The sequence below is a fragment of the Chenopodium album genome, chromosome 15 (assembly GCF_948465745.1).
Source record: "Chenopodium album chromosome 15, dcCheAlbu1.1, whole genome shotgun sequence".
Classification (NCBI taxonomy): Eukaryota; Viridiplantae; Streptophyta; class Magnoliopsida; order Caryophyllales; family Amaranthaceae; genus Chenopodium; species Chenopodium album.
In genome coordinates, this window is record NC_137848.1 from 47,316,037 (window position 1) to 47,426,118 (window position 110,082).

The 110,082-nt window shown below is 35.1% G+C and overlaps 3 protein-coding genes, 1 long non-coding RNA gene and 1 pseudogene across 10 annotated transcripts; all 5 read left to right on the forward strand.

Annotated features, from left to right (window-relative positions):
* The first annotated feature begins 25,134 nt into the window (after positions 1-25,134).
* On the forward strand, positions 25,135-34,239 carry LOC145583224 (uncharacterized). Of its 6 annotated transcripts, XM_081640409.1 has the most exons (10): positions 25,135-25,573; positions 26,357-26,431; positions 27,100-27,200; positions 28,110-30,712; positions 31,698-31,732; positions 32,493-32,591; positions 32,695-32,781; positions 33,286-33,404; positions 33,510-33,608; positions 33,914-34,239. In XM_081640409.1, exons 4-8 carry the CDS (start codon positions 30,699-30,701, stop codon positions 33,366-33,368), a joined length of 318 nt encoding a protein of 105 aa, XP_081496535.1. In that variant the 5' UTR covers positions 25,135-25,573; positions 26,357-26,431; positions 27,100-27,200; positions 28,110-30,698; the 3' UTR covers positions 33,369-33,404; positions 33,510-33,608; positions 33,914-34,239. The 6 variants fall into 6 exon arrangements, with proteins under 6 accessions (XP_081496535.1, XP_081496537.1, XP_081496539.1 ...); XM_081640411.1 differs by having other exon boundaries at positions 28,110-31,732; positions 32,679-32,781; XM_081640413.1 differs by having other exon boundaries at positions 28,110-28,258; positions 32,493-32,781.
* On the forward strand, positions 34,098-34,951 carry LOC145581308 (protein CfxQ homolog; annotated as a pseudogene).
* Positions 34,952-60,535: 25,584 nt separating this feature from the next.
* On the forward strand, positions 60,536-65,627 carry LOC145582374 (polygalacturonase-like). Its single transcript, XM_081639376.1, has 9 exons — positions 60,536-60,852; positions 61,756-61,884; positions 62,003-62,170; positions 62,283-62,303; positions 62,431-62,638; positions 63,008-63,089; positions 63,220-63,328; positions 64,943-65,059; positions 65,167-65,627. Exons 1-9 carry the CDS (start codon positions 60,586-60,588, stop codon positions 65,392-65,394), a joined length of 1,329 nt encoding a protein of 442 aa, XP_081495502.1. The 5' UTR covers positions 60,536-60,585; the 3' UTR covers positions 65,395-65,627.
* A 2,754-nt stretch (positions 65,628-68,381) lies between these two features.
* On the forward strand, positions 68,382-68,928 carry LOC145583227 (uncharacterized). Of its 2 annotated transcripts, none has more exons than XR_014100089.1 (2): positions 68,382-68,670; positions 68,812-68,928. It is a non-coding gene; the product is annotated as an uncharacterized LOC145583227 (long non-coding RNA). The 2 variants fall into 2 exon arrangements; XR_014100088.1 differs by having other exon boundaries at positions 68,382-68,637.
* Positions 68,929-76,635: 7,707 nt separating this feature from the next.
* Positions 76,636-83,831, forward strand: LOC145583225 (cellulose synthase A catalytic subunit 3 [UDP-forming]-like). Its single transcript, XM_081640415.1, has 14 exons — positions 76,636-77,034; positions 77,784-77,976; positions 78,076-78,296; positions 78,378-78,447; positions 78,581-78,773; positions 79,496-79,762; positions 79,865-80,210; positions 80,294-80,431; positions 80,621-80,746; positions 80,838-81,050; positions 81,158-81,407; positions 81,647-81,849; positions 82,206-82,556; positions 82,803-83,831. Exons 1-14 carry the CDS (start codon positions 77,014-77,016, stop codon positions 83,385-83,387), a joined length of 3,177 nt encoding a protein of 1,058 aa, XP_081496541.1. The 5' UTR covers positions 76,636-77,013; the 3' UTR covers positions 83,388-83,831.
* The last annotated feature ends 26,251 nt before the right edge of the window (positions 83,832-110,082 follow it).

The following is a 110,082-nucleotide window of genomic DNA, read 5'->3' on the forward strand; positions in this document are numbered from 1 at the left end:
CTAATTGCTAGCTTTGCCAAGCTAATTTGCTTAGCCAAGCTAATTGAGTTTTCTAGCTCCAATGGTCAAGCTAGTAGCTAAGAAATTATTGAAATTGCAAACAAGTCCCTAGCTACAACCATTATAGTTGCTCTTATTAAACTAAATAAATTAATAATTGAGGAAAAAATAGATATCTTTTTGTTTTAAAAATCATATTACCTATGTTTTTACATTTTTTTTAAATTTTTTTTAATAAAATTGTTTTCATTATTTGTCCAGCTCAAAACAAACCATGTAAATTGAGTTAAATTTTTTAAAATGAAACATTTCGCTCCCATTTTACATAGTAATGCTCCCATTTTAACTTGAATGGACAAACATGGCCTTTATGCAAGTTGTAATATAAAAAGAGGACTTTGTTGGTCATGAATATTATTATATCAAACGCTCCTCTCAAACTTGTACCACTTGAATCCCAAGCCCACCACATCGGTCCCCACGACCTCCAAACCAAATCGGTCCCCACGACCACCTTAAATCGTTTTTTTTTTTAAAAAAAATAATTTATCAAGTTTTTGCGACGGGTCTTGGTTGATGGACAACTGGAACAATAGTACGCCGGAGAATGCGTCGGAAGAATCTGTAAGGAATTTTTTTTTTTAATTTTCTGGAAAATGGACATCCGCCCAAAAATCCGGATGTCCCACGGTGGATCCACCCAAAATTTCCGGATCCACCTTGGAAGATTCGGAAATTTTGAGTGGAAGTCATGATCCGCCCAAAATTTTCGGATCTTCCAAGGTGGATCCGGAAATTCCAGACGGACCCACCTTGGGACATCTGGATCTTTCGGGCGGATGTCCCTTTTCCAGAATTTTTTTTTAATATTAATTAAATTACTTTGTTTATTTTATTTTTAATTGTTGTTGTGCTTATGTTTTTGATAATTTCAGTAATTAGTAGTAATATTATTATTATTATTAGTAGGTTTTTTTTTTTGAAACCTTATTATTAGTAGTAGTAGTAGTAGTAAATATTTATTTTTGGTGTTGTTATTGTGATTATTGTAATTGTGGTTGGTGGTGTTTATGATTATTGTTGTTGTTATTATGATTGTTGTTATTAGTATTAGTATCAGTTATTAATGTTAATAATATTATTAGTTGTAATATTGTTTTATAAATATTATTATTAATATTAGAAAAATGAACATAATGTCTTAGACCATTGTTTTGTTTAATTTGTATAGGATTTGGAATCTCAAGATGGCGGTGACGGTGTGAATTATAGTGGAAATTTCGTCACGTACACATTATTTTCAACGTTTGAGGATGCAGTTAAATGGGCGGATGCTGTTTCCATAAATCTCGGATTTATTTTGGTGAAATCGTCATATAACAAAACCAGAGATGGTCGGCCGTATCGATATTTGAAATGTGACCAGGCAAGGAGGAGCTAGCCGAGAGTTTTGGAGAACGCGATACGGAAGGACACAAAAACCAAATCTAATGCTTGTCCTTTCTAAATCAAGATATATTATGAATTCACCACTGACAGTTGGAAGATCCGTGCGAAAAATTATCACACCGGGACACATAACCACCCAATGATTGTGTATCAAGAAGGTCATCGTAAAGTTAGCGGATTGAGCCCAGGTGCAAAATAGGTTGTGCGTGACATGACAAACTCCAAGGTTGCTCCCCGTAACATCATGGCAACTATTGCAGAGCAATTTCCTGATGATCATCCAAACATCAGGCACATTTACAATTGCCGGAATGACTTCAGGATGGAGATGTCTGAAGGAAGAGGAGTTGTTCAGCAATTTCTTCAGTTGGCGAGAGAGAGTAAGTACATTTACTCGGTCATGGCCGATGATCTCGACGTCCTACAACATGCATTTATGGTGCACCCGATCACGGTCAACATACTCCGCACATACCCTCATGTAATAGGTATGGATTCTACTTACAAAACCAATCGATATGGGATGTCGTTCTTTGAGATAGTAGGTGTGACACCGACAAACCAGAATTTTCTAGTTGGTTATGTTTTCATGCGCAACGAGTGCACGGCTAGCTATCGGTGGGTGTTGCAGAGATTAAGGGAGTTGATTGGGTTTGATAAAGAGCCATCGGTATTTTTGGCAGACCGTGAACTTGGGCTACGTGCGGCTTTGAGAGAAGTGTTTCCAGGGACGTCGCATTTACTCTGTCGATGGCACATTAACAAAGATGTGGAGGCTAGGGTGACGAAGATGTTCAAAAACAAGAAGATTGGTAGCAGTTTTAAAAATGGCAAATGGAAACGTATCATGGATGCAACAATTGAAGCGGAGTATGATCATGCTCTGGCTACCATGAAAGCAAGGTAGGCAAGTTATCCAGCAGTGATTGAGTATGTTGAGGGAACATGGCTTTGTCATAAAACCAAATTTGTGACATATTGGACGAACCAAATTCTTCACTTTGGTAACACCAGCAACTGTAGAGTTGAGAGCCAACATTCAGCAGTGAAGACGTGGTTTGAATCATCCACAGGTTAGTTGTTTTACTATATTAGTTGTTGTCTTTATTTCATAATTGTAATTATAATAAGAAATTATAATGTTTTTACTAATCTGAATCAATGGCAAGTTCTTTGGATACCGTATGGGCCCGAGTCCATTGTCATATCGGTAATCGAATCATTGAAATTCGTAATGCTTTGGAGGCATCAAGATCTAAAATTGGTGAGATGTACAGACAATTGCCACTGTCACGTATAAATGGCAAAGTGTCTCAACATTGCTTGAAAGTACTTCATGAGGAGACGAAAAGGATGCAGGATTTGAGTTACCAGGTTTATGAACGTTGTGGATGTGCTATGCGTGTGACCCATGGTGTACCATGTGCTTTTCTAGATACATGATTCGCTAGTTGCACAGACAGGCTTGTATACCAGCCAAATTCATTCTTTCTTGAAGACTTTGGTTATTGGTGATGGTGTTAACATTCCGGAATTTGTTAACGATTCGACCGTGGAGGCTGCACATTTTCGTTCCCTGGTTGATGAAGTCATGGAAAGTGATACTGCTTTACGTCGAAATGTATCTCGCATCATTGAAGAGGAGCTGCATCCGGATCATACACACCTTGAAGAACCACATGTGAACCTCAACGTTCGTGGTCGACGGAGGAACAATGACACCAGGCGTGATCAAAGTTATTTCGAGCATGTGAACCGTCAATACAGTCAACATGGTGGTGACCAAGAAACAGGTGCTAGTAAACAACTATTGTTTTTAAAAATTAAATGTATTTCATCTTGTAGCTTTACTAATAATTGACTTTTAATTATGTGCAGCAGATCCGTGTGACATTAGTCAGTGCAGGTATTTGCACCAGCTTCCGGGCCCAATGTTGCCGTACATCACGTCTTGGAAGGATGTCATTGGTGATGGAACTGTGGCTTTTGTTGTGTGGCCGACTTCTTCTTTGGTGATCAGGCACAATGGTTTAATGCCCGGGAAACAATATCGAACGAGATCGCCGGTCATCCTGAGTTGTACGAACGGATTTACGGGATTGGACGACTATGGATGAACATAGAGCATATTCGATGGGATGGTGGGGCTGTTGGGGAGCGGCATTGGATGGTAACAATTCAAGATTTATTTCCTATTGCTACTTGGTTCAACGCAAGGGTGATTTGTCTCTGTGTAGGCCTAGTACCAACTTGCTACTACCCATGCATCACAGTGTTACCGCTGAGGGCACGAAACGGGGTCCGAACACCGAGTCGAGAGTTTGTGGTTGCTATAGTTTGTGGATCACATTTCATCTCTCTTGACTTTGCACCTAATTCACCTCTCCCGCCAATCGTCGGTTGGTGGGCTGAGCACCACGGGGCTAGTGTTGATGGATGGGATCAACAATATGAAGGTAGAAGGAACATGTGGGATGCATTAGTTAGATAGTTTTACTTTCACTAAGTTTGAACAATTGTAGATATGTTTAATTTTAAATGTGACTTTTAATGTACTTTCACTAAGTTAGTTAAGATGTTACATTACATGCAACAAAACAAAAAAATTAAAGTGTCCAGTTCTTACATTACATGACGAATAAAAAAGAAATATAAAGCAGTTCAAACAAGTAATAAAAACCACTACCACGACTAAAAAGCAATCTATAGCCCTATTTTTTACTTCCAATCAAATACAAGCTGCTCAATCATTGTCCTAGTTTCACCCGACATGTGAGGATACTCAGCCAGTGCTCTTTGGTGAATCTCCATGGAGCGACTCATCCACTGCAATCAAACAACAACATATTATATAAACAACAATTATTAGAAGTCATTCTTAATAGTATAATAAAAACAAAAACTTACATAATCAGTGTAAGTCCGTTCTAGTAGGTTGCTTGTAACTCCTGGACTTGGAGATACCTGAGGGTGAGAAAACCTGTACAGCCACTGTATGTAACTAGGCGCAACGATAAGAGCTCCAGCACTAAGTCTGGTGAGGGCACCTAAAACTAAACCAAAAGATACCCCAGGGACAAACCTCTTCCACAACATAGATTGGATCTCGGTCGGGAAGTCTAACCGGTACATCTTCAAGTTAGTCGGCCTCCTGGCCTTCTCTGGCCTGATAATGTCACTTGGAATGCCTTGCACGAATCCAAGCTGTCGAACCACTCTATCAGGCATGTACGGCTCAATGATGTTACGGTACTGGATGCAGCCAATGAATAAAGTGGAGGGCACTCCTAGTGCAGGATCAACTTCGTACGGTAGCCAGTTAACCTCAAGGTCAGTCTGCGCATCAAGTCTAGTACAAAAAGATAATAGGCGCTCCAAGTTCTTGCTAGGACATCCCGCTCCAACATCCTAAGCAGATGTACGAGGGATATTAAGGTCCCTCGTCAAGGTACCCTGCTGAGGCCGAAAGCACGGAAAGTACTCGTAAATCCACGCTTGCAGAAGCGTGAGACAACCAGCGACCGAATCAGCATCTTTCCGTGAGGCCGTACCCAATTGCCGGTACAAGTATGCTAGAGCAGCTGCACCCCAAGAGTACTCATTAATAGGAGTATCTCCAACACATAGCTCGTGGAGGAAGGAACGATGCATATAGTTACCACTCTTGTCTAAAAACAGTGTACCTCCAAGCAGTAACCACAAGTACGCAGTATAATGGACACTAAAGTGCCTCTGAGCCTCCAACATCGAGCCAAAATCTTATCAGTCAACACCCCATTACCCTGCCAAATTGTCTTGGTGCCGCAAAACGCAGTCAACTCATCCGGAGTCATATCCATAGTAACCGAGCACGCGTCCCATAAGACGATAGGCGTAGTGGTAACCATCTTACCATCGACACGTAGCCTAAGAATGTTGCACACATCGTGCAACATGATTGTGATCTCCCCAAATGGCATATGAAATGTGTTTGTATCTGGCTGCCATCTCTCAACAAAAGCAGAAATTAACGGCTAATCAAGTTTTTTAAACATCAGCCCGGGCAAATGAGACAACCAACTGCCATCAATCAATTCAAGACTCTCCACTGATTGACGACCTCGTCACTAAACCAATTCAGAACACAACTTTGACCTACTCAAACACCGCAAAACATTTCGCTCCTGCTTGACCCATATATATGACGCCACATGACCACCAAAACTAGGGATAAAAGTCCCATCCTCGGGACCACCTGGCATCGGCTGCTGCACTAACCATGTCTCTGCACAGCTGGTAGTAGGCTGACTCGATTGACCACCAACAAACCTCCCATGCTGACCCCTATATACCATATGATAATCCTGAGGGTCCGATTCTTCATCCCGATCACCAACATGACTAACCGAGTCTTCGTCCTCCTCGTCAGATGTAGGTAGTCCACCTGGCGAATACATGGGCCGACTACTGCCTGACTGATGGTTTCCCGACCAACCACTATGAGACCCATATTGCTACTCGTGCTGAAGCGGTGACCTGGTCATTACTGAACGAGATGTCTGTCTCATAACAGACGTATTCAAACGTCGTGATATTGCATGACGAGCACCAGAACCCTCGATCTACATTAAATAAGTACAAAATCAAAGATTAGTAATAACTACAAAAAAATGCTATTTCATTAAAGTTGGACAATAAATATTCATATTTAAATAAATATTCATACCAACACCATCACCAAAAATAATTATAATAATAAACCACATATTTTCCAATGTACTAATATCAACTAATAGTAACAACAATAATAATAATAATAATAATAACAACTACAATGATATCCAAAAAAAAAAACAACATTAATAATAAAAATAACAATAATCATACTAATCATGTTGTTTAACCATAACAACAAAAACAACAATAAAAATAATCACAATAACAACAACAATAACCATAATCACAAAAATCATACTAACACATTAGCAATAACATACTACTACTACTACTACTACTACTACTACTACTACTACTAATAATAATAATAATAATAATAATAATAATAACAACAACAACAACAACACTAATATAAACTAATAATAACAACAATAATAATAAAAATAACAAAAATCATACTAATAACAACAACAACAACAACAACAACAACAAATAACAACAACAACAATAATCAAAATAACAATAATAATATTAATAATAACAACACTAATATCAACTAATAATAACAATAAAAATAATAAAAATAATACTAATCATAATAAAAAAATAATAATAATAGTACTAATAATAACAATAACCATAATAATAACAACAACAACAACAAAATCCAAAAACAAAAAAATAACAACAACAATAAATAATACTAATCAAAATAACAAAAATAATAATAATAACAGCACTAATATCAACTAATAATAACAATAATAATAATAAAAATAATACTAATCATAATAAAAAATAAAAAATAAAATAATAATAATAGTACTAATAATAACAATAACCATAATAATAACAACAACAACAAAATCCAAAAAAAAAAAAATATAACAACAACAACAACAACAATAAAAATAATAACACTAATATCAACTAATAATAACAATAATAATAATAAAAATAATACTAATCATATATTTTTAACCATAATCATAATTTAAAAATAATATTATTCACGAAAAAAAAATTTTAAAAAAAAAATCGGAAAACCCAGGCTTCCGCCCAGAATTTCCGGACAAACCTGGGAGGATCCGCCTGAAAATTCCGGATCCTCCTTGGTTTTTCCGGAAATTTTAGGCGGATCCCAACTTCCGCCTAAAATTTCCGGAAAAACTAAGGAGGATCCGGAAATTTCAGGCGGATCCTCCCAGGTTTGTCCGGAAATTCTGGGTGGAAGCCCGATTTTTTGATTTTATTTTATTTTATTTTTTTAAAAAAAATTACCTGCTCGCCGCCGCCATCAACAGCTCCGCCGCCGGCCAAGTTCCTTCCTCCGTAAGTGATCTTTATGCGCCGCGGATCATCCATCCCTTTGTGTAGGTGGTTGTTGATGAAGGTGGTTTTGTTTTTTTATTTTTTATTTTTAAAAATAAATTTCAGATTTTAATTTTTAAAATTTTTAGAGAGTTAGAGAGATAAAATGAGAGTGAATGAGGTTAGAGAGTGAAAATGTGAGTCGTTGAGTGAAAATTCCGTATTTATATCCTAGGGGTAAAAATGAAATTTCCTTAAAAAAATGCGAGTATTCCCTTGTAAAATGGAAACGACGTTTAACAACACCCCAAAATAAATAAAGCATCAATTTCGGAGTAACATTTCGTGAACTTAAATTACAAGTTATTCTAGCCTTTTTTTTTTTTTTTTTTTTGACATTGGTTAAAACAGAATATTACATATTGTAACTAGAGCTAGAAAAATACGAAAATAAATATGTTGCTGCTTCCTTGGCCAGTTTGTGTGCCTCCTCCACTTTATCCCTTGTTTCCTTTCTAACGATGCACTAATTAAAAGTTAAAACCTTTACCCCTTTCCTTGATCTCGTTTATAGTCCAATCTACAATCTTGTCTCTAGCATTCCCTTCTTGTAGTAAATCAACCAAATTAAATTTACAGCGTTTGTGATAAAAATCATACTACTAAAACCTTCCCGAGAGCACCATTTTATAGCACTAAGACAAGCCATAGCTTCAGTGTTTTAGTGTTACAAATAGTGATAGAATATGATAAATATTCTAGATATTATTCTGTGTAAAAAGATATAGTTTGTTAATATTCTGTAATTATCTGGTGAGGTTTCTTAATGTTTTTAGGGCTCACCTATGTAACACTATATATATATATATATACACACACACACACACACACACACACACACACACACACACACACTAGTTTTGTGCCCGTTCGATGCCCGGGTTGTTTATTAAATTTTAAGATAAATTTTTAATCTATATGTCAAATTTTAAAATATATCATTGATACAAAATTAGTTAGCAATTGATGTGTTTTTGTAACGATTTGATATCTAGTAGGCATGTAATGACTAATTATAATATTGGTGAAAATGTTCGATTATATACATAAAAAAAATTAAAAATTAGCAAAAAAAAACAAGAACATTTTGTGAAAAACTACCTTATAAAACACTTTATTTGTGAGAAACTACCTAATAAAAAAAATATTGTAAGAAACTATCTTATAAAATGATAAATATTGTAAGAGACTACCCTTGGTCGAAAAGTCATCGTTGACTTTTATTTTTCGACGTTGACCAAGTCCCGTGCCAATTAAGAAAAAGGAGGGAAAGGGTGAATTAAAAGTCACGTGACTGGCACGTGATGTGGTCAACATCAGAAAATGAAAGTCAACGGCGGCGTTCCGACTAATGGTAGTCTCTTACAACATTTACCCTTTTATAAGTTAATTTCTTACAACATGTTTTTTATTAAGTAGTTTCTCGCAAAAAAATTGTTTTATAAAGTAGTTTTTCACAAAATGTTCAAAAGCAAATTAAATACAAAAAATGTTCAAAGCCCGTTGGGTTGACCCCAAACCAAAAACTTTGGGCAAGGGTTGAACATTTCTTGGCCCGTAACCTAAAGTGACCCAATCCAAGATGACTCGTGACCCGACCCTGATTGATAGGTATATATAGTAATAAAAATTATATTAGATTGTGAAGTATATTATTTTAACCGATTAGTATATTTATTATAAATAGATGTTTTACGTTTTGAATTCTTCTTTCGCTCCAAAAAATATTTTGATATAAAAAATAAATTTATGATAATTTTTTGAGAATTATAATCTAAATTTTTTTTTAAATAAAATTATAATTCAATTTGTACATCTAAAATATTGGTATTTTATCGAAAAATAAAACTCTAAACTAACAATTTTATCCTAAAATTCTATCCAAATTTATTTGAAAATAGAATTCTAAACTAATTTTTTTTTTATCGAAATCTATATAATTCTATCCAACGTGGCGCGATACTTGGCGAAAAGTTGGAACGCCAAGGGTCACTGTCTCATAGTCTGGCTAAAAGTTTAGCTTTATATATTAGTTATATGATATATATATATATATATATATATATATATATATATATATATATATATATATATATATATATATATATATATATATATATATATATATATATTTGACCAATGGAATGCACTCCAATCTGAGGAGTTTTCATAAAATCTAACATGGTATCAGGGCCAGGTTATGATCTAGCTTCTGCAAACTTATTATTATTTTGTTTAAGCCGGCATCCCTGGTCTCCATAACCCATTTTAAGGAATCTAATATTATAAGGTTGTCCATCTAACTGACCCGATCTGGATCGAAGACGGAAAATTTGAATTTAGAGAACAAAAAATCAGCCTGATTAAGCAGGGACCGAACCAAAACCGAACCGCTTTGGACCGATTTTCAATTTTTAATTTTTTTTTTAAATTTTCAATAATTTTATGGAAAACTCGAAAAAAATAAAAGAAAAAAAGATTTTAACATCTTTTTATGCATGTTCAATTCAAAAAGCTCATACAACTAAAGTTTTCTAATCTTAATTATTATTTAAGGTTTTATGCATAATTAAGCAAAAAATAATCTGGTCCAAAATTGGTTTATATAGGGTTTTGAACCGGACCAGAAAAAATAAATTTCTCCACATAGAGACCGAACTAATTAATTTGGTCTGGTCCGATCCGAGGTCGGTCCAATCTATTTTTTCAGTCTAGACGACTTTTAAACACCCCTAGTTATTGTCTAAACTATTTTATGCTCAGGGTCTTACTATTGTATTATATCACTATTGCCGTATATCCAAAACCTTTGTTATAAAACATGAGAAATCTTCTACGGTAGCTTATGAACAGTAACGAATTTACTGTTGAAAATGAATAGTTGATTGGCTTTTTTGTCCTTCCAAATTGATTTTTCTTCCACTTGCTGCTTCTTTCTCTCTCTTCTATTCCTTCTCTCATACTTTATCTCTCTCCTCTGATCCATTGAAGCGTACTGTCACGACTCATGTCCCACACCCACCAAGGTAGCAGCAACGTCAATTGGGCACTAGGCAACCATTCGGGCCAAGGGAGATGCCCATGGGTGCTAGGAAGTGTAGGAGATTATAGGTACAAATGCGGAAAACATGAATCATATTCATATAGCACCTAATTCCAAGATCATGCATAACACATAAAGAATTAGAATTAATACCTTTGAAGCGTGATTCCACGTGCGATCGAACAAGAACAAGGGAGACAAAGAACCTCAAACGTGATTCCTCTACTTGGTCCACGGGCACGGATTAAGACCTCCACTAATGCTAGTTAGTTGCAATTGAACCCTTCAATTGACCTTCTAAGGAGAAGAACGAGCAACGAACCAACCACAAACCACCACACGCGCCACTAGGGATGGCCGTCTGTGAGTCCAAGGGGAAGGAGAGAGAGAGTCGTGGGTTAGAGAGAGAGTGAGAGGGTTTTTGGGATTTTTGGTTGCTTGATTCACAATCAACTATTAACTGTTCTGTCAATTGTTGTGTCATACAACCCTAGGCATGGATCTTATTTATAGATCTCATCTCTAAATAAGAGTTCATGACAAAGCCCAAATCCTAACTCTAATCTAACTATGCTAGCCCAATCCAATTCATGATTAGTTACTTGTTCATGAAGCCCATAAATGGGCCTCTAACTTGCTTAACCAAATACCCTTGTGTGTGACCTCATAGGATCCATTCTAGTGGGCTTTGAACTATTTGACTAGCCCAAAGATCATTGATTATAGTCTAGCAACAGATAATGACGACCCAAAAGAACGAACTTATTATCTCCACAATAGTGATCCTTGATATATCTAGTAATTGCACTTATCGAAGACATAATTCCTTCAGGAAGTACCTTTCCCTTAAAGAGCTTTATTTTGATTTAGTGCAGTCCTCCTAGTGAACACCTAATTGACAATAACACAATAATGGGTCATTTGGGAGACCAAACGAAACCCAAATGTGCCCAAACTTAGGGGTCCACCATTTTTGGGGCCAATGAATACAATGGTGTAGCCGGATTTTAGAGGAGAAGTCCGGAACCTTCCAGAACGTGCTAGGAGAGTCGGAATGCGTCTGGAAGCTTCTAGAACCTTCTAGGAAGCTCTTGTACATTCTTGTAGGTCTAGAGTATTATAGAATACTCCGAAATAATGTACATAAGTGGTGTAACTCAGAATTGTATAGAAGTCTCTAGAATAACCTTGTTCTAGGACTCTCCATTTGAGGAGGTTAGAATGTTCTAGAGTAGAAGCCTCTAGGAACTTAGGAGGCCTATAAATAGGGACCTTCCCCTCATTTTGCAAGGCATCCAAGCATTTTGTAAACACTCACTCTCAAGCAATACAAGTTCTTTAACTTACTCTCTTGTGCTCTTACGTACTTTCTCACTTACTTAGCTTTCGTTGGCATACTTGCTAGAAGTACTACTTGGGGACTAGCCTTGACTAGTAACCTTTGGGAAGGAAGTTAGTGGGCACACATGTATAAGACTAGGGGAGTTGTCCGCACGTGACAACGTGGTATCAGAGCAGTAACGATCGATTGGGTCGACGTTCTGCCAGCTTTGCTAGCATCGTAGCCTACGCAGGAGAAGTAAGTGTCGGATTATGGGAAACAAGAAGGGAGAGGCTAGCGCATCACAAGTGCTTGAAGGTGTGGAGACTGAGGTAGTGCCTCATGCTCTCCAAAAGCTTGAGAAGCGAGTGCATAAAGGGGACGAGAAGACAGCCAAGCTCGAACTAGCCATGGGGGGCTTGTCCGATGCAATCGGCAATGTGGAGCTTGACGTGTCATCACTCAAGGATCAGGTGGTTGACTTAGACAACCGACTTAAGGAGCTGGGCTTGGAGCGTACAACGGAGGCTCACACACTCTCTAATCAAGCCGTGGATAAAGTGATGAGCGAGCTAGCCAAACTGGGTGAGGAGTTCTCGGGGGAACTCCTCGCTTTGAAGAAGGAGAACGAGGTCCTCAAGGAGGAACTCGCTCTTTGTCGTAAGGCGGCGGTAACCGGGGGAGTTACCATTAACGCGGGGCCTAAGATGGAGGTCCCCTAGCCTCAAAAATACCATGGGAAGAGAGATGCACGGGAAATTGACAACTTCCTATGAGGCGTCGAAAAATACTTCGACGCTGTGCGCTTGGAAAACGATGCTTCCAAGATCAACACTGCCACCATGTAACTCGGAGAGGATGCCATACTCTAGTGGAGGCGTCGGGAGAAAGACATCAAGAAGAGGACTTGTTCCATCAGAACTTGGGACGAGTTCAAGAAAGATTTTAAGTGACAATTCTACCCAGAGAATGCCAAGAAGCTCTCAATGATGAAGCTGCGTGATCTCAAGCAGAACAGCACCATCAAAGAGTACATCAAACAATTTTCTACGTTGATGCTTGAGATCGACGATCTTTCGGAGGAGAATCAACTCATTTATTTCATTGGAGGGCTGCAACGTTGGGCTCAGCAAGAAGTAGAACGGAGAAATGTGCAGACACTTGCTGAGGCCATAGCCGTCGTTGAATCCTTGCTAGAGTTCAAGGATTCAAAGAAGGTTAGTGGCAGTGGTGGAAACAAGGGAAAAGGTGGGGGAGCTAAACCCACCGACCGAAGCAGCAGCAGCAGCAGCAATCGGTTCGAGAAGAAGGACAAGGATAAGGGCAAGGGCCGGAGAAACTTATGTTTGGAGAAGCCCCCACTTTGACTGAGTTTGGAGAAACTTATGTTTCGAAAACAAAAGTCAAAGTATCGAAAGGGACGGAGAATGATTCATAATGTTCTGCGATCCCAAATCATTCTTGTAACGCCGATACCTGTAAACAAATCATTAGTTAAACAGATAAGAGAGTTAAGAAACGCGTATCTTGCACCGTCGAGCACACGTCTCTGAACGTAAACATTTTGTTGTTGCTTCATTTGTTGTTTGTGACAACCTCCACAGTATCTCGGGAACATCGTCGAAAATAACTGTATGTCGTCATCTTTAAGGTTGTGGCAGTACGTCACCACGGCAGTGCATCGCCGCTATAGACAATCTCTTCTTTACCTTGAGGGACCGTCGAAGGTGACCATATTTCGCCATCTTCAAAATTTGAGACAACACTCCACATCCTAGGGAACGCTGTCTATCATTACTGCTACATCTCGAGCTTTTCCTTGAATCATGGTGACAACCTTCCCAATCATAGCGAATGTCGTCGAAGACCGCCTCATCACAAACCGCTCTTCTCAAATATTGGTGACAACTTCCACAATCTTAGCGAAGGTCGTCGAAGATTGCCCATCTCGTGCTATCTTCTCAAATCTTGATGACAACTTCCACAATCTTAGCGAAGGTCGTCGAAGATTGCCCATCTCGTGCTATCTTCTCAAATCTTGATGACAACTTCCACAATCTTAGCGAAGGTCGTCGAAGACCGCCTCATCACGAACCGCTCTTCTCAAATATAAGTGACAATTTCCACAATCTTAGCGGACATTGTCGAAGATCGTCCATCTCGTGCTATCTTCTCAAATCAAGTGATAACCTTCACAATCTTAGCGAAAGCTATCAAAGACCGCTTCATCTTGAATCGTTCTTCTCAAATAATAACCTCCCCAATCATAATGAAAGCTATTGAAGGTCGCTTCATCTCAAACCGCCCCAAGCAATGGACTCTTTTAAATCTTAAAGCTCTCTGTTGAAAGCTTTGTCATCTCGAATCTTCAAATCTTCTTCCATCCTAGGAAATCGTTGTGAACCGTTACTTTGGTGCTTGCGATGAGCCAATGCTTAGGCGCTTTAAGCTAAGTGAGACAATCTTTTGTCAGGTCGATCACTCATTGTGATTGTAATCGAGCCGATTACTAAATCATGTCAAATTGCTTAGAGGGGCTAACTGGCGTACCAAGGAACCCAAACTTGTTGTATAAGATCCATATGACCACATCATGAAGCCACGTGACCTGTCGCCGTACCAGCGCAAGCCAAAACCTTCTGTCGCCGCGATATCGTTCTGTCGCCAGGCGACAAACCTTGTCGTTTGGCGACAGATTTCTTTTTCATTTCTACCGCTGCTGCTGCTGTTCATTGCTCGGTTTCGCTCCGAACTTTCAATTTGGTCGTTTCCTTACAACCAAATCTGCTCAATTCTTTTGCAAATTAAGGCTCTTCATCTCCATATAATTTTGCTCAAACTTCTCTCATCTTGGAAAAGTTTCATACATCTATATTCGCGGTTTTTTTGGAAAAAATCCGGAAATATTCTTGCTCGCTGGAATGTACCTGCATCTATATTTTAGACTATAGGACTTTGCTCATCTTTTATTATCTTAGGGTTGACCTAAGGCTTAGTGTTTCTTGACTCATTGATTTGACATGACTTAACTCAAATCGTTTGACACATGTGTTAGACTCCACTCGATGTGATATGACACAACATGACTCAATGTACATGACTCGTGTGTGATGTGCGACTCGAAAATGCAAAAAAGCAAAAATTTCCCGTCATTTTTGTGGAGGGTACCGACTTTCTCCCGAAAAAGAAAGACGCGAAAAAGAATCGAAGTGTTTGATGGTGCATGTTGAATGAGCTTGATCAAGTATATGCATTCGATACTATCCCTCAAGGTGCAAGGATTAATTCCTCCTAAACTATCTTAGTTGACTTGATTATGAAAGTACATGGGTAACTTAGGCACGGAGGCTAAGCACTTCATACTTCTTGATACAATGATGATTATAAGTGATGAGTGATGAATGATTTTGATAAGGCATGCTTCAACGTTATGCTAAGATTTCATGACAAAGGGTTCCTAATTGGAAGTCTATTTAGTCATGTATCTGTGATGTGTGTGAAAGTGACACTAAAGTTAGGCTGCAAAGGCTAAGTGTATGGAAAAGTATTATTTGATAGGAGTTAAATAATGATGACTCTTAGGCTAGGTAGGCTAATGATGTAAGGATCAAGCCCCCAAGTCTAGCTCTAAGTAAATAGGGATGAGCATCGAAGATCCCTTGATATGATCATGGTGTAAGTGTGTGAATGTGAAAATGAATGCATTTTTATTATGGCCGCACCTCAATATGAGGTTGCCTACGTATCCATTAGGAATCAGGCCAAACGTAGCTCTAGCCGAACCTCGCACAAGTGTGTGTATACCTCAAAAAGGTTTTTTTTAAGGATTGTAACGTGGTTAGGCTAAAGGTTGAAGAAGAAGGGGATAAAGGCTCAAGACCCTAAATAAGCCCCCAAGGTGTGCAACCTTGCTTTTGAATCTTTGTATTTTTTTATGCTTGAGTTTTCTCAATTTTGAGCTCTGTTTCTTTTTTGTTTGCTCTTCTATTTTGCTTTTGCATTTTTCATATTCGCATTTTTTTTATAAGTGTGGGCAATCTCGATCATGCGGTCTATCACTCACTTGGCATTCATGTTTCTCAGGCACGGTACCGAGCACTCGATAAGAAACGCAATCTGAGACATGTTCTTATCAAAGATATTTTTATATCCAAGACATTGGAACACTTGCCCTTTTGTACACTTTTATTCATTTTTGCTTATTTTTATTTTATTTTTGAGATCACTCAAGCTTTCATATTTGGAACTTGCATAAGTTACACACCATCCCATCCCAAGGTTAGTAGATGTGGGTTGAAAAATGAAAGGTCTATCGTTATTAGACAAGGCTCAAAGTGGTTTGTCAAGAAAGGGATTATATATTTAAGGGTGAGAGATATGATATGGCTACAAGGGGTGCCTCAAATCATTGGTATACCTTGTGCTTAATTAAGCGTTTTTTTTTTTTTTTTTTTTTTTTTTTGTATGCAATGATCATATGCAAGAAAATAAAATGCTCATTTTATTAAAAGGAAAAAAAAAGTAAATGAAAGTCCTACAAAGTAAAAACTAGGGGAAAATGAAAGGTGCCTTTGCTAGACTTTATTGGGGAAAGGAATAAAAAAAGAAATAGAAAAAGAGGTCACGAAATCTTGTCGTTGAAGCTCGCCTCTTGTCTTGTGCTTTATCATCACCCGGTCTTCTTGCCGACTGGAGGTATAGGAAGCTTGTTATTGTCGATCAAATATTGGATGACCTCCTTTAGCTTCCAACAGCTCTCAGTAGTATGACCCCTACCTTGATGGTACTTACAATGTGCATCTGGATTCCAACTAGGCAATCTCTTTTCAGGTGTGGGATCTTGAATAGGTCCAATGGGAGTAATAAGCCCCTTAGTATGGAGTCGATCGAAGGCAACATCATAGCTCATCCCAATAGGAGTGAATTCTTTCCTTAATTCTTTCTTAGATTCTTGGTTATTCATGGCTAAGACTTCATTGAGATCAAAGGTACTAACATTGTTACTAGAGTGGGTGTTTTCAGAAGAAGAAGGATTGCCGTTCTTCTTTCCTTTCCAGCCACTTTGGTTACTATTGTTAGTAGCTTTTTGTTTTGCAAGGTCATCTTCAATCTCAATGCCTATGTCATAGACTGCCTTGAAAGTGTTCAAGTTGTGTTGATATCTCAAATGCTTCGAATACTTCTCTTATAAATTCTTGATAAACAACCTCACAGCCTCCTTCTCAGTAGGGACTTCAATCATTTTTGCAGTTGTTTCTCTCCATTTATTAAAGAAGGAGGTGAAACTTTCATTTTCTTTTTGTCTTAGCATCTCAAGCTGTCTATGGTCGATTTCAATTTGTATATTGCATTTATACCTTTCAATGAAAGCACTTACAATAGATTCCCAACTAGAGGTCTTTTTTTTATCAAATGAAAAGTACCACTGTTGACATACAGCTTCTAAAGATAATAAAAATACAGAGTGAAATGCTTTTCTATCTATCCCCTTAATGTTCATTATAGTTTCAAAAGCTCTTAAATGAAAATAAGGGTTATCCATAGCCTTAAATTTAGGGATGTCATTGGGATTGAACTTCTGTGGGAGAAGGTCCTTATCCACCGAGACCCCTTGTGAGCTAATCTCTTGGAATCTAAAGTCGTTGGACAGCTTGCCCAAGCTTTCCTGGATTAGGTCCATTTGTTTCTGTTTTTCAGGATTACTTATTTGCAGTGATAAATTTTGTAACATCTCAGCCAAGTTGGCTACCTGTCCCTTGACCTCATTAAGTTCTTCTTGACTAGCCATTGCCTTCTTAGCTTTCCTTTTCCTACCGATTGGTTTGTCAAAAAGTAAAACTTGAACAAAGGTGTTGTCCTTGATTAAACGCCTTTCTCTCCTTGACCAAGTACTGTAGAAAGGGAAATTAGGGATAAGTTTTATACCAATTATTTTGACTCAAGCTTTATTCAACATGCAATAGATGGGAAAAGATTATGGAAGAGTGAGAGGTATGATATGCATAGGGAAAGAATGTAGTGAGTGGGAAGATGATGGAGATGGAGAAGTATTGAAGAATTAGGAATAGAATGAACCCCCCAATTCAAATGACGGAAAAACGACTCATGCATGAACCTAAGACATGGTCATGGTGACATATACAAAGTGTGTGCTAGTGAGTTTAGGTGACATGTTAAGACTTGTGTTATGACCATGTGGCTAGACTATGTGACTAGACTCAAGCAAAGACTAAGTTAAGACTTCACATAGATGCATTAAACTGGACAGACTGTGGTATTTTAGTCATAACTTTTAATCTTTGACTCTGATTGGGACGAAACCAAAGCCAAATTAAAGATAAAACTCGGGGCTACAGATCCATAGGTTATAAGACTCGTGGTTCTTCCTAGAACTCCGTCTATGACCAAAACAAGTTGACGCATGTGCAGTATACGGGAATAAAAATCCGGGTTGACTAAAAGGAACTATGACTCGACTTTAGGCTTTTTTTTTAGTTCAAATTAATTAATTAATTAATTAAACAAAGTCTTTGACTCTTAGTGTATGACCATTGGACTTTAAGTGCCTAAACTCAATTAAAGACTTAAACATGGTTTGAACCATTAATAAACTGATAAACTGATTAGTAGACTGTGAATTAGACTCGTCGTGATGACTCGAGCAAGAAAACTGGACTGTCGCTAAAACAACAGGACTGTCGCCACTGTTTGGAGCCTGTCGCCAGACGACAAAACTGTCTCCAGGCGACAGACACTAAACTGCAGCGCCACAGTCCAAATTTCTGTGCCATTGCTGGAACATTAATCTGGACTGTTTCCAGGAATTTTACTCTAAATGGACATGCCTAAAGTCATACTAAGTCGAATTGATTAATTTATTAGCCTTTAATTAATTAATTAATTAGACAAAGTCCTTTTAGTCATTAGTCAATTTATTTAGTCTTAATCACAAGTCAAACAAACGGTTAACACATATATAATATATACAAACAAGGGTGCACAAGTAGTTCACATAGTCACAATATGATGAGTTTGCAACCTAACCATGGCTCTAGTTCTCTAAAGTTCGAGGATATGGGTTAAGTCAAAAAGGTCCATGGTTATGAATCCATATGCATTGCACACAAGCCTACCGTGAGGGTTGGAGCGAATGGACAGGATTCCGCGAGTTCGTGATGAAATCGAACTCGACTCCATGGTTTGGTGGATTCACAAACTTTGCACATACCCAAATCTGAACTTTGCACATGATAGTGGGATATTCCATTGGGCAGGTGAAGCAGGAACCCCCAGAGGGTTATATCCATATGTAGAACACATATGGGTTCAGAAAAGTGAGAAAAGGACTCAATCAATAAGTAAAATCAAGCCAACAATGCTAGAAATGGTCAAAGCAAGAAGGCAGACCCCTGGCTCGGTATTGGAAGAACTTGGCGCCAGACTACAGGGACTGTCGCCGCAAAAAAGCTTCTGTCGCCAGGCGACAGAAGCTTTTTACGGGCGACAAGCCCTGTTTTCTAGACGCTAGTTCCTACATGCCTTGGCAAGTTCTGTGTTCTTTGAATTTTCCAGATTTCGCATCGTCTTTTCGATTCTAGTCATGAAAGATATTTCTCAAATTTCCTACGTGTAAAATTCCTATGGATTGACTCATGGGGTGCTCCCATGAGGACCTTTTAATGCATATGACAATAATGTTAATCAAATCGCGCACATGAAATACTTAGAATTTTTCGAGTCTCATCCGCTCATTCTAAATAATTGCCAAAATTAAATAAATTTCAGGAATATAAATAGAAATCCTCCCCAGTGGAGTCACCAAAAACTGTAGGGAATATTTCAAGCATTACGATAACCCCAAACTTGAACCCCACTGTGATCATACACTAAAGTACGGTGGCGTTCCAAAGGGAAAGAAAAAGAGCAAAAAGAGTCGCCAACAAGTTTTAGGAACTTGTAAACCCAAAAGACAATCCAAAAGGACCATCAACTACTCCATAAGGTCTTGAACCAAACAGGGTCCGGGGATGAGGGTACGAATCCAATCTACAAAAGAAAGGACCCGCCCTATAAAATAGGTCTCTACTTTGTTCTGCTCGTATTCATGTGCGCTTTTCGAATAACATACAAACATTATATTAAACCTACGCTATTTATCTATGTTGGTTGAATATTAATGCACAAATAAAACTATTATTGGCGATCACTTGAATTAAAATCACATTAGCCTAAACCAAATTATTAATTATCTTATTAAGCGTGATTTCAAGTATAAATTCCCTTTAACAATCATAAAAGGTGTGATCAAGCAATTAAAATAAAATAAAACAAGCAACATAATAATAAACAATAAACATGATAAGGCATAATAAAGCTTAATAATAATAGCAAGATCCTAGGCATGATACTAACAAGATTAATAACAAATCCTAGCATGTCACTAAACAATAAAGATCAAAGCTTTAAACCTAACATGGTACTAACATGATAACATGATATTAGAAAAGATTAAAGGCACCCTAAACATGATACTAGAAAGCATAAAATAACATCCTAACATGATACTAGGAATCATAAAACAATAATAAGCATGCTTTCTACATTGTTAATAAAATAGGGAGTAAGCTAATCTACTTACTTTGAAGCCTCGTACCTCTTTCTAATAACAAAATACACAAGTTAGTAAACTTCAATGAAAATAATAAACAATAATTAAAGAATTAAATTGAATAAAGTTTAGACTAGATTTGGACCAAACCCTCAGAAATTATCAAACCTTGCACGTCTAGGGCGAAGGCAACTTCGAACTTGGCTAAGAGATTCTAAGTCTTGTGAATGCGGAATATTGTATTTTGTAAAAAGTTGGTTTAGAAAGAGAGGGAAAAATAAGAATTAAGTAATTCTTGATGAGAGAATAGAGAGAATTGATTGGGAGAATAGATGAGAGAATTGATAAAAGTTGATTGGGAGAATTGATAGAGAGAATTGATGAATGAAAACGGGGATCCGAGGACCCTATTTATAAGAAAATAGTCAGAATTTGAAGAGGAATAAAACTCCACGCTGTCGCTAACAAACCGACCTTGTCGCCAGAAATTTATCCTGTCGCGAGGCGACAAGCCTGTCGTTTGGCGACAGAGACAGTTTTTGCAGATTTTGTTTTTATCATATCTTTTGATCTAGAAGTCCAAATAATTCATATAATATGTCGTTGGAAAGCTCTTGAAGTCTAATTTCTAATGCAATTGGAATCAGCTTAAAATCTTTTGTAGATAAAAAGATATGAACGAAATAGTAGGATGGTGTCAGTTTTGGATAGAGTTTCGTATATCTTTCATATCTTTTTCGTTATAGCTCGGATTTAATATTATAATATATCATCGGAAAGATAATTTCAAGATCTATCCAACCATATAAAATTTGGATAAAATATATGAGGCACGAAAATAATATCTGACTATCTTTGAACATGTTTAAATCCGAATAGAATTAGGAAAGATTTAAAAAAGGAAAGTTTTATTTAAATTCAAATTCCATAATCTTATCTTTCAAAAAAGGATAATTAAGATATTTTAGAAACTTATAGAAGATTCTAATCAATCCTAATTAGTTTAGGAATAGGATTAAACCTTTGGACCCTCCTCATGATTATTGGGTCGTAGGTAAAATCCGGTTTGGGCCCAATTTAGTATTTTGGCCATAACTTCCTCATTATTCATCGGAATTGGGCTTATAATATATCGTTGGAAAGGTCTTTTCAAGCCCCATCCAACTACACCATTATTGGACCCTTATCATGGACCAAAATAAACTAAAATGGACGTTTTCATAAAATAGAGTGGGTTTTCGAAAACAGAAAGAAGGATTTTTAAATAAAACTAACCGCATCACTTGACTTTTCACACTTTCACCTCATTCGATTATGGTTCGACGTGAAAGGTATTCATCACTGGGTTTTGTTTTGGGGAGACACAAATGGGTGTCTACAGCACCATATCGGATGGCACCACCAAAGCTTGAGGAGCTAAGGAAGCAACTTAAGGAGTTGAGAAGCAGGATTCATAAGGCCATCCAAAGCACCGTTTGGAGCACCTTTGCTGTTTCAACAAAAGCACGATGGAAGTCTTTGCATGTGCATCGACTATCGGGCTCTCAACAAGGTGACCGTGAAGAACAAGTATCTTATCTCGTTAGTCGCCGATCTGTTTGATCGACTCGGAAAAGCCAGGTACTTCTCCAAACTAGACTTACGCTCGGGGTATTGGCAGGTGCGCATCGCCGAGGGAGATGAACCCAAGATGGCATGCGTCACCCGGTATGGGTCTTATGAGTTTTTGGTGATGCCTTTTGGTCTCACCAATGCCCCAGCGACTTTTTGTACGTTGATGAACAAAATTTTTCGGCCATTCCTAGATGATTTTGTAGCTGTCTATCTCGAGGATATCGTCGTGTATAGCAACAACTTGCAGGACCATGTGCAGCATTTGAAGAAGGTGTTTTAGGTCGTTCGAGAGAATGAGCTGTTCGTGAAAAAGGAGAAATGCTCACTCGGACAAGAGGAGGTGTCGTTCTTAGGACACCGAATCAAGCCGGAAAAATCATGATGGAACACGACAAGGTGAGTTCCATCAAGGAGTGGGGCAAGCCCAAGAACGTATCGGAGCTACGTTCTTTCCTTGGGCTTGCAAATTATTACAGGCGGTTCATTAGGTGCTACTCGGTAAGGGCAGCACCACTAACCGATCTCTTAAAAAAGAAGGTGCAATGGTGCTGGAGCGACAAGTGTCAAGCCGCCTTTGATGATTTGAAACAAGCAGTCACCGAAGAACCTGTCTTGGCCTTGCCAGACTATTCAAAGCCTTTCGAGCTACACACGGATGCTTCCGACTTTGCTATTGGAGGAGTTCTCATGCAAGAGGGGCATCCAATTGCCTATGAGTCGCGTAAGTTGAATGACACCGAGAAGAGGTATCCAGTGCATGATAAAGAGATGACAACGATCATTCATTGCTTACGCATATAGAGACATTATTTGCTTGGGAGTCGGTTTATCATCATGACCGACAATGTGGCAACCATTTACTTTCAAAATCAGAAGAAACTTAGTCCCAAGCAAGCTCGATGGCAAGACTTTCTGGCCGAGTTCGACTATACCATGGAGTATAAGCCGGGCAACGCCAATGTGGTTGCTGATGCTCTTAGCCGCAAAGCAATACTTGCTAGCACAAGTAGTGTCGCTAGCAGCGTCCTTGGACGGATCAAGGATGGTTTGAAACATGATTCCATGGCCAAAAGGCTCGTAGACTTGGCCAAGGAAGGGAAGACCCGACGGTTCTGGATAAAAGTTGGGGCACTCTTCACCGTCGGAAGGCGTATCTACGTGCCTAAGTGGGATAACCTTAGGCGCGACGTGATGAAGGAGTGTCATGACTCTTTGTGGGCGGGACACCCAGGCATTCAGCGCACCATGGCACTCTTGGAGGAGATCTACTATTGGCCTCATATGAGGGACGACATCGAGGCTTATGTCAAGACTTGTCTTGTGTACCAACAAGATAAGGTGGAGCAACGTGTGTCGGCGGGACTATTATAGCCATTACCAATACCAGAAAGGCCTTGGGAGAGCGTCTCAATGGATTTCATATCGGCCTTGCCCAAATCAGAAGGGTGTGGCTCAATCATGGTGGTCGTCGAGATTTTCCAAGTACGGCACTTTCATTCCGGCACCAAAGGATTGCACCGCGGAGCAAGCCACCAAACTATTCTTCAAGCACGTAGTGAAGTATTGGGGCTTGCCACAGAGCATCATCAGTGATAGGGACCCAAGGTTCACAGCCAAATTATGGACGAAGTTGTTGAAGCTCCTTGGGTCGGGACTTCATTTCTCAACAAGCTTTCACCCGCAATCAAACGGCCAAACGGAGAGGGTGAATGCCTTGTTGGAATTGTATCTCAAGCACTATGTGGGTGCTAATCAGCGAGATTGGGCAAAGTTCATGGATATAGCCCAATTCTCCTTCAATTTGCAACGGTCCGAAGCTACGCAGCAAAGCCCTTCTGAAGTAGTTATGGGCCAACAACCCCTAACGCCACAAGCCGTTGCTTCGGGCTACGCGGGTAACAGCCCCGCTGCCTACAAGCTAGCAAAGGGGTGGCACGAGCAACTTGACATCACCAAGGCCTACTTAGACAAAGCCGCCAAAAAGATGAAAAAGTGGGCGGATAAGCATAGACGCCCATTGGAGTTCGCGGAGGGCGACTTAGTCATGGTTAAGTTGCTGCCCCAATAATTTAAGGTCTTCCGCAAAGTACACAAAGGGCTTGTGCGGAAGTACGAAGGGCCTTTCCCGGTTATTAGGAAGGTCGGGAAGGTTAGCTACAAGCTTGAGCTACCACCCAAGCTAAAAATTCACCCGGTGTTCCATGTAAGCATGCTCAAACCATACCATGAAGACAAGGAAGATCCCTTTAGGGGCGAGTCATCACCGTGCACCAACAACGATAGTGACTTCGTTCGATCAGGACATCGAGGTCATTGAGGCCAAGAGGGCCATTAGAAGAAGGGGTATGCCAAGTTACAACGAGTATCTTGTCCGATGGAAGGGACTCCCGTACAGCGAGGCATCATGGGAGAAGGAGGAGGACCTTTGGCAATTCCGCGACAAGATATCCGAGTTCGAGGGTCGGCCTTGACGAGGACGTCAAGACTTGGGTGGGGGAGCATGTCACGACTCATATCCCACACCCACCAAGGCAGCAGCAACGTCAATTGGGCACTAGGCAACCATTCGAGCCAAGGGAGATGCCCATGGGTGCTAGGAAGCACCTTCCCCCTAAAGAGCTTTATTTTGATTTAGTGCAGTCCTCCTAGTGAACACCCAATTGACAGTAACACAATAATGGGTCATTTGGGAGACCAAAAAAAATCCAAATGAGCCCAAACTTGGGGGTCCACCGTTTTTGGGGCCAATGAACACAATGGTGCAGCCAGATTTTTGAGGAGAAGTCCGAAACCTTCCAGAACATGCTAGGAGACTCGGGATGCGTCTAGATGCTTCTAGAACCTTCTAGGAAGCTCTTGTACATTCTTGTAGGCCAAGAGTATTATAGAATACTCCGGAATAATGTACATAAGAGGTGTAACTCAGAATTGTATAGAAGTATCTAGAATAACCTTGTTCTAGGACCCTCCATTTGAGGAGGTTAGAATGTTCTAGAGTAGAAGCCTCTAGGAACTTAGGAGGCCTATAAATAGGGAACTTCCCCTCATTTTGCAAGGCATCCAAGCATTTTGTAAAAACTCACTCTCAAGCAATACAAGTTCTTTAACTTACTCTCTTGTGCTTTTACGTACTTTCTCACTTACTTAGCTTTCGTTACCATACTTGCTAGAAGTACTACTTGGGGACTAGCCTTGACTAGAAACCTTTGGGAAGGAAGTTAGTGGGCGCACATGTATAAGAATAGTTACTCCGCACGTGACAGTACGCTGATTTTTCTCTTCTCATCCTCACATCTCCTACCACCCAAGCATATCCTAGCATTTTCCCCAATTTGTCCTTTTTCGATCAACATTAATCAATTCAAACTAGAATTCCTAAAACAGAACGAATTTCTCAATACCACCTCCAGATTTTGAGCTTCCTCCTCCATTGAAGCATAATCCGAGCTCTCCAATGAAGGCTTGAAGGGTACTCAGCTTTTTATCTCCTCCATTAAAGCAGCTTCTTGAGGTAAGATGTTTTATCAATTTTTGATAATCTACAATCAGGGTAACTGAAATTGTAGTTTTCATTTATGATTGCCGTTGTGGTGGGGTCCAACGAAAGGACCGACGGCGGCGATGGCGGGATAAATAGAGGGAGTGTGAGAAGGAGGTGAAGGAGAGAAGAGATTGTGAGGAAGAAGAGATGGTTGTTGTTGTGTTGGCGGTTTTGGACGAGGTTTAGGAGGAAATTGCCGCCGCCGTTGGTCATGGTTGTGGTGGGTTTAAGGTGAGATTATGATGGGATCATGAGTATCATGCCGCTATCTTTCCTCTGATCCAAAGAATTGTATTGATGTTCAATTGGTCTGCTATTAATGTGTTTTTAGGGTTTTTGAAAATGAAAATATGGATTTTTGGGGTTTTAAAGGGAAATTTGGATTTTTTGGGTTTACACTTATTGAATTATCAAATAACATTAACAAAATCATTATTGATGAGTAATATTATCAAGTCATAGTTTTTTTTTTCTTTTTTCTTTTTTCATGAGGTTATTGTGTGATTGTTTGTCTGATTATCGATTTTATTTTTAAAAATATACAGTATTATTGTGGTTCTAATTATTTTATTTACCTTGGATCTTAGTAGTTTTGATTTTCCTATTAGGAAATTATTAGTGCATAATTTTGAAGTCTGTTGTTTTTATATAATCTGTGGTGGTTTGTTGTAGTTCAAAATTTGAAACTTAATTAAAAATCACTGCTTCTGAGTTGATGCCATATATTACAATTTTGATGATTTCTTATTACAGTGGGATTACTCAAAATCTGTAACAAATTCCTGACAATTTGAGTTCTTTTTCGATAAGGCGGAGTAAAAATTCAAGGTATCTATGACTCGGCACTATATCATACTAAAGTTCTATTGCTTTATGTTTCTAAGGTATATTGGGTATTGGATTATTGTGTTATGAATGTCAAACAAATGAATAATGGGTAGGTCGAGAAATGAAACTCGGATGATTATGGTTTATCGAGTACATTATGTGGGTCATCTTAGGGTGACCTTGATGTAAATATTTGCGATAGATATGTATCCAAACTTGTTAAGGCTGCCAATTTCCAAACGCGTAATTGTTTTCGCCTAAGCTTAAGTTTATGAGTGTCCTATTCAAAGCCTGATCTTGAGGTGTTCAATATAAATGTTTAAGAAGATCCCTTGTAATATAACTAAAGAATTATGATGTCAATTCTATTCTATAAGAAAGCTTGAGTATGAATTATCAAGAAAGTATTCATATTGCCATAGGAATGTAATGGAATGTGGATCATATTGCTGCACTACTTGTTAATTTTAGGCTGTTATTGTGGTTCATGAGTTGCTTAAAGTGGTTAAGAGCTTTCACCCCTTATGACCATATACTTGAATTCGTATAGTATTGGTCAAATCATGTGTCTGGCTGCTTGATAAAGAGAATTGTGAAACGTGGTGCATATTTGATAAAGAATTGTGTATTACATATTATTTACCAATTACCACTGATTGTTGATGTAGTCTTATGTCTTGCGAGCTGAAGAAGATTTCTCTAGCTGGCGTGGGAGTGTCAATGTGAGAAGGAAGAAAGGAAGCAGTTGTCAATTGCTATAATGAAAGAGGTAATTTCTACTGCCATGCATCTACATTTCCCCTTTAAAGCCAATGTGCTTTCAGTATAAAATTTAGGTCCTTGAAACATTTTCAATTGTTTTCGGGTATAAAATTTACTATCTTATCATGAAAAAAATTGCATTTATACAAGGCCAAATATAAACTAAGCACATTATTACCAAAATTCCAACTGCTTTGAACTTTTAGTTAAATGCAAGTATCCAGCTCATTGCATGATATAATTCACGTGTTTTAGTTAGAGAGGAAATATTCACTTTGGTTGAGCATTCCTCTAAATATGTCATTAAAGTAATATTCTTTTTCCTTTATAATTTGTATATGTTTTAGATGGTCTTCTGTCACCCACTTAGCTCTTTCTTACAAGTAATTAACTACATAGTACTTCACAAAATCAATTATGTGTAAGATTAGATTATCTTCAGGGATAAAAGCTATAAATGAGATAGAACTTAATTTTTGCAAAAATGAATTTAGTTCTTTCTTATTCTTCTTCTTTTTTCAAGAATTTTAATTAGTGTGTTCAACACAGAGGTGGTATTGAATGTGGCTTTTTGTAGGTCCTAATATCTTGTAAACAAGTTTTTGATTCACATATAACCTCAATTAGTATAATTCAAAGTAGGAAAAGTATGAAATTATAGTTGGAACCAAAACGGGACCATTTAAGTCATAATATCTTGTAAGTTTTTCATTCATATATAACCTTATTTAAAACAATTAAAAGTATTTAATTACTCTGTAATTTTTGATTTCTTGTTGTAATTTGTAAGCTGCTGAAACCATTTTAGAATTGGGGAATTAATTTGGGAATTCCCGCATTCTATTTTTAATCCTTTTAATGTTTTTTTTAAGGTACTGACTTTCCTTATCCTAATACAATGATAAATTTATTCAAGGGAAGAAGGTCGGCAGGTTATCTGAACTTCAAAAGCCAGATTAGGTGATAGAACAAGTTGATAGCAGGACAAGAACTGCATTACCAGGCCCACTTTCATTGGATGCGGAGCTAGATGAAGTAGAATCCTTCTTTTGTCAATTCGCAAAGGTAATCTAAGTTACTTTTTCTTTGTGTACATCCTCTTAGTACAATTGTTGTAACTTGAGTTGTTAGTCATGACTTACAAGAGTGACTGAGTGGTGACATATTATTGCTTCACTTTTTTGGGTTTTAAATTGCTTATTGTAGGTTTTTTTTTACCAGTTGCTTTTATGCCTACTCATTTTAGGTTATGTAGTGAAGAAGGAGAAGCAACGTTATATTAGAAACATAAAAAATGAAGATTTTGGTTGTAATATAGAGGAGAAGACATTGAGTCTTTCTTAGAAAGAACTATTATTAGACTGTATTTTATTTTATGGAAATCCAAAATCATGTTGAAAGTGACTCTTTATAAGTCGTAAAACTTGGATTGGAATTTGACGAAAAAGTAGGGAAGAAGAGAGAAAAGGAAATAATGAAGGAAAGGAGACAACGTTAGGTAAGGAAGATACAAAAAAGATACTTATAAGAGATCTTTTCAGGTATAAGACTAAGAAATTAGCAAAAATGAAAATGACTTTCTTAGATGCACGTAAATCATAAAAGAAAATTATAGAGCGAAAAAAAAAAGATTTAGGAGGGGGCTTAGTTGGGCAAGGCTCATTAAATGATGAAGAAAAAAGAGGAATAAAGGAAAAGGTGTAATAAAGAAAGCTTGAACAACAGGGAGGTAACGCGAGAGAATGCGTGTATGGGAAAAGGAAGAGAAAAATAGAAAGGTAAAGGAAAATTAGACATACAATATAATAGAGCACCTTAAAATAGTAGTAAGAAATAAAGTACTCTTTTATAAACCTTTTTATAAAACTATAAAAAAAATAAAATAAAATAAAATAAAAAAAAAACAAGAAAGGTGAGTGAGAGAGAGGTCGAGGTTATAATTAGGGAATGCAAGTATGAATTGATTATAAGATAAGGAGAAAGAGAAATATAATAACAAGAGAATAAGAGAAAAAGAGAGCACTTTTAAAAGACCTTATCAAAAGTGAAGTAGAGGAAAAGATAAATATCACTTAAGAAAATCTTATTAAAGAAGGTAATTAATGGTGGGAAGAGGGGGCAATAGGTAAAAGGCTTACTAAAATGTTCAGGTTATAAAAGAAGAAAAGAAGAGTAGATGGGTGGAAGAAGGAACATGAAGGTGGGATAATCCAAGGTAAAGATAGGAAAAGGGAAATAAGAGAGGGAGAAGGAGAAATATAAGAGAGAGTATAGACACAACAATGAAGGAAGAAGAGGTATGAAGAAAAGCTAAGAGAGATAAAGAGGCCGAGGGGAAAGAGAGTGAGATTATTTTCTTTTTCAGGCTGGTAAAACATTGAGTGTAAGGAAATGTCAGTCAACTTTTACTGCAGATGGCGAACTTGTTATAATCAGAACACTTGGTAAGATACTTCGCGGGGTAAGCTTGGCCGAAAAGTTTATCAACTTTATGTATGCCACTATTCTATTGATCTACTCTTAGTTGCATTTTTAGCCCTAAGACTTGTATTGCTTTCAAAGATTGATCATATTATGGTCATCTGTAAGTATCTTTGAGGCCTGCCGTTTGTCATTATTGTGTATTTTTAAACGAAGGGGGAGAGAGGGAGGAAAGTTGAGGGATAGAATGGGGAGAAGGAGGGAGTATATGAAGAAGAAACTTTTATCACAAATTACGAGTGAGTAGAGAAAAAAAAAGTGACTATGCATAAGGGGGAGGAAAGGACGTAGCGTTTAGAGTTTAGATTTTAGATAAGTATGCGTTTTATCCTTTTTAAAATCATCTAATATCAATTCGAAAATCTAGGGTATATCTTTAATTTGTTTTGTTGATCTTATGGAGTAATTTTCTCAGATTCAATCACCGAGGTAACTTCAGATTCTGTATAGGTTTTAAGTTCTGTTTTTTTTTATGGGTTTTATTCATTATCAGGGATTGTGATGGGTTTTGTTTATGAATTTGTGATTTTTGTGAACTTTTTTTTTGCGTATAAACTTTTTTACTGTAATAATTTCCACGGTTGAAAATTCCAATTTTTTTCAGAAAGTTAGGTGGTAAAATCGTGAGTATTAGGGTTTTTGATCTAGAAAATGGGTTGCATTTTGTGTTTTCTCCTCCTAAGGGTTTTAGATCATCAATATTTTGAGTTTTAGGGAAGTAGGTCTAATTTAAGAGGTAGGTATGATTATAAGGATGATGGAATGTATGCTTATCAGGGAAAATCGGAGCCATATGGTGCTCGAGGGATGGGGTCGAAATCATCTAATTATTCTGCGTTATTTGATGATTATGGGAGGGATATTAGCTTCCCTTCTGGTACCTCAAAGAAGGAGAAGGAAAAGCCTAGCTCTTAGAAGGTTTTCAGTGTAGTGCTGAAGGTGGAGTCCAATTCTAATTCTAAAGGTGGAGTTCAGAAGTTCAAGATCAAGCTGTTGCCTGAAAGTGGTGGTCGGAGTGTCATGGATGCTCTCCGTATTGTATGCTATATCTTGTTGTTGTTTATATGCATTTTATTTTGTTAAAGTTAATGTTGTTGTTGTCGTATTTATTGGATTTGGTGGCTGTGGAAACTTCATGAGTTTAAATTAATTATTACTTGCTTAAATCTAGAACAATGTATTTTAATATTGATATATTTTGTGATTAGAAATTCTTTGAACAGATGGTGGTGGTGTTGTGCGAAGTATATATTTATAGTGGTTTTTGAGTGAGTTGCCTAGGAAACTAAGTTTAGTTGATTGTGGTTTGTAGGACTCAGCTAGAGTGTGATTACTAACTTATAGTGATTTCAAGTTCTGAATGCCATGATCATTTGTTTAAATCTCATTTTGGAGGATCGCTATTTTTTTTCTTTGAAATAATTTAAAATGGTGGACTGTTGGTGAGGTGAAGCTGTGAGGTGTATAAAAGAGAAATGATTGTTATACATTTTTTTACAAATATGACAGATTGACAGGGAATGAATGAAATTATGTGAGCTTCCTTACTCCTTAGTAGATTGTGTTTACTGTATTGAATTCTAAATGCTTTGCAAAGTCAATTGTGGAAGAGCTTCGTTTGTTCAACATAGCATGCTATTGCTGTGAATGTCAACTATGTATGCTATGGGCAATTAGGAAACAGAATATTTGTTGATGGCCAGACTTTCTTCAGTTTTTACCAAATGCTTGCAAGATAATTTGTAATGATGGTTGCTTAAGATATATATAAGATAAAGAGTAGATATGTGAGTGCTACCTGTAGCTTCTATTGCATAGATCTACTCATTATGATGTGCACTAATTCTAAAATCTAAAACCCTTTTTCCTATATGAGAACCTGGCTACCGTAGCTTAAAAATAGTAATTGTTAGACTATTAAAAGTGAAAGTGGATTTTCTTTTTTGCCCTTGCAATCAGTGATATGATATTGTTGTTTGCTTCTTTCTCTCTCCTAAGTTGGGTTACTTTTTACATTTGCTAGGTTTGTAATTGTAATCAGCAATTCAATCTCAACAGGTATTTTCTCTTTGGTTTGCTTTTGATTCTTTCTTGGTTTATTATTTATGATCTTCTATTTATGGGCTGGATTTTTCTGCCATTGAAGCAACTTCTAAGATAAGATGATTGTTTTTATAATCATCAAAAATCATTTCTCGATCTAGGGTTTAATCGTTCATGTAAATTAGGATTCTTATTGGACTTGGATTTGAAAATCAAAATCCCTAGATTGTAATCTGGTTTGTTTCATATTTTGGATTCTTCGAGACCGTCATTGCATAAGCAACCGGCTGGAGGAGGAGGTATGATTTTGTTTTGAGGTACTCTGAAAAGCGCTTCAATGGTGCTTATAAATTCATGTATGAATATATGTTTTTGAACTTATATCAGTTTGGGGATTTTTCTGCAATTTGTTTAGGCGAATTTTTCGTTGTTTGTTATCGATCGATTAAGCTTCATGTTTATTTTATGGGTTTTTATTTGTGAGTTGAGCTCCAAGTTTTTAAAATGAAAATTTTGATTTCTAGGGCTTATTGTTTATCCATCTTTTCTATTTTCGCTTACTAGGAGTAAACAAAGCTCTAAGGTTCTGTATTAAGTCCTTTTCTTGAATCTCAATGGATTTTTGAAGAAAGAGATTAGGAGCATGTGACATCCTCTTATACAATAATATTTGTGATCATTCTAATCTGTGGAATTTTCTGTGCTATTTCCTATGGTTTTATGTTCTACCTTTTCCTAGCTGTGTACAATTTATTTTGTTTGTTTTTCCTAACAGATTACATACTAAGGAGGGTTTCTATGGTAGCTATCACAACCGCTTTGAATTTCAACATGGCGGTGTCAAGGACATCTATATATGTTCTCTGTCCTCAAGGTCAGCATCCTCTCTCTATATGAATTGATTCTGATAGCAGTATTTGATCTTGGCATTTTCTGTAATTTGGTGCTTAATTGTCACAAGACTATTGTTAACAAAGGTCAGTTGAAGCCTTCTCAAGTCTCAACTGAAGGGGTACTATTAGTGGGACCTTGGCAAAGAAAGGTTTACGAGCTACATGACCCTGGTAATTATATTTAATTGTTTTACATTCCATGGCATTTTCTTTTTCACCAAAGTAGAGGAAGACCAGTTAGTTATCAGAATCTTAATCACATATTAATCCAAACCATTTACTAATCACTTTCAGTTCAAGAAACTCTTTGTGCATGTAATGCTCTTTCTTGGAACCTTTGCTCTTTGTGGAAAACTTTGAGGTGGATTTTTCTGATGTACTGTAAAGTTATTAGCTAAGGCAAATCAAAGAGCAAAGAATGATGCTTTCGGGTTTTGAAAGAATTGTGCCACCATTTACATCAGTTAAAGATTAGTAGATGCATTAGAATTAATTAGATTATTTCATTAGTATTTAATAACGGTATCCACACTATTGGCTTCATATAGAAGACGAGATCAGGAAATCGCCCTTGTGTCTTGTGATGTTTAAGTGAATGTGATTGTTTCATGTTGCGGTCATTTGAAGTTGTGCTTTTAGCTGATACTTACTGACTTGTTCCTCTTACAATTACAGATAGTGCAAAACTACAAACTCCTCTTCATGTTGGTGCTGGCTACAACAATGTTGAGATTGTTAAAATTTTGCTAAATTGGTAGGGATTAGAGAAGGTTGAAATGGAAGCCAAGAATATGGTATGGCTTTGTGCACTTTGGTTAAATGTGCAAGAGTGCTAATATTGCAGCGAGTTGTAATCCTTTTTGTTATTTCGATCCCTAATAGTACTCTGATATTTGCAGTATGGGGAAACTCCATTACACATGGCAACAAAGAATGGCTGCAATGAAGCTGCAAAGCTGCTTGTTTCTCATCGTGCTTTTGTGGAGGCCAAAGCCAATGTAACCTACCTTTTCTCTCTCCATTTGTTATATGGTTACTAATATAATTCTGAGGACTTGATAAACCTACTAGAATTTTTGTAAGACCTCTTACTTATGTCTGTGCAAATGGAATGACGTCCTTGCATCTTGCTGTTTCGCATTCACTTCGATCAGATGACTGCTCTACAGTGAATACCTTGCTTGATTATGATGCTAATTGCAATGCTAAGGACGACGTGAGTCAGTGGACACCATGCTTAAATATTCAAAACTCAAGTGCTAGCTGGCTAATATTCAACAATTGTCTTATGTTTCTGATGCAGGATATCCTGACCCCTCTGAATCATCTGTCACTGGGTCCTGGTAGTGAAAAATTGCGAAAAATAGAAAATCAATATCTGAGGAGAAGAGGAAGAGCAAAGCCCTTGAAACTTGTAGTCAGACGATATCTAAGATGGATGAACTTGAGTGTGAATTGTCAAACATTGTGGGTTTAAATGACCTCAAATTGCATGGATTAATGAAGCTAAAGGGGGGATTCTTTTTGTGGATGAAGCCTACCGTCTTATACCAAGGCAGAAATCAAACGATAAGGATTATGGATGGGAGGCTTTGGAAGAGATAATGTCAATAATGGACAATGGGAAGATAGTTGTCATATTCGTTGTGTACAGCGAGCCTATGAAACGGGTAATATGTTCCAATAAAGGATTTTGCAAAAGGGTGATGAAGTTTTTCTATTTTGATGATTTTAGTTCTAAGGATCTTGCCAACATTACCCATGTAAAGATGAACAACCAAGTTGAAAGTAGCTTGTTATACGGATTTAGGTTACATATCTCTGCACTTTGGATACTATTGCAGAACTGATTGAGAGAGAAACCACTGTAAAGCAACGCCAGGAAATGGTGGTTTGATTGATCCATTGTTGGTTAATGCTCGGGAGTATTTGGACCTTAGGCTTACCTTTGATTGTATGGACTCAAATGAGTTGCTAACAATAACTTTAGAGGATTTAGAGGCACGCCTTCAATCTCTGTCGCAATGAGCGGTCTGGACCAAACTAAGGAGGGATTATCCATAGCTAAGAAGCTTTAGTTACGAATAGTTAAGGGCATAGGGATCATGATCAATCTTTTGGTGTTCATCAATTTTCTTCCTCAATTATTTTGTACGGAGTAATAGAGTTGTTGATCACTCCTTTATCCTTGGTGCTACATCAAACCATTCTTTAGTCTTTCTTTATTTTATTTTTATTTTTGTATAATTGATTAATACATAGTTAAGTATGTAGTATAATTAATTGTAAGATTAATACATAATGTACAGATAATTTTGTAATAAATCAAGTTTTTGTATGACTGAAGGAATTATTGATTCTTTTGCACTATCCCTCACTCCGTCCCAAGCAATTTATTTTGGAAGTTTAATGAATGAGCCTTAGCCACAACACAATGTAAAAGAGTAGATCTCCTAACACCTTAGTTTAGCATGTGTCACAAATCTCACAATTTAAAGTTTCGAAGAACAAGTGTTAGTTTTATTTTTTGATAGTTAGGGTAACTAATATGTCATATATACAACTAATACAAGTAAGTGAAATAAGCTATAGGAGTTATACTATTCAATTTCCATAACCGAATTATTTCGGTTTAGATTGGATTGGATTGAATTGAATTTAAATTCGGTTTTAATAATCCAAAAGGCGCGGGTCAAGGTCTATAAAATTAAATATGATAGACAAAGTTTATGAATTTTGGTCAGAAGTACAATATTAGTATAAGAGTACTTGATATATTATATTCATAAATCATAATAATTTATTACACATTTTATAAAACCACAACATATCAAAACTATGTAACTGTTATCGATGCCAAAACAATTAGCTAATGAGTAATCCCGATAAATTGGGGAACTGCGCGTATCGCGCGCGGGTTCACTACTAGTTTATGTAAGGATTCACTTTTACAAATTAAAGCTCCTACACCATTAATTTCTATTATATAGCCAAAGGGGGAAGATTGTGGTGTCCACCTAAAATTATTTTAATACCCTTATTTAATTTTCATTGAAACACTATAGGGTTGGGGCATTTTGGACAACTAATAATCTCATAAAGTATTGTTGAAAAATTAAATAAGGAGAAAAAAATCATTATGACATTAACGTGTCAATCAATCAAACTTAAAATTTTTGAAAACTTTACTACTTGTATTAAAATCCAATATTAGTTGATAATTATCAATCAGAGTTTAGTATTTTGAACAATATAAATTATTGATATCAAAATATATAGGAAAATTTGTCAAAAAAAAAAAACCTTTCCAATGTCCCATTTTGCGAAAAAAAAATTCTTTTAAAAGATTTTTGGCCAAAGAAAAACCGATTGTGAATATTTTAGCAAAAGAAAATCCGATTGTGAATTTTTTTTGTTCAAGACAACCTAATACCTCTAATTATCTAGATTAATATCTAATTTCTTCGAATTAACCTCTAACTCTTACTTAACCATTTAATAATTAAATTAATTTACAAATAAAAACAAAAACCACCACTCTTACCACCAGCAAGCCACCCCCTCCCTTTCCTTTTCCCATGGCAACAACCATTATCCCCCAACCGACCCACCGCTTTGAATCCCCTACCCCCGGCAACCAACCTCCCTTTCCCATCATCGAAAACAGGGAAGCTATCGAGCTTGAGCATCATCGTCATCGAAATTGGAAGGCAAAATGGAATTGAGCGCCATAAGAGAAAGATTGAAGGTCAATGAAGGAGTGGAAGCGTGGGCAAAAATGGAATTGGAAGAGATGAGGGGTTGTGAGACGAAAGGGAGGGTGAGAGACATGGAATTGAAGCCGGAGTTTGAGAGGATTTCGGCGGCGTTGTTAATGATTTCGTCGAAAATGGAAGTGAGTTGAGGAATGAGGAAAGAGAAAATGTTGATAGAAGTGGACGCCATTGTTGAGTGTTTTTTAGGTCTCTGGTTTTAGGGAAATAGAGGTCTCGGCTAGCGGTGGAGGTGAGTCGTCGGGGTTGCGGGTTCAACGTGGCGGCTCAATTGGGGGAGGGGCTGCTGCCAGGGGAGGGGAAAGGGATAAGGTGGTTGGCTGGTGGTAGGGGGTGATGGTTTTTGCTACTCCGTATTTTCTTTTTTATAAATTAATTTAATTATTAAATGGTTAAGTGAGAGGTAGAGGTTAATTAGAAGAAATTAGAAGTTAACTAGGTTAAGTCCCGTGCCATGCACGGTCATATTTAAACTTTATAACAAAAATTATAAAAAATGGTGTTAATTCAACAATAATTTATCCAAAAAAATATTTGTAAGAAAATAACTTGAATTTTAATTTATGCCAATACCAAATGCATATAGGTTATTGAATTAAATTTTATAAAAAAATAATGTAGTAATTGAAATTTAGAGGCTACAAGGTTTTATATAAGAAAATGAAAATATTAGCTTAGGTTAGTACCCATATATGAACCCATATACATTTGCCCTTATATTTTGTTGACACACTTTGACAGGCATAATATGATAATTTAATTGATTTTATATTACTTTACGATAATTAGTATTCTGTAATCAACTTTTTTAAAAATATATATTTTAGCAGCAACTTTTTGGTGCACCGGACCACACAATGCGACAGGGGTTACCCGAGTTTTTCAGTTAGAGGTTACTTGAATTTTTCAGTCAGGGGTTACTTGAGTTTTTCAGTCATGGGTTACTTGAGTTATAACGGTTAGGGGTTACTTGAGGGGTTCGGACAAGGGTTACTCGAGGGATTCACTCGATTAAGGGTTACTCAGTGAGGGGTTACTTGAGTTTGTGACTCGAGTAACCCCAAACGGAGAAACTCGAGTAACCCCGGCAGCTCGAGTAACCCCTGACCGAAAAACTCGACTAACCCCTGACCGAGAAACATAAGTAAGTATGTAATACCCCGTATTTTTGAAACGTATTTTCTAATTAGTATTCTCTTAAAAAGGGTATTTTAGTAATTTGTTTTACTATATAAATTTTGGAGCCAAAATGATATTTGAATTTCGGCGCCTAAAGTATTTTAAACCTTAATTATTATTTTTTGATTTTAGATAAGATTTATTATCCATTAATTTTATTTTAAAAACCGGATTTTTATATATATTCCGGATATTTTAATTAAACAAAATTATATTATATTATTTATTTAAAAGGGCCGAAAATTCCTAAATTATTAACTATGATTTTCGGATTTTCTATGTGTAGAAAATCTGATTTTCTTAGTTATTTTATTTAGTGAATAATTGGTATTTTCCTAATTAATTATTTTATACAAAATATATTATTTACACAATTATTTTTAAGCCTAAAATCTAGCAAAATAATTTCCTAAACACTACTAATATGGTCCGAAAAGTTGGAGCTATTGAAGCTCAAAAATTTTCCGCCACTTTGGTTGGATTTTGGGTGATTTTTTTTGTTAAATCGTATTTTTAATTATCTCCTTAAAATCTCTTATTTCCTTAATTCCTATTTTCCACCTCACAAAGATTTGATTATCTTATTTTTCTACTTTTTATTTTTCTTGATTATTCCCCAAGTAATCTTCCTTGCCATATTATTTTTCATGACAACATACCTTCCATATTTTTATTATACACAATCACCTTAATATCAAAAGTTTCCATATTTCTTTATTCACTTCTCCAAGTAATTCCTTAATACTTTTTACCATAATTCTTCTCATATTCTGTTGCCATAATTCTTGCATGAGCTAGCCTATAAATACCCCTTCATACCTCTCATATTCTTCACACCAAAACTCAATTCTCTTCTTCTCTCTTATTCTTCTTTTTCCTAAACCTTTTCATACTTTTCTTCTCCTCTTTTCATACAAATATTATCCCGTATACCTTTGAATCCAGTTTTCGGGCACTTCTGTTCAGTTTTTGGGGTATTGATGTTTTACAAAAGGTTGTTTCTCTCGAAAAATCCTTGAGGTTAGGCTCAAGAATCACCCAATTCAGAGTTATATTGAAGGAGTTATGACCTCTGCAAGTTCTGCCTATTCTTTCCAACGAAAATTCAATTCTCTTTAATCCTATTCTTTTATTTTCTTCATGGTTAGTTTTCTAAAATACAAATACCTATTTCAAAGCTATAATTTTATATTAAAGTATTATTTTAAGAGATTTTTATAGTCCATGCACATTAGATTTGAGTTTATGTTGTGATAACCTTATGGTTATGTTATTTGCAAGGTGTATTCATGATTGAACTTTGAAAGTGCGAAGTATTGATTGATATTCGGAATCAAGGTTCTTGAGGTTCTTTTTGTATGGTTTTTCTAGCAAGGATCAAGGTGCATTTAGGTGGTTGGATACCTTTGAAAGTGATTAGTTTGAATAACATGTTTTACATGATTTGATTGGTGATTGAATTAAATTGATTTGAATTATGATTTTGAAATAAATTATGTTTGAAGGTATTGATTTTAATAAAAGTATTTTGAATGATTGATTTTTAAATCATATTTTGAATGGTTTAGATTTTTTATCATGTTTAAATAAAGGATTTGATTTTAAAAGGTTTGTTGAATTAAATAAAAGGTTTTTCAAGGAAGAGTTATTGATTTTGGAAAAGTTATTAATATGAGATTTTATTCTCAAGTATTTATTTACAAGGTTTGATTTTGAAAGCATGTGGAATTATAAAAAAGATTTTGAATTATATTGGAACTATTGGATATTAAAAGGACTTATTGAACCATTGAATTATTATTATTAATGCTTTATAAGCATGTTGGTAATCCCACTATGCGGATTTGGTATATTGATAAGGCATTAGACTTTGTATGACTGGGTCTTTCCTCAAGAGTAGCCTTGTAATATAAGGAGACTAGCTTGGGGGGTGTGCACACTTGGGTGAGGAATTGGATTAAAAGAAATTGGTTCTTAATAAAGGAATTGGTTTTATTAACTATTATTTTGAATATTGTATCATTGGAATCGGTTTTGAAATAATGAATTTGGAATTTATTGGATAAATTATTGGAATTGATTTTTAAAGCATGTTTGCAAATAAATTGAGTTTACATTATCTTGCACTTATCGTACTTAGCATATTTTGCTAATCCGTATTTTTTATTTGTTTTGGTTCGCCCTATTTAACTTAATGGTAAGTAGTGTTGACTAATTTCAGGTGGAGTCAATAATTGAGCATATGGAGTCCCGGGAATGGTTTCACCTAGATTAGGAAGTGTTGGTCTTGTGTTTTATTTTTGAGTACTCATCACAATGTTACTATTTTTAAGTATTAATAAAAGAAAGTTGAGTTTCCGCTGTAAGTTTTGTTATTAAGTTAAGTATTTTTTAGTAGCCTTGCGTAATCACGCGACGGTAATACACCCAAGCCTATCTCTACGGTATAATTATACGTATTATACTAGTATTTTCGTAGAGGGAGATTTGGGGGTGTTACAAAGTAACCCTGGTAACTTGAGTAACCCCTGACCGAAAAACTCGAATAATCCCGGCAACTCGAGTAACCCCTGATCAAGAAACTCAAGTAACGCCGGAAACTCGAGTAACCCCTGACAGAGAAACTCAGTAACCCAAGCCCCAACTAGTAGCACCTTTCGCCAGCTACCATCCTCCCTGTCAAACACCAACCCTTTCCCCGGGCACCTCCTCCCCGATGAATACCACACACCTAACCCTAGAGAACGCCACGACGGCAACACTTATGCAAGGAAACGGCGACCCGAGCCCGACCTAGACATGTTTTGAGGGGGTTTGATAATGGTGGAAGCCGTATTGGGTTCGTGGAGGGGTACAGGGTCGAGGCTTGTGAACAGTGGGGTGAGCAAGCAGTGGCCAGGAAAAGGGTAAGGTTTTCGGGGCTGAGTTTCAGGCTAATTTTATGGTTTTTGGGGCTGGGTTTCAGGCAGATGGTGGTCGCGCGAAGGGGAAGCACGGTTAAAGGGCTAGGTCGGCGGCACATTTTCCATGATTTGGTGAGGAAGACGGGTCGCCGGAGGTGGTGCAGCCTGTAAGGAGGGGTTCCCATCTTAGGGGATCTTTCTCCTTTAATGCCCATGGCCCTTTAAAAGCCTAGGACTTTACACTTGTTAGGGTGTATTAGGATTTGAATTCCTGACTGTTTGGGGGACCTTGAATTAGAAATGATACTCTCACCACACTTTTTTGTAAGAAACAAGTAGGAGTCGCCAATTAGTTTTAGGAAAACTCATAAACCTCGTTCATGTCTTTCTCCCAAGTAGAGTTCAAGGGATAATTAGCACGAATCGTAAGTTTACCCATGCCCAAATTGGTCTACATGTACCAGAAATGAGTTCAGAAGCGAGGGTACTAAAATAACGTTCCTTTTAGGGAGGAATCGCTATTCTAGCCCTAATTACGGCCTCTACTAGCTCTTCCTTTTTCACAATTTCATCACCAAACAATATATGCAACGCGATACCTAAAACTAAGTTAGTTGATTTTATTTACACGCATTGATAATGTAGGAATTACATTGCAAAGTCGTTATTCTTTATTTAATTCAAATTCTTGAGAAGAACAAAATAAACAAGATTCGCCTTGGCTTAAGTGGTCGATCAACAATTAATTATTCAATCCTATTCTTATTTAACGCAAGATACTATGTGGAATTGATTAATTAGAAATCCTTTTAAAGTGATCAAACAACACTAATTAATTAATTAAAGTTGTTTTAAACAATAAAATAAAGGTGATTGATCTAAGTGCTCGGGAATTTACCACTTCTCTTTGCTCTTCGTTTAGAACAATTATGGACTTCTTCTTGTTCGGGAACCTCCACCGTAGTAACAAGTATTAAACGGGGTGAGTGTTTAGGACAAGAGGGTTTGGTAGCACACAAGTTCACAAAGTTTCTGCCAGCATTTTAGGTTAATTTATGTCCGTTTGAGCCTCGTATTAATCCCCTATTTATAGGGAATGGATAAGATTAGGGTTTTGAACATTCTTCCGCAGCAGGTTTCGCGCGCATCTGAATGGGTTACGCGTGGCATCCCAGCGCAAGTAATTAGGACAAGCAGCGCAACTGATTGTCTTGCGCGCGATGTTATGGTAAGATTCGATTTCATATTTTTATGAAATTCTGAATCTTCCGCAAGCACATCACTAGCAGTTACGCTGGGTGTTGTGCACAACCTTGTGAGTTGCGCGCGCCAGACCAGCGCGACTCATTGATATGCGCGCGGATTTATCTGCGACAAAATTAATTTTAACCTAGGTGCCTCTAAATCCGTCATTTTTAGGGTTTAAGCTCAGGCTTAAGCCTAATTATGATCGAGCTTAGTTGATTGGACCTTAATGCTTTGGTTTTTGGGTTAGGCTAGCTTATTTTTATGTTCTTGCAATTCAATCAGTTATCCATAAGTGTTCTTCACGTTAATCCAACACGAAGATGGTTTTTTTTATCGTCATTACACTTCCTGTCGGGACATGAGGCCAAAAGTAGATGTCTACACAGCCCTACAGTGGTGGTGTTGGTGGGGAGGAGAGAGAAATTTCAAAAAAAAAAAAAAAAAGTCAATCATAGGGAAACATATGGCATAGTTAACCTGTTAAACAGGTGACAACCGGTTTTTGCCTGTTTAAAATTAAAACCCCCCAAAGGTTGTAATATTCAGGTATAATCCAAAGGTTGTATTATTTTTAAAAAAAAACGGGCCAAAGGTTGTATTATTAATTGCAATTTTTCCTTTTTTTATAAGCAAGATTTGGAATTTTACACTATTCATATGTCATCATTGACTTAATATTTTTACCAATGTACAATATATAAATATGATCATATAATATGTTGTTAGATTATTGTCATAATGTCTGCTTTTGTAATATTTTTTCATAATATTTAATAATCTTTAATTAAAGATATTGATGGTCAAATTTGTGTCTCGACAAATGTGCAAATCCAATTATAGCTTATAAAAAACGGAGGGAGTATAATATAATAAAAATAATTTTGTTCAGTTGCTTTGATATATGTTATGTATAATTTTATGATTTATACAAAGTATGCTATTAAAATGATTTTGCTATTTTTAATCAAGATAAATATTAATTTCAAATGATAAAAGTTGGAGGAAAAAAATTGATGATATTATAATAATCTTGAATAATGATATGATGTATTTCAATACCTTATTTTTAATTTATGTTAGTAAATTTGTAACTAAAAAATTCCTAGTATATAGAATATATGTTAAAATTAATAAAAAAAAAATTAATGGAGTATGATTGGATTAAATGTGTTGTCAAAATGAAAATAAGTATTATTGTAGGTTATAAAATGAAAGTCATTAAAATTCGGCAAAAAATATAAAAAAATATATATACATATAAAAAAAAGGAAAGGAAAAAAAGACAGGAAACTTTTTAATGTAATCGTGACAAGTGCCACTTTATGTTTGCTTTTAGTAAAGGTTAATTGATTAAGTGAATTAGAGGTTAATTATGTGGATTAGAGGCACTAGGTTGTCTTCAACAAAAAAGTTTTAATATTGGGTTTTCTTTTACGATAAATCTTTTAAGAGGTTTTTTTTTGCAAAATGGTTCATTTAAAAGGTTTTTTTTGACACATTTACCAATTATATATTACGAGTATCAAGTTAAATTTGATATTCTACCACTAATTTATCAATCTATCAAAAACATTGACATTAATTTGTCAAAACAACAATTAGTGTCCAACATATCAATTTTAATAGACATTAAACTTTACAAAAGATGGACACTAATTATAATTCAATTAATATATTAATAGTTTGCACTCTCTATATATAAAGACAATTTTGTCCCTATCATGAATCACTTAATTAAAATACAATCTCTCTTTTCACTTTGTATATACCTTTAATATATGTGTATCTTTGTCTTAACCAATTACTATGTACATATTTACATTATAGTGTTTTTAAAATTAATATTAGTTGTATATGTATGGCTACTAATTTCCTAAATAATAATTTTATTCTAATAAAATAGCGATCTACTTGATGTGATCACTTAAAAAAAATTTAAAAAAAAAAAATCAACTACATGTCTATTTATTATGCTATTGTCAAAAATTGTTTGCTTGAACTACAATAGAGATAATTAGTATTGATAATATTTGCACACGCATCACGTGCATATAAAGGCTAGTGCTAGCATATCCCAAGTTTCTAATCAAGGGATTATATATTAATTATTGACATGAAGATATTATATATATTACATACATAATTTCTATAACAATAGTAACATTAATTATGAAATTTATTATTAATATCATAATAAAGTACAATATTTAAAAAAAGGAAAATAAATTCTTTTAATTATACCCTAATTAATGATAAATAATTCTATCATTCATCACTAATGAATGATTGAAAAATTAAGAATTTATATTTTAAAAAAAAATTTATAATAGTATATGGACATCACCTACTCCTTTTTGGTTACTGCAAAAGGCAATTAATAAAAATAAAATTTTTGATCAATTATATCCAAAAAAAAAAGAATTTAGTCAATAAAATGACATCGGTTCTCTCTCCTCTCTTCTAAAAAAAACCCTAACTTCTCGAGAAAAAGGAATTTTATTTTTCTTGACAATTAATAATTAATTGTTCAAAATGTCCTGATTCTTACTTAATAATATTTAGGAAAATTTGAAAAATACCACCAACAATTATACCCATTTTTTTTACAAAATCACCAACAATTTTTTTTTTTTTTGTTTTTTAATTTACCACCAACAATTATTCAAAACCTTAAACATTACCACCTGCTTTCCCAACTTCTCTATAATGACGTCATAGTGGGGCCCATTCTTCAATTTCCCTCATTTTCCTCTTTTCTTCTCTCGATTCTCACCGTTGTTCTTCCCTCTTCTTCCCTTTCTCCGCTTAATTTGCGAAAAAATTGCGATTAATCCGACAATTAGGGTTTGAATCACCATTCTCACTCATGTCAAACAACAATGCAACACCAATTCCATGATTATGTTATTAAAAAGGTGATAATAGAGGTGAGAATCGAAAAAAGAGAGGAAAAAGGAGGGAAATTGAAGAGTGAGGCTCACTATGACGTCATTGGGCAAATAGGGGGTAGTTTTTAAGGTTTTGAAGTATAGTTGGTGGTAAATTTAAAAAAAAAATGTTGGTGGTTTTGTAAAAAATGGGTCTAAGTGTTGGTGGCATTTTCAAATTTTCCTACTTAATGAAAATTGTGTAAAGATATTAAGGTGATTGTTTATATCAAAGAGGATTCTTGATTTGGAGGAGAATACTATCTTCCATAAGAGAACAAAGCTTTAGTATAATTAGCAAATAAAAAAATGTCTTTCTTCTACATCTAAACTCTTAATTCTCCTTTATCTTCTCTTAAACAAAAAAACTTACAATTTAAATATGGAAAAGACTATAATTTTCTCTTTGCTTCTGGCCTTAATGTTGTTTTATATGTCTCCTGGTGAGTACAACCAATCTTTTTTTTTTTTTATTACTACTCCTATATGAATTGTTTGGGTGTACAAGAGCGTGTATTACGTCCATTAAAAATTATTGCTCTGATTTATACGGTGCAATTAATCATTTAGCTTTAGGAATTAAAAATTCATGAAAAATAAAAGAACCATAACCAAAGCCTATACTAAACATTTTGCACATTAGACAAAATTATTCTAAATTTATATTTTATTATATATTTTGTCAAAATGAAAAAGGGTAATGTTGAGAATTTGTTTTTTTATTAGGTAAGAGTAATTGAGTAAATGCACAAATCTATCTAGCTAGAGTTCGAAAAAGTTTGATGACAAATTAATGGTTATAGGTTATATTTTTCTCTATAAATAACATTCTTTAACTCCTTACAATTTGTTATTTTCATAGAAAATGCTAGTAGCATTGGTATTAGGAAAGATATGATATATTATTTGATTACAAGATATATTTTCTTATAGTTTATCTTAGGAAAAGATAATTAGTTTCCTAAGTTAGATAAGTTTTGGTTTCCTTGTTGCTCAAGGAGAGATCTTGTATAAATATGGATGTTGGGTGGAATATTATGATCAAGAAATACAATTCTAAATTCTTCTAATTCTCTTAATATTATCATGGTATTGGAGCTAAGGTTGCTTCAATAAACAAATCTTGAAATTTTTTTTAATTCACCATGGGTAATTCATCCCCACCAACCAACCGTGTGAATGGAAAGTGGATCGTGGATACCGGTTGCTCCCATCATGTAACCGGCGATCTTTCTTGCTTGGTTGACGTTCATGATGTCCCGTCTTGCAATGTTGGTCTTCCGGATGGCCAAAGTGTTGTGGCCATGAAAGAAGGAGTTGTAAAATTGACGGACAAAATCACTCTTTATAATGTTCTTTTTGTCCCAAAATTAAATTGTAACTTGATTTCGGTTTCACAATTATGCTCTACAAACAATTGTGAAGTCATAACTAACTCTATCACTTGTACTATACAGGACCAACGCACGAGGGAGGTGATTGGCACGAGTGATCTAAAAGATGGACTATACTATTTTCAAGAGGAGGCATCCATAGCGGCCGTTTCTATTGAAGACTCATCCAACTTGAGGCTTTGGCACAAAAGATTGGGGCACCCTTCCGAGAAAGTTGTAAAACTCCTACCTTTTCTTAGTAGTTCTAGAGGTCATTTAAATAAAGATTGTGAAGTGTGTCATCGTTCTAAACACACTAGAGACAAATTTCCTTTAAGTGATAATAAAGCTTCTCGTATTTTTGAAATAGTTCATTGTGATTTATGGGGGCCATATGACGAACCCTCTTCTTGTGGTGCTCACTATTTTTTGACTTTGGTGGATTATTATTCTCGTGCCGTTTGGATATATTTATTGATTGATAAAACTGAGGTGTTTAAGATGTTTATGTCTTTTATAGCCATGATTGATAGACAATTTTCTCAGAAAATAAAAATAGTACGAAGTAATAATGGTACCGAATTTTTTTTCTTTGAAAAATTATTTTTTGGCTCAAGGCATTATTTTTCAGACCTCTTGTGTGGGTACTCCTCAACAAAACGGGAGGGTTGAGAGAAAACATCAACATATCCTTAATGTTGCTCGTGCCCTTCGATTTCAGGGGGGGTTACCAATTTATTTTTGGGGAGAGTGTGCTCTTGCTGCGGCTCATCTGATAAATAGGACACCTTCAATACTTCTTAATAATAAAACCCCTTATGAGTTGTTATTTGGCACCCCACCTTCGTTTAGTGAGTTACGTGTGTTTGGGTCCTTGTGTTTTGCTCATAATCAAAAGGCAAAAGGTGATAAATTTGCAAGTCGTAGTCGTAAATGTGTCTTTGTTGGTTATCCTTTTGGGAAGAAATGATGGTATTTATATGACTTAGATAAAAAGGTTTTTTTTACCTCACGGGATGTTCGATTTTTTGAGGATGTGTATCCCTTCTTGGATGTTGAGAGTACGAACATTGCTATTTCGACACCAAATTTTGAGTCAAGTATTGATATGGGAGGTGACTTGGTTTTCCCATATAACCTCGAGGAGAGTTGCACCACTCTCGAGGCTCCCACTCAGCAGCAGCCGGCTGTGGTCAGTGCGCCATCACCACAGTCGGCCGAGGCTCTTGCACAAGAGCAGCCGCATATGGCAGCCACGGACCCCGATGCTATGGGTCGTGGGCATCGTCAGAAATTTGCAAATAGCAAATACAAGGATTTTGTCACTCATACTCGGATTTCTCGAAATAGTCCATCTTCTTCACCTACTCCAAGCATCCCACCTCCCTCAGGTATGCCGTATCCTATAGCACATTATGTTAGTTGTGATAAGTTTTCTGCAAAACATCGAAATTTTGTTGCAGCAATAACAGCAGGTAGAGAGCCTCGTTCCTTCAAAGAGGCAATGCAGGATGAAGATTGGAAATTAGCAATGAGTGAAGAAATGCGTGCTCTTGAAAATAATGGTACTTGGACCTTGGAGAAATTGCCCCCCGGGAAGAAAGCCCTTGGTAGCCAATGGTTGTACAAAATTAAGTACAAATCTGATGGAAGCATTGAGCGACTCAAAGCTCGCTTGGTTGTGTATGGTAATCATCAAACCGAAGGCATTGATTATGATGAAACTTTTGCCCCGGTAGTCAAGATGACAACTGTTCGTGCTTTTCTTGCTATAGCCGCCTCGAAAAATTGGGAACTACATCAAATGGATGTTCACAATGCGTTCCTTCATGGTGATTTACACGAGGAAGTTTATATGAAACTTCCTCCGGGTTTTACTGCGGATGACCCTGATCTTGTTTGTCGTCTTCGAAAATCCTTATATGGACTTAAACAGGCGCCTCGGTGTTGGTTTGCCAAGCTCACAACTGTTTTGAAGAAATATGGTTTTGTACAATCATACCCGGACTACTCTCTTTTTACTTACACTAATGGGTCCATTCAACTAAACGTACTTGTTTATGTTGATGATTTAATTGTGGCCGGAAGTAATTCGAATGCTATACAATTATTCAAAAATTATTTGAGCTCTTGTTTTCACATGAAAGACTTGGGTGTGCTCAAGTATTTTCTCGGCATTGAAGTGGCTAGGAGTTCTAAGGGGCTATTTTTGTGTCAACGTAAGTACGCTCTTGACATTATTTCGGAGACGGGACTCTTGGGGTCGAAACCTGCTAACACCCCAATGGAACAAAACCATCGTTTGGCACGTGCCACCGGGCCACTGCTCACGGACCCAGCAGCATATAGGAGGCTAGTTGGACGCTTGGTTTATTTGGGTGTTACACGCCCAGACCTCACATACTCGGTGCACGTTTTGTCACAATTCATGAAAGCACCGAAGCAAGAACACTGGGAGGCTGCCCTTAGAGTTGTTCGTTACCTCAAATGTACCCCGAATCAAGGCATTTTACTAAGGTCAGATAGTGAACTTGCTTTGCAAGGGTGGTGTGACTCCGATTGGGCAGCATGCCCTCTTACTCGGAGGTCCCTGTCGGGGTGGCTTGTCTTCTTAGGCCACTCTCCAATTGCTTGGAAAACAAAGAAGCAAGACACGGTTGCAATGTCCTCCGCCGAGGCTGAATATCGATCTATGTATGCTATTACGTGTGAAATGAAGTGGTTGAAGGGCTTACTTCTTAGCTTGGGCATTCAACATCCCCGTGCTATACCAATTTATTGTGATAGTCAAGCGGCTATTCATATTGCTCAAAATCCCGTGTTTCACGAACGCACAAAACATATTGAAGTGGATTGCCACTTTGTTAGAGATGCTATTCAAGAGGGCCTCATTACTACTACTCATGTGCGTACAAATGAGCAATTGGCCGACATATTTACTAAGGCCTTGGGTAGATCACAATTTGAGTATCTCTTAAGCAAGTTGGGCATCTTTGATTCAAGTGCTCCAACTTGAGGGGGGGTATTAGGAAAGATATGATATATTATTTGATTACAAGATATATTTTCTTATAGTTTATCTTAGGAAAAGATAATTAGTTTCCTAAGTTAGATAAGTTTTGGTTTCCTTGTTGCTCAAGGAGAGATCTTGTATAAATATGGATGTTGGGTGGAATATTATGATCAAGAAATACAATTCTAAATTCTTCTAATTCTCTTAATATTATCAATTGGTATTAAAGCTACTCTGCTCGAAAAAAAATGGTTGGATGGTTCTTGAGTTTCTCTACTGGGGAATTGCCAACCAGCAACCCCGTGTTCTGATGATGTTTGCAAAGGGAATTGTTAGTGCTCCAATGATTACCGTGCCTGTTGTTGTCCTGTGAATGATAAATACTTATTCTAACCATGCATAAGGCAACATTTTTCTTATGGAGATGTTTTGAGGGTGCTATTGTAATTTCTTATAATACCATAAAAAAAATAATTATTTTTTATTTTTGGGTTAATAATACCATAACCTTTAATTTAATAATAAGCTCATACTTCTTTCTTTTATTCATTGACATGATTCACTCTCTCTTAATATTTTAAAATTGATTTGTTTATTTAATAACTTTACAAATATAGTAGTACATAATACTTTTGTATAAGTTAATTGATTTCTAACATTTTGAAAATGAAAATCAATCATATTTTAAATTAAAAATCAGTCCGATCTAAATATATCAGTTTTAAAGGGTTTAGTATTGTGTTGGATTAGAGACCAAAATATTACAGTACTTTTTATCAAACGAAGATCAATTTGACTATCTTTGTCGTTCCATTTATCTAGTCCAGATCAATTTTTAAACATCCCTAATCTAATTAAGTGATTTTAAGTTAACAGTAATTTCTTGTTAAAAAAATAAGATAATGAAAATCTTAATTAGGAAAGATAGCTTGGCCAATTATCCAATTAAGCTCCCTCCTAAGTTTTATTGCACTTCTAATTCAAACATTTCCCATCACTTCAAAACATATTAACGTTACCTTTATCTACCTAGTATATCAACTAAATCTTCAAACTTACAAGAGAAAACAACCACCAACACCTTTAAATTTACTCATTTTGTTATTGTTTGTCACTTCAATATGATAAAATAATGGACATTTCACTAACCAAATGTATAACCTCTTCAACCAGAAAAAACTAATCACACATACTCCCACACCCAATTACCCATATCATCAATACAAACGTGCACATAAAACGTATACTAATGTAATTAATTACAATATAAAACAACACGTGTCAACGAAAACTAACACATATTGTTGCTAAACATTAGTTTTGAAGTCACACAACATACAATCAATACTAGCTTCATTAAGGTGTGGGGTTTAAGTAACCCATACTTAAATCTCCACATCACTAATTAATTATTCCTTATCATAATCATAATCATATTATAGTACTTCGTAATAGCTTGTTGACTTGTTGTTAGATACTCAATCCTTGTGAGTTTTTCATTCCATGATTATATGTTTGATTAAATATATATTTTGGTATTTTTGTCATAAAATTAATGATGATGTACATTAATTTAATGATGATGTATATAAAGTCTTGAGAGAAAACAATGAGAGAGATTGAGTAAAAAAAGGCTGCACTCAACAGCCCATACCTTAGGAATTCATTCTGGATCCTTCATCCCTTAAAAATGTAACAAGGAAGTTTTCGGTGTGACGATAGAAAATTAAGATTTAAGGGAAGGTTTCCAATCTCACACGCCTAAAAGTGCTTTTTAATGTGGATATGGCATAAAAACATTCAGCAAATAGGCCAAATACAAACATTAAGCAACAAGTTGCCGTTTGTGGACGGTTTTCATTGTACACCTCAATGTAATTGCTGGCATGTACACCTGGATGTAATTACTCCGCTTGTAAAATAACAAAATAATCCTTATAACACTGATTTAGTAATTCCTGTAATACTGACCAGGTAACTCCTGTAATACTAACCAAGTTACCCTTTAATTTAACACTAATAAAGTAACCCATAAGAATTTGTGATTTGAGAAAGTTCTAAATGAGAAAATGGGCAAAATAATGAGTGTGGGCCTATCGCACTTGTGAAGTCATGATGTACTTAATATATAGTGGCTTGGATAATACACCCTGAAAATTTAAGGTATTGAGGTAATGAAGTATGACATTCATCTTATTGTCACAATGCAAAACTTTTAACTTAACTTTAATAGTGATGGGTTTATATGATGGTGAATGATCGTTATGAGGGTGAGAAATATTCTGGTGCAGTGGCACAGAGGTCACCTTGTATCCTTGAGGTTCGAGATTTGATTCTCATCAATGACGAAACGCGAAGTTCAATTGTCATCATTGACAAATCTCCTCCCCTTACCCCTTGCTAACAAGGTTTCTTTCCTATGATAAGAGCCTTAGGCTTGACTTCACCATATACTTAAAAAAAAAATATTGTTACAAGGTTAATTAATTAGATTGTGCACATATACAATCTCTATGTGATTTATGTCAAAACTTACTTTGGTACATTTTTCTATTCGTGCTGTTTTGATTTACTGATGAACTAATTGGAGTTGAACTAAAATGAACTGGATATTTTATGAGAGAAGAAAATTAGGAACTGAACTGAACTGATTGGAGCTGAACTGAAATTAAGATGAAGAGAATAGACCCTAGTTCTATTCTTCATAGGTTAGAAGATATAAGAGCCTAATGATATTAATTTGGGAAATTCTCAATGATAGCCACGTACTATTGCTTATTTTCAATGGTAGCCAATTTTTTTTAGATCCTCAATGGTAGCCTTTAACTTTTTTAAAGTTTCAACCGTAACCTCATTTACTAAATAACGTTAAGTAATTGTTAAGTACTATTCAAAAAAAAAAAGTAATTGTTAAGTTAACTAGAGTTTAGCAAAATAATTGTTAAATTTAACTACAGTTAAACATTTTCTCCTTCCTTCCCTTCATCTTCATGGCTGCCACCCATCCCCATTCTTTTTCATCTACTTCCTCCCTTCATGGTTGCCATCCCTAACTCTTTCAATTCCTCCGTTCTAGCCCACCGGCCAACCCCCACCCACTGACAATTCTCCCCGACATCTAGCCCCGTCCTCCTTTCAAACCCATCCCCCTTCACCCACACCCCCAAATGCACTCGCGATGATTCTGTTCAAACTTGGTGACATTAATGGCAGAAACTCGCACGCCACCATAGTCATCATCCCGACGAATAATCAGCAAAATTTGATCGTCTAAAAGAAGGAAATCATTGGATAGCAACCAAAATAAAATCGCCTTCTTCTTCAGCGATCGATTCGATATTGGAAATTGGGGCTTGATTGAGTTGAAGTTTGATGAAATTGGGGGAATTGATGAAGGAATTCTACAATTTGCAAACACATTGGAAGGGTAGAAGTGATTTAAAGGGTTAGCGTGAGACAATTACGGCGGTTATTTCAGTCATAAGTATCGCCATTGTTGCCTTTGCTCGAGCTTGAAAATCATAGGGGGTGGGGGAAGAGGATGATTAGGGTCTCGGGTAGGGGCTGGGGTAGAATTGCCGATGGAGGTTAGCCGGACGCCGATGGTGGAGGAGGTGGGGGAAAGGGTTGGTGGCTGGTGTGGAGCCAGTGGAGGGTTATTTTATTTTTTATTTTTATTAATTTTTATTTTTTTTCTTTAAAAAAAAAAAAGTTAACCTTGATTTGAAATAAGGTTAGATTTAACAGAAATTTAACGGAAAAACATAAATGAGGTTACGGTTGAAACTTTTAAAAAATTAGAGACTACCATTGAGAATTGAAAAAAAAAAGTTGGTTACCATTGAAAATAAGCAATATTACATGGTTATCATTAAGAATTTCCCTAATTTGTCCATCCAATAGAGGCCTCATGTTGCAAGATTTAATTAAAATAGAGAATCTATGCCAATATAATTATGGTCTATCGCATACACAAATGACAATGATTGTAAATACGAAGTACGTAATATGATTTATATGGATGGTGTTGTAACACCTGAATTAGACGAAATGATAATTAATTTCTGACATAACTACTTACGAGTGGTAGTTTTTCTAATGGACCGTGTTTATACCGTATAAAACACTTTACAAATTTTTTTATTTTTTTTATATTTTTACGATAAGGAGAAGAACCTTGACTGAACCTCAACCCTCACGGTTTTTTTGGTCCGCTATTTGCGGATCAGAAACTTTGAGAGTGAGGGGGGAAGGATAAGGGATCCCCCACCCTCAAAGTGCCACTTGTGGGGATTGAACCCCCAACCTCAAGGTTGAAAGGTACAATCCTGACCACTATACCAAGCTTAGCTTGGTGCTGACCAATTAATTTATTGGTCATCTAAACTACGTAATTTGTTGGTCATCCAAACTACGTAGTATTGCATTATACTTCATATTACTCTAATTATAAGTATAAGTATTGCATTATACTTCGTATTACATCATCTTGAACATTAAAAGAAGTCTTGAAATCTCGATCGAATCTGTGGTACTATATGCATACCAATATTACAATCAACTACGGAGTAACAATTAATGAATGATATACGAAGTATAAGTATTGCATAAGTATATACTACGTAAGAATGAATGATAACTGGTAAATGATTTAATTAGAACATATTTAAAGTTTCAAAATTGGGATACGCATATATACTTCCTTTGTTTCTATTTTTTTTGCCCCATTGCAAATAATTGAGTTAAATTTTAAAAACTTTGACCATAAATTCTCATTAATCTATAAGAGATAATATAGTCATGTGGGGTCTTGTTAGATTCGTCTCACTATATATTTAATTATAGAATTAAAGCTACTCCCTCCGTATTTTAATAAGTGTTACACTTTGATCAAACATGCATGTCGAGACATGACTTTGACCCATTAATTTATCTAATCATATGTTAATAAAACTATAGAAATATTGATATTATGAAAGTATACGTTGTAACGAATCCAACAATGTGTTACACAATACCATTTGTTTTTTTAAATATTAGTATTTTAGTCAAGTCTAACCCATTATGTGAATAGTAAAAAATGTTAAGAAAAAAAAATAACACTTATTAAAATACGAAGGGAGTATATACATTGCAAGACGTATTTGGGAGACCATGCAAACTGCAAAGTCCAATGGAGCAAAAAATTAGAAATAGAGGGGTACTTGTTTAGATACTCCACAATTGTTTATTTGACCTAAATATTATTAGTCAACCAAAAAAGTGAGATGCACACTGTACAACATCTCTAAATATACAGGTTCTTTGTGAAAACTATTTGCACACAAATTTTGAACAAACACAGTGCATGATAATAGTAATGTAATCAAACAATATTAGCTTAGAGCAACTTTTAAATGTGGGTAACCTTTTATCATTAATAATCCTAATATTATTTCAATGTAAAAGGCCATGATATAGATTTTATAAGAATTTTATTTATTTTTTAATTTTTTTTTTTTTCAGAAAAACTTTAATTTGATTCTATTAGTTAAACTACGGCAGCCAAGCGCAGAGTGGCTTGCCCTTTCTTGATGTTTATATTGGGTTATGTTTAAACTCTTCACGACATTGGGCTAGAGAAAATAGTTTGATAAATTAATATAATGTGTAAATTGGGTTGTGTTTAAACTTTTCATTTTTCCTGCACGACTTTTCCAGTTGTTTACAACTTTTTCTCAGGAAACATCTATGCAATTATTCAACAATGCAATACAGGTGAACTTTAAATTTACCTATAATATATTTACCTATAATATAAATAAATAATATAAAAGTGCATAAATGTAAGGAGAGAGAAACCTCAACACTCATTATTACATTTGTACATGTGGAGGGACATAAATGTAAGATATTATATATTGGGGTAAGAACGTGAACAAGCATTTTGAAAGGCATATAGATCTGTGCACTATTCATAAGCATATGGGGGTAAGAACGTAAACAAACATTTTGAAGGACATATAGGTCTGTGCACTATTCATAAGCGCAATCTCCTACTTTTTATAAGGTAGGGAGGTAGGGATAGAGCAATTTTATCAATACAAAAATAAGTAACTTTTATTTATAGTGGTGTACTATAACTTTACAATCGATAAGATTTTTTTTTTCAATAGAGTAGAATTTGTTATATACACCTATATGTATTTTGCTCTCATTTTGATAATCTTTTTTCTTTTAATCATCAAATGAAGAGTACAACTAATTTTAGGTTAGTTGGGTGTACAGTGCACTCGGAAGTATATAACAATCTCTCGCAAGAGAGGAGCAAGCCCCACTATTGATAATGACTGATTATACTCAACTCCTTAGTAAACTTTCTAACATAAATTAGATTTTTGATAATTTGTGGAGCTAAATAGACATCACGTAATTTTAGGGATTTATTAGCAATAGTGGAATGACCATAACCCGTAATTGGAATGCGTTGACCGTTTCCTACTTGAATATAATTATGCGTGCTTAAATTAAAAAGGGGTAAGAGATTACCAGCTTGATTGGTCATGTGTGAAGTTGTGCCGGAATCCATGTACCAAGATGGGTCATAGTTCTGAAAACCCATTGTTGCAAACGCATTTCCGAGCTTCGTCGGAGTCATAGCCTAAACATATTCCGAGCCTTGGGATGAGTAGTGTTGTTGTTGTTGTGGTGGCCCCGAGTAGAACGCCTATTGCTGCTATGGTGTCGGGCTAGGCCTCGGTGTGGCAGCCCACTGCTGCTGTAGGTGCGGGAAAGGAGCGTAGCCCCACTGAGGGGCCTGGCTAGGTGCGGCTGGGCCAGTCCAGTGTTGCGGTGAGGTGCGCCTTGCTGCTACTGCTGGGGTTGTTGCTGTTACGTGCCCCGACCACGGCCTCAGCTCTTGCCACGCCCACGCCAACGGCCTCGTCCACCGGTGCCACCACCCCTGCCCGCCGGAGTATTCTGTTGTTGTGGTGGGGCAATGGTGTTGGTGGATGATGTGTTGCTGTTTTGGGCTACAAAGGACTGTGCAGTAGAGTTAGGATCATATGCACATCTCGATTCCTCAAGGAGAAGTCGTGATCGAGCTGTTTCAAATGAAGGAAGAGGGTCCGTTTGTTGAATCATAGCAGCGACCGTATCAAAATCAGTGCCCACGAGTCCTGAAACTAACCGAATCACCATTTTCTGCTCTGACACGGGTAGATCAACATTAACAAGTTGATCTTTTATATTCTTCAATTCACGACAATATAAAGAAATATCTGAAAAATTTGAGAGATGCAAGCTATTAAACTGAGTTTCAAGATAAATTGCCCTAGTTGTTTTATTATCTTAAAAAATGTCCTTCAATTTGTCCCAGATTTGTTGTGTTGTATCCCCTCTACATAGAACAGTCTCGAAAAAATCGGTGGAAATACTGCCATAAATCCAATTCTTGACAACCGAATCGAGTCTTTTCCACATATCATCGGACAAATCCGTAGGTTTCTTTGTAATTGGATCAATATGATCAAGAACATTGTAAGCATGACAATGACACTCAAATAACTCAACCCAATTCGAATAATGAACCTTCTCACGATCAAGGAGAAGAGGGATGACGGTTTTGATGTTGTTCACCCCGAAAGCAGGATGAAACATAGAGGAAGCAAACGAAGTGCCCCCGTCCTTAGTCATGTTAGGCGGTGATTAAGGTGTCTACGGGATGTATGGGGGTGGCTGCTAGGGCTTAATGAAGGAAGGAAAAAAAAAATTTGTGGAAGTGGAGGTTGGATCAAAACCTAAGTTGTGATACCATGACAGATTATAATCAACTCTTTAGCCTGGAGTGTATTCTTTGATTAATATATATAGGGTTACAACCATGAGTCCTGGCCTAATCTCTTTAGGAAATCTCAAAAGATATTTATAAAATATTCACAAACTATATTCTTCTATACAGATGCATTATACAATATTTATTAAACACCTGATTTATTTATTTATTTAAAAGCTTTTCAATTTAAAAAAGATACTGAGAGATCAAGTTTGCATTGTTTTAAAGTAGATTACATATGTGGTCATTTTTATGTAAGATATATAAGAGGATAAAAGCGTATTAAATTTTTTATAATAAATGTTGAAAAGGGTGACAGATAGCTAAGTTGGAAAGCTTTTCTCAATGGTTAATCGATCTATATAATAACGTGATTGATCCCAATATGTGCTTTGTTCTAGCTAAGGGCGGATAATTTAGAGTTAGATGTATCGGCATTACAAAACTCTCAAGTATAGGCTAGCTTGGTCGATAAAATTAATGACTTAATTCACATTAATGTTCTATTTAGAGTCTTTTATTTTAAAATTAGTGTAAGACCCGTGCCATGCATGGATACAATTGAATTATTATTATTATTATTATTATTATTATTATTATCTCAAAAACAAAAGCCATACAACCTACAATAAATTAGTGGGAAGCCGAGATACAATCTGGGCCTCCACTCCTCTAGCTATTGCAAATCCTACCCTAGTGAAGATATGAGCTGCAGCACGAGCCCCAATGTCTTGCGTCGTCGAGAACCTTTGAATCCGCTTCAGTAACGCAACAGCCTCTTTCTCTAATTCCCCAAGCGAAGAAAAGGAGAAGGGAATGAAACCATATCCAATCGCCTGACATCGAGCTTCATACTTAACCCGCTTCCGATGAGCTGCATCAGCCACAACCCGCCCAGGAATGAAGTCAGATAGCCCTGACTGTGTCAAAGGAGAAGACCCTGTCAAATCAACACAGACATCGCGACCACGATCCCATGAATAAAGTAACACATCCGCGGGTCTGAGGGCCTTATTATTATTATTATTAATCATGGTCATTATATAAGACCTTTTTGTAATGGATTTTGTTTTGTTCAGTGGAAGTTAAATTAGTAAGTGTTAACCATTCTTATAATCATATACTTTAATACATATATCGTCACAAGATTGTTCTTTTATATTGAATTTTTTTTTTTATACCATACAACATTTTTGTAGTTACACTTTTAGATTCATATATAAGGTCGTGGCAGGTACATACTTCCTCCTTCCCTTATTGATAGTCACTTATGACCAATTTTAAATCCCAAAATGATAGTCCCATTTGTTTTTTTCAAGTACCATTAATATCATTTTTTTATCAAAATTTCCTCCAATTTGCAACAATATTTGTGCAAATTTAACTTTCCCATGTAAATTTGTCTTTTCCATGTTCTTTTATTACCTTGTCATTATGCATAAAAGTAATATTTAATGGTAAATTTAAACTATATTTAGATGGTATGTATTGTGCAGTATAAAAATAATATTGGAAGTTTGAAAAGATTTTACAGTGCCTTTTCACATTATTTATATTTTGTAAACGATATGGTTGATATAATTATTATGTATATATTTTCTTATATTAGTTTAATAATAATATTATGCAATAGAATCATACATAAATATTATATTATAATAATATATAAGAATATAAGTATATAATAAAATATTATAAGGAAATTAGGAAATAATAATATTATAAAATATAAGAATAATTAAATACGGAAATAATGAAATTGGCGGGAAAATAATTAATGAAATTGTGCCAAGTGTCATTATAGGTTCGCTTTTAGTATAAGTTAATAGATAGATAGATTAATAGATGACTAATTTTGTAAACTATTTTCCAAAATAGCTACTTTGCAAAAGAATTTACCAAATTAGCTAAAAATTAGAGAGATAGTGAAACTAATCCATTGTAAACCCATCTTAAACCTGTTTTTTAGATTTACTGTTTGATTTCTTTGCTGGGTTTAACGATTGCAATGAACAGACTAATAATTAAAACCTCCTCTAGAATCCTTTAATATCGATCTAAAGTTTCATCAAATATCTACTATCATTCCTAGAATTATTTTGGCGACGTTATAGCGGAGAAATTGGAAAGCAATTTTACAGCGGCGGCAAACGCCTTACCGGTTGAATTTTTTCCAATTGTAACTTTAAAATTTTCATTAGTATTTCGTATTGTTTAATATCTGAATTAAATTATAATTATTTGTTTGGGAATTTTACAATATATATAGGCTTCATCCATTACTTTGGGCTTATATATTGGATGCTTGATCACGCAGATCAGCTAATGTCAATATGTAATTAGAAGCTTATAATTACCGATTTACCGCACAAGATTTTTGATTAACTTTAGCTTGAAAAAAAAAAAAAAAAAAACAAAAAGACTATAACTTGAAACTCATGGTTATCATTAAAAGTATAAGGCCCCGTTCTCTTCACCTTATTTTTGCTGAACCGAAATTATTTTTATTGAAACAAAATTATATTTGCTGAATTTAAATTATTTTTACCGAACTTAAATTAATTTTACTAAGCTGAAATTATTTTTGCTGAACTGAAATTATTTTTACTGATTTTCTATTATATTTCTTCTTTAAGAAAACTGAATTTTATTGAACTGAACTTATTTTTACTGAACTGAAATTAATTTTACTGAACTGAACTTATTTTTACTGAATATTATTTTTGTAAGGTGAAGAGAACAGAGCCTAAGTATGACATCATTCTTCTAGTGTATTATAAGGAAATTTAATATCTTAGATTTTACACTGCATATACTTGACACAAAGGAAGAAATTAAAACACAAATTAATGGGTTTAGGGCATGTTCTGATTTACTGAATTGAGTTGAACTTAACTGAACTGAGCTGAAATGAACTGAACTAAACTGAATTGAATTGGGCTGAACTGAACTGGGCTGAACTGAACTGGGCTGAGTTGAACTGAACTAAACTGAAGTGAACTGAAATGAAGTGTTTATAAGAGAAGGAAATTAGGAACTGAACTGAACTGAACTGAACTGAATTTGATTGGAGCTGAACTGAACTGAAAATAAGCAGAAGACAACAGACCTTAGTATGACTTTTTGTAAAGTTTTAGCTATTTCAGTAAATAATTTTTAAAAATAGCTATTATGGTAAAAAGTTTCGAAAAAGTAGACATTTTGGTAAAAGACTCTCTATTTAACGATGCATGCTGCCCAAAATGTTAACCAAAACGTATTACGAAGTATTAACCAAGATATATAATAACCAATTATTCAATTAACCATTCTATAAATATTCAAAAAATTATAAAATTGAGGAAAATTGTTATTCATAGGACTTATCTCATACTCCGTTATTCTTAATATTTAGGTCGCTATTTGACTCATTTTTTAATCTTATTTACTCCAATCAAAGTACAACAAAAATAAAATATGTAGCAAACTTAGCTTTGCACAATAAAGTCAAAAAATGGGCAACTAAACTAACAGAATTGCTTTCGTCTAGATTTGCCCTACTTCATTTTGCCTTATCTACATGCATAAAAGTTATGGGATCAATTTTCAATTCTTCATAATTCCTATTTTTTGAGGTCTATAAATATGCTAATCATTTCTATCATTTACATCATACCATATTATTATTTTTATACCAAAGTCTTGTGAATAATAAACACCCTTTAACATCATACACTTATTTTCTATACCTATACTTATTCAAAATGGCCCTACAATTGCACCACATTTTCCCTCTTCTCATTATTATTGTTGTATACCTCTCTTCTTCTTCATGCTATGGAAGATACATACAATTTTTTGATACGAAACAAGGATTAAATCATTCTTACTCCACGAACAATAATATTGTTCAACAAAAACACAGTGGAGGGCATGTCGATAATGTTCGAAGAGCTCTTCGAAAAGCTACGAAAACATTTAATGTTGCTGATTATGGAGCTAAGGGAGATGGAAGAGCTGATGATACTCAGGTAGCTTACTATACTTACATAGCATGAATGCATGCATGTTCTTATGGTGCATGCAATATGAATTACTTATTTATCTATATGTTACGATTCAATTCATGCATGTCTCTCTAGTAAATTCGTGCACGTCGTACTTGAGTTTAAACTTTTTTTTTCTTTAAAAAAAAACTTTAAACATGACTAGCTTATCAAAATAATTACTATAAATCTATCTATTTGGATTATTGTATCACAATAATTGGCAAATTAAATTTTAAATATCATCTCAAATTAGAAAATCATGTAGTTTTTTTTGAATAAATTTCCCGTTAAAACTATTTTTTAGAAGAAAAAAATGTGAACAAAAAAATATTTTTTATATTTATGAGTTAAATGGCAAAAAATAGAGGTAGCTCCGTAGCTTACTCACCTTGCTACAACATTTGTCGTGTAACTCCATATACCTTGAATCCAACTACCATTTATACGTAACTACCTTGAACTTTTACCGGTTTATATTTTGTTTTATGTTTTATTTTCGGTTTTTAGTTAAAAAAAATTTGGTATGGTCCCATCATTTTGGAATGTCAACAATGTTAGTTTATGCAACAATATTATCATGTGAAATAAAAAAGTTTTCTGTTAAAATAAGTTAGCATATGACCAATTATTTTTAGTTATTCTACTTTTACCAAATAATAACGAACAACCTTACCTTACTTCGATTCTAGGACTTGTACTTTTTTCATGACTAAAAAATACTTAGAATTAAGTATGCACATACATATCCGACCGAGGACAAAAAAAATAAAACAATCAAATATATCCTATGTTTAGAATTAATAGTCACGTAATTGTAGTGTATACTAATTTTCAAATTTAAATGAATTGTATACTAATTTTCAAATTTCAATGTTTTAATGTCAGGCATTTGAAAAAGCTTGGAAAGAAGCTTGCTCATCCTCAGGAGCTATATTTACGGTGCCAAGCGATAAAAATTATCTTCTCAAGCCAATAACCTTTTCGGGTCCATGCAAATCAGCTATAACCATGCAGGTTAATTATAATTAAAATAAATCGAATAATAACTTGCTTTAATATACATAAATTATTAAACATCATTTGCGTTATGTATGAATGTTCTAATTAATATACTTGTATGTATTGATTATAGATTTCGGGAACCATCTTAGCCTCCGAAGATCGATCAGTTTACGAAGAAGATGCTAGGCTCTGGCTTGTTATCAAAAAGGTCAGTAGCTTGTGCGTCGAAGGTGGTGGTGTCATTGATGGCAATGGAAAGACATGGTGGAAGAACTCTTGTAAAATTAACACAAAACTGGTAAGAAATTTGGAGAATTTCAAAATCTTATATTTGATGATCATTTTTAATTTAATATTTCTTTGAAGAAATTGGCTAATTTAATTTTTTTTTTAATTTTCTTAAATTTCAGCCTTGCAAGCATGCACCAACAGTAAGTTTCTTGGCTAACTCATTTATCATGCAGTTTAACACAATTTATCAAATTATATTTTTGTTTACAACAAGTATATAAACATTATATATTGATATATATTTGATTTAATTGTGTATTTTTGTAGGCTCTAACGTTCGAAAATTGCAAGAATTTGGCTGTGACAAATTTGAATATCCAAAATGCTCAACAAATGCATGTTTCCTTTCAAGAATGCAATAATGTTAAGGTTTCTAGTCTCAAGGTTAATTCTCCAGAGGATAGCCCTAATACTGATGGCATACACATTACCAGCACCCAAAACATTCAAATTACAAAGTCCACCGTTGGAACAGGTAATAAAATTTAACAACTACATAAATATCACAGGTTCGCTATCATAAAATTAATTAATACGAGTACCGGAATACTTCATTTTTGGTTAAATTAGTTATTGACCGAATCAATAAGAAACAATTTACGTACTCTAAGAGTTATGGAAAAATTTCTGAAACACTAAGTACTTCTTTACCATTAATAAAAAGAAATCTCGAATTTAGATGGACATATCGATTTTTTTTTATGTTACAACATATTTTTTTAGTAGACTTTTTGACTTGGTTATATATATAGTTCGAACATTAAGATTTTAATATCATAGGTTATTCCAATCCTTAAAATCTATAATAACATGGATGTATATTTTCTTTGTTCATAAAACAAAGGCTATGATTGCATTTCGATTGTGAGTGGTTCAAAAACGGTTCGAGTCACTGACTTTACTTGCGGACCAGGTCATGGAATCAGGTATAATTGAAACTATATCAACAATTTTGGGTTTCTCTTTTCTCTTTGAAAAAATGAATTTGTAAATTTTTAATGGAATTAATTAATTTGTTGCAACTAATTTTACTTACTAATAATTGAATTTTTGCAGTATTGGAAGCCTAGGTGACCAAAATTCTGAGGCTCATGTTTCAGATGTAATAGTCAATGGAGCAACTCTTACTGGAACAACCAATGGCTTACGAATCAAGACTTGGGAGGTATGTACGTACGTAGTCTCTCGTAGCAAGATAAAAATTGAAATCTCATAATAGGTATCGCGATAGATAATGAGTTACTTTGTCACCCCTTTAATTATAAAAATGACGAATATGATAAATTATTTAAAGTCTTAATTGATTTTCGGCAAATACAAGTTTATCTGCCAGATAAACGAATTTTTGTTAATCTGGTGGCATTTCTATAAATATAGTGAAAAAGCATGGTCATATATTGTAAAACCGTAAACTTTGGCTTGATCTTATTGAAATCATAAGTAGCATATTTATAATACAAGGCAGAAGAATCCTATTCCTATACGGAAACATGTCCTGCTAGCTTAGGGAAATAAACATAAACAAGGAATCAAATATTATCCTAGTAAATCTAAATATATTCACTAAATCTTATGATATTTCCTAAATATATCTTAATACCCCCCCTCAAGTTGGAGCATTAGGATCGAAAATGCCCAACTTGGAAAGAAGATAGTCAAATTGAGCCTTCCCGAGTGCTTTTGTGAATATATCCGCCAATTGATCCTTAGTAGACACATGTGATGGTGAAATTAAACCTTCATTGATCGCATCACGAACAAAATGACAATCGACCTCTATATGTTTCGTACGCTCATGAAAAACAGGGTTCCTTGCGATATGTAACGCAGACTGACTATCACAAAACAACTTGATTGCTTTTGGGTGTTGAATGCCCATACTCAACAATAAACCTTTGAGCCACTTTAATTCACAAGTGGCCCCAGACATAGACCTGTATTCCGCCTCTGCAGAGGAAAAAGAAACTGTAGGCTGTTTTTTAGTTTTCCATGAAATCGGAGATTTTCCTAGAAACACTAACCATCCAGTCAACGAGCGTCGTGTGAGAGGACATGCCGCCCAATCCGAGTCACACCATCCCTCTAAAGTGAGCTCATTATCTGAACGCAACAATATTCCTTGACCGGGTGTTCCTTTTAGATAACGAACGACCCTCAAAGCAGCCTCCCAATGTTCAATGCGAGGTTCTTGCATGAACTGTGATAGAATGTGAACAGCGTAAGCAAGGTCGGGCCGAGTAACCGCAAGGTATATGAGCCGTCCCACAAGACGACGATATGCTTCGAGATTGTTCAACAATTCGCCACTAGCATGAGCAAGTCTGTGATTTTGTTCCATGGGAAACCCACTTGGCTTTGCTCCTAATAAACCTGTTTCAGAAATAATATCCAAAGTATACTTTCGTTGGCACAAAAATAACCCGGATGTGCTACGAGCCACCTCAATGCCCAAAAAATATTTAAGAGGGCCAAGATCTTTCATTTTAAAACAATCACTAAGATATGCCTTGAAAACCTTTAGTGCAGCGGAATCGTTCCCAGAAATAATAAGATCATCCACATAAACTAAGACATTTATTGTTTGCAACTTGCATTTAGGAAATTACACATGTATCCCTCAACTAGTACATGAAAAGACGTATATACCCCTTTATTGTTACTTGAAAAGACGATTATACCTCCAAATAAACAAATTTAATTAACTCGGCACAGCTCATTGATTTTATGACAACATTATATATTTATATATTAACATTTTTAATGTGATGTTTGCCTTCAGGGTGGATCAGGAGTTGCAAGTAACATCGTATTTCAAAATATAATGTTATCTAATGTTAAAAACCCGATAATTATAGACCAAGAATACTGTGACCAAGCTACACCATGCAAAAAACAGGTACGTTAATCACGCAATAATAATGTACATAACATTTGTATTTTACTTTTTACAAGGTTGAATATTTGGCTAATTTATTTTGGTGCATATATAATTTTGGAAAATAGGCCTCGGCAGTACGAGTGAAAAATGTGGTGTACAAAAACATAAAAGGAACAAGTTCTTCAGAAAAAGCCGTGGTATTTGATTGCAGTGAAAATTATCCTTGTGAAGGAATTACTATGGAGAATGTTGAGATTGATGGTATTAATGGTGCAAAATCTACCGAAGCAACTTGCAATAATGTCAAAATATCCAAGGTTGAAGATGTCTTCCCACAATGCTCAACAACTTAAATAAAAGAAGACTAGTAGAAGTACACTCTTTGTTCGGAATCAATAGTCTGGTGTTGAATATAGTAATCTAATACTCGTAAATCTATTAGAGTGATGACTAAATTTGGACATAGGAATTATGTCATGATCGAATTGGGTATATCTAGCTCATTATTCTAGCTAAGTTAACATTATTTGTGTCATAAGTTAGTCTTCATTTCTTGTATATATTGTACGGTATAATACTTACTTCTTTATAAATTGATTGGAAATTTGGAAATATTTGATGTTGGACAATGTGATTGACTTTTTATATACAAGTATATGGTAGTATGGTACTACGTACTTGTTCAAGGCTTCAATTTTTAAAAAGTAAATTGTGTTCCAAATTGTAACTTGCATTTCGATCCATGAAGCACAGCCACACAGGTTATTACATGTAAAACCTAAAAACTAACATAAAAATGCTTTGGAGGAGTTATACTTTACGAGTAGTTTGTATGGAGTATCAATTTATATAGAATATGAAAGAATATCATTCAATAAGTATATTTTACTAGAAATAAATCATACGGAGTATTAATAATAAAGTAACTTTCAAATAAGATAAGGATTGTGTTTAAATAAAAAAAACAAGATAAGAATCGGAGTAAAATGAAAGATTAAAGAAGGAAGAAACATGTGGAGCTATTTTAACAAAGTATAGCATTTCGAGTCATCCAAAAGAAAAGCGGACTATTATGAACTAGAGAGGAAGACTTTTTGTACTTTCTCCTGTTTTAGTTGACACGTTTTGACTTTGACACAATTTAAACTCTAGTTTATAAGATCTTGTTAAAATCATCTTAACGTATCTTTTTATAATATCATCTTCGTTATATTTTTTTACTTATTGATAATTAGAATTGTTGAATTTATTTGTTAGACAAAAGAAACGCATTAACTAAAAAAGAACGAAAAAAAAAAAAAATTACAAAGAGATTATGAAAGAAAAAATCTTCTTTGAGTGATATTGAGTAGTTTAGAGCCCACCAATGAAAAAGGTACATAATTGTTGATTTGTTGGACCTCTTAGCCCAATCCGATTAAGGCTCCAAATTTCTTTATTCAGATATAAGCTATGTCATGGTCTTTTCTTTTGGTTTTAAATTTCAGTTTAGTTCAATTTATTACTCTATAATTGACTTATTTGAATAGAGTCCATTACTTTTAACTTTTGTTTTTATTGTTTTATTTCAAAGAGCAACACATATTTTATGTGGCTAGCCACACATAAAAGTTCCGTATAACCACCTAACACATCAACATAAATAATGTAACCACCAAAAATAACGAAGTTTAAAAAATACGTGTTCACTCTTTTTTCTTACAAAACATGCACAACGCACTAAAAATCCAGCTTTAATGAGTGTTGTCACTCTTTTAATGCATAATAATGTTTATTTTAAATATATCACCTATTCATAATTTGTGTATAGAGAAATTTAAAAATATTATTAGTCAAATTTATGCATTTTTAAATGTATAAGTCAAAGTGATAAACTTATTTTGGAATAGAGTGAGTAGTGAAGATTTATGGTCAAAATAATACTATGAATAGTGTAAGATCAAGTTAAAGTAAAACAATTAAAAAGCACTTCGTAGATGATAGTTAGTGTACTATTTTATATATTTTCTCCATTCATTAACATTGCAATGTTTAGACTTTTGACACTATTCACACACTTTTCTTACCATAAATTGTAATTTGTATATACAAAATAACATGTGGAACAGAATGAGTAGTGAAAAAATATGGTCAAAATAATACTGTGAATAGTGTAAGATCGAGTTAAAGTAAAACAATTAAAAAGTACTTCGTAGATGATAGTTAGTGTACTATTTTATATATTTTCTCCATTCATTAATATTGCAATGTTTAGACTTTTGACACTATTCACTCACTTTTCTTACCATAAATTGTAATTTGTATATACAAAATAACATAATCATATTTCATATAGAATCTTATTAAATTCGTCTCGATATATAATTTCACAACAGTAGCATTTTATAGTATACTGAATATCAATATAGAAAGTTTAAAACGTGCTTTAGATAGAGTTAGGGATGGCAATGGATCGGAGGTGGGTTGGGTGATGCTTCATCCACCTCCATCCACTAACGATTCATTCGTCATCCAATCCATCCATCCACCTAATTTACCTTCATCCACATCCGATCCATTCATCATCCATGGATGAATCAGGTGAAATAAAATATATAAATACAATTTTGCACTTTTATAATAAGATAAAGATTTGAAAAAAGTGATTAATTAACTAAAACTTTTATACATCTTTTTAATACTTGCTCATTTTCACTAACTTAAAAGCACATGTTACTTCCTAAATCTTGCAAATGGACATTATATTATTAAAAAAGATATTTGTTTATATATATATATATATATATATATATATATATATATATATAAATTTAACGGGTGGATGGATGGGTCGGATGATGGATCGGGTGATGGGTTGGATGAATCATCACCCGAATTAGACCCGATCCATCACTCGCCTCATCCATCATCCATCCGTCATCCGCTTAAGTTCGGATTTTCATCCATATATTTAGATCGGGTGGATGGTTATCCATCGGGTTTGGATGATATTACCACCCCTAGGTGGCGTAATCCTTCCTCATGTAACCATGTACATACAATATTAATAGGGATGATTCAATGGTGGAAGTATTTACTAATTTTTAGGTATTGGTCTGAACTCTTAACTTGATAATGATGTTCATTTGATAATATTAAATGATTAATAAGAGAAAACCTTAAGTATTGAAGGATGACTAAGGAATAAAGTCAAAAGTTCTTGCCAATTATTATAGTAAAGTTCATGTTAGAAAAGTAGATATTACATACAAGTCCAATCAGGTTCACTAAAAATGGTATTTTAGGTTTCTTTCTCTCACTAAGAGAGCATGAGCACCTTGATTATATGGGCTAATATCGCTTTCATGTGTTATCGAGGGAGAGTTACAACTCTGACAAATTAATCATCTATGGCGCCGTCTCCTAACCAACATTCAAATAAACATGCAGATGATATCTCTTCTTCACTCCACTTCAATAAAACGTGTAATAAAGTTTGTTGGTATAGTTATCGGCGAGGCCGGGAACGAAGATGATAACAGATAAATTTAATTTGTCAGGGTTGTGATTCTCCTCCGATACCATGGGAATGATAGTAGCTGATGAAAGGTAGTAAGGTACCTCCTGTCTCTTTGTGAGATAAAAGAGACGTAAGAAAACTATCAGAGTACCTCATCTACCTCATTCGAGCTCATGAAACAAAAACCCTAGATTTGCAATTTTTTTTTTTTTTTCTCTGGGTTATATTTTCTTTGATAGATTTATGAACATTAACCCTATTTTAATTTCAGGTTGGTGCTGTCAATTGCAATTACTGTTTAAGCTGCAAATTTGCTCAAATTAGCAGGCGCAATGATCGATTGAATATTTTAATGCGACTGATAAATTAATGGGTTTGCTTCTGAGTTTGAGTTTTTATTTAATTGTGATTTTATTGATCTTGTTGGTTTAGAAATTAGGAAGTGGGTTTAATTTTATTGCTAGATTTGCCCTAAATTTGCTGATATATTTGCTGGTTTGATTCTATTCATAGTGTTGTTAGTTCTAATTGTGCTATATAATGCTCAATCCTAAAGTATTTCATTTCATCTATATTATTTGATTATGCTTTCCTATTTCTGGTCAATGGATTCCAGATGTGCTATAAATGAATTTAGAAGTAGATCTCATTAACTAAAGAGAGATAATGGGTATTTTAAAAGTTCTGAATTTAGTGCCTCTTTTGCTATTATGTTGAATATAGGAAGATTTGAATGTACCTGTTTCATGAATGAAAATTTTCCTTTTCAATCGTTCTTAAATGGAAATTAAAACACACAAATTTATAGCTTTGAAGTGCCATAATAATTTCGTTTATAATACGCAAATTTCAGTACTTAAGACTGGTGCATAAACTGTCTACGCGTCTTTGTGCCTCTTAGGCTCCTGAGTCCTAGTCAACCTGATATTAGAGAAAAGGGTATAAGAGTAGGTGGCGCTGGAATCTTTGTGGATGAATCAATAGTAGATGAACTTGCAATCAGCCACTAATAGCCTATACGAGCCACCTAATGGGTTTCAGTTACTTTGGTTTGTGTAATATAAGATACGGTTATGTTACTTATAAAGGCTCTGCGAATCAACCTCTGCAAATGAGACTTTGCTGTTATGTGACAATTTGTTAAACATTCACACGATATTACGTTAGAAGCCTAGAACTCTATAAGCATTCCATTATTAACAAGAAGTTGAACCACTAGTATAGATCAGCAATTAATTGTTGAAATTAAACTTCTCTGGAAGGGTGGTACCTAGTTAATCACTTCTTAGGTGTGAACCTAGTATGTGTAGTCTCATCAAACAATTTAATAATTGTGACTTCTCAAGATGTGTGACTTTTCTGGTTACTCTCTTCTCTCAGAATGAAGATGTTCTTCTTAAAATGTTGGTACTAAGGTGTGATACCTAGCACGATATGTAACTATTGTGCTGTTCAACTCTGTAATCCATGTAGGAGATTCTAGGATTTTGTTGGACACTTTAATATACGTTTGAGACCCTTTGTCATCATATGACTGTTGAATTCGGCTTTCTGTGTGTTATAAGATATCTTAAGTCCTGTAATAATAGCTTGTTTTGTTCCATATGTATACCTTGAAATAGCCTCTTCTTCTAATTCGGATTAGGATTCGACTGCTTACGTGTTAGTATCTTATGAGTCATGTTTCAGCCTCCTAAACTTCACTTGGCACAACTTAAACTAGGTAGTGTTTGACTTTTTTTTTTTTAACATCCTTGTTGACCTCAGTCCACAAGTCAAACATACAGCATTAGATTATCATCAAGTCTTCTCTTGAGAAACTAAAGCAATGGTATGTTATATTGTTCCCGTAGATTGTCAATGATAACGAAGTATTTCAGTTACTGTAGGTTATGATTCCCTTCAATCTTCATTGAGTTTAGAAAGTGATATTTGAGGAGAATAGTTTTTGAATGCCTTCAACAGCAGGTGGAAGAACATCGCATCGTGGTCTGTTCTGGTAAGGGCGTTTTTTCAAGTGGTACTATGGGTAGCTGTTTCTTCTATTTTTCTCCTCAGGGACTGGGATTTTGGGTTTGTCGAATGACTTAGACTTCTGTTATTTCAAATACACCCATGGGTGAACTGGTGAAGTCTGATTGCTGAGTGAAAAGCAAAATGTTTTTATGCTGAGTCTGATTTCTAGGTTTGGATCTTCTCAGTTTGTTGCTTGAGATTTAATGAAAACTGTGGTACCGTTACTTGTAGGTGTTAATCATGATTGTTTCTTAGCAATTTTCCAACATTATTGACTTTTTAGCATATAGTTATGTTATTTATCTTTTTCAGGTTTTTTTTTTTTCTTTCTGCTACTCTTTGAAGTTTGAAGCTATCATGATAGAAATTTCTCCGTATACAGTTTAATGTCCTTTTATACAGGCCCCATGTTTGATTGCTTGTTTTTGCGTCTGGATTATTTTGAAGATGTTCCATTATTTTATGTTCTTGTCTCTCGCTTGGAAGCAAAGATTGCAGCTTTTTTGTTGATGGCTTGATGCTTTTCTTTGATAGATTATATAACTTTGTTTCAGGTTAATAGATATTATGCCATATTACATCTGAAGCTCTTTAGAAATTAGAACATAGATTATCTAGCTCAATATATCAGTACAGATAAAGTCATCACGTACTATCAGTACAGAGAAGGCATGATTGGAAGGATACTAAAGGAAGAATCTGAGTAAAATAGAGTTGGTTGATGCTTGTATAGTGTTTTGAAGAAATAATCGATTGGAACTCAATTTAAATTCGAGCTGGTTGTCTAGGGAATTCAATTTAAATTTGAGCTGGTTGTCTAGGTTAATGCCAGTGTTCTTTGTTTAGATCCATCCAAGGGATAGTGCAGCCAGCCAGCCACCACTGAGAGAGGGTTATAAAGTCGAATCCAAAGTAAAATTAGATGTGTTTGCGTATGTAGTAGATGAAGTATATTGGAACTGAGTAGTAACTATAGCTGGTTCTCGGATCCAGTCTTGTAGATTGTGTTATGTGTTGAATTGTTGATCCATTTTTAATCCATCCACCCCTTTAACATGTCTTCTCTAATAAAAGCTTTAAGTAATGTTTGGTTTATGTGTTATGTGTTATGTGTAATTGTGTAATAGTATTCTATGCATGTGATGCGTACAGGCCAACATATTAGGTGTACAAATTTTTATGTCTATTACTGACTTATACTTTCTCCGTTTTTATTCAGTTGCAACACACCTCTTTGGCACGCATGTTAAGGAATATATTAGACTAGGCAAACGGATAAATTAAATTACAAAATTTTAACACCTATAAGAAGAAAGGGATAAGTTGCTACGGTTTAAATTTCATAGCTTAATTCATTCATTACGTAGTTTAATCACTTCATCGATAAGTGTGATAAAAAGGTGTGTTGCAAGTACAAAAAAAACAGAGGAAGTAGTTGCCTAAACCATTTTTTAATTTTGGTTTTGAATAATAGGATAAGGAAAATGATAACGAAATTTTATAATATTTTGTATTTCAAAATTTGGCTATTGGGTTTCCAATCCTAGGGCTATACTAGTCACCAAGAGAGAGTCTAAGGGCCTGTTCGGAACGGATTCCTAGCAACCTACAAATTAGGAAAAGATCAATCAAAGAATCAATTACACATAATAAGGAAACATAATAAGGAAACAAGGTGAAAAAGGAAATATGCATGATTAAAGATATCAAAATAATATTAAATAGAATCATACATCAATCAAGGATTTAATTAAGTCCAATCAATAAGTCAACAATCAAATAAGGACTTTATGAAATCAATCAAGACTATAGAATCAATCAATCAAAGCTAAATTAGGAAACAAATCACTTGATTAACGGAATATTATCAGTGCAGTGGTTCCAACTGAGTACGGACAATACAGACTCAACTGCACCTTTCTGAGTAAGTCAATTGCCTTTCTGAGCCTTTCTAGGAAAGGAAGCTTCTCTTCGAAGGTCAAACCATTTGATGACGTGTAAGAAGGCTTGAGCAGCAAGCACAATTACATCCCAAGATTGAGGGAGCAAATCAAGGAAATATCAATCACCAAGTCAACACTACTTAAAAGATGAAGATATCAATCAATATTATTGCCAACATTACCATAATATCAGTATAGATCAACAAATCGTTATAAAATAGAATGCTCTTTGTAATACTTTCATTCATACATCGTCTTATACAATTTACTACACTTTTATACTAAAATCTCTGTTTTATGTCGTCCTTACTAACAGTATTCCGTCCTTAATCAGAAATGTCTCTCTTACTTCGATATTTGTTCTTCAATTTATAATTATAATTGTAATTCTATAATTCATTGCTCTTGACTCATTCATTTGGAGATTGTGTTTACCCTCTTTTAGCATATTTGATTACTAAAACCCCTTAAAACCTTTAACAAATTCCTAGAATTTTCTTTCTAAGATTTGTCCAAAACAGGGCATGTTCTCTTCAGCTTAATATTATTTCAGTTCAGCTCAGCTCCAATCAGTTCAGTTCTTAATTTCATTCTCTCATAAACAATTCATTTCAGCTGTATTCAATACAGCTCCAATCAGTTCAGTTCAATTCAATTGTTTTTAAGTAAATCAGAATAGACCCTAATTTATAAGTGTATGGAGGTTTCATCCCAAAATAATTTGTCAATAGAAGTAGTCCATTTGTCTTATTAATTGTTTAACTCTCTAAATTATTCTCTTTGTCCTTTATTTTTTTGCCCCATTGTATATATTTGGGGCAAACTTTTATAGATGAAAATATATTCATGTGAGATGTTATTGGAATCGTCTTATTGTATTTTAATAATATCAAAGTTTTATAATTTTCATGCGTATAGAATTACTCCCTCCGTGTTTAAATAAGTGTTACAATTTGACTTTTTTCACTATTCATATAATGGTTGTGACTTGATTAATTCACTAATTTATAAAAAAAATAAACGATATTGCATAATATATTGTTGGATTTGTTATAATGTATAACTTTATAATATGAATTTTCCTATAATTTTATTTAGATAGATTAATGGTCAAAGTCGTGTATCGACATGCGTGTTCGGTCAAACTGTAACACTTATTAAAATACGGAGGGAGTATAAATATATTTCCTCCGTCTATTTTACATGCAACAAACTTTTACACTAATCACATATCTCACTTTGACTAGTTTTGGTGATTTATAAGTTATGACAAATATAATCATGTGATATCTTGTCAGATTCGTCTCGTTTTATACTTTTTTAATATCAATTTTTTTTAAAAAATTTTTTTACGCATTAGTAATTACAAATATTAAAAAAAAATAATAATAAATAAAAAAAAATAAAGAAGTGTTTCAGGTATTAAAATTCACCAACTTCACAACCTCAAGCTAGTTCGACAGTTTGAACAATAATAAGATGGAATATTTAAAGCCGCGTCTTGAAAATTATAAAAAGTTAAATGGGAAAAAAAATATGGGACATAGGAAGTATTATCAATGTGGGAAACTTACATCATTGACATGTGTTATTTGAAAAAAAAAAAACTATTCCTCAACATTTATGTAGGAAGTAATACAGATCATAAACGTATCGACTCCTCCCTTTACCCTTATGGCCCTATTCATTTTTTTCGTATGCAAATTGTGCTATATTAAGATTTAACCAAAATATTGCGAGTTGAGGGGTAACTTAAGGTCTGTTCTATTTAGGTTAATTTAAATTCAGTTCAGTTTAATTCAGTTTCTAATTTCCTTCTCTCATAAATAACTTAGTTTAGCTCCAATCAGTTGAGCTCAGTTCAGTAAATTAGAACAGACCCTTAATCTATTTTACTTTAACTTAATAAGTGTATGCACGTAGGAAAACTAGTATTGTAATAAATCAATTAATGCATAAATTTTACCTCCGATTTTTTTTAGTTGTAACTTTGAAATATTTTATCTCTCTCAAATAATACCCCAAAGTTACAACTAAAAAAATCAGAGGTAATAAAGTATAACTAGCCACAATGAGGTTACTCAATAAGTACGGAGTATAATAAGGGATTAAGGGGTTACTTTATCAATATAACATGGATTGCTATGTTAGTATTATGATGATTATTCAGTGTTTTTATAAGTGGTTATACGGTATGACACTATGACTAATCAAACAAAAAATACATTCATTAGATTAAGTTTTATGAAAAATAATGTGGAGTAAAATAAGCCTAGTGACTTCACCCACTCGATAAAAAAAATGAAGAATGCGAAACGTGAACGATTTGAAGAAATTGCCAGTTAAGCACATGGAAACAAGTGATGGTAGACGGGAAAGAAAATGAAAAGGGTAGGATGATTATATGATGTATCTTCACCGAAAATGATGCCCAAACAATAACATCCTCTTTATCTCATTAAACCATTATTATTACACTAACTACTCCTCTCCTATTTACATACACCGACGCGTTGACGTTTCACACCAATTGCATATTGGTATCAAATCCTTTGGTTTTATTATAAAGTTAAAGAATGACCCGTTCTTTCTTTTTATTTAGTTGTAACACTTTTATTTCATTATTTATGTATTTTATTTCAATTATAATTTGTGTAAATTTTTAGTTTAGTTTAGAAAAATCATACCATAATTAAGATAATCTTGTTGCACTTATGTATGTCCTCCCTATGATATATAATGGTTTTACTTATTGTTAAATTGATAATTCAATATTTAAAGACTTGACAAATTTTGTGAGGTTACCTTAAATATTGTCAATTGATAATGCTTGCACAACATTTTATATGCGGTCTGTTGTGCTGTGCGGCAGGGGTTATTTGAGTTTCTGGATTAGGGGTCACTTGAGTTTTCAGGGTTACTTGAGTTATTTGGGGTTACTTGAGTTTTCCGGTCAGGGGTTACTCGAGTTTCCGGGGTTACTTGAGTTTCTCGGTCATGGGTTATTCGAGTTTTTTGGTCAGGGGTTACTCGAGTTGTCGGGGTTACTCGAGTTTTTCGGTCAGGGGTTACTCGAGTTGGCGGAGTTACTTACTTGACTTTCTCGATCAGGGGTTACTTGAGTTTTTCGGTCAAGGGTTACTCAAGTTGCCAGGGTTACTCGAGTTTTTCGGTCAGGGGTTACTCGAGTTTCTCGATCAAGAGTTACTCGAGTCATAATTTTTTGTATGTGACCTGACCTAGAAACCCGAGTAACTCCTGACTGAGAAACTCGAGTTATCCTTGACTGAGTAACCCTTAACTGAGTGAACCCCTCGAGTAACACCTGACCGAGTAACTCAAGTAACCTCTGACTGAAAAACTCAGGCAACCCCTAACAAAAAAACTCGGGTAACCTCTATCGCATGGTTTGGCCTGCTGCACCAAAAAGTTGTTGTAATGTTTGAGGGTGGCAATTGCCTTACCTCTCATTCTATATGTCCAAATATTTGGTCTGTATATATTTAGAATTTGTTAAATACACCTGGGTGTACAGGTAATTTTCTCATTAATTTTTTCTCATTTAATAAATGAGCAAAATTTAATGAGTAAATAACCCGGGTGTACCCTCGAGTGTACAGAACAAGCTCTCGTATATATTGAATCAAAAAAACTGTGAAGATTGAAGTTTGGTCAATGTAATTCTCTTTGACATATACAATGCTTTATAAAAAATTGATACTATGTATTTATGTGAACCAAAGTGACCTTGGATTGATTTGTTTTTGTTTTTTTCTTTTTTTACTTTTGTTTATAACAATAAGATATCGGGGAGGGTCACGGGCCACAGGCCACCTATTCTATCACAGATTTAATAGGGGAATGAGTAATTGAACCCTTATTTTATAGATGCTTTGACCCAAAACTGATTTGAATTGGCCTAGACACAACAAATGCGCTAATACATCAGCATGACTATATAATCAGCATAACCCAACTCGAACCAAACCTGAACCTCTGGTTTGACAGATATAGCTCTTCAGGCCCATCGCTTTCCATTTCTATCTAAAGAGTACCAGTAACAAATCAAAAACCCAGATGAAAAGACAGTAAAACATGCTTAAAAACCAAGAAGTATCCAAAAATGGCATGATAATCTGTTAGCTGTATATTTGTAAAATTCTACTCACACAGTAGTAGTAGCAGCCATCAGTCAGATCCAAAAATCTTCTCTCTCTCACTGTCGGTGTCATTTTTTAATTTATTTTCTGGCTTCACTCTTAGTCTTAAACTCAACTTCTCTTCATTTTTTTCTACTCTGCTCTCTTTCCTCCCTTCTCTCTCCTCTTATCTTTCTCTCTCTTCTTGGGGAAAGGAAGGAAGGTTGGTTGCATTGAAGCGCCGACAACAATTTACCCTTTCTATTTTTTTTTCTTGATTTCTGGATCTTAATCCACTTTTAAGCTTATTGGGGTTTTTAAATTAATGAGGAGAGATTGAATTTTTCTGGGTATTAATAGATCTTGGTTGTTCTAATGGAGGATTCACAAAGTGGGGTTAGTATTTCATTTTTGTATTGATTTGATTTGCTTTATGCATTTGATTTTATTGGTTAATTATTGTAAGAATTGCATATTTTTGCATTTTTGGATCAATTGCTATGAATACTTGAGTTTTATTGGTTTTTTGATTGAAATTTAATGAACCCATTTGAGGTTCTTATTGATCTGGATGAATTATGAATTGTTTTGAAGATTGTAACTTGAAATGATTGATTGAGCTTAATTATTAGATTGGTTATTGGTTATTTCCTTGAATTTGCTGAATTATGTAACTGGGTCGAAATCTGAGTGTTTTGTGCAATATAGTGAAATAATTGTAGCATCTGGAATTCTTGTTTACAAGTAATTGTGCAATATTGTGTAATTGTTGCAGTGTATAGAGTCAAAGGATAGTGATGTAGGCGGGGATTTGATCTTGGGTCTTAGGTTCGAGTGTACGATCCCCGATGAATCTAGCCAACTAAGCTTGTTGGTATCCACTTTAGTATCATAAACTATAATGATCCCATGCCCGAGTGTATGTAATTAAGCTTAATTTTTGCTGTACACCTGTACACTATGATAAGCATGAGATATTTACTAATTGTAATCCTCAGTGACTTGATTAATAATTCATGTTCCTGCTTCTTAATCCCCAATGAATTTGATTGTCAAAACCTATTCACCATACATAATTCGCTATGATTTTGTATACATTGTGGCTTCATGCTGATTTTGGAACTGGATCTTCTGCTTTTTTCTAGTTGAAGCCCACAAAAACAAGTGAACAAGTATGCCAGATTTGTAGTGATAAGATCGGCACAACTGTAGATGGAGAGCCATTTGTTGCCTGTGATGTTTGTGCCTTTCCTGTGTGTCGTGCTTGTTATGAGTATGAGCGGAAGGATGGCAACCAATCTTGCCCACAATGCAAGACAAGATACAAGAGGCAGAAAGGTGCGTCTTAAGTGACATGCCTGTCTATTAATTTCTGTAGTGGTCATGGAACATGTGTTCAAGAATGGTGATTAATGAGTGTTGTTTCCTTCTTTACAGGTAGTCCTGCAATTCATGGGGAAAAGGTGGAAGATTCTGATGTTGAAGATGCGGTTAGTGACATCAACGAGCCTTCAGGAATACCAAAAGAGAAGCCACAGGAGAGAATGCTTGGTTGGCATATGAATCAGGGACAATCTGGGGAGCTTGGTCCCCCTAGCTATGATAGAGAAGTTCCTATGAGCCATAGCCATATCCCCCGGCTTGCTAGTGGACGCACGGTATATATTTTCTTATAGTTTGGAAGTTGCTTTCTAGCAAACCAATTATCATGCTGATGAAATGTTCTTGTTTCTGCTTAGATTTCTGGAGACCTGTCAGCTGCATCACCTGAGCGATATTCAATGCCATCACCTGGGGCCAGCACTGGAGGTAATGAACTAATTGATAATGTTTCATATTTACTGGCAGTGATATTAATAGAGACAATCTTCAGATTTCTCTGGTGGTTGAACTGCTTTCTGGTATAATGTCTATTTACAGTATGGGGAATATCTTTTTGCAGCCAATATTAGAATGTCGAGGGAATTTGCGTCCCCTGGATTTGGAAATGTAGCTTGGAAGGAAAGGATTGATGGTTGGAAGATGAAGCAAGAGAAGAGTACAGGTCCTCCAAGTGTTAGTCATGCACCTTCAGAAGGAAGGTTTGCCAATGATATTGATGCCAGTACTGAAATTGCTATGGACGATCCTTTACTGTGAGTATTTTGCTTAACTTAATTATGAACTTGATATATCCTTATTGTTTGTTAGTATATTATATTTAAATTCACAACTTTTTCTTCTACACCTGTTGCATTTAATAATTGTTAAAATATATTTAAACAACTACCTACAAAAGTAGCCTTTTTCGTTGAAGGGTGGGGCTTAAATTGACACAAAATGACTATTGAACTTGTAGAGTTGAAGGTATATAGGTTTGGAGGATTCCAGCATCAATAAAGTTTTAACCTATTGATCTTACAATCAGTTCTTTTTATTAACTGTTTCAGTTCCTATGCTATGTAGAGGGCTTAACACTTGAAATGCTATATGTGAATTTTAGAGCAGCTTCAGTTTTGCTTACACTATTCTTAATTCTTCAGTGGAAGGGTGCTGTCTTTTAGGAGATTATTGCCTTATTGGTGTAATTATGTCAGCCTATGTTACTCGGACTCTTTCATTTACCTCACGTGTCCGTGTCGACACAACACGCGTCGGACACCGACACTTGGACACCTCATTTTTAACTAAAAACACAACTTTTTCAAGAAAATGGGCGAGTCCGATGCTTGGACACCCGTGTCTAATTTGACACTTCATCCGAGTCCAAGTAACATAGATGTCAGCTATAATTTGTCAAGGGAATAATTTAAAATAGCCCTTTTGATATTAAAATATGATTGTTACATTTGCCTGACACTTGGATGTATAATTGCAGAAATGATGAGACACGCCAGCCATTATCTAGGAAAGTTCCCATTCCTTCATCTAAGATTAATCCTTACAGGATGGTTATTGTTCTGCGTCTAGTTGTTCTTGGTATCTTTTTGCACTACCGTCTAACAAACCCTGTGCGGGATGCCTATGCATTGTGGCTTATCTCTGTCATTTGTGAGATTTGGTTTGCATTTTCATGGATTCTGGATCAATTTCCCAAATGGCTTCCCATCAATCGTGAGACATATCTTGACAGGCTGGCCCTGAGGTAACAATCTGTTTTCTTAGACTATATGCTTTAAGCATTCCTAATATCAGATTGTATGATATTGTTTTTAGATTTTAATGGTGCATTTGTTACTTTGAACAGGTATGATCGTGAAGGGGAACCATCACAGTTAGCTGCTGTTGATATATTTGTCAGTACTGTGGATCCATTAAAAGAACCTCCCCTTGTCACTGCCAATACAGTGCTATCCATTCTTGCAGTTGACTATCCTGTTGACAAAGTTTCTTGCTATGTCTCTGATGACGGAGCTGCTATGCTGACATTTGAAGCTCTTTCGGAGACATCAGAATTTGCAAAAAAATGGGTTCCTTTTGTTAAGAAATATAACATTGAGCCACGAGCTCCGGAATGGTACTTTTCTCAGAAGATTGACTATCTAAAAGATAAGGTTCTACCTTCTTTTGTGAAAGATCGTAGGGCTATGAAGGTGGGATATCAATTCTTCCTGTTTCACCAGGTTTCAATATTTTATTTCTATATTTTTTCTTGATAGCTCTAATCTCTTTGCAGAGAGAATATGAAGAATTCAAGATCCGTATTAATGGGCTAGTTGCGAAGGCAACAAAGGTTCCAGAGGAAGGATGGGTTATGCAAGATGGGACACCTTGGCCTGGCAACAATACCAGGGACCATCCAGGAATGATCCAGGTATGTCCATTCAATCTAGAGATTAAAGAAAACCGTCTGTATACTATGCCGGTCGGGAACCTGGGATAAGTTTTGTTTCCTTCTTAAAAAGGAAGTTGGTTTAGGGCTGAAATTCTTGCACAAAACAGATACATATGCTGCCACTCCAAACTACTTCTGTTTCATTATACATATTGGTGTTATTTGCAGGTTTTCTTGGGCCAGAGTGGAGGACTCGATACTGATGGTAATGAGCTTCCACGTTTGGTTTACGTCTCTCGTGAAAAACGGCCTGGGTTTCAGCATCACAAAAAAGCTGGTGCTATGAATGCTCTTGTAAGTAGTAACCCACTCAACTTCAACATTTTCTGTTTTGTCTTTGCTGGGATGTGTTTGCCTAATTACTTGGTTAACTCAAACCATGCAGGTTCGTGTATCAGCTGTACTCACCAATGGGCCATTTTTATTGAATCTTGATTGTGATCATTATATCAACAACAGCAAGGCGTTGAGGGAAGCTATGTGTTTTATGATGGATCCAAACTTAGGGAAATATGTTTGTTATGTTCAATTTCCACAGAGATTTGATGGAATTGATAGGAATGATCGATATGCTAATCGTAACACTGTCTTTTTTGATGTGAGTCCTACTACATGTTTTCCCTGGTGCTGTTACAACTTACAATCTCACAGTTCTGTCTACATATTTCTTCTCTATACTCATGCTGTATTTCTTCTGCATTATAGATTAATTTGAGAGGCTTGGATGGTATCCAAGGTCCTGTGTATGTGGGTACGGGATGTGTCTTCAACAGAACAGCTTTGTATGGTTACGAACCTCCTCTTAAACCAAAGGGCAAGAAGAAAGGTATTCTCTCATCATGCTTCGGTGGATCTCGAAAGAAATCAAGCAAGAAAGACTCCAAGAAGAAATCAAAGAATGTTGACCCTACTGTGCCAATATTTAATCTTGAAGATATTGAGGAAGGAGTTGAAGGTATGCTAGTTTGTCCATTCATTTCATATTCAATTAAAGTTTGATCCTGTTAACCAAATTCATTGTTTTTCTCTCTTTGTTTTTATGGGGTAATTAATGGTTTCACTTTTGGTGACATAATAGTGAGTTGTTTAGGCAATGACCTTGTATTACTAGCATTCTTTTGTAAAGTAACTTTTTTATTACCTCACTAAGACCTTTTCACGTGTAAAAAACTGATGTACTCCTTTTGTGTTTAGGAGCTGGATTTGATGATGAGAAGTCACTACTTATGTCACAAATGAGCTTGGAGAAAAGGTTTGGTCAATCAGAAGTATTTGTGGCTTCTACACTCATGGAAAATGGTGGTGTTCCACAGTCTGCAAACCCTGATACCCTTCTAAAAGAAGCTATTCATGTTATCAGTTGTGGCTATGAGGACAAGACCGACTGGGGAGCTGAGGTATGTTTCCTTTGTCATCACGACTTCTGTTTTCTGCTTTAGCATCTTTTTTTTATTGAGCTATAAGCATCTTGCTCATTGAGTCTCGCCAGTGCAATTTAGTGTTACATCTTTATTTTATAATGAGTTAGCAAATAGAAATACAGCTGAACTGTCATACCTTCATTGACATAAAACATCATTAATATAGACGCAAAATCTACTATGGACTCTCTGTTTCCCAGTCAACGTAGTAAATATTGAAAGATATCTGGTCAAGGATAGAAGTTATGTGACTGTTTGTTCACCGTTATTCTGCTTTTATCACTGATCGTGCAACAACAGACAAACTTATGATTTATGCTACTTTTGTGCAGATTGGCTGGATTTATGGTTCTGTGACAGAAGATATTCTTACAGGATTTAAGATGCATGCTAGAGGATGGCGTTCAATTTATTGCATGCCTAAGCGTGCAGCTTTTAAGGGATCTGCTCCTATCAATCTGTCCGATCGTCTAAATCAAGTGCTTAGGTGGGCTTTAGGTTCAGTTGAAATTCTCTTCAGTCGTCATTGTCCTTTATGGTATGGTTACAATGGACGGTTGAAATGGCTTGAGAGATTCGCTTATGTCAACACCACAATTTACCCAATCACATCCATTCCACTTCTTGCATATTGTACCTTGCCAGCTGTCTGTCTGCTTACTGGGAAGTTCATTATCCCTCAGGTAACTACAAATAGATTTGTGCAATACTTCCACCCTCTCAACTCTCATACTATATTTCCCTTTAACTTATTCAGACTAAATCGGCAAACATTTGAGTATGCTTTTCTTTTGAAACATGATCGATGAAACTTTTAGAATTTGAAGCTGGGTGTAAAAATGTATGGGAGGGGTATAATTTTCTGTATATGATGTTTGTGCTCCACCTAATCATCATTTTTGATATCTTTCATCCTCTTCGAATTGCAGATTAGTAACTTGGCTAGTGTTTGGTTTTTGTCACTCTTTCTTTCCATCTTTGCTACTGGTATACTGGAAATGAGATGGAGTGGTGTGGGAATTGATGAATGGTGGAGAAATGAGCAGTTTTGGGTCATTGGAGGAGTTTCAGCCCATCTGTTTGCCGTTTTCCAAGGTTTGCTCAAAGTTCTCGCTGGTATTGATACCAATTTTACTGTCACTTCCAAGGCATCAGATGAGGACGGGGATTTTGCTGAGCTCTACTTGTTCAAATGGACGACTTTGCTTATCCCACCAACCACTCTTCTCATAATAAACCTCGTCGCAGTGGTTGCTGGAATATCCTATGCCATCAACAGTGGCTACCAATCATGGGGACCACTTTTTGGCAAGCTTTTCTTCGCATTTTGGGTGATTGTCCATCTTTATCCTTTCCTCAAGGGTCTCATGGGTCGCCAGAACAGAACTCCAACAATTGTTGTTGTTTGGTCGATTCTACTTGCATCCATCTTCTCCTTGTTATGGGTTAGAGTTGATCCATTTACAACCCGGGTGACTGGTCCCGACATTCAGATATGTGGAATTAATTGCTAGTATGGCTCGATAAGGGGAAAGCTTCACAACTTCCTCGGATTTATCCCATACTTCATTCCAGCAATATTTGAAGGTATTGGATCATAACTTATCATCTCTTGGCCTGAAGTTATCGTCTATAATATGTATAAACAGTGAGCACATATACTGTAGCCAATTGCAGTTGTCTTATATGTCTTTTACTTTTTTCCCTCTTTCTTCTCCCTCCTTTTTGTTACCAAGCAGTTAAGTGTATTATTAGAAAGGTAGCTGTCTCTTTCAAGAATCTCTTGTATTTGGATCAGATTGGCCACTGGAAGCTAGGTCATTAAGTTATAATTTTTTGATTTGTTTTGTCATAGTGAAATTCGATAAGCAATTTCTTTGAAGATCTTTGTAATACTGGATGATTGTACGAAGTTGTTAATTTGTTAGTCTCTCCACAAATGGTGGTTGATACGTAAATAGTTTTCACTGTATCCTTAATTCTTCAACTATTTTTGATTCTTTTTTTCCGAGCAATGGTGCTTTTAAGAATTTGAATAAACATTACGTACATGATACATGTGTGCATTTTCTAGCCATACTAAATTAGCCCTTGCATTTTCTTGGTCTAGTTAGGTTATAGAAGGTGGTGATGTAGACGAGATTTGATTTTAGTCTTGAATACCATCCTTAAAACTTTAACCAACTTAATTAGTTGGCATATACAATTCTTATCCCTTCATAAGGCTTGGGAAAAATGGCCTAATAGTGATATGTTGTAGCTTTTCCGCGATAAATATTTGGTTGTTTTAAGTCTATTGAGGTCACAAGCAGACCATTCAGATCCGAATAATTTGGTTTGGGTTATATCTAGGTGATGAGCCATTAGATTAGTTTCAATTCGGCTTTGGGTAATTCCAATCAAATCATACTTTGGTCTATGGATATCAGTTATTAAGAAAGATCAATCATTTTAAGTTTTTGACCAAGTATAAACGTCCGTTGGGATGAATGAAAGAATTATTATGCCTTACTTGAAAATTACATAAATCAAAAATCTTGGAAAAGTGATTTAGGAAAAAGGTGCTATACTAGAAGACAAATACTCAAATATTACGGGAGAACTGACGAACTGTTAGCCTAAAGATCATTCAGTCTCCCCTTTTTCATGCTTCATCTTTCGTTGTAAAAAGGAATTTGGGACCCGCAACGGTCACATTTTAAGTCTGTTAATTGCATTAATAAATTAAATTTCAGTTAACACATGAGTAGTTCAACACATTAGCTTTATTAAAGCAGCTACATTTTGGTCAATTTTTTCAACTCTTTGCATTTTTCAACAGAAAACTTGCTTGTAGTTACATACTTTCCATTCACACCTTTTCTACTGTGTTACTGTATTTTTTACTTGAGGGATTTTACAACAGTAAATTCTGAATACCGTAACATTGACATTGAAATAAGTTGACGTGATGAGTTCTGATCTCGGTGCTTCGATTTAATTGTTAAACCTGGCAAAATTTAACCCGACTTGAAATTACTTCGTAAGTGTAATTCGATATAATATGTGGACTGTTAGCTAGTTTTAAAAAGGCAGTTGAGACTTGAGAGACGTTACATAAATGTTAGGTTGGTGAAGTTTTTATGAGCATGCAGTAAATGAAAAACATCTGATTTCTGATAAAATTGATAATATGCATTTAAGAAAATATTGTACAAAATGGAAAACAGGTCAGTTCTGTAAACTTTGATATTTTTTTTAGTTTTACCAGGATTACTTGTATTTCTTGTCAGAAATCATGTTATCCCATTTAGTTGTCAATAAACAAGGATAACTTGGAAACCATATTTAGTAAAAATTATCTATACAAAGCATTTTTGAGGAAGAGAGATTTCAATGGGTGCCTACTAGGCTACTACGTTATGCAGTTTTCAATTGTTGGTAGAAGTTTTCTTATTAAGAGCAAGTCCGAGTTTATAATCGCAATCACATTATGCAAATGCGGGGTTGTAGCAATTGACAACCCCAAATAGCCCGAAAATGTTCCCCGATAGTCCCCACGATAAACAAAAACACCGTCGTAATATAAATCAGGCAAACCTCGGCTTAACAATAAGGAACAGGAGGTATAAACTTGTTTGCAGGGCAAACTAATCATAATCTGTATTCCAATGACATAATAAAGTTGTATTGCACAGAACATTGTTCAGCTTTTCCTAATTCTAACCTTAATTTCTGCTACTAATCTTGATAATCTTCTTAGTAAAAGTCCTTTCTTTCTCTCAGTAGTTATATAAGTATTAAGTACTTATGTTCTGATAAAACCTACTTAAATTTCAGGTTACAAACCTACATTTCCTGATTTCCTGCTCTGAAAATTCCAATAATACATCCAACCCAAAAAAAGAAAAAAAAAAATTTATATGAACTCACTTACAAGATACATGAGCATTACTTGGTTTAAACTTTGATAATATTCGCGCTACTTCTTTTCCTCCTCTGTTGCTGCTGGTTTTGATTCCTCTGCTGCTGCAGCTACTGCAGGAGCAGCTGCAGGAGCTGGTGGCGGAGGCGGAGGCGGAGGAGGAGGAATGCCACCATCAATACAACTCCTACACTTCCTTTCCACCCACCCTTCAATATCATGCTCACCATTTCCTCCAAGATGTCTACCTCCGCACACTCTAGCAATGATACCAGCAATGACTGCAGCAATAGTTATCACTGCTAGCACCACAACCAGAGTCTCTATCGAGCGATGGTTATACCGCCCCGTGTCGACTTCTACTTGTGGTGGCGGCGGGACTACTAGAGGTGGCAGATCTTTGCTGCCCTCCTCCCATCGTCCCACCACGTTTATCCACCTATGTACACTTCTTGACATGTTATTTTGGCAAAAGTTGTAAAATGGACTTTGTGTTGTGGGTGAGAGTAATAAAGGGAAGAAGAGCTAACGTTAAGATTATGAGTGAAATAATATAAGATTCCCAAATGAAAGTTTTAAGGACAATGTTTGTTAACTTTGTTGTTGCTTGCTAGCTTAGGATCTCTTTTTGTTCAAAATAATGTAATTATTTGTGTGTTTTTGTTTGTCTTTCATGAATTGTATGTGTGTCCCACATTATGATTTTTGGATGTTAAAAGACTGCTAAATAAATGTATGTAGGTCACTCCCAAGTTGCTCTGTTGAGCACTAGTAGTACTATTACATAGGAGTTGTTCCATTCATTCACTAGGAAAATTCATAAAAGCCTTGTATAGTTGTATTATGCCTTGAAATTTGAGAGGCAATTCTTGTTTGGTTTCTTCTGAAGATTGCATTCTCATCTTTCTAAGCTAGTGGATGATAATTGTTAATGTTCATGTAATCATGTTACGCTCATACTCTGTACATGAAGATGGTTGTTGGTCGTGTCGGACTATGCCTTTGTGTGTTTTGTGCCTAACCATATCTGAGTCCACTCGCCATGGGTCATGGTGAATTTTAAAGATGATAGATCGAACACAATTCAAACTCACGTATCATAGATAAATTTTACACACAATAATATGTTCTGCCATGTCTACCCCACATTCATGCCATGGCTTGCTTTTTCGTGTTTGACCATGTTCTGCCACAAGCTAGCACCACTCAGTGTCATCTTTAATTACGCACTATTTGTCTTTCTCTACATTGGAAAAAGTTCCAAAAAGTAAGTAGATTTTTTTTTTTTTTTTAAAAAAAAAGGGGGCTACATTTGCTATCTAATCAACAACACACGTGATTATATTCATTAAATGTATACCTATCAAAAAATTATAAAAATGGCCAAGGAGTTACTGTAAGTCTGTAACCATGGACCATAACTCCATAAGGTCAAAATTATACCTTCCTTGGATATTCTACATATAGAAAGGTACTCATAAGATGCCAACCAAACAATAAGTTACTCTAATTTACATGTACAAACTCTTCTATTAGATAAATTATATAGTTTTTAGTTTCTCTTCCCAACTTGTCTTAAAGTGAAATCACATGTTCTTGTTGTTCACCCATTATTTTTCAGTGTTCTGTAACTTTTCAGTTTTCACCCCCCATTATCTTTGTTTTTTTGCTATTGACATTGCTCCCATGTGTATAATTTTTTTTTTTTTTACCGTTCTATGATTGAGTGAATTGAGAAATTTTACTGTTTTAATACTCGTATATGTTACTAGGACTAGGAGTAAGTACTTAGAATTTTATTTGTAACTTTTGCACATTATGTCAATGAAACTGGCTATTGAGCAATACAGCTCTTTAGTGGTGACCTTTCATTTGATCTGCTCTTCCTGCTTATTATGTGATCTTGTTTAGGGAAATAGCAAAATTTATAGGTTTTATATTTTGTATTCTTTTTCTAGTGGTGGATAAAAAGGAAATCAAAGTTAAAGCAAAACTCTATCATGTAAGAAGTAGTTCCTAACAATGTATATGTCAACTAACAGGATTAATAAGGTCTTAAAAAGGATGCAAGTGAAAGAATTTAGTTTTGAATGATGCAAAACTATTAAACTGAATAGAAAAAAGGTGCGTGTACCTAGTTCTTAAGGTATGATAATTCAAACATTTAACTTTTATGGGTAAAACAGAGGTGGATATCTCACTACATTTAATTTCCACATACAAGCGGTTGTATTTACCTCATTAAAACAAAGACTTTTTCGGAGGGGGGGAGTTGGGTGCATGTACCTTGTGAACTCATGGACGAAAAATATAAACTTGTATGTACCACACATAAGACATGTATTTCATGGTGTAATTAAGCCTATATTTGGGAAATAAAATCTAAACATCTTTCTATCTCCATAGCTTGGGAGATCACTAAGATTTGGAGGTGAGCTCTTGTATGGGAAGATGCAAAGGCGAATATCTTTTTATAGGCAATTTTCAACGTACAACCGGTTGTATTTAATTCATTACACAAAGACTTTTATTTTTGGATTGGGTGCATGTACCTGTAGGGAATATTTCAAGCATTATGATAACCCCAAACTTGAACCCCACTGTGATCATACACTAAAGTACGGTGGCGTTCCAAAGGGAAAGACAAAGAGCAAAAAGAGTCGCCAACAAGTTTTAGGAACTTGTAAACCCAAAAGACAATCCAAAAGGACCATCAACTACTCCATAAGGTCTTGAACCAAATAGGGTCCGGGGATGAGGGTACGAATCCAATCTACAAAAGAAAGGACCCGCCCTATAAAATAGGCCTCTACTTTGTTCTGCTCGTATTCATGTGCGCTTTTCGAATAACATACAAACATTATATTAAACCTACCCTGTTTAATCTATGTTGGTTGAAATTAATGCACGAATAATACTATTATTGGCGATCACTTGAATTAAAATCACATTAGCCTAAACAAAATTATTAATTATCTTATTAAGCGTGATTTCAAGTACAAATTCCCTTTAACAATCATAAAAGGTGTGATCAAGCAATAACAATAAAAAATATCAAGCAACATAATAATAAATCAAAAAACATGATAACGATGATAATAACATGATAAGGAATAATAAAGCTCAATAATAATAGCAAGATCCTGGCATGATACTAACAAGATTAATAACAAACCCTAGCATGTCACTAAACAATAAAGATCAAAGCTTTAAACCTAACATGGTACTAACATGATATTAGAAAGAGTAAAAGGCACCCTAAACATGATACTATAAAGCATAAAATAACATCCTAACATGATACTAGAAAGCATTAAAAGCATCCTAACATGATACTAGGAATTAAACATTAATAAACATGCTTTCTACATTGAAAGAGAGTAATAAGATTACATACTTTGAAGCCTCGTACCTCTTTCTAATAACAAAATACACAAGTTAGTAAACTTCAATGAAAATAATAAAGAATAATTAAAGAATTAAATTAGAATCAAATTAAATAAAGTTTTGACTAGTTTTGGACCAAACCCTCAGAAATTATCAACCTTGCACGTCTAGGGCGAAGGCAACTTCGAACTTGGCTAAGAGACTCTAAGTCTTGTGAATGCGGAATATTGTATTTTGTAAAAAACTAGAGAGAGAAAGAAAGCATATATTGCTTAGAGAGAGAATAGAGAGAATTAAGGATGAGAGTTGATGAGAGATCATGAATAAAAACGGAGGTTTGAGACCCTATTTATAAGGAAAAAGTCCGGAAAATCATAGAATTTGATAAGGAATAAAACTACACGCTGTCGCTAACCAAACCGACCTTGTCGCCAGGCGACAGAGTCTGTCGCGAGGCGACAAGCCTGTCGTTTGGCGACATAGACAGTTTTTGCGGGTTTTGTTTTTATCATATCTTTTGATCTAGAAGTCCAAATAAGTCATATAATATGTCGTTGGAAAGCTCTTGAAGTCTACTTTCTAATGCAATTGGAATCAGATTAAAATATTTTGTAGATAAAAAGATATGGCCGAAATAGTGAAAGGGTGTCAATTTTGGATAGAGTTTCGTATATCTTTAATATCTTTTTCGTTATAGCTTGGATTTAATATTATAATATATCATTGGAAATATAATTTCAAGATCTATCCAACCATATAAAATTTGGATAAAAAATATGAGGCACGAAAATAATATCTGACTATCTTTGAACATCTTTAAATCCGAATAGAATTAGGAAAGTTTTAAAAAAGGAAAGTTTATATTCAAATCAAATTCTATGATCTTATCTTTTCAAAAAAAGGATAATTAAGATTTTTTAGAAACTTATAGAAGATTCTAATCAATCCTAATTAGTTTAGGAATAGGATTAAACCTTTGGACCCTCCTCATGATCATTGGGTCGTAGGTAAAATCCGGTTTGGGCCCAGTTTAGTATTTTGGCCATAACTTCCTCATTATTCATCGGAATTGGGCTTATAATATATCGTTGGAAAGGTCTTTTCAAGCCCCATCCAACTACACCATTATTGGACCCTTATCATGGACCAAAATAAACTGAAATGGATGTTTTTATAAAATAGAGTGGGTTTTCGAAAACAGAAAGAAGAGAATTTTAACAAAAACTAACCGCATCACTTGACTTTTCACACTTTCACCTCATTCGATTATGGTTCGACGTGACAGGTATTCATCACTGGGTTTGGTTTTGGGGAGACACAAATGGGTGTCTACAGAAGCCCCCACTTTGACTGAGTTTGGAGAAACTTATGTTTCGAAAAACGAAAGTCAAAGTAGCGATAGGGACGGAGAATGATTCAAAACGTTCTGCGATTCCAAATCATTCTTATAACGCCGATACCTGCAAATAATGTTAGTTAAACAGATAAAAGAGTTAAGAAACGCGTATCTTGCACCGTCGAGCACACGTCTCTGAGCGTAACCATTTTGCTGTTGCTTCATTTTGACGACCTTCTACAAGCTAGAGAACGCCATCTTGCTGTTGCTGATGTTCACTCGTCTCTGAACAATGGAGTCTTTTTTGAGGATTGTTCACTCGTCTCTGAACAATGGAGCTTTCTTGAGGATTGTTCACTCGTCTCTGAACAATAGAGCTTGATAGAATGAGATGTCCACGCGTCTTTGAACTATAGAGCTTGATAGAATGAGATGTCCACGCGTCTCTGAACTATAGAGCTTGATAGAATGCCCACGCGTCTCTGAACAAAAGAGCTTTGATGATATGTCCACGCGTCTCTGAACAAAAGAGCTTTGATGATATGTCCACGCGTCTCTGAACAAAAGAGCTTTAATGATATGTCCATGCGTCTCTGAACAAAAGAGCTTTGATGATATGTCCACGCGTCTCTGAACAAAAGAGCTTTGATAGAATGCCCACGCGTCTCTGAGCAAAAGAGCTTGATGATATGTCCACGCGTCTCTGAACAAAAGAGCTTTGATACTTGAATGCTTTTTGCGATCGTTCGGTTGGCTGCGAACAGGAGCTTTGCTGAATGGTTGTATCCTGTAAAAATCAAAAGAATTGCCAAAAGACTTTGCTGGTGTTTTTCTTAGGGTTGACCTAAGGCTTGATGTGTTTCTTAGGGTTGACCTAAGGTGAATGATTGACTTGAGGTTGACTCAATGTGACTGACTGACTTGAGGTTGACCCAAGGTGAATTGACACGACATGACTCAATGTACATGACTCGTGTGTGGCGTGCGACTCGAAAATGCAAAAAAGGAAAAATTTTCCGTCATTTTTGTGGAGGGTACCGACTTTCTCCCGAAAAAGAAAGACGCGAAAAAGAATCGAAGTGTTTGATGGTGCATGTTGAATGAGCTTGATCAAGTATATGCATTTGATATTATTCCTCAAGGTATAAGGAGTAATTCCTCCTAAACTATCTTAGTTGACTCGATTATGAAAGTATTTGGGTAACTTAGGCATGGAGGCTAAGCACTTCATACTTTGATCAATGATGATTATAAGTGATGAGTGATGTGATATGACAAAGCATGCTTCAACATTATGTTAAGATTTCATGACAAAAGGTTCCTAATTGGAAGTCTATTTGGTCATGTATTTGTGATGTGTGTGAAAGTGACACTAAAGTTAAGCTACAAAGGCTAAGTGTATGGAAAAGTATTATTTGATAAGAGTCAAATAATGATGACTCTTAGGCTAGGTAGGCTAATGATGTAAGGATCAAGCCCCCAAGTATAGCTCTAAGTAAATAGGGATGAGCATTGGAAATCCCTTGATATGATCATGGTGTAAGTGTGTGAATGTGAAAATGAATGCATTTTTATTATGGTCGCACCTCAATGTGAGGTTGCCTATGTATCCGTTAGGAATCAGGCCAAACGTAGCTCTAGCCGAACCTCGCACAAGTGTATGTATACCTCAAAAAGGTCTTTTAAGGGTTGTAACGTGGTTAGGCTAAAGGTTAGAGAAGAAGGGGATAAAGGCTCAAGACCCTAGATAAGCCCCCAAGGTGTGCAACCTTGCTTTTGAATCTTTGTATTTTTATGCTTGAGGTTTCTCATTTTTGAGTTCTTTTTTTTTTTTTGCTCTTCTATTTATTTTGCTTTTGCATTTTTCATATTCGCATTTTTTTTTATAAGTGTGGACAATCTCGATCATGCGGTCTATCACTCACTTGGGATTCATGTTTCTCAGGCACGGTACCGAGCACTCGATAAGAAACGCAATCTGAGACATGTTCTTATCAAAGATATTTTTATATCCAAGACATTGGAACACTTGCCCTTTTGTACACTTTTATTCATTTTTGCTTATTTTTATTTTATTTTTTTTGAGATCACTCAAGCTTTCATATTTGGAACTTGCATAAGTTACACACCATCCCATCCCAAGGTTAAGTAGATGTGGGTTGAAGAAAAAAAAAGGTCTATCGTTAGACGAGGCTCAAAGTGTTTTATCAAAAAAAGGATTATATATTTAAAGGGTGAAGATGATATGACATGGCTACAAGGGGTGCCTCAAATCATTGGTATACCTTGTGCTTAATTCGGCGATTTTTTTTATTTTTTTTTTTAATAATGCAATGCAATGATCATATGCAAGAAATTAAAATGCTCATTTTATTAAAAGGGGAACAAAATAAAAAAACCTATGTAATAAATCTAAGGTAGACAAAGGGTGCCTATGCTAGACTTATTGGGGAAAGGTTTGAAAAAAGAAGAAGAAAGCATGAAATCTTAGTGAGAATCTTGCCTTGTGTTTTGTCTCATCATTACTCCCTTTTTTATTATTATTATTGTCAATCACATGACTCGAACTCGATTCAACATGCATAGGTGGAGAAAGATCATGGAAGAATGAAGGGAATGATATGCATGGGGAAAGAATGTAGTAAGTGGGAAGATGATGGAGATGGAGAAGTATTGAAGGATTAGGAATAAAATGAACCCCCCAATTCAAATGACGGAAAAACGACTCATACATGAACCTAAGACATGGTCATGGTGACATATACAAAGTGTGTGCTAGTGAGTTTAGGTGACATGTTAAGACTTGTGTCATGACCATGTGGCTAGACTATGTGACTAGACTCAAGCAAAGACTAAGTTAAGACTTCACATATATGCATTAAACTGGACAGGCTGTGGTATTTTAGTCATAACTTTTAATCTGTGACTCTGATTGGGACGAAACCAACGGCTAATTAAAGATAAAACTCGGGGCTACAGATCCATAGGTTATACCACTCGTGGTTCTTCCTATAACTTCGGCTATGATCAAAACAAGTTGATGCATGTGCAGTATACGAGAATAAAAATCCGGGTTGACTTAAAGGAATTATGACTCGACTTTAGGCTTGTTTATTAGTTCAAATTAATTAAACAAAGTCTTTGACTCTTAGTGTATGACCATTGGACTTTAAGTGCCTAAACTCAATTAAAGACTTAACATGGTTTGAGCCATTAATAAATTGATAAACTGATTAGTAGACTGTGAATTAGACTCGTCGTGATGACTCGAGCAAGAGAACTGGACTGTCGCTAAAACAACAGGACTGCCGCCACTGTTTAGAGCCTGTCGCCAGACGACAAAATTGTCGCCAGGCGACAGACACTAAACTGCAGCGCCACAGTCCAAATTCCTGTGCCATTGCTGGAACATTAATCTAGACTGTTTCCAGTAATTTTACTCTAAATGGACATGCCTAAAGTCGTACTAAGTCGAATTGATTGATTTATTAGCCTTTAATTAATTCAAAATTAATTAATTAGACAAAGTCCTTTTAGTCATTAGTCAATTTATTTAGTCTTAATCACAAGTCAAACAAACGGTTAACACATATATAATATATACAAGCAAGGGTGCACAAGTAGTTTATATAGTCACAATATGATGAGTTTGCAACCTAGCCATGGCTCTAGTTCTCTAAAGTTCGAGGATATGGGTTAAGTAAAAAAAGGTCCATGGTTATGAATCCATATGCATTGCACACAAGCCTACCGGGAGGGTTGGAGCGAATGGACAGGATTCCGCGAGTTCGTGATGAAATCGAACTCGACTCCATGGTTTGGTGGATTCACAAACTTTGCACGTACCCAAATCTAAACTTTGCACATGATAGTGGGATATTCCATTGGGCAGGTGAAGCAGGAACCCCCAGAGGGCTATTTCCATATGTAAAACACATATGGGTTCAGAAAAGTGAGAAAAGGACTTAATCAATAAGCAAAATCAAGCTAACAATGCTAGAAATGGTCAAAGCAAGAAGGCAGACCCCTGGCTCGGTATTGGAAGAACTTGGCGCCAGACTACAGGGACTGTCGCCACAAAAAAGCTCCTGTCGCCAAGCGACAGAACTGTCGCCAGGCGACAGAAACTTTTTACGGGCGACAAGCCCTGTTTTCTAGACGCTAGTTCCTACATGCCTTGGCAAGTTTATGTGTTCTTCGAATTTTCCAGATTTCGCATCATCTTTTCGATTCTAGTCATGAAAGATATTTCTCAAATTTCCTACGTGTAAAATTCCTATGGATTGACTCATGGGGTGCTCCCATGAGGACCTTTTAATGCATATGATAATAATGTTAATCAAATCGCGCACATGAAATACTTAGAATTTTTCGAGTCTCATCCGCTCATTCTAAATAATTGCCAAAATTAAATAAATTTCAAGAATATAAATAGAAATCCTCCCCAGTGGAGTCGCCAAAAACTGTAGGGAATATTTCAAGCATTATGATAACCCCAAACTTGAACCCCACTGTGATCATACACTAAAGTACGGTGGCGTTCCAAAGGGAAAGACAAAGAGCAAAAAGAGTCGCCAACAAGTTTTAGGAACTTGTAAACCCAAAAGACAATCCAAAAGGACCATCAACTACTCCATAAGGTCTTGAACCAAATAGGGTCCGGGGATGAGGGTACGAATCCAATCTACAAAAGAAAGGACCCGCCCTATAAAATAGGCCTCTACTTTGTTCTGCTCGTATTCATGTGCGCTTTTCGAATAACATACAAACATTATATTAAACCTACCCTGTTTAATCTATGTTGGTTGAAATTAATGCACGAATAATACTATTATTGGCGATCACTTGAATTAAAATCACATTAGCCTAAACAAAATTATTAATTATCTTATTAAGCGTGATTTCAAGTACAAATTCCCTTTAACAATCATAAAAGGTGTGATCAAGCAATAACAATAAAAAATATCAAGCAACATAATAATAAATCAAAAAACATGATAACGATGATAATAACATGATAAGGAATAATAAAGCTCAATAATAATAGCAAGATCCTGGCATGATACTAACAAGATTAATAACAAACCCTAGCATGTCACTAAACAATAAAGATCAAAGCTTTAAACCTAACATGGTACTAACATGATATTAGAAAGAGTAAAAGGCACCCTAAACATGATACTATAAAGCATAAAATAACATCCTAACATGATACTAGAAAGCATTAAAAGCATCCTAACATGATACTAGGAATTAAACATTAATAAACATGCTTTCTACATTGAAAGAGAGTAATAAGATTACATACTTTGAAGCCTCGTACCTCTTTCTAATAACAAAATACACAAGTTAGTAAACTTCAATGAAAATAATAAAGAATAATTAAAGAATTAAATTAGAATCAAATTAAATAAAGTTTTGACTAGTTTTGGACCAAACCCTCAGAAATTATCAACCTTGCACGTCTAGGGCGAAGGCAACTTCGAACTTGGCTAAGAGACTCTAAGTCTTGTGAATGCGGAATATTGTATTTTGTAAAAAACTAGAGAGAGAAAGAAAGCATATATTGCTTAGAGAGAGAATAGAGAGAATTAAGGATGAGAGTTGATGAGAGATCATGAATAAAAACGGAGGTTTGAGACCCTATTTATAAGGAAAAAGTCCGGAAAATCATAGAATTTGATAAGGAATAAAACTACACGCTGTCGCTAACCAAACCGACCTTGTCGCCAGGCGACAGAGTCTGTCGCGAGGCGACAAGCCTGTCGTTTGGCGACATAGACAGTTTTTGCGGGTTTTGTTTTTATCATATCTTTTGATCTAGAAGTCCAAATAAGTCATATAATATGTCGTTGGAAAGCTCTTGAAGTCTACTTTCTAATGCAATTGGAATCAGATTAAAATATTTTGTAGATAAAAAGATATGGCCGAAATAGTGAAAGGGTGTCAATTTTGGATAGAGTTTCGTATATCTTTAATATCTTTTTCGTTATAGCTTGGATTTAATATTATAATATATCATTGGAAATATAATTTCAAGATCTATCCAACCATATAAAATTTGGATAAAAAATATGAGGCACGAAAATAATATCTGACTATCTTTGAACATCTTTAAATCCGAATAGAATTAGGAAAGTTTTAAAAAAGGAAAGTTTATATTCAAATCAAATTCTATGATCTTATCTTTTCAAAAAAAGGATAATTAAGATTTTTTAGAAACTTATAGAAGATTCTAATCAATCCTAATTAGTTTAGGAATAGGATTAAACCTTTGGACCCTCCTCATGATCATTGGGTCGTAGGTAAAATCCGGTTTGGGCCCAGTTTAGTATTTTGGCCATAACTTCCTCATTATTCATCGGAATTGGGCTTATAATATATCGTTGGAAAGGTCTTTTCAAGCCCCATCCAACTACACCATTATTGGACCCTTATCATGGACCAAAATAAACTGAAATGGACGTTTTTATAAAATAGAGTGGGTTTTCGAAAACAGAAAGAAGAGAATTTTAACAAAAACTAACCGCATCACTTGACTTTTCACACTTTCACCTCATTCGATTATGGTTCGACGTGACAGGTATTCATCACTGGGTTTGGTTTTGGGGAGACACAAATGGGTGTCTACAGTACCATGTGAACTCATGAACAAAAACATAACCTTATATGTATCATGTATAAGACAATTGGTTGTAATAAGCCTATTATTGGGAAATAAAATCGAAGCATCCTTTTATCTCCATGGCTTGGGAGGTCACTTATGGGGGTGAGCTCTTTTTATTTACACTATGGTTGGATAGAGAGAGTCAGATAGAAAGGAAGAGAAAAGGAGGGATGCATCATCATTTGTTTGTATATCTAATGCAAAGGGAAGGGGAGGAAATTGGAAGGACTCATTTTCCTTCCTCTTTTAATCAATCAAATTCCTCCTTTATTACAGAGATTTAGAAGAAAAATGAAAGGTCCGCCTTTTCCTCCCCTCACCTCCCTTTCCTTTCCCTTCACTATATATATATATATATATATATATATATATATATATATATATATATATATATATATATATATATATATATATATATATATATATATATATATATATAACTCAATGGGAATACATGAGTCCGCCACGTGTCATCATGACTAGGCGAACGACGTGGCGTCATGTCATAGATTATTATAATTCATTAAACAAAAATAATGAATTGTTAGTATTATTGTTCGAACCTTTGACCTCATGCTTATATACTTTAACTTCAACCACTACTCCAATGACATATTTCATGTCTATAATGTAATGTTAAAAAGAATTAATGATACTCATAAAGTTGAAGTCAAAACAAAACAAATTAATGATTTTAGCTTAGTTACTAGATATTGGATACTCCGATCCCTCCGTGTTTTAATAAGTATTACAGTTTGTTTTTTTTTTTTTTTAAAAACTATTTACACAATGGTTTTGACTTAATAGTAATACTATTACTAATTTAAATAAAACAAATATTATTTTATAAAACATTGTTGGATTCGTCATAATGTATACTTTCATAATATCAAATTCCCTTATAATTTTACTAACATATATTTAATAAATTAATGGTCAAAGTTGTGTCTCGACATGCATATTTGGTTAAATTGTAACACTTAAAAAAACACAGAGGGAGTAATATATTTTGATGTTCAATAATGATTGGAAAAATATATTTAAATAATACGAGTAGTAAAGTTAATGTAACTAATCTAATATATATATATGAAGGGGAGTTTTTTCCCGAGATTTTAGAGCGCCACGTAGGATCTAATTTTCTTAGCGTGCCATGTAGGATTATAAATCTTAGTTTTAGCCAATTAAATAAGAGATTATTAATTTCTTTTAGAATTAAATAATTCAAATGCCACGTAAGCAAAATTGGCGAATGAGATTTTTAAGTTTAAAATAATTAAATATTAAATATTATCTTTTAATATTAGGAATTTTATCTAAATATATAACAAATTTTAGCTAATATATAAAGGGGAGTTTTTTCCCGAGATTTTAGAGCGCCACGTAGGATCTAATTTTCTTAGCGTGCCATGTAGGATTATAAATCTTAGTTTTAGCCAATTAAATAAGAGATTATTAATTTCTTTTAGAATTAAATAATTCAAATGCCACGTAAGCAAAATTGGCGAATGAGATTTTTAAGTTTAAAATAATTAAATATTAAATATTATCTTTTAATATTAGGAATTTTATCTAAATATATAACAAATTTTAGCTAATAAATACAAAAATAAAATAAAATAAAATAAATAATCAAACAAACCGTGCATCGCACGGGCTTCATCTAGTTTAATCTATATTTATATGTTATCACATACAAAGTAGTTTTTATTATAAAAGCTCATTTATAATACACATATTATGACCCGGGGCATTGCCCGGACCAAAAACTAGTTGCTATTTAATCATAGTGATAGGTTAGGCTTTTTTTGGAATATCTTTTAGACTAGGCTTGACATAACATAAACTCGAGCTTTTGTATGCAGAAAACAGAGGTGATCGTGTGTGTTGGATCAAAATTTGCCTTAATTAAAGGGTTTTTTAGGCCTAACTTGCAGATTAGAGGGCTTTTTGGACTAAAAGCTTAAAATTTTCCTAAAATCAGATTGGGCTTGAATTCCAGGCCCAAAATTGTTGCACAATGGGCCAAGCTATTGTAATGATGTCATTTTGTTGTTTTTCAGTTTCAAGTGGTTTATACTTTATAATATGTTCATTTCCATATCACTAAATGTTCAGTTTTGTATCCAAAAATGTTTACTTGTTTAACAAAAAGCTTAAATTTATACTCCCTTCGTTTCAAGTTATTCGTAACAATTACCAAAAATGGCCGTTTCGCATTACTCGCAACAAACTTTTTTTTTCCTTTTATAGTAAGTTTTTATGTGTGATTTTACAAAATTACCCTTACTTATTTTTTTTAAAAACACCCTAATTAAACTACTTATTTTAAGTTATTAACTTAAACCCTAACATTGATTAACTTTATTATTTCCACCAAAATCATTCCCCTTCCATCTATATTCATTCTCACCACCACCACCACCACCACCACTACCAATCTCCATTCTATGTTCATCAACCCAAAAACTTCTCTCTTTGTTCATCTCCCCTCGATTTGACCAAAACATTCTATGGAGACACCACCGTCACCGGAAGTCACTGCCGTCGTCCCTTTTGTTGTGGCCGCCTCCGTTTTCTCTCTCTTCCTCTTCTTGTTGTTTTGTCATTGCCGGTGAAGCACATATTTGAAGGCTTTATGGTCAATTTAACCATAAAAACTCTAGATCTAGAGTTTTAATGGTTAAATTTGACCAATTAAAGCTTTAATTGATGATAGATAGTTGTGGGTTTCGGATTTTAGGGTTCTGGGTTTGGGTTCGAGTTCTGGGTTGTGGATTTTGGGGTTGTGGGTTCGTGGGTTGTGAGTTTCGAGGTGGTGGTTCTGGGTTCATGGGTTGTGGGTGGTGGGTTTCGGGGTTGTGGATGGTGGTTCTGGGTTCGTGGGTTTCGGGGTTATGGGTGGTGGGTTTCGCGGTACGTGGTTGGTGGAGTTATGGGTTTCAGGGTTCGTGGGTGGTGGGGTTGTGGGTTTCGGGGTTCGTGGGCGGTGGGTTTCAGGGTTTGTGGGCGGTAGGGTTGTGGGTTTCGGGGTTCGTGGGCGGTAGGGTTGTGGGTTTCGGGGTTCGTGGGTAGTGGGTTTCAGGGTTCGTGGGTAGTGGGTTTCAGGGTTCGTGGGTGGTGGGGTTGTGGGTTAGATGCGCTGGGTGGTTAGTGGGTTTGCGCTGCTAGGTGGTGGTGTTGGGTGCTTTCGTGGTGCTAGGTGGTGGTGGTGGTGGTGAGTGGTTTGGTGCTAGATGGTAGTGTTGGGTGGTTTTGGGGTGTTAGATGGTGGTGTTGGGTGGTTTTTATTTAGTTTGTTTTTTTTTTTTTTTTTTTTGGGGGGGGGGGGGGTTGGATTAACACTTAAGTGTATGCCCTTATTTTTCATTAATCATGTTTTCAATCTTTGGCCTATGAGTCCGTAATCACCCCTTTTGTTGCGAGTAACTTGAAACGGAGGAAGTAAATTTATTTGATTGATAATATTAACTTTTGTGCTAGAATTAGTTTAAACCATACTACGTTTTTCAAAGTTAGAAAAAGAGAAAAAATATTTTTGATTTACAGTCTTTGATTTTCAATAGTTTAATAACTACACAATTGTTTTTATTTCATATTTTTCTGTTTTTTTTTTTTTTTGTTCAGAAACATAAATAAACTAGCAATATATTTATGCCCGAACACATTTATAAAGTCAATAGACCATAACCTAATTACACAGATGAAAATCGCAAGATTTGAGAACTTGTTGTAATCATGTGCTATTGAACTCAAGGTTGTATACACTCGGATGTACTGTGCACCCAATGTGCTGTAATGGACCCAATCTATACTAATCTATTAAAAGACGTTCCTAGAAACGTCTTTATGCCACGTAACCCCCTCACTACGCCACGTCACTCACTCAATTCCTTATTGTGCCACATCATTCACTCAATTCCTCAATATGCCACATCATCCGCACTACCAACAATACTTTATATTGCCTCAATTATATTGAAAAAAGAAATATATGGATGAGAAGGTTTGAACATTTGACCTCTTTGAAGAAACAGTATTGTTTAACCATCTAGGCAAATAATCAATTATGTTTTAAGTTGCTCACTAAATAATATTATACAGAGTACTACGGAGTATAAAAGTATTGAAAATACACACTACATACACACTATTAAATGCTCTTAAATATTAGTAGTTGCACAATTACAAAAGTAGTATCCCGGGACAACGCCTGGGCAACTCACTAGTGTATTAATTAAAGGATGATTATTACTCAATTAGGGCCTGTTCACTTCAGCTTAATTTCAGTTCAGTTCAGTTCAGTTGTTCATCTCCTTATTTCCTTCTCTCATAAAATATTCATTTCAGCTTAGTTCAGTTCAATTCAACTCCAACCAGTTCAGTTCAGCTCAGCTCAATTCAGTAAATGTGAACATAACCTTAATCATTAAATAAAAAATAAAAAAATAAAAAATAAAAAAACTTAATCGTACCTTAGTACCTTATAGCATAAGTGTATATTGTTAAATATTTACCAATGGTAAGAGATTTATTTATGAAGGGATAAAGATAGAAAGCAAGTAGTAGTATGGTAGAAAGTTTTTGTTCTTCAACCACGTTCACAATATGTGAACTTGCTTATATATAGCCAAATAATTGTATACATTATTGTACTATATCCAAATTATTGTACTTGGTAAAACTTACATTAACCGGTTAAAACCTCATGTGAACTTCAATCATGTTTGTATTTTTCTCAACACTCCCCCTTTGAACGTTCACATGGAATGGGGTGCGAGTTGCCTCATTAAAAACCTCGCTAGGTAAAACCCTACGGGATAAAAACCATAGCTAGGGAAAAAGAGTACAATGATATTGTATTATATGCTTTGGTATACTGCCTCGTTAAAAACCTTGTCAAGAAAAACCCAGTGGGATAAAAACCTGATCGAAGGGAAAAAGAGTGCAGTACATATAATACTCCCCATGAATTCAGCATAGTTCGTGAAGATGTCGCATTCCGATTTTGTGAACTAACTGCTCAAATTTCTTCGAAGGAAGTGATTTGGTGAATAGGTCGGCAAGATTGTCACAAGACTGAATTTGCTGGATATCTATTTCCTCGTCCTTTTGCAGATTATGCGTGAAGAATAGTTTTGGGGCAATATGTTTTGTTTTATCTCCCTTAATATATCCTTCAGTTACTTGAGCAATGCATGTTGTATTGTCTTCAAATATGATGGTTGGGTATTCTGTTATTGCGTTCATTCTACACTCCTTTTGGATATTACTGATCATCGACCTCAGCCATACACACTCTCGTCCTGCTTCATAGAGGGCTATCAATTCTGCATGATTTGAGGATGTCACGGTCAATGTCTTCTTTGTTGATTTCCATGATATTGTAGTGCCGCCATAAGTGAACACATATCCATTTTGTGACTTGGCATTTTGAGGATCCGATAAGTAGCCAGCGTCTGCGTACCCAATGAGAGCAGCATCTTGTTTCGGTTGATAATATAAACCAAGGTCTTGTGTCCCTCGTAGGTACCGGAGTAAGTGTCGAACTCCCTTCCAATGCCTATATGTTGGTGCATTGATGTTCCTGGCTAACAAGTTCACAGAGAAAGCTATGTCGGGTCTAGTGTTGTTAGTTAAGTACATTAAGGCTCCAATTGCACTTAAGTATGGTACTTCTGGACCCAGAATATTTTCATTTTCTTCTCGGGGTCTGAATAGATCATTTTTCATATTTAAAGAACGAACAACCATTGGGAAGTTGGTTGGAGTTGCTTTGTCCATGAAGAATCTTTTCAAAACTCTTTCTGTATAGTTTGATTGATGGACAAAAATACGATGACTCAAGTGCTCAATTAGCAGTCTAAGGCAAAATTTAGTTTTCCCAAGGTCTTTCATCTCAAATTCTTTCATCAAGTATTTTACAGTTTTCTCGAGTTCATTTGGGGTTCCAATGATATTCAAATCATCAACATAAACTGCAATGATAGTGTAGACACCCAAATGTGTCTCCCCAAAACCAAACCCAGTGATGAATACCTTTTGCGTCGAATGATAATCGAACGAGGTGAAAGTGTGAAAGGTCAGGTGTTGCGGTTAGTTTTATTAAAAATTCTTTCTTTCTGTTTTCGAAAATAACTCTATGTTATAAAAACAACCAATCCAGTTTAGTTTGGTCCACGACAAGGGTCCAATAATAGTGTAGTTGGATGGGGCTTGCAAAGAGCTTTCCAACGATATATTATAAGCCCAATTCCGATGAATAATGAGGAAGTTGTAGCCAAAATACTAAACTGGGCCAGGTTTGATCCTCACATGCGGCCCAATGATCTAGGGGAGGGCCCAATGTTAATTATTATTCCTAGAGTTACTAGAATTAATTATAGTCTTCTAGAGTTCTCTAGAAGGTTCTCTTTAGTCCTAATAGAATTAGAATTAATAATTATATTTTGATGAGTTTCACTTGGAATAAAATATTATTTTATGGAAAATACGATTTCGATTTTCATACGGACTTTACAAATCGATTTTGATTCATAAGTGGACTCTGTGTTTGAAAGCGCGTAGGAATCCAGGCTGTCGCCACGCGACAAGCCTTGTGGCCACGCGACAGACCTTGTCGCCTGGCGACAAGGTCGGTTTTGCAGCGACAGAGTGGAGTTTTATTCCTTGTCAAATTCTACCTATTTCCGGACTGTTTTCTTATAAATAGGGTCCTAAACCTCCGTTTTTAAGGGACAACAATTCACAATCATCATTCACAATCAATTCTCATCATCATCAATTCTATTCTCTCTATGCTCTCATCTCTCTAGCTTTTCACAAACAAAATTCCGCATTCACGAGATCTAGAAACACCTATCCAAGTTCGAAGTTGCCTTCGCCCTAGACGTGAAAGGTTATAATTTCTGAGGGTTTGGTCCCAAATCTCTACTTCCATTATTTAATTTAATTCTTTGATTTTATTATTTTCTTTGAAGTTACTAACACGTGTATTTTGTTATTAGAAAGAGATACAAGGCATCAAAGTATGTAGTCTTATTGCTCTATTCTTGTAGAAAGTATGTTTTTATTTATTAATTCCTAGCATCATGCTTAGGATGTTATTATTGCTTTCTAGTATCATGTTTAGGGTGCTTCCTATTTTCTTTCCTAATATCATGTTAGTATCATGCTAGGGCTAAAGCTTTGATCTTTATTGCTTAGTGACATGCTAGGGTTTGTTATTAATCTTATTAGTATTATGCCTAGGATCTTGCTATTATTATGCTTTAGCGTTGATATGCTTATGATTATGATTATGATTATAATTATGATGATAATTATTATGTTGCTTGACGCCTATTTATTGTTATTGCTTGATCACGCCTCTCTTGCAGGTTTAAAGGGAATTTGTACTTGTAATCACGCTTAATAAGATAATTAATAATCTTGTTTAGGCTAATATGATTATAATTCAAGTGATCGCCAATAATAGATTTATTTGTGCATTAAATTCAACCAACATAGATTAAACAGGTTTAAGGTTAATCTGTTGATTGCATGTTAAAAAGCGCACATGAATACGAGAAGAATAAAGTAGAGGCCTATTATTATGGCAGGTTCAATCTCTTTTAGATTGGATTTGTACCTTCATCCCCGAACCCTATTTGGTTCATGACCTTTTGGAGTTGACGACTCTTGGATCGTTAAGGGGTGTAATCTTCACCTTGTGAACGGCTTACAAGTTCCTAAAACTTGTTGGCGACTCTTTTGCTCTAGCTTCCTTCCCTTTGGACGCCACCATGCTTAAGTGTATGAGCATAGTGGGGTTCAAGTTTTGGGTTAATGGCTTGAAATATTCCCTACAGATAGCGAATCCTGATTGTGATCGCTTTATGAAAACACAGGGACTAACTTGGTTGTTCTTGAATCCTTCTCTCATAAAGTATTCACTGAGACGGTTATACCACATCCTTCCAGAGTGTTTCAATCCATAAAGTGACCTTTTTTAGTTTTATGGAAAGCAGTTGTCTAGGCTTATGGTTTTCAGGTAGTTTTAGTCCTTCGGGGACTTTCATGTAAATGTCTGTATCGAGTGACCCATACAAATACGCAGTCACTACATCCATTAATCGCATTTGCAGTTCTTTTGTGACTGCCAAACTTACCAGAAAACTTAATGTAGTTGCATCAACTACTGGAGAATTTGTTTCTTCATAATCAATCCCTGGAATTTGAGAAAATCCGTGGGCTACAAGTCTTGCCTTGTATCTAACTATCTCATTTTCTCATTACGTTTTCTCACAAATACCCATTTGTATCCAACGGGTTTTACACCTGCTGGTGTAAGGGTTATTTTTCCAAAAACTTCTCGTTTTTCAAGTGACTTTAACTCAGCCAGCATTGCCTCCTTCCACTTTGGCCAATCACTCCTACGTCGACATTCTTTTATTGTTCTTGGTTCAACATCATTTCCATTAGACACAATGTCGATTGCGATGGAATTTGCAAATATTTCATCCACGATAACATCTTTCCTATTCCACTGAGTCTTGGTAGAGACGTAATTCATTGAAATTTCATTGTTATTGATGTTTTGAACGTCTTGTTCATTTCCCTTAGGGTTGTCTTCTTGTTCGTGCCTTTTTAGATTATCATCATTTTCTTTACTTTCATCCACATTTGGTCTTTCTTGACCTTCTAACGGAGGAACATAATTAGTCTCATTTTCTATTCCATCCAATCTTTTCAATTTCCTTGGCTTAGAATCTTTTGAACCAAGTGGTCTCCCACGCTTTCTATATGCTTGAGATTCATTTTTTATGGCCTTATTACCAGTTGGGATTTCAATACGTGCAGGGGCATTTTCTGCTGGTATATGTGATTTTGTCACCTTCTTTGTGTCTACAAATGCATCAGGCAATTGATTTGCAACACTTTGTAAATGAACAATTTTCTTGACTTCTTGTTCACACATATTTGTTCGTGGGGTCTAGCATCAACAGTTGTGTTGCATTCCAAGTAATTTCTATTTCTTTCTTACGTGGGTCCACTTTCTCTCCCCTAAGGCTGGGAATACTGTTTCATTAAAGTGACAGTTGGCAAATCTAGCCGTAAATAAGTCACTAGTCAATGGTTCAAGATATATAATTATAGAGGGGGATTCAAACCCGACATAAATTCCCAGCCTTCTTTGTGGAGCCATTTTTGTTCGTTGGGGTGGAGCAATGGGAACATATACAGCACAACCAAAGATTTTTAGATGTGAGATACTTGGTTCTCGACCACAAACAAGTTGTAGTGGTGAATTTTTATGATAAGTTGTAGGTCTCAATCTAATTAGCTCTTGCTGCATGTATTATAGCATGTCCCCAAGCAGATGATGGCAATTTTGACCTCATTAATAATGGTCTTGCAATCAATTGTAATATCTTAATTAGTGATTCAGCTAGACCATTTTGTGTATGAACATGAGCTACTGGGTGTTCAACATCAATTCCAATTGACATACAATAATCATTAAATGTTTGGGATGTAAATTCCCCAGCATTGTCAAGCCTTATTTTCTATATTGTATAATCTGGGAATTGTGCTCTTAATTTGATAATTTGGGCAAGTAATTTTGCAAAGGCAACATTTCTACTTGAAAGCAGACTGACATGTGACCATCGTGTAGAAGCATCAATTAAAACCATGAAATATCGAAATGGTCCGCATGCCAGATTAATTGGCCCACATATATCTCCCTGAATTCTTTCCAAGAATTTTGGAGATTTAGTAGCAATTTTGTTCATAGATGACCTTATTATTAATTTGCCAAGTGAACATGCAGAGCATGTTAATTCATCTGATCGAGGAATTTTGACATTTCTTATTGAATGTCCAACTGAATGTGTTATTATTCTTTGCATTATCCCAGTTGCTGGATGCCCCAGACGATCATGCCATAAAATAATCAAATTTTTGTCATCTATCTTCTGGTTAGATACCATATTGATTTCCACGGGTCGTATGTTTATACGATATAACCCCGAAGAATATGTTGGCAATTTCTCATATATATGTTTCTTGTCATGTTTTTCTGTCGTGAGACATATATACTCTTTTTGATCTGTTGTCGTTGTTTCTAGATGATAGCCATTTTGGCGTACATCTTTAAAGCTTATGAGATTTCTTCGAGATTTACTTGAATATAAAGCATTATTGATTATTAATTTTGTTCCATTTGGAAACATTATACAAGCCTTTCCATATCCTTCAATTAATTTAGCTGACCCGAAAATAGTGTTTACATTTGCTTGAAACAACTTTAGTTGTGAAAATATTTTCTATCTTTCAAGATAGTGTGTGTTGTTCCACTATCCAAAAGGCATTGATATTCAGAACTAACTTCAGGCAGATCCATATCTTCATGAAATAAATTTGAGATTAGTTTAGAATAATATCATACAAAGTTTTATTGATGATAAGGATTTAAAATACAGGACATAAAGAAAATACATTAATATAATATATGTTACATTAGTAGATAGGAAACCTAAGCATTGTTATTTTCTCTATGGATGAAATCATTTCCAATTTCAGCATTATCCATGAAATAATCAAATACGTCAAGGCTGGGACAAGGAGCATTCTCTTCGTTAACATAATTTGCTTCTGCATTTTTCTCTTTGCCTTTTAAAGAAGCTTGGTAAAGGTCCACCAAATGTTTGGCCGTACGACAAGTACGTCCCCAATGCCCTGTCATGCCACATCTATAACACGTGTCTTTTCCTTTCGAAGGAGTTTGTTTGTAGCTTCCAGATGACTGTCCCTTCTGTTTTTCAAAATTTTTAAAATGACTGTTTCTTTGAAAATTGTTTCTACCACGACCACGGCCACAGCCGCGATAATTTCCACGGCCTCTTCCACGATCATTGTAATTTCCACGTCCACCTCTTCGTGAAGCATTTGACTCAGGTGGATAAGAATTTGTTGCATTTGCCTCATGATGAGTGGCCAAAGACCTAGTTGGTCTAAGATTATGATTTTTCAACAAAAGTTCACTATTTTGATCCGCGACAAGCAATACACTCATTAATTCATTAAACTTTTTGAAACCTCTTTCACGATACTGTTCTTGCAACAGTATGTTGCTTGCATGAAAGGTAGTGAATGTTTTTTCAATCATCTGTTCATCCGTGACTGGATGATCACAGTATCTCAATATAGATACTATCTCATGTATAGTTGTATTATAATCAATTACAGATTTAAAATCCTGGAATCGTAAATTTGTCCAATCAAATAATGCCTTAGGAAGGAGCACCCTTTTGTGGTGTTCAAATCTTTCATTAAGGCAATCCCATAATTCTTTGAGATCTTCAACCATCATGTACTCAGTTTTAAGGCATTCATGTAAACGATGTCTTAACAGCACTAAGGCTTTTGCCTTATCTTGTTCAGTAATAGGTTTTACAACTGTCATTGCAGAAGTGGTAGTATCAGTTGTTTGACCAGAGGGACTTTTATTTTCTTTAACAGTGTGCTCCAAGCCTTAAGCTTTCAAATTCATCATTACATCCACTTCCATCCAAAAATTTCATTCTAGATAAATCTAAGATGCTGAACTGTCTTTTCATAAGGTCTCCCATTTTAGCTACAACAAATTAAGTGATAATTAGTTTATAATAATAAAATTTATGTACAACACATATGTTTAGTCCTTCCATAATTATAGTGAGGTTAATAAAATAAGTAATAATTAAATTTAACAATAATAAACCATAAATAATATAGTTCTTTTCTCCCCCTTGGTTTATTATTGTGAGTAATTATATGATTAAGCAAGAATTAATCATGTTAGTTGCAAAAATAATCAGCAAAACGACAACAATTACAGTCATAACAATAATTATAATGATAACGGTAATATTATACAATGATGATTAATAACAACAAGCCAACATAATAAAACAAAAACAAGCTTTTAATCTACTAAAACGACAAAATAAGTGAGTTTTACTTATACATTATGACAAAAATTAATATTGCTACTAATAAAACTACAAGCGCTATAATTAGAAGGAAGTATTGTTTTATCTTCATTAAATCTTCCTCAAAAGTGAAGGTGTGGGTGTTTTGGGTGCCGTCGTCGGGGAACATATCGGAGAAGAAGGGGTGAAAAATTTTTAGGTGATTTTTTGAATAAAAAAGTAGGAAGGGATAAGGGATTTGTGGTGAAATCGGGGGAAAAATCTGCCTTTGATAGAGGTAGGTTTATCCGTTACTATTCTGCACAACTGTAAAAATATCATATAATAGTCTAATATACTGACAAAAAATTACGGTCCAAATATATATATTTATAATTGTAAAAGGTTATCACACTGGGAATGCAAGCCATAGTAGTCCGAGAGCCCTAATATCTATATAAGATCATGGGTTCGAAAACGGAAAGAAACACGAAAAGTATGTAAAAGTAAGAAAAATAATAAGTATAAAAAGACTGCATTTTTTTATGAAAGATAGTAATGAATTCATAAGTAAGAGATTTTTTTCACCGTTGTTTTTGAGATATATAATACAATAAATGTTTGAGTTTCTGGTATAGAGGATCCCAAATATGGGCGACTATAGAGCATACTCCTCAAAACATTTAGAAATAGATAGTATGATTTGTTATAAATTTTTAGAAGTAGGTATAAATATACCTGATTAGGAAATGGTGCTGATAACGTGTTAAATATTTACCAATGGTAAGAGATTTATTTGTGAAAGGATAAAGATAGAAAGCAAGTAGTAGTATGATAGAAAGTTTTTATTCTTGCAACCACGTTCACAATACGTGAACTTGCTTATATATAGCCAAATAATTGTATACATTATTGTACTACATGCAAATTATTGTACTTGATAAAACTTACATTAACCGGTTAAAACCTCATGTGAACT

Excerpts from the sequence above, each read along its gene's own strand:
- LOC145583224 (XM_081640409.1), top strand. Across the intron at positions 32,592-32,694 it reads ATATGTTCTCTGTCCTCAAG|GTCAGTTGAAGCCTTCTCAA; the intron begins GTCAGCATCCTC and ends TTGTTAACAAAG. Across the intron at positions 32,782-33,285 it reads TTACGAGCTACATGACCCTG|ATAGTGCAAAACTACAAACT; the intron begins GTAATTATATTT and ends TTACAATTACAG.
- LOC145582374 (XM_081639376.1), top strand. The coding sequence starts at position 60,586 with ATGGCCCTACAATTGCACCACATTTTCCCTCTTCTCATTATTATTGTT. Across the intron at positions 60,853-61,755 it reads GAAGAGCTGATGATACTCAG|GCATTTGAAAAAGCTTGGAA; the intron begins GTAGCTTACTAT and ends TTTTAATGTCAG. Across the intron at positions 63,090-63,219 it reads GGACCAGGTCATGGAATCAG|TATTGGAAGCCTAGGTGACC; the intron begins GTATAATTGAAA and ends GAATTTTTGCAG.
- LOC145583225 (XM_081640415.1), top strand. The coding sequence starts at position 77,014 with ATGGAGGATTCACAAAGTGGG. Across the intron at positions 78,448-78,580 it reads ACCTGGGGCCAGCACTGGAG|CCAATATTAGAATGTCGAGG; the intron begins GTAATGAACTAA and ends ATCTTTTTGCAG. Across the intron at positions 81,051-81,157 it reads GTAACACTGTCTTTTTTGAT|ATTAATTTGAGAGGCTTGGA; the intron begins GTGAGTCCTACT and ends TCTGCATTATAG.